At 42.2% G+C, this 124,218-nt stretch overlaps 4 protein-coding genes and 4 long non-coding RNA genes across 11 annotated transcripts in view; 3 read left to right on the top strand and 5 right to left on the bottom strand.

The window, feature by feature from the left end:
* Nucleotides 1–12,632: 12,632 nt before the first annotated feature.
* Nucleotides 12,633–49,937, bottom strand: cpt1a2b (carnitine palmitoyltransferase 1A2b). The gene is made up of 19 exons (XM_004071865.5): nt 49,782–49,937; nt 45,384–45,526; nt 43,088–43,227; nt 36,989–37,166; nt 36,340–36,441; nt 36,115–36,252; nt 34,509–34,586; nt 34,261–34,368; nt 34,101–34,188; nt 33,477–33,672; nt 31,491–31,679; nt 30,431–30,536; nt 26,971–27,087; nt 21,275–21,439; nt 20,702–20,830; nt 19,167–19,322; nt 16,280–16,393; nt 15,921–16,013; nt 12,633–14,851 (listed from the first exon to the last, which is right to left on the bottom strand). Exons 2-19 carry the CDS (start codon nt 45,522–45,524, stop codon nt 14,729–14,731), a joined length of 2,361 nt encoding a protein of 786 aa, XP_004071913.1. The 5' UTR covers nt 45,525–45,526; nt 49,782–49,937; the 3' UTR covers nt 12,633–14,728.
* LOC144994207 (uncharacterized) lies at nt 44,879–45,178 on the top strand. Its single transcript, XR_013657644.1, has 2 exons — nt 44,879–45,002; nt 45,049–45,178. It is a non-coding gene; the product is annotated as an uncharacterized LOC144994207 (long non-coding RNA).
* Nucleotides 49,938–51,433: 1,496 nt separating the features above from the next.
* Nucleotides 51,434–77,806, bottom strand: brsk1b (BR serine/threonine kinase 1b). Of its 2 annotated transcripts, none has more exons than XM_023957802.2 (20): nt 77,573–77,806; nt 77,102–77,196; nt 75,544–75,629; nt 75,262–75,402; nt 74,782–74,898; nt 74,679–74,712; nt 74,535–74,603; nt 72,451–72,597; nt 69,810–69,841; nt 68,236–68,400; nt 65,520–65,617; nt 65,283–65,433; nt 64,617–64,677; nt 63,088–63,682; nt 62,596–62,644; nt 61,552–61,675; nt 61,367–61,468; nt 60,325–60,433; nt 56,805–56,894; nt 51,434–56,711 (listed from the first exon to the last, which is right to left on the bottom strand). In XM_023957802.2, exons 1-20 carry the CDS (start codon nt 77,658–77,660, stop codon nt 56,500–56,502), a joined length of 2,565 nt encoding a protein of 854 aa, XP_023813570.1. In that variant the 5' UTR covers nt 77,661–77,806; the 3' UTR covers nt 51,434–56,499. The 2 variants fall into 2 exon arrangements, with proteins under 2 accessions (XP_023813570.1, XP_023813571.1); XM_023957803.2 differs by having other exon boundaries at nt 63,088–63,358.
* Nucleotides 77,807–84,290: 6,484 nt separating this feature from the next.
* LOC110015530 (uncharacterized) lies at nt 84,291–94,958 on the bottom strand. Of its 2 annotated transcripts, none has more exons than XR_002873719.2 (4): nt 94,773–94,958; nt 93,361–93,510; nt 85,353–85,463; nt 84,291–84,606 (listed from the first exon to the last, which is right to left on the bottom strand). It is a non-coding gene; the product is annotated as an uncharacterized LOC110015530 (long non-coding RNA). The 2 variants fall into 2 exon arrangements; XR_002290748.3 differs by having other exon boundaries at nt 94,769–94,908.
* Nucleotides 94,959–107,029: 12,071 nt separating this feature from the next.
* Nucleotides 107,030–109,597, top strand: prl (prolactin). Its single transcript, XM_004071867.5, has 5 exons — nt 107,030–107,180; nt 107,644–107,756; nt 107,849–107,956; nt 108,489–108,671; nt 108,766–109,597. The coding sequence occupies exons 1-5, from the start codon at nt 107,063–107,065 to the stop codon at nt 108,955–108,957; spliced, it is 714 nt and encodes a 237-aa protein (XP_004071915.2). The 5' UTR covers nt 107,030–107,062; the 3' UTR covers nt 108,958–109,597.
* A 1,497-nt stretch (nt 109,598–111,094) lies between these two features.
* On the top strand, nt 111,095–119,457 carry LOC101172819 (dual specificity protein phosphatase 3). Its single transcript, XM_004071868.5, has 3 exons — nt 111,095–111,462; nt 115,982–116,214; nt 117,362–119,457. Exons 1-3 carry the CDS (start codon nt 111,257–111,259, stop codon nt 117,568–117,570), a joined length of 648 nt encoding a protein of 215 aa, XP_004071916.1. The 5' UTR covers nt 111,095–111,256; the 3' UTR covers nt 117,571–119,457.
* LOC110015532 (uncharacterized) lies at nt 112,319–115,988 on the bottom strand. The gene is made up of 2 exons (XR_002290750.2): nt 113,064–115,988; nt 112,319–112,980 (listed from the first exon to the last, which is right to left on the bottom strand). It is a non-coding gene; the product is annotated as an uncharacterized LOC110015532 (long non-coding RNA).
* A 2,540-nt stretch (nt 119,458–121,997) lies between the features above and the next one.
* LOC111947786 (uncharacterized) overlaps nt 121,998–124,218 on the bottom strand; it is a 3,086-nt gene continuing 865 nt past the window's right edge. The window contains exons 2-4 of one of the 2 annotated variants that reach the window (XR_002873723.2): nt 122,871–122,931; nt 122,519–122,707; nt 121,998–122,429 (exon numbers count right to left, since the gene is read on the bottom strand). This is a non-coding gene — a long non-coding RNA (uncharacterized LOC111947786). Of the gene's footprint in view, nt 122,430–122,518; nt 122,711–122,870; nt 122,932–124,218 lie in introns of both variants that reach the window. The other variant, XR_002873722.2, reaches the window with a different exon arrangement.

Below are 124,218 nucleotides of genomic sequence, written 5' to 3'. Positions count from 1 at the left end.
GAGTGAGTGTGACGTCAGCTATGTGAAATGGCTTACTCCCAGTTCCAGCCAAATGAAATCAGTGTAGTTGCCATATTTTTACTATACAAACACCGCCATGTTGGACCAGATGACATCAGCTAGCAGTGATTGGTCGGAGTCTGAGTCAACATTTCTATGAAACTGCCCAATCAGTAGTGAGCTTGTTGAAAGGCTACACCCCTACTACTCGAAAGCAGGCTCGGGAGAATCCATCATTCATAAGTTTTGAACTGTCGATGTGAGACCACACACTTTTCTTGAGGCATCTGATTGGGTAGTTTATATCTTGAACTATAGAAAAATATCATAAACAAGTGAGGATTATCAAGAACATGTTTTTAGAGCCAGAGTAGTTATTCTAGAATGACAGAGGAACAGCTGTTCATTTCTCTAGAAGTCTTGGAGCCACTTCCTGTTAGGAACGCCAGGGGGAGAGGGGTCACTCAGTCTAGTTCTCCTATTGATGGCTACCACTGAAAAATGAATTACATTAAATAGAAAAAAAGAAATACTCTGTTTTTTTCTGATTTCTGTTCTGCTTTTAAAGACCAAAGTGTTTTCACTTCTTTGTTCAGTGAATTTTATTGCTATTTTATGATTATAAATATATAGATGTTATAGGGAAAAAAGGCCTCCAAGATCAGTTTCAGCACAGAAGCACAGACAGAACAGCTTTTTCTGGCTGAATTTAAACAAAGTTTTACATTCAACGAGGAAACAAAAGCTCCGAAAGACCAACTAACAACAGAATTACTGAAGCTGATGTGTTTATGTCTGACGGTTTTTGTTGAGCCAACATTAATGTTTGGGGTGTTTCTGTGGACAGGACCTGCCCACTGACTTCCAGCTACACCTGACTGTGGTGATGCTTTGTGATTCTACCCCTCTCCTATTTCATGTTCATCATCATCCAACTCCCCCTTTTTTTCTCCCCTTTCTCTTGTAGCCTCATCCTTCATCTCTAACATCCTAATCTCTCCTTCTCTTTTCTGTCCAGTCCAAGAAGAAATGTATAGAAACATGATCAATATAAATAAAGTTTAGCCTCAAATCCAAATAGACGTGTATATAGAGGTGTAAATTTAGACAAATATACACAAATATACACCTCCTGTTTCAGAAGATCCATGAGCCCCCATTGTAACATTAAACTCGCACAGTCCATCACTGACAAAACTTTTTATCTGAATGACTCCTTCACATTGGTGCTCTTGGACTTCCTATGCCTGACGGAGACAAGGCAGCGGGACACGGACCAAAGTCTCAACGATCTGTGCCCCCCGCTCATCAGGAAGGGGCAGGGGTTGACTGGCCGCCGTCTAAAGGCCGGGACTAATTTCGCGCGCGATATTCGCAGACGTTTAACGCCTCGTGACTAAACAAAGAGCACCAATGTGAGTGTGGACAGTGACGCGAAAAAACGCCACGCGTCAAAGCGTCAAAAAAAACAACTTCTCGGGTTCTTTTTATTGGTTTGACGCGCCGCGTCAAATACTATACGACCAATGAGAGTGGCGCTTTTGCACACGTGTCTGGAGCTTCTGAAGTTACAGTAAAACACAACTTGGGGGCGCTCAAACACAAAACTGCCTTTCTGAGCACACATACCAGCGAAGAAGATAGACGCCAAGTAGCATCTATACTGCCGCGAAGAAATAATGACAGACATTCTAAAATATCCCCGAAAACGCTCATGATACATTTTCAGCTCTTGTACCAGTCGATAATTTCTTCATCGCTGGAGCTAGAGCTACTGGTGCTTGAAATATTCATGTTTTCTTTGTATGATTCTGACAAGCGCGTAAATACTTGCTCTCTTCTTCTGAGTGAAAAGCGACTTTAAGAAGCGTGAAGTTGAGCAGCGCCACCTTGTGTACAGGAGTATTTCTGTTTTACATTAAGCGCCATCTAATGTCAGGGAATGAAATTGCATGTTCGCTTGGCTCATCGTCAGCGAAAATCGCCTGGGTGTGAACACAAAAAACGTGTTGAAAAACGCTGGCGAAAAACGGCTGGCGAATATTCGTCCCGGTGTGTACGGGCCTTAAAGAGACAATTCCCCCCTGCTCGAAGCTGAGCTCGGGTTCCATCAGCTCACTTGAACTGCAGATTACCAAGTTTGGATCTGACTCCCCGACCTCCTGGGGAGTTTTTGTCAGGCACTATCATTTTGAACTCTGTACTCCTAATGGGTGATTTTAATATTCACATTGATGATGCTCACTGTGTCTCTGCTTCAGAATTTGTTATTTATAACTGAATCTTTTGATTTTGTTCAACAGGTTTCTGACCCCACCCATAACAAAGGACACACTCTGGACCTAGTCTTCCCCCCCAGGTCAAGATATTAAGCACCTTACTGTAAAAACAGTCACATCAGCGAACCCAGCTGGATTATCTTCACTGTGACTTTCCCCGCCCACCTTCAACCACACCTGTTAGAATACAGCGACGAATTTTAAATCAAAATGTGTCGGATAGATTCGCAGATCTGTTTGATACAATTTCTTGTAATCATTTCATCAATCTAGATTCTTTCATGCAATCTTTTAACAGTCTCTGTGAAACCATTTTAAACACAATTGCTCCTGTCAGACAGAGCGTCACTTCTGATAGGTCATTTCCTTGGATTACGGCTGACATTTGTACCTTCAGAAGAGGTTGCTGTAAAGCACAACGTCTGTGGAAAACAACCAAACTGAAAGTGCACAGAGCTGGTCTCCACCCGAAATGACATGATAAAGCCAGTTAGGTCAACAATTTTTCAGAAACTTATTTCAATGAGCAACAGAAACCCCCAAACTATTTTTAACAACATGAATACACTGACATCACCCTCTTCCTCTCAACAGCCCAATCTGATTGCAGCACTTATCTTCAGGCCTTTTTGGCTAGGATATCGGATGTTGGACATAATATCCTTCCCTTGGCCAGTGCCCGGCCACCACCGCCCCCTCAATTCTCAGTTTTGATCTAACTTTTCTCCAGTTACACTGAAGGTCACGCTCACTCACTACAGCTGTCTCATTCAGTCAATGATTGACACATTGTTGTCATCCCACTCAGGGTTAAGGGGCTGGCTCACATCTGTCTGGTTTTGTGAGGAAGTTCTTGTTTATTTCCACCACATTCAGAGAGGCCTTTATCGAGTCCCTTTATGGTCAGCAAAGGAGTTTAGAGAGATGAGACTTTTTTCTAGAATCAATCTAGAATGAAGGAGCCTGTACTATCAAAGCATCAGTGGCAAAAGGTTGTTTAAGAGCTAAACTGATAAAGTATACGGCAGATGTACCACATCTGTGTGGGTGTGTGTGTGTGGGGGGAGGGGGGCTCGGGCGCAAAAAGTGTGAATGCAGTAAATGCGTTGCATAGGGGCGCCAAACCGAATTTATTCATAGTCTGTGTTTTTTTTATTTCCCAACTGTTTGTGCACATATACAGTCAGACCAAAAGTTTTGAACACCTTCTCATTCAAAGAGTTTTCTTTATTTTCATGACTATGACAATCGCAGAGTCACGCTGAAGGCATCAAAACTGTGAATTAACACATGTGGAATTATATACATCACAAAAAAGTGTGAAACAACTGAAAATACAATAATAATAATAATTATTATTATTATTATTATTAAACTTTATTTATATAGCACTTTTCGAAATCCAGAATACAAAGTGCTGTACAATAATATGAGACAAAATCAGAAAAAACACTTTCCAATATGTAGAAATAAAACCCAGCACACACATGAAACAGTGATAGCGGTTAGTATCAATGAAATCAATAAATCAGTAAAATAATTGAAATCAATAAAACCAATAAAATCAAATGTTTAAACTTAAGAATCAGATCGCCTATAGAGGTAGGTTTTTAAAAGGTTTTTAAATACTGGTAGGGACTTAGCGAGCCTGATCTCTTCAGGGAGACCGTTCCAGAGTTGAGGCTCTTAGAGCAAAGGCCCGGTCTCCCCTGGTCTTCAATCTAGATTGTGGGATTTTTAAAAGCTCTTTTGCTAAAGATCTAAGATTGCAAGACGTCCGAGACGTTGCCCCGCCCTTTGCAGGTGGTTTCCCTGAATGGTGCTTCTGTTGCCACTATCACTCAGGTAACGGAGCCCGTTCACCTTATTATTTCCGGCAACCACCATGAGTTCACTCCAGTGACGTGCAGTCAGGAGAGGCAGGTGAGGCTGTGCCTCACCTTTCCGCATTTGCCGTTCAGATATTTAGAAGTGACGTGCGATGAGGCACCAGCCCGCTGAGCCTCACCTTGGATTGCGCAATACCTATGCAGTCAGACGGTGCTGCTGTCTCTCTGTATGTCGGTTCAATCACTTGTACTATGTGAGCTGAGTTTACATAATTTAGCAGATGTATATGATGTACAGTGTTTGTTTTTATAAATAACTGTATGTGAAGGACGTGTTTCTTGTGCTGAGCGCTAAACGCCGGCGAAAAAGCCGCTGGGTGAGGCCAGACATTCTCGTGCCTCATGTTAGGGGGCGCCGGTGAGCCCTGAGATTATGACGCTAAAAAACAATAGAATAAGTGATAGCAAGCGGCAAGTAATTTTCTTCAGAAGGAGCGGAATATGGACTTTATTTACAAGTAAAGGTAAGATGATAATAACGTTTGTGCTTTTTTCTATGCTGCAGTTTGTATATGAAAAAAAAACACGTTGAAATTATATTTTAAACAAAACACGTTAACTGTTGTCAATTAAATGGTGGATAAGTTACTCAGTATGGTTCATATGTTTGTAAATGTGACTGATGACGTCAGTGCCTCACCAGCCATTAACCCAGAGGTGGGCACTGAGGGCCGCATTCCTGCATGTTTTCCAGCATACCCTGCTCTGGCATGTTCTGATTGGCTGGACACACCTGAACCAGGTAATCAGCCATGAGTAGGGCAAGGATGTCTGGAAATCATGCAGACACACCGGCCCTCGAAGCCTGGAATTGCCCACCCCTCCTTTAACCTCACTGCACGTCACTGGTTCACTCGTTTTTTTTTATTTTTGACTTCCCCCATAACCCCGTTGTGTTGGGATTCCCCTGGTTATCTACTCACAATCCAGTAGTGGACTGGGCCGCTAGTCGCGTTGTCGGTTGGAGTACTTACTGCCATAAGACCTGTTTGCGCTCGGCTCAACGTCCAGGGGCTGATCCCGCTGCCCCAGCTGGGCAGCCGCCCTCACCTGACGTCTCCGCTGTTCCGCCGGAGCACCATGACTTGGGGGGGGGGTTCTAAATTCCAGGCTCCCTCCTTTCCGCCGCACACGCCCTATGACTGCGCCATTGAACTGCGGGCCGGCAACCCTCTGCCTAAGGGCTGACTGTACAATCTGTCGAGGCCTGAGAGGGAGACCATGGAACAGTATGTGGCTGAGTCTTTGAAGGTGGATCTCATCAGACCCTCCTCTTCCCCCCTGGGAGCCGGGTTTTTCTTTGTGGGCAAGAAGGACGGCTCCTTGCGGTCATGTATTGACTATAGGGAACTGAACGCTATTACGGTTAAAAATCACTATTCTCTTCCCTTGATGAACTCTGCGTTCGAATCCCTGCAGGAGGCTAGGATTTTTACCAAGTTGAACTTGCGGAACGCCTACCACCTGGTGCCTATCAGGCAGGGTGATGAGTGGAAGACCGCATTCAACACCCCGCTGGGTCACTATGAGTATTTGGTGATGCCTTTTGCCCTGTCTAACGCCCCGGCTGTGTTACAGTGCATGATAAATGATGTGCTCTGCGATTTTCTTCATCATTTTGTGTTTGTTTATCTAGACGACATCTTTTTTTTTTCCGCGGAACCCGGACGAACATCGGCGGCATGTTCGGCTGGTCCTCCAGCGGTTGTTGGAGAATAAACTGTATGTCAAGGCCGAGAAGTGTGATTTCCACTCCTCTTGTGTTTCCTTTTTGGGGTTTGTCGTTGCCGAGGGGGAGGTGCGACCTGATCCGGCCAAGGTGAGCGCAGTGGTGGAGTGGCCCGTTCCCACCAACCGGAAGCAGCTTCAACGTTTTTTGGGGTTTGCAAATTTCCTACGTAGATTCATTCGTAATTACAGTTCTGTCGCCTCACCTCTGACGGGTCTTACCTCCCTCTCCGTGCCTTTTCAGTGGACAGATGCTGCGGATGCTGCTTTTCAATGTTTAAAGTCATTGTTTTCCACTGCGCCGGTTTTGATCCAACCCGACCCCTCCGGTCAGTTCATAGTTGAAGTAGACACCTCCGACACAGGGGTAGGGGCTGTGTTGTCCCAGCGCTCTGCTACCGACGGTAAAATCCACCCCTGCGCCTTCTTTTCTCGGCGTCCCAAACGGAGACGAGCTATGACGTAGGGGACAAGGAGCTACTAGCTATTAAGCTGGCCCTGGAGGAATGGCGCCACTGGCAAGAGGGGGCGATTCAGCCTTTTGTGGTCTGGACGGATCACAAAAATCTTTTGTACATCCGGACCACGGACCAGGGTGTCATACCGCCCTGGTTCCAAGAACGTTAAGCCTGACGCCCTCTCTCGGCGGCAGGAACTGGTTGTAGAGGACCTGGAGCCCACTACCGTGATCCCAGCTGACCGTGTTTTGGGTGTTGTCACCTGGCAACTAGAGAGGACTATTAGGGAGGCTCACACCCGTGAGCCGTATCCTGGCGGAGGACCGCCCAAAAGACTCTTTGTCCCCAGGTCTGTGCAGAGCCAGGTTCTAAAAGTGGGGTCATGCCACACGTCTTTCCTGCCACCCCGGAGAGACAATGAAGGAGGAACAAACTGAGGGGAAGTAGGAACTTCAAGATTAAATTGATTAGAACCAGAAAGAAAAGTTTCTGTGTGTCGGTGTGTGGCACTAAACTTTGGAACGGGTTAAGAAATGAGTTCAAACAATGTTCAGATATCCAAATATTCAAGAAAATGTAGAAAGAAACTCTGATTTCAGGATATGAAGATGAGATGAGTTAAGGATCAACAGGTGTTTGAATAAATCCAAATGCACGTGTGAACTTGATTGTGGTGAAATAATCAAAGCTCTTTTAATTGAAACATAATGAGTATTACATTGTATAATGTGCAATAATGATTACTGAAAGGGTGTTTCCCATTTTTTGATCCCTTCTGTTACCGGCCGCAGACCTGAGGGTGCGTTCCCAGATCGCCATCAGTTGTACTGTTTGGACACACATTCAAGATTTTAGCTTCTCATCACAACTGTGGGTCTAGAACCGTGAGTTCCCAGAGAGCTGAAGTCAGTGAGGTTTGTTTTGAGGTTGCTGCAAGTGGTGTAGAGAAGTGTCTCTATGCAGCTGTCATGTCACAAAAACAGAGGACAGAGTGTCTAAACAGAATCAACCGAAAGACAAAAGAAAATATATTAAAAAAAAACTTATGTTTCTTTGTACTATGATTTGGGATGAAAATATGATTTAAACTAACAAACTCAAAGTGATTATATAAATAGAAAATATTGAGTATGGTGTGAGGGCTTATTGATTATAATTAAAACATTTCAGTAATCATTATTGCACATCATACAGTTTAATACTCATGATTTTAATTAAAAGAGCTTTCATTATTTCACCACAATCAAGTTCACACATGTATTTGAATTTGTTCAAACATCTGTTGATCCTTAACTCCCCTTATCTTTATATCATGAAATGTGAGTTTGTGCTTGTGTGAGTGGAAATATCCCACGTCCTGAGAATTCCACCCAAAAGCGGTTGTGGCACAACACCTGATCAGTGGATGTCCTAGACAAGATTTCTGCACCCCACTGCGGTGAGGAGGAAGCAGAAACTACCACTGAAATGAGGAAATTACATGTGAGTCATTTTCTCAGTTTTGTCATAAGACCCCTTAAGGTTAACAGAAGGGATCAAAAAATGGGAAACACCCTTTCAGTAATCATTATTGCACATTATACAATGTAATACTCATTATGTTTCAATTAAAAGAGCTTTGATTATTTCACCACAATCAAGTTCACACATGCATTTGGATTTATTCAAACACCTGTTGATCCTTAACTCATCTTATCTTCATATCCTGAAATCAGAGTTTCTTTCTACATTTTCTTGAATATTTGGATATCTGAACATTGTTTGAACTCATTTCTTAACCCGTTCCAAAGTTTAGTGCCACACACCGACACACAGAAACTTTTCTTTCTGGTTCTAATCAATTTAATCTTGAAGTTCCTACTTCTTTGTCTAAAAACTGTTTCTGGAGATTGAATGGGAACCATTTCCCTCTGGCTCTGTATAGAAGTTGTTGGTGTAAAAATCAACAAGGTCAAACAGTTTTAAAAGTCTGTTTTGATCAAATAAATTGTTTGTATGATTGTGGTTATGTACAATTCTGACGGCTCGTTTTGGTTTGTATGTGTCTGATGTGAGGCTTCCAACTTAGTTATCACTACAAACCCTAAGAATTTAATTCCTGTTAGACTTTCAAATGGGACATTATTTATTTTAATTGAGATCTTGGTATCAGCGTTGAAATGACCAGAAAACGTCCCTTTGGTTTAATCTAGGTTCAAAGATAATCTGTTGTAATCCTTAATGATTTTATTTAGACATCTAAAACAGGCTTTAATAGATGCGTTGGCTCTCCCAGATTATTCAAACCCTTTTTGTTTCAACTCTAGACTGCAGAAACAATGACATGACTTCTTTGCTGAGATAAATGTATAGAGACAAACTCTGACTTGTTGCTTATTTTTCTTCTAAGCTTGCTCTTGTGGGAAGGATGTTGCCTGTATGTGTGAAAGCTGCTTCAATGGATGTCTACCACTATTGTGTCACTTCATTCTGTGACTTTGAAAGTGCCACATTTTGTGTTCATGTTGTTGAACTGTCAGTCGGCTGGGCGACACTAGAATAGCTCGTTGATGTTCCTGATAATGATCATGAGGCATTATTAGATCTGCAGCTTGTCATGTCCAGAAGTATTTGGACGACACCGCTACTGTGGCGTGTGTCAAGGGAAGGGGTGAGAGTGAGTACAGGGAGTACATCAGCAGACTCACCTCATGGAGCAGGGACGTTGGTCTTGTGCTGAGAACCTCAAAGACCAAGGAGATGATCATTGACTATGGTGGGAAGGCCTCCCACCAATCAGTGACCATCGATGGAGGAAGAATCGAGGCGGTTATGAGGAAGGACAGAGCAGGCTGTGGGTTATATATTCTTCAAGTTCTATGGGTAATATATTGTTCCAGTTCTATGTGTCAATTTTCTTCACAATCAATAGAAGGACACATCACCACAGATTCAATTCAATGCCACCGCATCCCCCTCATCCTCCTCCCCCAAGCCTCCGCCCCCAACAAGGGCATCATCACCTTTGGGTCCTGGCGCTCGGTAGTAGAGGAAATGAGGCGGACGATGAGTGAACGAATGCAAGGAACGCGACAACATCCACAGGTAACCAAAATATCAACAAACACAGCAAACGAAATCCTAACAGACATAATCACACCAGGCCTGACTTACCTGAAAAAAGGTCATTCACAACAAAACCACTAAAGGCATGACACCAAGCAGGCTGAAATCAAACCAACACAGAAAATTGCCGCCCTTGGAGGGGTTGAAAGGAGAGCCATCTTAGCCTAGAGGACATCACTCAATTACTACAAAAATACCTGAAACAGAAATCAAAGCACACGCAAATCACAAGATGGAAAACACTCATATACGGTTATAAAAACACTCTTAATCATAAAGTCAATAAAATAACTTCACACCCGGATCATGTTTTCAAGAGTATAGTTAGCAATAGGTTCTGTTTTTGCATTGAGTTGTGTTACAGTAGTGTACACGCAGAGTTTCCTATAGATTTAAACTCTTCATGTGAAACTCAGGAATCTAAATGCCAAATCCTCTTCAGAGATCGAAGAACATCCATTACTGTAAAGTTTCTAAAAATGTGCATTGGCAGTTGTGAAACAAAATTCTTCTCACAAATTGAGCATTGTGTTTTCAGTTGTTGTGCTATTGTGTGTAATGATGTGTATAGTGTTTTCATTTTTGAAAGCGTTGAGCGGCTCTTTTACTGTGAAAGTTTGAGTTTTGAAGTGAGAAGGAATGGTTGTGTTTATGTAGCTTTAGAAAAGGCTGTTGTGTTCAGACGTTGGGGAACATGGAGGACACGGTTGTGGAATGTGTTTCAGTATTTAAGAAGAACTGTAACTCTTTTTAAATTGCTTTTCTTCCTTTCTTTGGTCTTTTAGTTGATACTGTTTGGACAGCATGCACTATGTGTTTATGAAATACCACAGGCATGCACAGACATTTCTCTGCACCACCAGCTACCAAAACAAACCTCTCTGACCTCATCTCCTGGAAACTCAGACCTGCAGCCGTAAGGAGAGCCGGAACTCTTGTATGTGTGTCTAAACAGTTTAACTGACTATAATGTTTGAATGCTCTCAGTGGACAGAATTAATCTAATTATTGCCCGTCCACTCCTTGCTTGCAAGTAAAACCTCAAAAGTTTGTGTAGCGAACATTTCACTGCATTTTATACACTAAGCTCACCTAGGACCGGGTCTTGTTCAAAGACCACAGGACCTCAAACCTTAAATTATGCATTAGATAGTAAATAATACATTAAATGCAGTTTCTGATTTGTGAAACCTTTATTTGATTTCTGAAAATGAGGAAGGGAGAGACACGGATGACAGAGGAAGAGATGGGTGAAACTGAAAAAGGAAGAGATAAACTTTAAAATGTCAGGGTCTGGAAAGACAAAGGTGGACAGAAATTTTAAACCAGAATGGATAGACTGTCTTTCCTTTTTACTTAATTTATTATTAAAAATAATTATAATGATTAATTTAATTAAAGTTAAGCACTTCATTTAGACCTTTTTATTTTATTTTGAAAAGCAGCCCTTCTTTTATTTCATCCGTTTGATAACATTGTAAATATCTACTGAGTTACTTTAATGTTGCATAACAAGAAATGAGTCCAAAGGTTTTGGAATTGTACTGAATTGATTGGATCTGATGATCCAGTATTGATCACATATGTCACAGTAAAGAGCTAGATATTATAATCTTCTGGAACTTTGCTTCCAAAAAAAAGATGTAACCCCCTTTTTACATTTAGTTGATACCCCTGTCATAGACCAAGTTCTTAAGTCCCTCTCTTTGCTTCTCCCCCAATAACTGGCACACAGCAGCCACCTTGCATTTTCCTTTCCAGCAGCCGTGAGAGTCACAGTTGTGGTCCTCTCAGTAAATGTCATTTTTATTCAAATGGAAGTTTAGCAACAATCCCTTACATTGGGCTCAAAAACACAAAGTGCTTGCATAGAAGTAGTAGTTTTGTCAGAAGGACACAGGACTAGAACTAACTGGTAAGTAACATGTTCCCATATTTTATCAACTTGGTGTAGTGGCAGCTTGCCAGGTTAAACAGGTGGAGACAGGAAGTGCTGCAGGTGACTGATTCCACTGATCAATGTTTAACAAATAAATATTTTGTCAGACTTCTGTTTCAAAACCATAAAAAAAGGAAGAAAACGGACAAAACTATTTTTAGTGTTGGATAGGTTCTGAATAGTGAGAACAGGATAAAGGCAGCTGACGATCATTCTAACAGAGAACTTAAGTACTTTATAATAATTAAGAAGTGTTATATAACACCACAAGTTTGCAGGAAGGGTATGAATGTGTTCTTTACGATCTAAATCCTGATTTAATCCAGGTTTGAGCAGGCCAGGTCCTGTGGTTTTTGAACAGGGCCTGGCCCTAGGAGGTCTTGGTGTGAAAGTTTCAGTGGAATGTTCCTTTAGTGCCCTCAACAATCAGAAGCAGTGAATAAGAAGCTTCAGCTTTGAAAATTTTTTATGTATTTTTTCTTATCTTAAAGTAGTTTTTTTATATTTGATTTTATTCTTTTAGATTGTTTCATGTCTCAACTCCTTGAATTGAGACCCATCTTTCCCTGTTGTTCGGAAATTTGGCAAAGAGAAAAGTACTTTTGTCTTTTTTAAATCTTTATATTGTGTGGAATACAGTTCTGGTGTACTTTATGCATTCATTTAAAATAATCTAAACCTTTGGATTCCAGTATTTATATTTGACCAAAGATTGGATTGGATGGATCTCTGTAATAACTGCCAACTGCCTGTTGATCTTAAATAGTATGTTTTACATGCATTTCCTTAAATTTCAATACAGTAATTTAGTTATGGAAGTATATATGCAGTGAATTAATATACAGTAAATAAAGCATTTTGTTATCCAGAACTTTATGTAACATTTTTATCACCTATTAGTGAGTTAAAACAGTCCAACCTTTTATTTGGACTCAGCAGCAATGAAGACACTTTTACTCAAAACTGAACCAGATTTGAGTTTGAACAGCAAACAGGTGCAGTAGGATGGTAGCTGCATCTGCATAAACTGCTGCATTAACTAAGAAATATACATTTTAAGTTTTTTTTTCCCCCAAGACATTTTTGTTTTTTTTCAAAATAAAAAAAAACACTCAAAGAAGTTCACAGCAGTAAAGCACAGAGAAAGCTAAAAACCACAGGAAAGATTCCAAAAATCAGTTTTTGTATCAAATGTTTTTGTAGAGTTTAGAAAAAATACACAAAAACAAACAGCTTAACCACAAAAATATTTATTTGCCAAAACACACCAACATATTTCCACATTTAAATAGGCTTTAAAAATCAAAAACAGATCATCAGGAAACATCTGCGCTTTTCTCAGTCTCACATGTAAAAAAATATCTCACAAATATAAAGGTCTGAGTTGTGGTTTGTTCTGTGAAAAGAGACATTGTGTTGCTACAATCTACAGTTGTTGCTTCCCCCGTCACAGTAAGTGTGCGTCACAGAGGAGGCAGGCTGAGGCACATAACTGCATTTAGTGTTTGGCCCTCGATGCACAAATCCAGACTGTGCATCGTCTTCATCCCCTCACAGGAGGAGGAACTCAGAAACACTCTTTTCGGATTTGGCTGAAGCGCATCTCATGGCCGTAACTGTCAAAAGACACCCTGAGCACATGTGCTGACACACAAAAACACACACGTTACAACAAGGACACGGGCTGAACATGCTCAAAGGGAGCAGCTGGAATCCCAGACCAGGATCAGACTGATCTGAGGAGGTGGATGAGGAGACCAGACCGCCTCCACAGTAGCTGCTGCATCTCTGATCTCAGCTACAGGAAACGGAGGATTTTCCCCAAACTTCCTGTCAGCTCTGGAAACTTCTACAGAGATAGAGTTCTGCAGGCTGTGTTTGGGTCTTGGCAGGTCCTCATACTGCATCACACTTTTAAAGGCCGATGTTCACTTTGCATTGAAAAATGATGTAACTGATCTGGAATCTGGTTTTTGAAAGCCGTTTGTTCATCTGGAAAACCCCAGAAGACGCCTCTAGAAGCCGGCAGGGGTTAGTGCTGCACCAGAGCCTGAATTCATTCCATCTTTTCTTTGCCAGCATGATCCTCCTCATGCGTCACTGAGGGGATTGTGTGCAGCTGCGAAGCTGCAGCGAGCCAGCGGGGAACCTGCAGGTCGGGATCTGCTTCACCGGTGAACAGGAAACAGCAGGGAGAAGGCACCACTGCTGACTCAGCAGAGACGGACTGGCGGCGAGAAAGCTTCACTTCTGCTCAGCAGCAGGTCATCAAACGTTGGGACACCAAGAGGAAATGTCGTTTTAAAGAAGTCTTTCAGCTCATCTCTGGAACACGGAGCAGCTGATGCAGCTCTGGAGGCAGCTTTCTTGCCCGCATAATGCCGATCAAACAACGATCATGGAGACTAAACGGGGCTCAGAATCTACAGAAACGGTGAAGTTCAGAGGCTTTGAAGACTAAAGTCCTGATCAGGGATTAGTGAGGGAGAACTTGCACAACTCAAAAATAAAAGATTAAAAAACATAAAAAGAACCTAATTATGACTCGATCAACTGCTTTCATGTGACATATGATCAACCCAGCATTTTCCACAGTACTTTTTGTTATATACACACATCTTAAAAACAAAAAAATACATATTTTATTACAAAACAAAACAAAATAAAATCTTGTGTTGCCCTTTTTCCCCTAACTTCTTTGCAAACGTGTTTAATCCTCACCTTAAACTCAAGAATTTTTTGTTCTTTGCTCCCTATCACATCTTTAGATTGAATACTTTTGTGCTTTCAATGTCGTTTTTTAGTGGATGAGGTCTACCTAAATGTCAAAGGACAGCGTCCAGCGGGAAATTCCACCGAGTTCCTGAACCAGCATCATCCAAAAGGAGCTTTACGCCGCAGATAAAGACGTACGGCTCAATCAGAAGTTAAGAAACTAAGGAGATGTGGTCAGGGCGTGTGATGCTCAACAGTACCACTCTGTATTCTCACACAGCTCCTCTGGAAATCTCCCTGCCGTCTCTTCTGCCCAGTTTCCGTGGAAACGCGGTAATAGATGGAGCTGACAGAAGGAACTTTTGTTCTAACTACATCTGCTCTCACCATCATCATCTCCAAACAACACATAGATTTCCCTGTTCAGATTTCAAGAATGTTTCCCAGCAGAAGTCTGTAAAAACTGAGGCCATCAGGTGGTTGAGCGGTTAGGGAGAATCCAGCCGAAGTCTGGGTAATGCGAGGATACTGGCTTGTGTGAAATTCTCATTAGTTACGGACTGATGGAGGGTCACATTGGGGCGGTGGGGTTCTGGGATGCGGGGCTCGGCCCGTTTAGAGGAGCTTCTTGGACTGCGGCTGAGCCGGCCCTTTGGAGGAGGACGCCGTGTCGGCGGAGAGGACGGCCATGATGTCCTGAAGGGCTTTGGCGATCTGAGCTCCAAACCTGTGAGAGTCCTGCGAGGAAGGGCAGAAAGATGGCGTCCGGTGAATAAAACCACAGTTGAGGAAGAGGAGGTGGTCATGCAGATGTAAGGGGTTAATGGCAGAGGACGTGTGCATTATCAGAAATGAACGCACGTGCGTTCATTTCTGATAATGCACACGTCGTCTGCCATTAACCAATACTTAATGCACACCCAGCAGCCAATCAGAATCGAGTATTCACCCGGACCGTGGTAGAAAAGCAGATAAACTCCTAAAGTCCTGGAACTCTTTTTATCCTCAGTACAAAGTTCTGAGGGTAAAAATGCTGCAACACTTAGCGATGAACTTGTGTCACACTCTTGGTTTGCTGCACTTTCATTTTCACTTTGAGTTTAGCATCCTTCAGAAATTCTTTCAGTGGTGGAAAACCTGAAGCACTGTGTGTGAGGCACATCCACCGATAATCTCCACCAAAAGGAGACGCAGCAAAAGTTGACGGCATTTAGTTTCTCCATGTTTTGACCAGTGATGGGTAACTAAAAGGAAACATACTCTCCTCTACTTTGGACGCTTCCTGGATTATGAGTCTAAAAGAGATTTAATTCAGTTTTATTTATATAGTCTGATGCTACAACACAGCTGTCTCAACGGGTTCACTTATTGCAAAAAAATAAAAATAAAACCAGTTCTAAAATACATTAGTTAATTGCTAACCTAAACAGACCAAGCTAAAGTGGAAATCCCTGCCCTTAGATCCTCCTTCTCGGTAAGGAAAAACTCCCCCGAAAATAAAAATAAATAAAAAATAAAATAAATAAATAAAAAAGCAGATTCTGGGTGGATACCAGTAAAATACAAGGGCAAACGGGTACGTGGCACACAGGTGACCCTCAAGGTTGTAGACCGCTTGGTGACTCCGTAGAGTGAAAACCCCAGTGAAGACCCCCAGTGTCTCTATGCTTGAACCCCCCCAGTGTCTCTATGCTTGAACGCCCAGTGCCTCTATGCCCGACCCCGAGCAATGGGGGGGCTAGACTGGTGTATCAGCGTAGCTCACCGCTCACTCACTCAGATGTGCCCCCCACCAGAGGAGACTTACCGTTTCCCCACAGGAGTGTTTAGAGGACACGTGGAAGTTGATCATATCTTCACCAACGATGATGTATGAAACGCCATAACCATCGTCTGCGACCTGAAGACAAACGCAAAAGCCACTAAAGTTCTCCTTCTGTGTTAGACATTACATACGTAAACACTTATCAGCACAAAGCTGCGTTTCTCCATTTCAGGATCCATTGGAACTACGTTCATTGAGTAAACGGTTGAAGAATTACGGTAGTCAAACACATGCAAACGCTGGAGCTAAAGCTACGGTGACCAGGCTACGACCAACATCTGATCAACACTTTGCTCCTTTCGCTCACATGCGGGCGACTCTTGAGGACTTTGGGTACTTACGGGTCCGAACCCTCCACCGAGTGATACGAAGTCTGGGTGGTTCTTCAGGTCGAACAGCTCCATCTGCTGCACCGGAGTCTGGCTGGTGGAGAGGCGCCAAGGCTCAGACAGAACCTGCGTTTGGTTCGGGGGGAGAAAAAGCAGAGGAGAAAAGAACTTCAGGAGGACGTGAACCCAAGTCTCAACGCCTTGGACCGTATCTGAGAATGGAACAAGAGAGTCTGACGTCACAAGGATAGAAACGATGGCTCAGACCAACTGTTGAGGCATCGTTTCTTTGGCAACCGCTCTTGCTGGTCAATAGTGAGCACATTGGACGTCCACATCCCTACACTTTAAAAGTAGTCTATACGAGATCTATCAATCAAGGGTTTCGAACGTTGGACATGGGGGCCAGCGGGCACCACATGCTTTTATCGAAGCCTCTGAGTTGCCACTTTCTAACTTGGATAATTTGCCTTACAGACTTGAAGTTGAGTCGAATCAACTGGATTGGAAAAATGCGGCTTCATCAGTGCGATTGGTGGTGGGGAATCCTGCACCACTCGCACTGAAAAAGCCAGTTAGATGAGCGGCGAAACGTTTTAAAACTTATTTTGACACAACCCTCCAGACTGGGCCACCTGGATAAACGAAGACCTAAACAGACAACTTGTACTACAGAAAAAAATGTAAAATAAATGAGGATTGTCAAGAAGATGTTAGAAAGTGACAACAGTACCAGCTTTTTATTTCTCTATAGAAGTCTATGGGATTTCGGCTTCTTGGGGCCAGCGGGTACTTCCTGTTTGGAACGCCAAGGGGGAGGAGTCACTCTGTTTGGTTGGCATATACAGTCAATGGAACGAACCCAAAAACCTCAAAAAGCCATTTTACTGGTTTCTGGATCTCTGTGGATCTACCTCGGAGGAGAAGTAACAATCTTTGACCAACAAACGTTTCCTCTTTACATAAATCCATATTTTCTTCGTTCATGGGGTTTACACATTCAGAGCTTTAGAATGAGCAGTTTTAAAACGTTTGTGCATCCAACCGCAGTATAAAACACTAAAATGACCCCCATCACTTCATAAAGTCTAATAAAACACTACCAGCCACATTTCTGGAGGGATTCTCTGTCTTTTTTTGTTTTGGTTTTTCTAGATAAATCAACTTCCATCTTCCAGTCTAAAATCTGCAGGAACCAGCATGTTTGTGTTTTCTGTGAAATCCTTGCTTCTAGGGCTGCAGCTATCGATTCTTTTTGTAATCAATACATCTAGCACTTAATCGATCGATTAATCGAGTAATCGGATAAAACGACTTGTGTGTGTTTTTGAACAACCAAAACAAATGATGCATGACAAAAATGATGTGGTCGTAAAATGAACAAGCATTTGATTTTAAAGATCCGCTTTGATGCAAATGTTACTTTGGTGTTTTTAAGTTGGTCTTGAGAAGTGGCGGAGCTAGAACATTTTGTATGGGGGGCAGAAGACTTTGAAAGGGTGGCACAACACCAAAATGGAAGGCCATTAAAAATAAAAGAATCAGAAAAACATATTTGATCATTATCATTGTTTATAATTTGTGTAAAAATAATACTTTTGTTATTTTTGCAATGCTTAAAGAAGCCTCGCGGTCCGCCGAAAGGCGAGCTACCGCCTGTCCCAGCCCCTGCCTCTCGGCGCCCCCTCAATGCTCTTAGCTGAGTGTCCCGCGGGGTCTGAAGCGTTTACTTTGAAAAAATTAGAGTATTCAAATCAGGCCCGGTCGCCTGAATACCGCAGCTAGGGGCTCTCGCCGCCCGCCGAGGCGGCCTGCGCTGGTCGCCGCGGAGCGGCTGACACCGCCACTCGCTCCCTGCCGGTGGCACGCGCGGGTTCCGTACCTAAGGGTCGAGGTTACAGCGGTTGCGCCGATGTCTTCTGTTCAGATACTGAATCATGGAAGATGTGCTGTTGTGTATGCCAGCTCTATTTTGCAGTAGAGACACTGCACCTTGTTCTCTTCTTTATTAAGTGTGTAATGATCCCACACTTTAGACAATTTCTGCCGTTTATTTATAGATCTATTCTCCGCCATCGCGCCAACTAAATTCAAAAGGTCCGTGTGACACAATCAAATCCCTGCGCCGCGCGTATAGTGCGCGTCATAGGAATTTAACGAGGCTTTGAGGCAGAGTTTTTGCCTCGAAGAATTTTTGTAATCAAGTAACTCGAGGAATCGTTTCAGCCCTACTTGCTTCATCCTCTTCACCACATCCACAAAGCTACTCTTTCTCCGGGAATTAGAGGAACTGTTGTGTGTGTGTGTGTGTGTGGGGGAACTTTACAAAAGACTTTCTGATTAAAGCACACGCTTGTTTAGGAGGAAATATATGTTCAGCTTTGTTACCACGGCTTTGAAGTGACGGTCGTCTTCAAAAATTTCTCCAGCATTTAAACTAAAATGCTAACATATGTCCTCAAAATGTACCTTTGACCCCCCAATAAACACAGAACTTTAGAGAGTTATTTATAACCCTCTAAAGGGGGTAATTTCGGTAACTACATGCTTATCTCATTCCGGCCGTCGGTTTGGCAAACATCTGAGCTAAACGTCAACAGTCTGTTTTCCTGACAGTGATTGAGGATTGAAGCTGGCCCAGTTTCAGCTTTCAGCTTCCTCTAGTGCATGTTCTCATCAGAGGTTCAAGAACCTACAATCTGAGAGGACAAAGGAACCAGGCAGACGGGAGTTTTGGGCTGTGCGTTAACCGGCACTTCTGCTCGACTCGTCCAGTTGTTGAATTGACCTTGAAACGGGGGCTTTACGTTATCAACCAACCACAAAACGGGGAACACGAGACGCAAAGGGGAAACAAAGCTAGAAGCCATCGTCTGGGAAGAAGAGGCGAGCAGCTCACCTCTTTGAGGAAAGGCGAATCCACGCCCAGGTACTTGGAGACGACGTACAGGCAGAAGAGGTGTCGGTCTATCCCGGCTCCGGTCATGGCCATGCGATAAAGGTTCTGGTGCTTCTCAGAAGCCTGGCGGAAGAGACGTTTGCACTGGTCCGCTCCCTGCAGAACCACATCCGTTAGAAACACAAATCTTTAGGGAAGGTCTTTGAATTTGACAAAGAACCAAGAGTCTGTAATTTTTAGCAAATAGGGCTGTAACCCGTATCCGATTACTCCGATAATCACAATGTCTTCCCGAAAACTCAAGTATGAATATTAATGATCTCCGAGATTGGGGATTCGCAATCTTCATAAATATAGTAGAGTGTAGTTTTTATTGCTCTAAAATGCAGAATAATGTTGGATTTTAGTTACTAGCTAAACAAAATGTACTACTGTCAACACAAGTAAATGACTCTTCAAAGTAAAGTGTCGGGGAAGGTTCTCATTTTCAAAATAAAGCTATTAAGTTTTCTTGGCAGATAAAGAAAATTAGACTGAAGTTTAGTTTACTGAAATAAGTTCTGAAAAAATACATTTGTTTTAAATATAGTCGACACTTTGAATAAAAATAGGTAATCAATATGAAATAGAAAATTTTATTTTCGGCTAAAGTTTTGGAATTTTTTGACATTTTCTCTAAAGACTTAAAAATAAGTTTGTAAAAACTGCCTGTTGGAAGCTTTTAGGACAGGGAGCCTTTTCTAGTAGTTCCAATTTTATCGAGGTGTTGCTTAGTTTTCATTTACTGTCTTCTTGTTATCGATCTGCTGGAAGTTTATTCAGCTGAACTTGGAGGATGGAAAAATCGTGGAGAACCTTCAACACCACACAGGCCTCCTTTGAACCGTCTAACCGTGAAACGTTAAGATAAAGTCAAATGCAGCTTTTGAACTAAAACGCCAACTATAGAAAACATTTCCAGGATTTGTTGTTAAATGATCCTAAAACGCACTGACGTTTATCAGAGTTTTTACAAATAACATTTTTAAGATTGTTCATAAAAATTAAATAAAAAAGAGCTTAGAGTTTAATTTCTCTATTTAAAAATCCCCAAATTAAAAACAATTACTCTACAAATTTACTATTGTAGTATAAGTATAATTATTATTCATATCAATGTAGACATTTATTAGTTTGGGTTGTTTGCTGCAGTCGCTCTGATTCTGTAGCCGTTGCCGTAGATACGCTGACTCAGAGCGACTCGGATCAATCCCTGTCGACAGGTTTCAACACGTCGGCGCCCGTATCAGGAAGCAATGGTGAGAGATTTGGCCACCCATAGAAAACCATAACATAGCGGTTTCTACAGGTAACGTCACGCCTCGATTTGTCCATGGCTTTTACAGTCTGAGTAAAACTGGAGATGATTAACTAGAGAACCTCCCTGTCCCCAACAGTTGAGAAACTTTAAGGAGGTTTAGTTTCCCTGCACACACAAACATTGGGTTAAAGTTTCATTATTTCATCAAAAGCCCCGCCTGGGTGAGCAGCGTTACCTCTCCGCCCTCCAGGGCTTTGACAAAGGCACAGCTCTGGTTGGAGCAGGACCGGACCGTCTCCGTGCGGCCCTCCCTGAACAGACGGGTCATGGACGCTTCGTAGGTCAGGCAGAAACTGCCGCGGTCCTGAAACCAGCAGGAAGAGATTTATGACCATCACACTGCCTCAGTGGAGCCAAACACTGTTATTTAAGGAATTTAACCGTCTCCATTCCTAATGTTTCATCTCTGCCTCAACTCTGCATGGTCCTACACTCCTGTACTTCTTCTCTCTTTCAGTTTATTCTCTTGTGTTTTTTTCTGGAAACAAATGTATTTGAATTCTTTATTCATTTCAAAGGACAGAAAAGGTTCTTGATCATTTTTGCTACTGGGTTCTTATCGTTTAGAAACTTTCAGTTTTCTGTTTTGTTTCAACATTTTTCTTCTAATATCCTCAGCTGGAAACAATGAATGTTTGGTCATTCTTTGATTTTCAGAAAGAAGCTTTTTAAATACATTCACTACACACAGTGAGACAGGCTGAAGTCCTCAATAGAACAGAAGCAAACAGGCGGTAGTCTTCCTCACCCTGAAGTACGCCAGCTGTAAGCTGATCTGTATGAAGGCGTCGGGGCTGACTCGGAGTTTCTTGATCTTTCCTTTTCCAAAGTCTCTGAAGGGGAACACATGGCAGTCGACGTCGTCTGCAAGAGCTTTTGCTAAAGTCAGGGAGCTGAAGATCTGATCCTGGACCTGTAATCACAAAGAACCATCCACACGTGAGCCAAAACTGCTCTTTACTGCGACTAAACCATGCCTTTCCCTGCAGCTGCTGGTCATCAGCCAGGTTGGCCAGTTTCCTGATGACATGTGGTACTGGGACAGAAAGAGACGGACAGTCTGTCATCCTAATGGTCATTTGAACAGTGAGATAGAAAAATCACAAAAAATAAACCAGACCAGAATGGACTACAAAAGCACCAGCAAGAAGCTGACCATTGATCCACCTTTAGGTCTGCGGCTCCAAACCAGATCTGACCTGGTGGGGTTTCCGTGATCATGAGATCACGGCAGGAAGACACATGGACAGGCCCGCATGCAGTTTGTCAATGAAAACCTTCATGATTTTGAGAAAGATGGGGAGAAGATGCTGTGGTCAGATCAGACCCACATGGAGATCTTTGGCATCAACTCAACCCGTCATGTTTGGAGGAAGAGAAATGCTGCCTATGACCCCAAGAACACTGTCCCCACTGTCAAGCATAGAGGTGGAAACATTATGGTTTGGGGCGTTTTTCTGCACAGGCCTACTTCAACGTGGGGATGGGAGGATGGGCGGAGCCATGTACTGAACCTCCTTCCCTCCTTAAGCCGGGAGCTTCAAATGGGTGGTGGGTGGATCTGCCAACGGGATAATGACCCAAAACGAACAGCCAAGACAACCAAGGAATGACCGAGGAAGAAGCAGATCAAGGTCATGGAGCGGTCCAGCCAGTCTCTGGATCTCCATCCTACAGAAAACTTCTGGAGAGAGCTGAAGCTCAAAGTTGCTAAGCAACAGCCACCGAATCGGAATGATTTAGAAGTCATTTGTAAAGAAGAATTCATCCTGATGTGTGGTAAATCTGCTCCTCAACTACAGAACCTCTCTGCCTCCTAATGCTGTGTTCACACTGAAAGCGATTTGAGCTTCAGGGGTGTCCAGGTTAACGTTGAGTCAATGTGCAGACACAATCATAGATCCTGAGGCACGATTTGAGCATCGAAGCAGCGTGACGTCGCGGCGTGGTCTGGTGGCGCCGTGTGGGTGTAAATATCTGAACTTTGGTGAGGAAGATGTGAGCGACACGTCAACCAATCAGGGACTTAGCTTTGGCCTGTGCTGTGATCCGTGGGTGGACTTCAAGAATAACATGGAGGAACGTCTGATCACTGCCCTCCTGAACTTTATGATATTTTGTTATTTAGATGGAGTCAATAATTAAAAAGGTCCTCTAATTTTATTTTTTTTAATTAACTGAACCTGCTTCCTAGAGAAATGTTTGTCAAACCCTCGTGTGCAGGCGCTGACTGTACACGCCCCTTCATAAACCACTAAAATAAAGAATGCTGTGTTAAACACAAAGGAGGATGGAGACTTTGTAACTCAGCCATAGCTCAAACTCATTCAGCTTAATGTTGTTTCTCTTTCGGCTTTTCCCATCAGGGGTCGCCACAGCGAACGAGTCGCATGGTAAACTTGGCAATGTTTTACGCCGGATGCCCTTCCTGACGCAACCCTCTCAAAGCAACCGGGCTTTGCAACTCATTCAGCTTAATAATAAACTGAAAGTTTCTCCCACGTGCAGACAACCACAAACAACGATCCACCACAGAACGATAACATCAGAGGAACCCACATATATATATATATATATATATATATATATATATATATATATATATATATATATATATATATATATATATATATATATATATATATATATATATATATATATATATATAACAGCCTACAAGCTCATCATCGCGTGCACGTTCGTGTGCACGTACACGGCGGTAGACTTAGGGGAATAACGCAGCCAGGATGAAATACATTTCCCTTTTTTGGTTTGATTGCAATCAATGGTTGGTTATTTTAGGGACTTTCAGTTCCTCCCACAATATATGAACCAAAAATGATTTCATTCATGCTTATTTTGGCACTGCAGCGGACTTTTTCCAATTCTAAACTCAGTTGAGTTCAAGTCTAAACTTTTATCTTTAAAAAAATGCTTCAACTTTCCAGTAGATGTGATGTTTAAGATTTACTTTTCGCTTTTGTTCCATCTACTTTTTTTAGATATTTATTATTTTATGTAGAAGAAGAGCCTTTGCTCATTTTTACTCATAAATAAAATACTTTTTCCCCCCTTTTTATACAAGCCAATACCCAAAAACTCATGTATACTGAAGGACCACAAAATACTGAATTCTGTATTTAAAGCTGCCTTCATGGCTGTAAAAATGTTTACAGCACGTTTCAAATTATTACGTGATTATTATATGATATATTATTTGATTTTTCTAAATAATCAATGCAAATGCCTGTCAGCATCATTTTATAGTTACAAACCATTAGAGTCAATATTAAAAGTTATTAAACAAACCTCCAAAAGATAACATTTTTTCCAACAATAAAAACCTTCATAGTCACCGTTATTCCACACAACAGAGTTCCACAACACTGATCCATTCTAAAGAACAGAAAAGGGTCATTTCTTGAATTTGCTGCTTTAGGAGGTCATATTGACTGAAATCCAAAGCTTTTCCAATCAAAAACATCTTCATAGGTCGAGTTCCTTTTCTAACACAGGAACCCTCATTTTGGAGCAGCTTCACAACTCTTGCATCCAGTGAACTTGTGAGTTTTTGGAGAGTTTCTGTTTGAATTTCTTTGCAGGACATGAGAATAGGCTCCCAGGGCTGAAGTTTGGATGGGAACTGCCCCCCACCCTCAGAGATATTTGGCTTGAGGATGCCCTAAAGGTTCTTAATGTGGTCGAGGTCAGGGGAGGATGGGGGCCACACCGTAAGTTCATGTACTTTTGGGTCCACAGTGGCCAATACGTCTTCCATTGTAATAAAATGTTCAGCACTTCAACTGTGTCTCATACATAAGCTGCTTTTACTCGGGCAAATTTGTAGTGCTTCTATTTGGATAACTTAAGATGTAGAAAGGTAAGAGTCAATGTTGTCAGATTTCCACAACTAAATATATTTCAGTATAAGAAAGAAAATGAATGTGAATGTGTTTGAATGACCTAATGATGGTCAGAGGGGCCGTAGGGGCAAACTGACAGCCACGCCTCTGTCAGTCTGCCCCAGGGCAGCTGAGGCTCCATCAGTAGTTACCATCACCTAGTCTGAGTGAGGAGTGAATGATTAATGGAGACATTGTAAGCACTTTGAGTGCCAAGAAAAAGCGCAGATAAATCTAATCCACTATTATTATTATTTGAACACCTAAAAACCTTAAAGAGTTCTGGTTCGCACAGACCAGTTAGACTCTCTTAATCAACCTGTCAGCTGACCTGAAGACACCTGTTTGAACTGATCATCTGTAGAAAAGACACCTGTCCACAGAATCAGTCAGACTCCAAACAACATGGGAAAGACTAAAGAGCTTTCAGTGGCTTTAAGGGAGAAGATTGAAGACCTGCACCAGACCAGAATGGACTGCAAAACCACCAGCAAGAAGCTGACCATTGATCCACCTTTAGGTCTGCGGCTCCAAACCAGATCTGACCTGGTGGGGTTTCTGTGATCATGAGATCATTGAGAAATCGGCCTAAAACAACACGGCAGGAGTTAGTTGATGAGCTCAAAGCAACTGAACCACAGTCACCAAGAAAACCACTGGTATTACTTTACAGTTCAGCATCTTGCAGAGCTCACAAAGTCTACCTGCTTAGGAAGACACATGGACAGGCCCGCATGAAGTTTGTCAATGAAAACTTTCATGATTTGGAGAGAGATGGGGAGAAGATGCTGTGGTCAGATCAGACCCACATGGAGATCTTTGGCATCAACTCAGGCAAATTTGTAGTGCTTCTATGTTGGTAACTTCAAATGTAGAAAGGCAAGAGTCAGCGTTGTCTGATTTCCACAAAATATATTTCAGTGTAAGAAAAACATGAATGATTGAGGAAACAAAGTGCTGTTTATTTCCAATATTGCAAACTGTAGCTTCTCCAGTACTTTCAAACGGAGCATGAAGAAGGGAGCCTGAATGGTTCTTCAAAGGTTAAGGTGTGAAAAAAAACACTAATTCTTTCCAGAAACAATAAAGTGTTATGACGACGCAGCAGCATGACAGGGTGGAGGAGACGCTTTAATGTGGCAAAGATGCTTTCTTTAAACATCAGTCTGCACTGCAGCTGCGCCCTCACACACACGGAGGTCAAATAGTAACGGTCATCGCCACAACGTTGCCCTTTTTTCAGAGCGTTGTACACATTGTTCTGATGGATTAGGTTCTGCAGAACTTTGGCCCGCTTTGCCGATAGTATTTTAGCCAATGCTAAGTCCATTGGCCGCTGTGAAGCTGCAGTGCTTCACTCGTTCTTATCTGAGCCGCTAAAAAGCACCGCAATCCGCATTTTTATATGTTGCTGGCAGCATCATGGCTCAGAGTTTCGGTTTGGTACTCATCCCAAGTAAAAACTAAGTAGTTCATGTCTTATAACAATGAAAAAAGCTGCCTCTAGCTGAGGTTTCCCTGTTTTATGTGGTGTGGTGCTGCTCAAAGAGGCTCCATGTGCTCTGCTGCCAACTAGCGGTTGGAGGGGGAAGTGGAAATCACGACATATTTCCGAATCGATTTTTATCTAACACCCCTAATGCATAGGTAGTCCTTGCTGTATGAGATGATGTATTGTCATGCATGTAGATGATTTTGTTATGGAAAGCACGATTCTTCGGTCAAAAACTCCACCCACTTTTTAGAGGTAATTTTCACGCCTTTGGGGACCCTAAGGGGGCAGACAAGCTTATTCCCCACGATTGTGGCCCAAACCATGGCTCCGCCACCTCATTGCTGACGTTGCAGCCTTGTTGGGACATGGTGGTCATCCACCAACCACCCACCTCTCTATCAACTTTTGTTATGAAGATTTTTGAAACAGTGTCACGTCTATTTTACTGATATAGTATTATTTTTTTAATTTTTTACATGATTTTTCTAATTAACATAATCTGCGTATATTTTAGATAACTGATCGGCATTTGCCATGTTGATTTCTAAAATAACTATGTCTATATTTTACATAATAATTAAGTAATTCATCTTTGTCATGTGCTTTATTGATACCTACGGATTCCTAATTCTGTCTGATAAAAGTCATGAACCGCATAAAGATAATTCATGTAATAAAATAGTTACGGTAGAACAGGGGTGGGATTATATAAATTCACTTCCTTCCACTCCTTTTCAATCAATATTTAATTTTCTGTCTAAATATCCTAAGTCTGATAAGTCATTGCATGAATGTATAACTGATGATTGTAATGTTTGTGTGTTTTTTTTATTTGATTGCTTTAAATAAACCATTTTAAATCAAATCAAAACGGTCAGCATTTCATTTCCTGCTGGAAAAAAAGGAGAAGTATTCAAGTCTTCCTTCCTGAGCAGCTCAACTCAGAAAAACACAGATCCTTTAGGGAGATTTCATTTCTGCTCCTGTATCTGAGAAGCAGTTAATCTTTTGGGAAACTCCCCGTCGTCGCTGCGTTGCGTTTAATACCTCTGATGGAATCTCCCAGCTCAGCCTGTGGGGGGGCGGCAGCGAGCGGTCCACCTCTCCTTTGCAGTGTCCGTCCTCCGTGTAGCCCAGCTGGAAGGCGTCGGTGGCCAGAGTGTACTGCACAGACAGACAGACAGAGGAGGTCAAAGACACGACCACAGAGACCTTCTGCCTTCTCCTCTAAACTCTATATTAGACTTGTACTGTTTTTAGTCAGTTCTCCCACTTAAAAGATATGAGGGGCCTGTCATTTTCATCATATGTAAACCTCAACTAAAAAAAAAATAAAAATAAAAAATAAAAATCCAGAAAATCCCTTTGCCTGCTTTTTAAAGAATTTATTTGTAAATTATGGTGGAAAATAAGTACTTTTTCACCTACAAACAAGCTAGATATCTGTCTCTCACAGACCTGTAACTTCTTCTGTAGAGGATCATCTGTCCTCCACTGGTTACCTGTATCAATGACACCTGTTAGAACTGGTTATCTATATCAAAGACTCCTGTCCACAACCTCAAACAGTCACACTGCAAACTCCACTATGGTCAACACCAAAGAGCTGTCTGAGGACACCAGAAACCCAATTATTGACCTGCACCAGGCTGGAAAGACTGAATCTGCAACAGGTGAGCAGCTTGGTGTGAAGAAATCAATTATTAGGAAATGAAAGACGTACAAGACCACCGATAATCTCCCTCTATCTGGGGCTTCCCCCAAGATCTCACCCCGGGGGGGTCAAAATGATCACAAGAACAGTGATCAAAAATCCCAGAACCACACGGGGGGATCTAGCAGGGACCCACCAGGGACTCAAACCCTGCAGGGCCAGATGTGTCTGCCAGCCAATGCCAGTACATGTGCAGGCCCGTCTAAAGTTTGCTAGAGAGCATTTGGATGATCCAGAAGAGGATAGGGAGAATGTCATATGGTCAGATGAAACAAAAATGGAACTTTTTGGAAAGAACTCTACTCGTTCAGTTAGGAGGAGAAAGAATGCAGAGTAGCATCCAAAGAACACCATACCACCTACTGTGAAGCATGGGGGTGGAAACATCATGCTTTGGGGCTGTTTTTCATCAAAGGGACTAGGACGCCTAATTTGTGCAAAGGAAGGAATGAATGGACCATGTATGGTCAGGTTTTGAACGAAAACCTCCTTTCATCGACAAGGGCATTGAAAAAGAAACATGGCTGGGTCTTTCAGCATGACAATGATCCAAAACACACTGCCCAGGTAACAAAGGAGTGGCTTCATAAGAAGCATGTCAAGGTCCTGGCGTGGCCGAGCCAGTCTTTACATCTCAACCCCATAGAAAATCGTTTGAGGGAGTTGAAAGTCTGTGTTGCCCAGCAACAACTCCAAAACACCACTGCTCTAGAGGAGGAATGTGATTTTCTGGATTTTTTTTTCTAATTTTGTCTCTCAACACAGACAAATGAAATATTTACATTAAGACAAATCTGAGGCAAAAAATAAGCTAAAATAAATAAAATAAATAAATAAAAGTAAGTAAGGGTAAAAAAAAGTAATCAATTAATCAATTTATGTTCCTACAATGCAACCAGATCAATCTGTCTGTTGTTGTTAATCAAATTGCATTGACCTATACATTATCAAATTGTTTCTAGATGAAATAAATTGATTCTATTGATACTGGACACAGTCTGTTTTACTTTAAGGAAAAAAGGAGCATCACAGCAGACAACACAAAGGCTGCAAAGCAATGTAAGAGTTGTAAAAAGAGCTAGACGCTTTAAACAACAGTGTGGGAAAAATCCCAACTATGTGGAATTTTTTAAACTCTACAGAATATTTTTCTTTGTGGGAGTTTGGGGAACTTGCAAAAAAAAAAAAACATGAACCACACAATAGAAAGTACGCAGCTGTTCATTCTAAAATGCCACATTCAGATGGAGATAAGTGTTTGACTGTTGTTCAAGCTTCAGAAGTGGCAGTTGGGACGAGTCTTACGCTGAAGGATGTGGAAAGTTTTGAAAGAAAAAGAGCTAAACTCATTTGTGACCATCTTAAAAGGAAAAGTGTGCTATTTTAAGCATTTCTTTTTCAATGCAGTATGTTTTTCCCCTGAATAATCTGAGACATTCCTGACAAATGTCGTCTTTCGACGACATTTGTCAGGAATGTGAAAACACAACCCATGTCTGTCTGATAACAAAGGAACCCAGAAGTCAGTTAAAAATACAGACACTATGAACTTTTTTGCACTAATTTTTATTTGAAATTTAAATTACCTTTCATACTTAGTGTTTTATACAGAATGACGCTTTTCATTAAATCAGTTATATCTGTGATTCTACATGTTCTTGTTGCCATTTGCCCTTGTAGGTGGGTACGACCTTCCTGCAGGTGAAAAACGCTAAGATCTGAGGAGTTTGATCAGTTGATGTTTTTTTCCCACGCGTAGGATAAAGAAGGATAGACCACACGGTGAGCCAGCAGAGAGAAACTGTTCACGCACAGCATTTTAAGCAAACACTTACACAACATGTATCACACGAAAAGCGCACCGGACCAGCGTGCAGCTTGACGGTTACAAATGAGAAGCCAATCAGAGGGCAGTTTGAGTGTTGTTACAGTGAGCCTTATATACGACATGAATTCAGAAACTGTCCATTCATTGATGCTGCTCCATAAAATCTGATGCGCCTATAGTGCGGAAATGACACGAATCTAGATTTCTCATGGAATTTTTCCTTAAATTTTCATTCAAAAACATGTTAAAAAGTTTGTTGAAATAAGTTTTTTTTTTAAAGTAACTCAAACTTTCATTCTGTGTCTTAAAAGTGGTTTGCTAAACCTTTTTGGGTTTGCACGGCAAAATTTAATATTTTCCTGCCTGCATTGTCTTTCGTCGCATGATTTTATGTCTCGTATGTGAACACAACATCGAGAAACGGCTAAACGACTAGAGTTGGTGCTGAATGGTGAGGTTGTGCTGATTTAAAAGATTCCACGTAAACAAGCAAGTCGTCTGTTAAACTGGAAATTTGAAAGTAGACAAAAATGGAGGTTTAGGCCCTACATTGCAAAAGGTTTTATTCAGTAAAGTACTTCAAGTCCTTTATAAATACGTGGGGGGGGGCTTCAGATCACTCACAGGTTGGTGACCTGGATGTTGGAGCATGACGATGATATGTTCAGACTATTATGAAAGCTCACACTAAAGTCGGGTAACCTTTTGGTTAGTTCATTGTTGGTTCATGTATTCCAATTCAATTCATCTTTCTGGTTTAGGTAATAATTGGTCAACATTTGCTCCAATATAATCTTGATGAGCTCAGGATAGGATGAGGAGTCCAGACTGGAGCTCGAACTCCCCCTTTCTTTGAGCAGAAGCTCTTCATCCTTGAGGAAATGGAGCTTTAAATAGATTTTCTATTCCTACATTCTGCTCCACGTCCACAGAAACGAGAAGGAGAGCGTAGGAGACACTCTTACCTCCCAGAGATGAGCCACGGTCGGAGCGTCCGCCCACGAGTGCTCAGCGTTCAGGCCGCTCTTCCCGTTCTTGTAGATCACGATGGAAAAGGATTTATCAAACCACCTGGATGAAAAAATATGAAAAAAACGTTTTTGTTAGCAACAACATGTGCTAAAACACGGCCCTCAACTTGCGTTGCAGATCATGTATGAGATAAAAACAATGCAGGCTGTTTATAGATGTTACCAGCAGAGAACCCTGAACACCCACTCCAATGAAGATCCTGTTTTCTGGAGTTTTCAACATGTTTTTGTGGCATTTTCATGTTGATGGGAATTAAGAATTTAAGATGAAAACTGAGTTTCTGAGTGTTTCTTTATTTGAATCGCGATGGATCAGGAGCGGTTTGAAAAGCTCAGGTTTGTGACGCAGCAGCTGAAGTGGGCGGGCCAAAGTCTCGCTGCTCCGCCCCTTTTTGATCATGCACTGTCAGACCAATAGATCCTTGAACGTCTTCGTTTTCCTCGTCTGAGCTGGAATCTGGATCAGAACTGTGCGGCCGGTTAACTCTGACGCTGCTCGCCATTTTTGTTGGACCGCTAATGTTAGGTTGGGGTTGTGAGGGGCTGTAAGCTGGGGGAGAGAGTGTAAACAACAGTCCCGCCAACAACTCAGAGGTGAATTTCTGATGAACTCTTGCCGCTCTGCAGAAACTATGTCCTAGAAAACGACACAGGCTTTTGAATTTGGCAAAATTAAAAGACAACTGGGAACACTTTGAAAATAGATCAAATATAGTCGGGGCGGCCATGGTGCAGTGGTAGGGCGGCCGACCTCTAATCAGAAGATTTCAGGTTCGATTCCTGCCTTGTTTCGAAATGTCCTTGGGCAAAACACTGAATCCCACCTTGCCTCCGGTGGAAGGTTGTCGCCAGTGTTCGGCAGCGGAGCCGGCATCAGTGTGTGAATGGGACTGTGACTGTAAAGCGCCTTGAGCCTTCGAGGAAGGTAGAAAAGCGCTATCCAGTATACGGCATTTACCGTCTACCAATGGCAAGTAAGCTTTTCCCTCCTTACCGGTCGTAGCATTTTCCGTGCAGCAGAGACTTGGCGTAGCGGTCCAGGTTTCCTGTTGGGTCATCACCCTTCATGCCCTGAGCCTCATCGTCCAAAGTCACAAAGAAGGCGGCCTTCTCAATGATGTCCAGAGACCTTTTGTTGACCCCAGAGCTGAAGTGCTCTTTCCTAATCTGAGCCCAAGGAACCCTGAGAGGAGACAAAACAAACAAACAAACAAACAAAAAAAAAGACTTCACAACTGGTCTGACTGGGAAACAACAGAAATCTCTTGACAGGAAGCAGCTGCACAACAGACTTAAACCATCTTCTGGAAAACTGGAAAAAAACAAAACATTTATCAGCTCTGTGATAAATTCATGCTGAAGAGTGTGGGAAGTTTGTGGACCGGTAAGATAAGATACCCTGTACCCCCCATGTAGCTTATCTTCTGCTATGTAAAGTGAGTACGCTGGTTGCTGCCTCCTCTTGTTTCTTTTCATTCCCTTTCTGTAGATAAGTCAGTCAGGCTTGTTTCTATTTTAGGATGGCTGCACGGTGGAGCAGCGGTTAGCGCTCTTGCCTCACATAAAGAATCCCCCCAGTTCAAGTCCCGGCTGGGGGACCTGAAACAGAACGTCAACGGGGGACCTTTCTATGTGGAGTTAGCATGATCCCCCCCGGGAATGCGTGGGTTCTCTCCAAGACTCCGGCTCCCTCCCACCGTCCAAAATCATGCTTCATAGGTTAATATGATTTTTTCACGTGATCTTTTGGTATATTAATATATACTGTACTAATATGATGATAATAAATAAGTGTTTCTTTTCAATAAAATGACAAGAGTAAAGACATGTCAATGTTTTTCTTTTAACTATTTTATTTCTAACTTGTAAACTTTTGAGAGGAAATAATTTTATGAGGAGGAAAATATAAGTTATTTTAGGTTTAAGTTTATTTATTCTGGAATAATATTTTCAGTCTATTTTCATATTTAAGTAAAAAAAAAGGTTCAGTTTTAAAAGTTTAGCTTTAATGTGTTGATCCTGTTCGGCCCGCGACCTTCAGCGAGTTTTAGATTTTGGGCCCCTGAGTTAAACGGTTGAAAATAAACGTGCAACACTCAGACTAGGTTTGGTTCCTCAGATGAAAAAAGTGACCGTTACAGCGTCAGAAATAAGGAAAAAAAAAGTAATATTTGGTTGTCCTCCCCAATTTTTGGTTGTCCTTCCAAACCAATATTCAACAGCAATGAAACCTACTCAGATGTCAGTTCTTACATCTTTATTTCTTCTATACATCTAATCTCATCTGCCTCTTATGACGGACATTTAAAAAACTATTGAAAACAAACATTTTACTAAATATTGAGGCATCTGGTTACACAAAGTATTGCCATGTAAATCAAATACTGTTACGGTTAAAATGAAAATACTTTATCTTACCGTATAATATATCAGAAAATTGATGACATTAACCAACACAGTAACCTCATGAGGATTTTTAAAATTTAGAACACTTGTATGGACTGGGACAAGTACAGCATTCCAAATATAAAGTAATATTTATATGTGATGAAAAGTTATGATATAACATCTATTTTAAATAAACACATCTGTAAATGATACCATGTTTACATTGTGCTGCAGTAGCAGTAAAGACTAATATCCTTTTCAACAAGACATACAGGTGCAATGCTGACTTTTTGCGATGTCTTCGGGCGACTTGGTTCGTTCGGAAGTCACGTGACATCGTTCGCGTACATTCTGTTTTATCTTAAAAAAGTCGGACGTCGGTTTCCCAAAAACTTTGAAAAATAGTCGAAAAATACCAAAATGTTGAATAAAAGACCAGGTCGTCACACAGACAACCATCAGGTTCATTTTTGGTTGTCCTCCGTGAAACAACAGGATAACCGCTTATTTCGAACGCTGCCGTCAGTGAGAAGAGTGCAGAGGAGAGGGTCGGATGGCGGCCGCAGGACAGAAACGGCGGGATAGGCGTTACCTGTCTCCAGCAGTGAGGGCTCCCAGTTTCTCCTCTCCAGGGAGCGGGGGGGAAGGGTCATCCAGGATCCACTGGATCTGGTGTTCGATTTCTCTGGCAGACAGCAGCCGGCCGGCTCTGTACACCCACAAGCGGTAATAGCGCCCTCTGCTGTACACGGCCACGAACTCGCTGTCCTGCCAGTGCTGCAGCACGTCTGTGAAGAGCAGCAGAGCTTGGTCACTCCTCCAGGACCAAAGGTTGGTTTTTGTCAGCCAAACTCTCATCTGAATGCATTTACAGCAGTCAAACTAAGACTATGAATGTGTGACAGACAAGACACCCGAGTGACGGCACAGAGACAGCTCTGTGTGTGTTTCTACTCCTGATTATCTGTATAATAACCAGCATTCATTTTATCATCTATGTGGGGAAACACAGACTCTTTCAAGTATGTCAGAAAATAAAATAAGATCTCATCAAACTGTGTAATCCAAACACTGAAAGCCTCTTTTCTCTTTCTGATGTTCCTAAATGTTAATCCACCTTCTGCTTAGGCGTTTCAAACCTGGCTACACGTTTGTTTGTTTGGACTCTATAGAGACGAGCTGAGCGGGAAAAAGTCCACGGCCTGCATGCGGTTACCGGTCTCCACTCCGGGGGTGCGCGTGGTGTTGAACATCCTCTCGCACTGAGCTGCACACAGAGGGATGACGGTGCCCGGGACGCGACTCTGGTGAACACAAACGCGTGCGTCACTGCCTGAACTGGCACAGAGGTGTGGAAATGCCTCATGAAGCCTCACCGGCGTGAGCTCCTCCCTGTTCACCATCCTGCGGTAGAGCAGCAGAGCGGTGATGGTGTTGCCCGCCCTGGCCGCCTGCACTGAGGTCGGAGTCACGTACAGGAAGTCCTGACAGGAAAGAACACGTCAGGTTTAAAACGGTTTTAGGAAAAAATGACGCCGGAAAAAGCCTTATCTTTGTTCTGAATGCTGACGGTTTTTGGAAAAGTATCACAGCAAAAGTATGAGCAGCAGTTAAAGCTGGTTACCATCCCATAGTAGTTACTGTTGACCATTATTGGGCCCCGGCCCCTGAGGTAGATGTATTCCTCCCACCAGTCACTGACCTAAACAAAGGAGAAGCTTTTTATTCTGGGTTATTTCAAACCCAGATCCCCTAAAAAAAATCTGCAAGATTAGAAAAACACTGAAAAGCATCACAACTTTCAAGAAAAACCCAGAACACCAGAACTAAACACTTTCAAAGTAAAAGTCAAGCCTCCGTTGGGATATTTCCATCTTCCCTTTCTTAACCACGCCTACCAACTCACTAAATAAATATTTCTTTATACCGATTTACAGAAAGTATCAGGCGGAAACAAATAAAAATGTTAAATAAGCTGACAGAAAAATGTTAAAAGTCCCACTCTGATCATCTTTTGATCGATTTTCAAAGCGTTCCCAGTCATGTCTCAATTCTGATGATGCCGGTTTTTTAGCAAAAATCCAAACACCCGTGTCGTTTTCGAGGACACAGTTTAGGGACTAATGTCTATGAGCAACCCCGCCCCCCTTCCCCTCTCTGTTAATGAGAGCTCAGAGGAGGGAGCTTGTAGCCCGCCCAGCGTATATACTACATAACAAATAGATTATTTTTTAAACACCATTTTTCATTCACTTCTGATTCAAAACTATTTGAATAAAGAAATTCCGTATTTCCCTGAAGCATACGCTTTTTTTTTTCTTACTCTCAGGAGCAACTCATTTGAGATTTTTTTCAAACATATTTTGGCTCCACTGATGCCCTTTAGCAGTTGTTTCCTACTGACTAGAGGGCGCTGTAGGTGTGTGCATCAGTATTTGCTACTGACAGCAATGCAGAAGAAGTCCAAAACAATTAAGATCAGACTTTTCTCCTCCTGAACTTTACGTTTTTCTTATTTGCGTCGACACATTATCCTTCTTTGTTTTTATTTTTCCCTTCCTCAGACTTCCCGTTATTCAGATGCCGCTCCTAAAGAAAAACAAAAAAAGGCTGAAAGATGTCATGAATGTGGAGATGAGAAGACCAATCCTTTCATAAAGCTCTTCAAAATGAATAAACCTGATCTTAGCATCCTTGTCTTCCGTACATTTTGACTGAGATTTACAGTCAATGCTTCCATGTAGCGATGAGGCTAAAACCTGGACGGTAGCTCCTCCCACACACGACAGGAGCTCCTAGTTTATCAACACATTCTTAGACAAACGTTAGACGTGCGTCAAAAGAAGCAGCAGATTGCAAATTTGACCCGTAAACAGCGATCAGCATTACTTTTACTTTGTAAAATACAGCACATGGGATTTTTTCTTCGCTTTTCTTAATTTTTTTTTATTGTTGATTCCCATCATCAGAAAAATGTTCAAAACACCAAAAACATCATTTTCATGGGAGAAAGTCTTTAAAAAAAGAGAAATGTTGCCTATTTTTTAACTACAACAAAAAAAAGTACTATTTTGTTTAGTTTAATTAATCCAAATTGAATTTAATCTCACACTCAAATGTTCACAGGCTTAAAAACAAAAACCCTGAAAGGATTCAAAGCACGTGTACAAACACAAATGCGATGAAAAAGCGGACACACACTGAAGTTGTGAGTGAATTATTGCTCCTACATAGTTGGTGGCCCACAGAGCTTTTAGTTTCAGGTAGCGCTGGAGACGGTTGCCGAGGCTGGACTCAAACTCATTGGCCAAGTCCGTCATCCGCTTATACTCAGGGTCAGTCAGCAGGGGGCGCACTGACTCCAAGTACTGAGGGAGACAAAAAAAACTATCCATTTTGTGAACAGTTTAGGCATAAGGTGAAGAAGCCGTGTGGGAGCTTTGGAAGCGTCTGACCCTGGTCAGCGTGTCTCTGACTGCAGGAACTGGGAGGTGAGGCAGAGAGGTCTGGTAGCTGTACAGCAGAGGCTTCCTTCCAGAGAGCAGCCGCAGCAGAGTCTGAGGACGACAAACATCCCAACAGTAAAGACCAGCTTGATCCTGCAGACGTGGAGAACCTTCTTCTGTGGCAGGGAAAGGACAAGCATCTTCAAAGGCGGAAAGCTGCTTCGCGTTCAGAGAATCGAAAAGATGAATAAAAAACTGCGAGGAGCAAAAGAGCAGAACTTTAGCAAAGTCCTCACAGGCTAGTCCTGCTTTACTGGGCCAAAAACCATGGAGGTCCTGTAACAAACACCTGAGTTTTATGCTGAAACTGTTTTGCCATAAAAAGGTGTTTAAAGTGATCAAAATTGTAATTATATTTATAAATTTAGAAAACCTTGAGGCAACAGAAGTATTTTATGGCTGAAACAGTAGAAGATGTCATCTAGAAGGAACAAACCAATGGATGTAATGAATCTATACAGTATTTTACAGTAAAAAACACTTTTACATTTAAGTTAACTATAAATATTTCCTGTTGGAACTTCCTTTCATCATAACTTTAGTCCAGTCGGTGAAGCCGACGTTCTGTGTAGTGTGGTGCATACAGAACCAGGCTCACCACCCAGACTTTAGTGGTGTTGGACACTCTGCCGTGCTGTTCGAACATCCACTGATGGTAAGAGAGCAGCAGCTTCAGGCAGAACCTCAGGGCCAGGATGAGGGAGAGCCACAGCAGGGTGCTGAAGACCAGCGCCGACACCATGGTTTGACCCTGGGCGCTCAGGGACACGTGGAGACTGCACAAGCAGAAAGGACCAGAACCCACCTCAGTATGGAACTACAGGCAAGGTGAGGCTATTCATCATAGAAAACAACAACTTCACACACATAAATGTGTCAGAAAATAACATTTCTCACAGGCCTTCCTTCCTTGACTTTAGGGGAATTGCAAAGCTAACAAAGGGATATGGCAATAATTATTGTATGAGCTACAGTTTGCTGACAGTAGAGAGAAAAATCCATCCATCCAGCCAGCGGTGCTTCCAGAGGCTATCCGGGCCCCTCCTGGGCGAAGGCTGGGGACATCCTGGACAGTCAAAGGCTCACAGTTACGCACCCATGCACACTCGCATTCACACCAAGGGACAATTTAGAGTCACCGATTAACCTAGGAAGCATGTTTTTGGACGGTGGGAGGATGCCAGAGTCCCCGGGAAAAAACCTGACAACATGCAAACTCCACATAGAAAGGCCCCCCCATTGGTGTTCTGTCTCAGGTCCCCCAGCCGGGACTCGAACCGAAAAAAGCATGAATGGCGCCGTAAGCGGGGGTTCCAGCCCCGGTCCCCGGGGCACACAGTGCTGCATTCTTCACACATGCTGGCCCGCCTGAGCACTCCTGGCTGTGATGACGGTCACTGTCTCTGCAGAGGTTCATGACAAACTGGATCCAGGATCCACCTTCTCCACTGGTGAGTAGACTTGCTAACATGCCACCGTCCTGACAAGCAGCGCTGGGAGACTCTGCATTGGTCGCTGCCGTCTTTGGGGGGTGTGTTTATCTGCTGATGGTACGCATGTTTGTCCTGTCCTCTGAAGTTATTAGAAAATAATAAAGAGGGGGGATAATCAATCAGCTAAAACCCTTAGAAACAGTTAGAGGAGAGGCCAATTGGAAAATAAGGGATGGTTCAAACGCTGAAACGCCGCCCACACGTGACTCCAGACTGACTCATCGGCTTCAAGTGGTGAGAATTTAACTGGATTTATTTGGACCTGTCTAAGGTGTGTGTTAAGGTGGATCTGCCACTGTGGTAGAACCAGCCCAAAGCAAACATTTATTAAAAAAAGCTCCTGTGGACTCGAAATGTAGCCTATAAAAACGGGCATTTTGATAACGGCTGAAGCATCAACACAGAGCAGAAATAAGAAAACTGCTTTCAAATCGTTCAGCACAAACAGAAATTTTATCCACATTATTGTGAAAAAATGTAATCATTTTTGTCACTCTGAAGCTTTCATTCATCCATGAATGTGTTTACATAACCAGAGAGACGTGCATTCCTCTGTTGGTTTAGTGATGTTCTGGCCTCTTTACTGAATTGACTGTGTTGATCACTAGACTTTGCTCTGCTCTGTTTTTTTTTTTTTTTTTTTTTTTTTTTTTTTTTTTTTTTTTTTTTTTTTTTTTTAACTTGTCCTGTCCAACAGCTAGGCAAACAGATGAGAGCTGAGGGCCTCTTGTGTTGGACATATTTTATTTTAACAAGAGGGGTTATTCATCTTCAGACAAACCAAAGGTATGTCTGAATAAACCCCTTTTGTAATTGAGGCCAAAATTTATTAATTTCAATCATGTTTGAAAATCTTTGGTGTTGGACCGGACGGAAAAGGAAAGAGGGGAAGAAGAGAGAGGGACGTTAGAGAGAGGGGGGGGTAGGAGGGTGATAATAGGAGGGGAAGGGGGGTAAGACCATGAAGCAGGATAGAGCAGACAGGTTTACTGGTTGTTAATCATTATGGTAAGGTTCAAATGTAGTACAAAAAGGGCGGGGCCTGTTCACACACACTCAAATATTATCAACACACCTGCTAGCCGCAAAAATGTCCACATGTCAACATGCACACAAAACAGATAGTGTTCACGAACGCATACCTATGCCTTTAAACCAACTAGTGTGAAATCTTTCATTCATTCAATCATGCAAACTATTAGTGCAAAGGTGAGCTAACACCTGTGCTCAGGTGAGTGTTTATGTTCTTCTAAAATGGATGGTGGAATGTGAAAAGAAGGAGGAGGAGCGCCCAGCCACCCCCACACCCATACCCCTGCCGCAGCAGCAGCGGCAGCCGGAATTCCCCCAACGCCACACGGGAACAGGCAGGGAACAACCGCCCCCCGGGCGACCAAGACCGCCACCCAGGCCAGGGCCAGCCGGACCGCCGCGAGGCCCCCAGAGCCAGAGAGCAGGGAGGCGCAGAGGGAAAGAGAGCGCCGCCCCAGCCCAGCCAGGAAAGCAGCCCCCCGCCGCGCCGGAAGAGCCCAACGCAGGGCCCCACCGGAGAGGGACGCCCACAGCCCCAGACGAGCACCCCACCACCACCCAGGAGTTCCGGGCATCCCCCCGCCCCGACCCCAGGTACGAGCCAGGACCCCCCAAGGGAGACCCGCTCCGCACTCCAGGCAGCCACCCACCCGGCCCACGGTTGGTCCAGGTAGGAGCAAGGCAGGGGCCCGCCGCCCCCGCCCAGGAGGGGGGAACCCCGGGGAAAAAAGGGCGGCCCACAAGGGATGTTATAAATATGGCCCGACCAGGCTCGGCCATGTTGGAAGTTTGGCGGGGCCCAGCGCCCAGGGGCAAGGACCAGGACCCACCCCCCAGGGACACGAACACCCCCGGCTCAGGTGTAATATGAACCCCCCCACCGTGCGGAGAGAGCACCGCCGGGCCCAGGGAGCCGGCACCCAAGGGACACGGCCGCCATCGCCAAGGGGCCCGCACCCCCCACCAGGGAAGGGGTAGGGGACAGATGGACCCAGGTCCCACCTTCCTTGTAAAATGTGTGTGCGTGTATGGGTGTTTGAGAGGGTGTTTGTGTGCATGTGTGTGTGTTTATGTTTGAATGTATATATTGAAGGGGGAGGGGTGTGTGTACTAAGGGGGGTGCGGTTAAAATTGGCGGGTAGGGCACTAAGGGGACATCTCCTGATTACTCACAGTGATGTCCCCTCACCCTCCACACCAAGGGGCCCTAAATGTCTAAGGTGCGGTTAAAATTGGCGGGTAGGGTGCCAGGAGGACATCTGCTGCTTGCTTGCAGTGATGTCCAAGCACCCCCCCTACCAAGGACCCTACATGTCTAAGGTGCAAATAAAACCGAAAGAGGGGGGGCCCACTCCATACGGCAACCATAGGAGGGGGGCCACTCCCAAGTAGCCCCCCCCCTTTGCTCTGCTCTGTTTATGCACATTTTATCTATGGACACTGTGGACGACAGGTCGTAGCAAACACTTGTACGACACACAACACTTAGACAGGGGGAAGTAGGTGAGATGCAGTTTTCAACCTCCCCGAAGTCCTGCGAGCGGCACAAGGGCTTGGGAGTGCCGTTTAAATGACAAATGTGTGCTCCTTACATGCAGCCTGACTGTTCAAAATTAGGAGTAGACATTAAGAGTAAGAGTAGGTCCTTACCTCCACACCCGTGTCTGTCTGTGAAACTACATACACCCCGGCCTCGTCAACCGCCGTCTGAGTGACGCTTTCAAAGGAAAGTCAATGTAAACGCCAGTAAACCCTCGTTTCTGGCGTTCACACTCAAAACTCTTGTGTCGACACGTTGCTACCCAGTTTTTGATTGTCTGTTTTCAGGCTCTATGCACAGACCGTACAGGTGTTCAATAACCCCCCTTAACACTCATAAAGGTCAACCGCTGTACGGGTACATCTGACTAAAGCTACATTCACACCAAACAGGATTCACACGACAGGGGTGGCCAGTTTCAAAGTTAATTCAATTACGCCTGGGCGATAAATCGGTTGAATGAATTCATTCGAATTCTTTGTTCCGGGTGATTTCAAAAATAACTAAATCGAGTTTTTATGTGGTGCATTTTTGGCTCCCCAGAGCTTCCGTGGCGTAAGTATGGCACGCGACAAACAACGACATCATAGCACACACGAAACAGCAAGCGACAGCATGGCTACCGGTGAATGTGGGAAGTTTGTTCCCAAGAAAGGAATATAATGTGATGTGGGTTTACTGCCACAGACGTGGAGGAAGAGACCCCCCCCCACGCTGCAACATTTGCCTAAAGCCCATCAGAGTCAAAGGCTCTCACTCGCGTGGCACGCGCTCAGTCTAGTTCATTAGTTAGGTAGTCAGTTGTTACCGTTAGTTGTTAATAAAGAATAGGGCTGCAGCTATCGATTCTTTTTGTAATCAATACATCTAGCACTTAATCGATCGATTAATCGAGTAATCGGATAAAACGACTTGTGTGTGTTTTTGAACGACCAAAACAAATAATGCACAACAAAAATGATGTGGTCGTAAAATGAACAAGCATTTGATTTTAAAGAACCGCTCTGATGCAAATGTTACTTTTGGTGTTTGTAAGTTGGTCTTGAGAAGTGGTGGAGCTAGAACATTTTGTAGGGGGGGGGACAGAAGACTTTGAAAGGGTGCCACAACACCAAAATGGAAGGCCATTAAAAATAAAAGAATCAGAAAAACATATTTGATCATTATCATTGTTTATATTTTGTGTAAAAATAATGCTTTTGTTATTTTTGCAATGCTTAAAGAAGCCTCGCGGTCTGCCGAAAGGCGAGCTACCGCCTGTCCCAGCCCCTGCCTCTCGGCGCCCCCTCCATGCTCTTAGCTGAGTGTCCCGCGGGGTCCGAAGTGTTTACTTTGAAAAAAATTAGAGTGTTCAAATCAGGCCCGGTCGCCTGAATACCGTAGCTAGGGGCAGAAATCCAATTAAAAAAAATAAAATCAGAGATTTATCTTTATTTTTGCCCAGCCCTAAATTCAATGTACAGACGCTATCAGAGGTCCTGCAGAACGACGTCCCAGTGGAAGTGCGTTTCGGGCATCTCAGCAATAATTCTGATGCTCACCAGGTCCAATGTTTCCTGAGTTCAAATATCTGAACTTTGGGAACTGACCCGTGATGCGTTGACGATGTAATCAGCAGTTGGAGGCCAAAACCGTCAGAAACAACAAAAAAATGTCCTCTAATCTTATTCTTATTTGTATTTTTTCCCCCCTTGGACTAATGCAGGACGGCAAGTCGTCAAACTGGGTCACAGAGAGACGGAAGCGGCGCTGAAAGTCTCCGTCATTCAGACGCAGCTCCGGCAGTAGAGGGTGAAGCTGGGAGAGTCTCTGAATGATGTCATGAACCCAGACATGGAGACGTGGTGATCACTGATTTTTTAGTAGAGCTCTACAAAATCAAAATAAAAAACCTCTCAACATCATCCGTGTCTTCCATGTAGCAATAACGCTAAAAACTGTGGGCAGTAGCTCCTCCCACATGCGACAGGAGCAGCAGGTTTGTGAACACATTTTTTTGGAGCATGCGTCCAGCTGAAAATTTGCCGTGGGTTTAAAAAGTTTTTAAAAAGCGGCAGCAGACGTGAATATTGCAAGCGATTTACGTTTGGTGTGAGTGCTTGAAGGCTTGAATGGGGATGAATATGTCACTGTAGGCCTGAATGGTTTTGTGTCCAAGTCAAACACAATGATGTGAACAGTCCATGCCACAAAACTACCACTCGTGCGTTTCTCTGCCTTTAAGTTTGAGTGAACCTCAAATCTGCAGAGTGGAGATGCAGCTGAGCAGCTTCTTGTTCTGACGGTAACTGGATTTCAGCCTGGATCAAACTAGACTTCTCATTCTTTGCTTGTCTGCTTCTTGACTCAGTCTTTTACTCGTTTCTGTGCCCTTAGACTCATGGTTTCAGCAGATGGCTGCCCTTCCGGAGCTGCTTCTGCTGAAGGTCTCTACCCATTTTCTCCGCGGATTTTATCCGCCAGATAAAGAAACCCGAACACAGTCTGTTACTTTGGCACCTTTGCTTAAAGAACTGGAACTGCTCCAGATTCATTTCCTCTGGTCAACAGCTGATCTTTGACGGTCAGAACAGACCAAACGACCTTCAAAGCAACAACAACAGCCCTTTGAAGGTCAAAGGTGAGCCGGTACCTCAGTGGAAGACGCTGCTGTATTTCAGCGATGAGCCCCATGCTGGGATCCGACTGCATGTAAATGGTAGCCAGGATTCCTATGGCAACAAAGAGCCAGGAGGAGGGGCTGGCGGGGTACACTCCTTTAATGACTCTGTTCTGTAACCACAGGAAACAAGCGTGATTATACATTTATGACGACAACGTTTACACACACACAATCACAACTATTTTGCATCAACACAAGAAAACACTGGAAAGAAATTCCAGAAATGTCGTGAGGTAAAAAAAGTGTCCATCGCTGATTCTGCAAGTTGTTCTGGTTATAAATCTGACGTTGGTCTGCGATGGTCAATAGAGATACACTCCAACTGTGAGAGACGGAATGCAAAAAAGAATCCAGGAAATCCCATTGTCTGTTTTTTAAAGAATGTTTGTGTTATATTGGTGCAGAAATGATGCACCTCATCACTGACTAAAGTTCACTATAATCCTTTCTTTGTAACCCTGGTTGGTGATGTCAGAGGTCAAAGGCTTCCTGTAGGTTTTCACACACTGTAGCAGCTGTTTCGGCCCATTCCTCCATGCAGATCTTCTACAGAGCTGTGATGTTTCCACTCCCCTGTTTCACAGTAGGTATGGTGTTCTTCAGCATTTTTCTCCTCTTTGATTAAAGTCCTTGAATGTCACCTGTTTGAACTGTTATCTGCATACATGACAAACCCTTAAACATTCGGACCGTAACCTCTCCACCATGACCAAAACCAAATCAAGTTTGGAGTTTGAGTGTTTATAATGTTAGATGCTCACAAAAGAGCAGGATTCTGATCTATTCACACATGTTTGAGTATTCCTCTATAAACCTGCTCTCTGAGCAGCATGAAAACATGAATCACAAATTGAGGAACAGCCCCTTCCAGGAAGAGTCTCTGCTGCTAGCCCCGCCCCCAGGCTAACACACACCCACTTTCTCCTTGGAGCTAGCAGTGATCAGTAAAACACTTTCATTTTCTGTGCACAATCTGCACATCCATCTTTGCTAAAGTTCAGATGTTGTTGTTTTTGTGGGCGAAATACAGAAACGCTGGTGAGGCCGACTCTAGGATGACGTCATGAAATGGGCGGCACCCACAAGGGTTGAAAAGCGGAGCCTCAAGGCCCGTACACACCGGGACGAATATTCGCCAGGCGTTATTCGCCAGCGTTTTTCGCCACGTTTTTTGTGTTCACACCCAGGCGATTTTCGCTGACGATGAGTGGAGTGAACATGCAATTTCATTCCCTGACATTAGATGGCGCTTAATGTAAAACAGAAATACTCCTGTACACAAGGTGGCGCTGCGCAACTTTACGCTTCTGAAAGTCGCTTTTCACTCAGAAGAAGAGAGCAAGTATTTACACGCTTGTCAGAATCAAACAAAGAAAACATGAATATTTCAAGCACCAGTAGCTCCAACTGGTGCTTGGTTCGGGGATATTTTAGAATGTCCGTCATTATTGCTTCGCAGCTGTGTGTAGACGCTACTTGGCGTCTATCTTCTTCGCTGGTATGTGTGCTCAGCAAGGCAGTTTTGTGTTTGAGCGCCCCCAAGTTGTGTTTTACTGTAACTTCAGAAGCTCCAGACACGTGAGCAAAAGCGCCATTCTCATTGGTCGAGTAGATTTCGACGCGACGCGTCGAAAAAAAAAAAACGAGGCGTTTTTTTTTTTTTGACGCTTTAACGCCTGGCGTTTTTTCGCGTCGGTGTGCACACTCTCATTGGTGCCCTTTGTTTAGTCACGAGGCGTTAAACGTCGGCGAAAATCGCCGGCGAAATTCGTCCCGGTGTGAACAGGCCTTCAGGCATCGAGTCGTCTTACTTCTGGGTAGAAAAATGAGCTGTGAAAATAAACTCACATATTCCTTGAAAACGATGTTCTTTAGTGTGTCAAAGGTGATATATTAAAAAAAAAAAAAAAAAAAAAAAAAAAAAAAAAAAGGTGATATATTATTATATATATGGACAAAGTTTACTGAAAGGCTTAAGAACAGCATGATACAGGCTCTTTAATACAGGTAAAAGGGGAAGATGCAAAATAAATACAAATAAATTCTTTAAAAAAAAAAAAATCATAGTATGGGATCCCCCCCCCCATTCAGTCTGTCACAGTTTAGGTTTATCAATGATGAACATTAAAGACCAAACCCAGCCTTCTGAGTGAAACAACTTGCAGAATCTGCTACTGATAATGCCCCACCCCTACTTTAACAAGAAGGTCTATTTGTATTCATTAACAGAGACCTAAACACCCCCCCCACACACACACATCCTCACCCTCATGCGGCTGACACGTTTCTTCCAGGAACGCACGCCGGACAGGTAGATCTGGTTCAGGGCCTGGTAGGACAGCTGCAGGTCGATGCCTTCAGGAGTGATGGTGAACTGGAACGCCACCGCCTGGTGAGCCTCCGCCATCGCTGTCAAAGCACAAGTTGGCATATTTTTAAAATCACCAGATTTAAGTTACTTAACTTTTAATTAAAGTGGAGTTTTAGCACCGTTACAACTTGATATGTTCATTTTGAGCCCGCTGGCAGATCAGAACAATCCTCTGACAAACCATGGCGGGTTTCAAGTACCAGTGAAACCCTCGGTCAATGATATCATCAGGTACTCCATTTGAAAGTTACTCTACATGTTCTGTTGGAACTTCTCCTCACCGTTGACCACAATCTCCTTGTAATTGAACATTTCTGTCAGTTATGCCGAGTAAAGAAACATCCTGCAAATCTCTGGACCTCACTGGAGGATCTGTTTATTCCTGACTTTAGACCTGATCGCCTTCAATTTGACCGACTGACACAAACCCTGATCATGATACTGCCCCCACAGCAATGTTCTGAACTGTGCTACAAAGTCAGAAACAATTATTTTATATCATAACACAATCAAATAAGCAAAAAAAAACAACAAAAAAACAGCTAAAATCTAAAACATCTTTGGTTCATACTCTTTTTGATGTAAAAAAAAAACATTATTTTATTCATTTTTTTACCCCTGAACTCTTCGGTCCCATCAGCTTCATTTCTGGAGCATTTTTCATAGAAACATTTGCAACACAAAGTGCTTTTCGAGCCACAAGTGCAATAAAACTCAACTACACAATAAGCAGAGAAAATAAAGCCATTAAAAATTAAAGAGAAACCATCAGAAATGTATTGAGCTGAATTACTGTCATCTATTTTTTATGAAAATAACCGCAGAGCAAAAAAAAAAAAAAAAAAAAAGTAAAGTGCTGTAGAAAGCATTTTTAAATACAAAAAGGTTTGAGTAAAAACTAGAAGAACAATAAGGAAAAAAAGGTACAAAGAAAAAATATTTTTAAACGTAAAATCCTTAAGAGGTTAATTTGATCAAACACTGCATTTAATATTATTAAACTCTAAAGGAAAAATGTCAGGCATGTAAATGAATACTAAGAATGTTCAGTAAATGATTGTTTTCCATGAGTAACAGGCAGAGCTCTTCCTGTAGCAGACAGCAGCCATCAACAGCTGATGCACAGAGACGTCAGCGTCACAGACAACAGACAGACTGTTCCTGTTATCCAACAGCATGACCGCACAGAACACAGAGATCCAGCCATCCTCCACACTTCAATCCCCTTAATGTTTCCTCCCAGGCAGGGAGGAATCCTGCTTCATGTGCCTCACCTTTCATGCACACACCCCGCCCGTGGCCCTCTGTTATTCTAACCGACTCCTTTTATTGTTGGATCACTACTCGTTTGGTTAGTTTCCTCCGCATGCACGTGTTGCAGAGCAAATGTTTCAAAATCCAGAGATGACGAAGGGGGTTGGAGTCACGTTCTGCGCCCCGTGGTCACACGGGGAGGAAAGCTCGCTAAATGGGGGATCTGTTCTCTTTTTCTGGACTCAGCCAAGCGGCTATAACCCCCTCCCATTACCCAATGCTCCTCTTCAGCGTGTGAAGAGGAGCGCACACGTCTCCTGACAACAAACAGCAAGCTTGTATTCTTGTAAATGATTTACAGTTGCAATCCAGACCTTAACCTCACATTCTATTTAAAAATAAAGTCACAGTTGAAACAGAGACTGTGTCCAAATTGGACGGCTGCGTTCAAGGATTGGTCCGGTGTATTTTTCATTGCTGTCCATATCCCAAGATGCATTGCGGCCGATCACAGAGAGTTTCTGACAACAGTGGCGGACTGTGAAGCGGGACCCGGAGTTGGAGATAATTACACCATTTTATATTTACTCTTCCAAGATTAAGAGTTGGATCAAATAAGCCAGGACATTTTTGAGGTACATGCCTTGTTCACTACTCCTCTCTGTTCGGGACTCACGGTTTCTTGGCGACGGGGAATTCGCCGATGGAACGGCGGGAATTATCTAAAGGCTAGAAGACTCGTCCAGATTCCCAGCTGTTAACATCCGGCCTACCCGCTCGATGAAGGATGCGGCCCTTGAATGTGGACACACCCAGAGTAGTGTATCCATGGCTGATCGTGTTTTTGAAAAATGTTGATACGGAAACATTTCAATGCATTCTCATCCCGGCTCTGCTTCCTCCACAGCAGAGCCCAGGCTGGACAGAATAGCTTCTCCCATCAATGCATGTTAAAAATATTTGTTTTTTTCCAAAGGAACACGTTCAGATCACTACAACCTTTCAAATCCTTTTAGACCCGTTTCAAGGCTTCCTTTAGTCTGTGAAGTGTTGCAGAAGGTAGCTGCGACACAACTAAATTAGTATTCAGAACAAAGTCAGATGTTTTCCAGAAACATTCTACTCAAACAGCTCAATGAAAGGTCTAATGGCGTGCTTATGGTTCTGGTCAGTTCGCTCCGTTGCTGCTTCTGGACCTGAAATCTGCATGTGATCCCGTGGCTCACATTACTGTGATTGTACGGCTTCAAGATGTTTATCGTCCGTTGTGCATTTGTTTGTCTCACACCACAGTGGAAGAACTTTTTATGTCATAGGTAGGTTCATTAACCTCTGAAATGTAGAAAATATCTTGTGGTGTTCCCCAGGGTTCAGTTCTGGGCCTTGTGTTATTTATTTTATACACAATTCCCAATTTCCTATCTTTTTTATGTGGATGACTTTCAGCTTTATTGATCCTACCCTGAAACTACAACACTGTGACCCATTTATTGGATTATTCAACAATAACCTGGGGATATTTCATATCCATTTACATTTAAATGCTCAGAAGACAAACTGAGTTTTACCCCAGAAAACAAAATCTCTTCGATCAAACACCTTGGCTCCAGCTGTGTAGCTGAAACATAAGGGTGTTGCTTGACAAATGCCCATCTTTGGAAGGACACTTTAAAGTAAAGAATTGCCTAAAATACAAAATACAAAAGCATCTCAGTCTAGACCAGACCTTGAAATGATTAATAAGACTTTTATTTCTTCTTGTTCAGATTAATATACAAAGCTTTTTCCCTTTTTTAGCAAAAGCCCTTAAGAACGTCTGCATGTACAAACACCTGCGTACATTGTTGACCTTTTAACCCCGTACTCTTTGGCCCTGAGGCCTTCAAGCCGAACACTATACAGATCTCAAAAAACAGCTACAGAACCAGAGGAGACCTTGCCTTTAGGCGGTCGCTCCTCGTCTTTGGAACGCCCTTCCTTTACCATAATTATTGTTTTTTACACTGCTTAGTCTGTCATTTATGTATGATGCCTAGTTGTAATATTGCGTGTTTTTACTATTATGAAGCGCGTTGTGACGTTTATCTGCTAGAGAAATAAAAATTGACTGACTGATTTGTTATACTTTTAATCAAACACTCTCCTTTTGGTGTGAAAATGACAAATCTTTTTGATTTCCGGTTTCCAGCTGCAGTGGCTTCCTGACAGTTCCTCCATATTTAAGTAAAAGTCTTCTTGAAGCAGGTTTTTACCCAGCATGCCACGCTACAGATAACCAACCAACCGGTGTTTCACTGAAAACCTCTAAAAACTATGACACAAAACCGGTTTTACCGGCACCAGCTAGTTTGACGACACGAAAGTAGCATAAATCACGAGGCCTAAATTATTTATTCACGTGAGAAATAACACCAAATATTGATTTCCCTAATAATAATACTAACATGTAGCTTGTATGAGTCTATGACGTCGTTAGGGCACGCGGCACGTGCACAAGCCAAATATAGAACAAACTACTCGTCTTTGTTTTTACGATCTAAAAATCAAAAGAAAAAAAACATTTACTGCTTCGACGAATGGCTCGTTACAGACAAGAACAACCCGATTAGAAGAAACGTAAACCGATTCAACGCGGCCAACACCGACTGAGAAAGTGGTTACCGGAACGCCCGAACTACTTTCACCAAAGAAAATAGTTCCACTGGCGTTTTGGCCCTGGGCAGATCTGCTTTCCATCACCGCCTTCCATCAGCAGCGGGCGGTCGGTAGGTCGGGGTGGGAGGACACATCCCTGCATTCATTTATTGCCCTCCGTACACCGAGTAGATGCACAACTATCATATTTACGTGTATAAATAGAAAAAGCAAGCGAACGCCTAAAATACCAAAGACGAGACAAGCACGAACAGAGAAAGCCTTTCAGCATCCGCCCAAAATGCACCCAGCCCAACCAAGAAAAAAAACGCCGGAAATCAAATTAACTTAATGGAGCTGAGCATAAACTGGAAGAAAAATGTCCCTCCGTGAATTTCTGCTTACCTGCGCTATTATTTTTGGGTGAAGTTCGGAGGGAGAACGGTTGGTTTCAGAGACGCAGGGGTTTGTTTGTTTGCAACGCGTTCTTTCACGCGCCTACACAGCGCACTGAGCTTCCGCCAACCAATCACAGGCAGCCGGTGCAAAGATGGTGTGGAAGCGAAGATGAGCGGCTCTGACAAAAAAAAGGCTTACCAAAAAAACGAGTCTCAGCATTGCTGTCAAATGATTTTACAGCTGACTGCAGATTATCATTGGAACAGGCTATTACCAAACTATAAATAATCAAATACGTAATATTTGTAAACAGAAAAATGTCTAGAGTTTCAAAAATACTTGGTTCTTAAGTTTAATATGTAGATGTGTGTATTTTGTATGTTTTGTCCCACAAATAAATTACTGTTTGGAATAAATGTTTCAACCTTTAAACAGAAAGGGGTACACTTAGGGGTGTAACGATTCACTTTAACAAGATTTCAATTCATATCATAAATTGTGGTTGACGATACGATTCAAACTTTACCATCCAATTTGATCCGATTGACATTTTTAGCCAAAATGTTCAACCAGTGTAATTCAGGGTGTATTCATACTGGAAAGTGGATTGGTCTGGACAAAGTCTGCTTAATCTGGTCTGGATCGAGTCCTGAACCTTAAGCTTGGTCTGTATTCAGACCAAGCTCAAGCAACTAGAGAAAGAAGTGGTGGAAGTCCTTCGCGATGCAATCTTTGATAGTGATCACCTATTTAAACGTTATCAATCCAAATGGTGTCTTCCAATATCGATTATAATCATTTTATTTCAGTTTGGAACGATTTTATAATGGTATAGGTCCGTTCTATTGACAACTTGCCTCAGATTATTCAACCTGGTTGGATCATAGGAAAAAAATCAATCCACAGATTAAGTCATTGATTGTTACACCCCTATGGTTCAATTTGGAAAGGTTTTTTTCATCATTCAACCTTTTCACACCTCAGTTGACCCACGTAGTTTGGGTTTACAATTTTTGCTTTATTTTATAAGAATGGAAATAAAATGAAATACTTTTAAAAACAAAAGTCTTTTCTTTAATCACACAAATTACATTTTAATAAACACACATATTATGGAGTAAATTCTAATGTTTTATTTTGTTCTTTCTTCTGCTCCTTTCAGGGGGGGCATCTCATCCACCTCCATCCGTCCTCTTCTCTCATTCCAAGCATCCTTTTGTTCTCTTTCTCTTCATCCATGAACCTGCTCTTTAACCTTCCTCCAGTCCTCTTTCAACCTCAGCATCATCACTTTTCCTCCTCTCAATATGTCCAAACCGTCTCCATCTGCTTCCCTGCATCAATTTTCATCACCAATTAAATATTTTCCCTGAGTTTTCATAATATCCCAGAGACTGTCCTCAAATTCATAGAATTTTTAAGTAACAATGTTCTGTTAACTTCTAAATACTTGAAAATAAACCATGTGCATCATTCCAGTTTGTTCATATTCATTTTTCACAAACAATTTGTTCAATTTATTTTTGAAAACATGCTCAAAGTAAGGAGTAGAAGTTGTGAAAAATCCGCTTTTAGAGGAGAGTTTTTGTGCCCGAAGAGCTTCTGATGATTCTGTAAACCTGAGATCAGACCTGGAACGTCACCACAGAAAGCTTCACTTCTTTCCATTTTTTCTTTATTGTTCGGTATTTCTTACAGGCAATAATAATCATAGCGCACTTTTCCTTTGTAGGAGTTATAGTACAGTCACTTGAGCTGCTTCTCCCCCCTCCCTCCCCCCTTTTTAAACATGAAAACGTCTCTGTGAAAAGCAGGAGAGGGGAGGCATGTGTGGAAGGGGTGAGGATGAATAAGGGGAGGGGAGGGGGGGGGGGGGGTAAATGGGCAGTAGAGATTACACCTGTACCGTTATAACTGCAGAAAATGAGCAATAGAAGAACTCTAATGGTGACTACAGTTTCAATAAAAGAGTGAGCGCTACATAGATATGAATGGCATACAATGGAGACAGAGAGAGGTACACCGCGTATGCAAACGTATACAGCATCTGCATGGAGGTATGCAGTGTGGGAAAGGAATACAAGTCAGGTGATTATATAAGGGGTAGAATATGTGCATTTGGGTTAAGGATGGAAATACAAAGAGGTGAAATGGACTGGGGTGGAAAATATTTACCTCCTTCTTTGTTTGATCTTTTTCCCCGTCGGACATTTCATGTGAGAAGATTGAGCCCACCCTTAAAGAACAGATGAAAAGAAAAAGAAAATCCCTTGTCCTCTGATGACTTTGTACTGCAAGGCCGCAGCCTTTGACGGCACTCGTCTGCCCGTGGCGGGCAGGAAGAGAGCAAACAGCGTTTGTCATTTTTACATCGACCATTACAGCACAAAAGGTGCAACAAAAAGTGAAAAGAAAACTTCCAAAACAGAGCGAACATCAACAGAACATTCTGAAGGACGGATCAGACCTCCTTTGAAGAAAAGCCACGGCAGGATGGGTTTTTTTTGTGATGAATGTTCATGAAGGGACGACTCTGACATTGTTCTCAGTTTAGCTGAATACGGTAAAGTGCAAAGAGGGGGGCTTCAATTTCAATCAAAGTCTGCACATTTTCTTGTATCCAGCATGATCCCAAGAATGAGTTTTGAAAACTTCCTGTTTTTTCTGCATAATCAGAAAAACAAAGCTCCATGCTAAACCTTTTATAACCAGTTGTTTTACACTCAAGCACACAAAGTCCTCCCAGTAAATGTAGTGGTTTTGCCATTTCGTTGTGTTTTTAGAATCCTGCAGAGCAGCGAAGGCTGAGACTTTGAGAAAATCTGTGGCAATCCCTCTTCTGCATAAGCGCCCATTTGACTGGATGAACAGATGGGAGCGGCTGTTGGTTGTGGATGAACACAGAAGATTAAAATGCTGGCTGGATGTGGATCAAGCATGCTTGTGACATTCCACGACATTCGGTCCAGTGGAGGACGTGAACAGAGCCCACGCTAATCTGAATTTTGATCTGAGGTGAGAAGCCCAAATGCTGACCTAACGTCTGCAGAGACACAAACGGTGGGTCTAAACTGTTAGAGACACGAGTTTCCATCCCCTAAATGTCTTCAAGTGGACATTTGAGAGCTAAACTGCACAAAAAGACAAAACATTTTGGGTTTTTTCTCTCGTCCTCGTGTCCATTTTACATTCAGGACAAGTTCTAGTTGAACAAGAACAGGACAGAAGGAAGTTCTGGTGAATAGAAGATTTAAAAGAAAAAGTCTGAATCTGCCTCAGCTCAGTTTGGATCAGCACTTTACAGCAGACCCGACCAATCCAGCTGGTCAGAACCAGAGTTCTAAACAGACCACTGTTCTGGTGACGAAAAACAGAACCCGAGCAGAACACAGACAGGATGAATGAAGACTAAAAACGGAACATTTTGATTTGTAGAGGCAGCTTCTCCGTTTTTTACTTGGTGCCGAGTGGATGCGGACAGAAGCAGCCTTTTCTGTTCCCGTCATGAGGAAAAACATCATGTTTTGACTTTTCTCCCTCTTGCATGCAGGCAGGAATCCTCCAAGCCTTCGTTCCAGTACAGAGAAAATGGCCTAGTGATGGATGGAAACCCCTCAAACCCCAGTTGAACATTCATGACTCCTGTCTGACCTGCATTTGCTTTAACATCCAGAGCTTCTGCCTTTACTCCTTCTTTGCAAAGAAAAATAAAAACAATTTTCATGTCAACATGAGCTAAATAATGAGGCCTTTAGCTGTGTGTGAGGCTGAATGGAGGTTTGGTTTCTGCTCCTTTCACAATATTCACAAAAAACAATAAATATGAGCTCTTTACGTTTTTAAATAAAAGAACACGAGAAAACGTATCACTGGTCCTGTTTGTGGCTTTGAATCACATTTAAGGAGACAGCATTAACAAGGAGGAACAAGAATGAATGCTTGCCAAATTATAATCTGGACCAGTCGAACTCGAACTTAAGCAGCAGAGGAGTCAACTTTGTGAGCACTATTTGCAGCACTATGCAGATTGGTGCCATTTATTTCAGGTCAAAGTAAAAGAAAAAAGAAAGCTTTTGTCTTTTGATGATCCCAAATTCTGTAGCTTCTCTTGTTTGTGCTGTGATGAATGTGTTTGTAACTAAGGACAAGACCACAGACATAAAAGTTGGGTTTGTGGCAAAGAAGATACAGAATTCTGAGGTAAAAGCAGCTTCGCTCAGCAATAAAAACAGCTGTAATCCAATCTCACCTGATCAGAACTGTTCCAACAAGGGAAATAAACACGTTCACTCTGCTAACATTCATCCAGGAGACTCCGATTCAGTTTACAGTTTCCTGTAGCACTTTGTTCAGGCTTATTCCATAAAAGACGGAAGCCGTTTTAGTTTGGGTTCAGGTTGCATAACAGATTTTTAAAGTGCATTTGTTAGCTAATTAACCAAGGGTCAAATCAAGAGATGGTTGATTTGTGCTTTGAACCTAATTTCTGAGAAGAGGAGCTCAACAGTTTCATTTTTTTATCCCCTTAAGCCAACAGGACAAAGGAGATGATTCAGTCTGCCGACAACTCTGACAACGTAATCCAGACATTCATGAGTTAATTCAACCAAAAAAATAGCTGAATCTGTGTTAGGAACAGGAATTCCAACAGAGTTTTACGGGCAGAACTCTGTTCATCAGTGTTTAGAAAGCCTTAAAATGTTAATTCCAACTTGACAAGTGGAATTTCTCTGAACTGTTTTGCAATAAATTGCTGTAAAAAGTATGCAGAGCGGCACCGTGCTGCTGCCTGACGGGACTCCTTTGATTTAAAGAGCTGGGACGGGTCCGACCTCTGATCATTCGTGGTCAGAAGTCGGACCATTGTTCTGATTCATGATGGGCATTTTCTGAACGCTCTTTAATCATCCCCCTAGCCTCTCAAACCAGCTGCATGACGTGGACTGTAAATGAGACCTGGACTGAGCGACGGTAACATCACCAATTTGGTTCCAACCAAATGAAGTCAATAGTTCCCATGGCATTTTTAGCGCGGCATGGACGTCGCCAGGATGGAACCAGACGCCGTCAGTGAGCAGAAATCGGTCCGATTTGGTCTGATCCATCGTTTCTATAGCAACCAATCTCAGCAATCAGGGGAGTTGGAAGGCAATAACCCCAGGTTCGGGTTTATTTTTCAATCAAAAGCTTTGAACATTGGATGTGAGGCTGCATACTCTACATGAGGCATCTGATTGGCCAGTTTATAACTTGAATAACTTATTATAAAGAAAAAATATCATGAGAAGAAATGAGGATTATCAAGAATGTTTTAAAAAAGAGCAAGAATGATCCTTCTGACCAATGGAATGACAGAGTGACAGCTGTTTATTTCTCTATAGAAGTCTATGGGATTTTGGTGGGTACTTCCTGTTTGGGGAGGAGTCACTCAGTCCAGTTCTACAGTCAATGATCACTACACTAACTGTAAAGCTTCAGTAAACCGCGTTTTTTTTAGTAAAAACAGACAAAATGTTGTCCCAGAGCGGAATCACATCCGTGTTAGCAGCAGCTTAAGTGAAGACACTTCAGCTGCTGTCCAAACTATTTGGACCGAGTGACGCAAACACAGAAAGCAGAAGTAGGAACATTACCCAAGTTTCCTCTGCAGACCCAGGAACATTTTTTCAAATCAGCCAACAGAGAGCTAACAATCGTAGCTGATTTGTAGAATCTGCATCAGAGGATTACTGTTTTCACTGCAAGGGCTTAACTGATCGCTCAGCTCAGTGTGGAAAATCCAGCAGCTGAAGCCTTCAACTAAAGGAAAGCGTTGGAGATGCACAACCAGTCTGGAGGGAAAGAAAAACTACAGTGACAATGTCAGCGCTCGTTGGAATAAAGTAAAATAAAACATTTGTAGTTAAAGCCAACTCATCTCTTTTTTCCTGGTCATCACCTTCTGAGGAATCATGCAGCCTTCTGTCCAATGCATTCACCTCCCTCTCCTCCAACATGCCTCCAAACGTTATTGGGGAAGCATCCACCTTTCCACCCCCTTTAAAGGCAATATGGTATCATAGCTTTGTCAGTGTAGTTCAGACATATTTCTGGGCTTTATGCATTCATGACAATGTGGCCTGTCTTATGTTGAAATGCACTGGACTGCGTTATCAGCAGACTGCTTCTCCTTTTTTTTGTTTTGTTCCACCTCTCAGATGACCATGTAAAAGCTCTGTTGAGCGTTCATGGCGGCAGTCCACTTTGCTTTTTGTCTTTTACAGACACAGGTTTGATGAAGAGGAGACCCGACAGAAGACTTCCAGGTGATGAGGTGCAGACGGTGGATGAGCAGAGACTGGTGCCGACGAAGCCTTTTTCACCGGTCGCTGTCCTCAGGGACCACTCTGATGGAGTTAAGCGTTCCCGCCGATCCATCTGGTGAAATGTTGTGTGCTTTCTTGGTTTGTTTCCAAAGGTGAACTCTATGTGTTTTTATAGTAGAAAGTTTTTCATGGACAAGATTTCCATTCAACTTGTCACCACAAATACATGTTTTTACTAAAGGCAGCCTTTCTGGAGGCTGTCCATCACATTCCCATGTAAGATCAGGGAAAATTCTCCATCTTTCCTCCAGTTGATTGACTCCAAGGCTGGAAAGAAGTGGCGGAATCTGGGGAACGGGAGGACGAAGGTGGGAGGGAGGAAGAGAAAAGGTCCGAGCTTCTCTTCCGCAACATTCTTTTCAAGAGACAGACGGCGTCCCGTTGGTGGCTGAAAGGAGTCTGGTCTTGTCTTTTCCCGACTCTCGCCGTTGTAGGATGGTTCCGCTGCTGCTGCTACTCACCCCGTCAGGTGCGTGCTCCGCCTCTCCCCGCTCCGACCCACTTTCCGAACGCCGCGAGTTCTGGCGTGAAGGGGTGCTGGGCTGATGGGGAAGCTGGCCGTTCTTCTCATCTGTGGCAGAAAAGGCGGAGGGGCGGGGCCGTCAAAGCACTATGGCGTTGTGCGGCCTTGTGTCTGTGCACGTGTGTGTGTGTGAAACCCTACCAGCCAGTGCCTGCACTGAGGGCTGATCATGGGTGCTGAGGAGCTGAGCTTGAATGGTTTCCACAACCCGCTTGAACCTGCGGCTGGGTCCTAAGAAGAGTTTGAATGAAAAATGCAGTGAGGAAGTTAAGTTTACACCTTTTAAAGACCCACCCAAATGAAAATGGTGTCATGAACATGCCATTTTTCTCATTATGGAGTACATATATAAAGGAATAAAAAACTGAATGTGGTTTATGAGCATTTCTTTATTCAAATTGTGACGGATCAGGAGCAGATCAAAACCAGCGGTTTGAAAAGCTCTCAGCTGTGGTGCAGCAACTGAAATGGGACGGCCAGAGTCTCCCTGCTCCGCTCCATTCTGATGCATCCACTGTCAGACAACTAAATCCATGAATCTTTGTATTCCTGGTCTGAGCTGGAATCTGGATCTAAACTGTGTGGCTGGATAGCTCCGATATCGCTCGCCGTTTTTGTTGCACTGGTAACATTAGCTTGGCGGTGTGAGGGGCTGTAAGCTAGCGGGAGAGAGTGTGAGCAAAGGGATGATGGGAAGTCAGAGGAGGCTTACTCTGCACCAACGGTCCTGCTCACAAGACGAATTTCAAATGAACTCCTGCCGGTCTGCAGAAACTATGTTTTAGAAATGACAGGTTTTTTGATACTGGCTAAAAATGTCACTTTTTATAATTAATTGACGACAACAGATCAAAAATATGGTCGGAATGGGACACAAGCATACAAAAGAAAAATAAAATGTGTTCTGAGTTGACAAAATCCTCAGTCTGGACAGACGATAAATCGATGGAGAGCCACTAAAAGCTGATCCTGATCTGACTCCCAGGAAGACCAACGTCGAGTTCTTCTTTCATTTAAATCAAGCCAAACGTACACACAAATATTTCAGGTCAGCATGTCATGCTGTCTTCCTTCAAAGACATTTTCGAAAGTTGCTTTCAAGAATTTAAACCAACAGACAAAGAAAAGAAAAAAAATCTCCTCATTGATCACTGAAAAGACTCAACTGACGGCACAATTATATCTATTTTTCCAAAGATTCTGTTCAGGAGCAACACAAAAGAACTGGTTTAATTTCATTTGTTGATTTATTTTCTTTTGAACTTTCAGGGACTTTTTTTTTCACTAACAAGAGAAAAAAAAGATCTTTTCTCCGTGTTCACTGCAAAATCAGAATCTTCAGAAAGTGAAGAGACCCTTGTTTCAAACAAACTGTCTTATTTTCTGTCTTGCAATTATAAATATAATCTAATAGGGAAAGTTTTTCAGGAGCAAAATAATCTCAAAATAATGTCTAAATAGCTAGAATTTTTTAAAATAAAATAAGAATACTTCTCAAGACCATTTATTTTACCTCATTTAGATCTTTTTTTTTTGCTTATTTAAAGAAAAGTTGCAAAATGTAAAAATTGTTTCACTTATTTTTATGGGGGCAGTTAGACACCACTTTTACAGCACCACGGACAGTGCTGAGAGTAACTCACTACAAAAATAATTTATTACAGTATCATGTTACTATTTGCAAAGCCTAATTAGTGTTATGAATTACTATTGACATTTTAGTAACAAATAAAATGGTTTCGACTTACTGAGCTAAATCTCCCGTTCAGGTTCACAAAAACACCTTCAGTTTAGTTTAGTTAACCATAAGTAAACTATTATTCAGTTTACTTTAGTTAAAGCTTCTTCTGCCCCTACCTGTTGCTGATTAGGGTACTTTTATCAGGTGTGTTTTGCTAATTAGATGCTATAATGGCAGGTAAATGTGCTCCTGTACCTAACCGTGTACCTCGTCTCTGGCTCGTCTCTGCTCTGTACCTGGCCGTGTACCTCGTCTCTACTCTTGCTCTTACACCTGGCTGTGGATCCTGTCTCCGGCTCGACCCACGCCCCCGATTGTCCCCCCAACTCCATCTTTTACTTTAAATATGTAGTTGAAGGGTTAGATAAGTTAATTATTCTCTAAGAGTTCTGGTAAATCGCCTGTCCGTCCTGGGGGAGGATCCCTCCTTCATGTGGGCACCCCTGAGGTTTCTTCGTTTTTTCCAGAATCTGTTTTTTTAGGAGTTTTTCCTTACGGTGAAGGAGGGTCTAAGGGCAAGGATCCAGTATAGCTTAGTCAGTTTGTTAGTTCAATTTAGTATTTTACTATTGAACTCTACGTATTCATGATCCTTTTGATTTTATGTTTAACTTTTTCAATCACCGATACGAAGCCCATCGAGACGACTGTTGTTGTAAATTTGGGCTATACAAATAAAATTGAATTGAATTGAATTGAAATGGCGTGTACTTATCCACCACTTCACTACCTTCTTGGAAGTGCTTTACAGTCACAATCACACACTGACGGCGGCTCTGCTGCAGGAGACAGGCGCTAACCTATAACCTTTAGGAGCAATGTGGGGTTCATTGACTTGCCCAAAGAAATTTCAGAGCAGGAACCGAATCTGCAATCTTCCAATCAGAGGTCAACAGTGCTGCACCATGTGGTGGGACACTGGCCATCTAGGCATAGCGATGAGCGCTGCGTTGTAATTAATCCTGTTTTTGTTTTGCAGAGTTATTTCTTTGGTCTTTGAGCCACACATTTTATTGGTTCCCTATTTGATCTCTGTTATTACTTTTTTTCTTAAAGACAGAACTTTATATTTTCTTTTTGATAGACTAAAGTGATACAAGTGTTAGTTCTTAGTTGTTTTTTTCCGGGCTTGCACTTTAGTAAATATAAACAACAATTTTAGTGATTATTACATCACAGCCCCCATATCTAAATGTAAAACTCTTTGTGATACTTTTTAAAATAGACTTTAATGTTACAGTCCTGGAGTTGTTAAATAGAAAGCATTCAAAGTAATATAGAAGTCATGTAACGTATTACATTTCTAAGACAGTAATGTTATAAGATAGGGGATTACTCTGAAATAACATAAACAATAATCTGTAATGGATTACAGTTTGATGAAATAGGAATTTGAACCACCGACTGTATCTCAGAACTGGACCTGGAGAATGACGTCACCTATAGAAAATGGTTTACTCCCAGCTTCAACCAAATGAAGTCATTCAGTCGCCATTTTTGTGATACCGATGTCGCCATGTTGGAACCAGACGTTGTCAGTAAGCGGTGATTGGTCTGAGACGGTCTGAGCCAACATTACTATAGCAACTACTCTTGCCAATCAGGAGTGAGCTTGTTGGAAGGCCACACCCCTTTTACTTTAAAGTGGGCTACACAAAGTCTGCCAAATGTTTCAAATATGGGACCACCTACTTTTATTGAGCAATCTGATTGGTCAGTTATCAAGAAGATGTTAAAAAGAGGTATCAGTACTCTTTGTTTGAAACGCCAGGGGAGAGGAGTCACTCGGTCCAGTTCTCTTATACAGTCAATGATTTGAACCCCCTCCCAGAGTCAGTGGTTAGTGATGGATAAGGTTTGCAGCACCACAGAGCGCTGATCCGGGTCGGATCAGGAGATGCGTTTCTGTCCGCCACATACCTGTCAGGAGCGTGAAGGTGACACTGTAGAGGCCCATCTCTCTTCTGCGGTCTCTCTCTGCTCGTTCCCGCTCTCGTTCTCTCTCCCCCTCAGAGAAACCGATTTCCACCTGCAGGTTGAAGAGAAAAAGAAGAAAACATTTAAAACAATCCAGGCTTTTTGTTGTGGGACACAAAAAAATCCTCCTCTGCACAAAGCTCTTTGTGAAAAATAACTTGTGTCTGTGCATACATTTGTGCATACGTGCCTACGACTTTCTTACCCACAGAAACAGTTTTGATTTTTTTGTGAAAATCTTTAGATAAAACTTAATAAAAAGCATAAGCTTTAAAAGCAGATAGCAGTGCACTATTCTTGTCTGTTTTGGTTATGATTTGTACATGCTGTTTGTGTTAAATAATGAAACGTTCCACCACCACCTTGTGGCTGGCGTCCATGATGAAAAAGCAGCTTGGGTCAGTGCACAGCAGGGCTTCAAACCAGAATGTTTAAACATTACACTCATAGCATCATTTATTCCTCATGAAATCTTTGTTTTCATTCATTATTTATATTAACACAAAGAATTAGACAAAAGTGTATATATATTTTTAAAATAAGATGCTAAAAAAATTGCACACAGAGATAAGTACTGGTATACAAACAAATTAAAAAAAGTATAAATAATGAAAAAGTAAATAACTGTGGGGCAGAATGTATTAAAACAAAAAAATTGTACAATTGTAAACATTTTTTTTTTATGTTTAATAAATGCTGTCTTTTAGTTTCGGCTGCATTTTGTATTTAGCCGATGCTTTGCTCTGTCTGGGTAGACGGTGGGCATAAAGAGTAATAAAATGTGCTCTTTTGACAAACAAGTTAAATTGTTTTTACCGTATTGAGTTCCACCTCTGAGACTGTGGTTTTTTTTTTTAAATGGGAGGTCAAACAGAACAGTATAAAAACACTGATATCCACTTAAGCAATGCTTGGTGCCATATTTTATCTATTAGATGTTAGTATTGCAGGGAAGCTTGACTTGTATTTAAAAAAACAGTCGTACTTGGAATTTGACAGGCTTCTGGAAGACAGACGGGCCGCCAGACGACTTGTACTCTGCCCGGAAACTGTTCTGAGACAACACGCTGTGGCTGAGGGAGGGGATCTGTGGACACAGCAGAGGAGTCGAGTCAGGGTCTGAACCCGCTGCCCGATCGAGCGTCTGCAGTAAAAGCTGACTGCACGCACAGACAGGAAGGCGTGGACGATGTCGGCCTTGATGGAGCTGAGCGGCTTGTCTCTGATCAAAACGAAGATCTGCTCGTCTTTCTCCAGGCTGATGAAGTTACCGAACCAGGACCTCTTAGCCAGTCTGCAGGTGAGACAGAAAACTTCAGTTGAGTGAAGGTCAGAATTTCAACAAACTGTGTGTTTGATCTGTATCCATCTATGGAAATAAGGTGAAAAAAGTTCATGATTTTTTTTTTGCACTGTGAATGACTTCTGTGCATCACTTCCAGCCAATACTTCAAATTAAAGCCATGTCCCACAGCCACTGTGTACATTTTATGCATAATGCACAGATAAAAATATGGTCATACGTGAATAAACGTGGAAAAAGTGAGCAAAGTTTTGGTCTTTACGTGAAATTTTCACAGATGTACCACGAAAGAACCAAGTGAAAACCACGGAAGAAGTACCAATAAACCACGCGAGGAACACGCAAACCAACGTAGAACATGAACCGTGCTTCATTATTGTTTATATGCAATTTATTAGTGATTTGTGTGACAGCTACGTAGTTTATCACATGATACGTATAAAAGTTTTACATCGGCGGTACATGCATGAAAAGTCTGTTAGACATATGTGGAACGGTCGTGGAAAGACACAAATTTGCATACAAAAATGAAACACGATTGCATAAGATTTGCACAATAATTGCGTACAAACTATGTAAAATATGCATAAAATGTGTAATTCTCAACTGACAAAAGATTCTGAACAGCTCAAAACCAAATTCATGTAAAGACTGGTCACCTTCTTCCTAACCCCCAACCCAGCTAAGGTCATTCTAATAGTAACATAAATAATAGTCACATGTTTCAAGAATACATAGGAAATAATAGGAGTTTTTCTTTTAAGTTACATGTATATTAAATACCTTCAGGGGAGGGGAATATTAATGGGATCAGGCCAAAAAACTCCTAAGCATGGAAATGAATAAAAGACAAGTCCAAACATAAAAGAACTCAAAATGAAAACTGAAGGAAGAAAGCTTCAGGTACTCACTCTGGACTGGACTCTGGAGTCAAGCTGGACATGTCCTCCGACGTGGGGACTGACAAAACAAAACAGAGAGGGCAGTGAGGGTCCATGACGAACCTTTGGTCTCATTGTCAGGTGTTGCTCATCTGCAGGCAGAAGCTCCTGGTTCTTCTCTACTTTAGATAAGGTTACAGTCCCATTAGTGGTCCCCCACGTAGGTCTGTGAAATTTGTTCTCTGCATTTGACCCCTCCCCTGGGGGAGCGGTGAGCTGCAGACACAGCCGTGCTCGAGAACCATTTGTTGGTTTGGCTTCATGCTGAGTGTAAAGCAGGGAGGCATTGGGTCCCGTTTCTATAGTCTTTGGTGTGACGTGGTCTGGATTTGAACCCACGACCTTCCACAGGACCACTGGGCCGCATAAACTTCTACAAAAGCATTACTCCTGGACTCTAACCTGCCTTCATCAATGATGAGATGACGGACTGTTGGCCCCGCCCTCTGAATCTTCACTCACCTTGCAGCTTTCGGCGGTGAAAGCGCGGGGACCCCAGCAGATTATTCTTGAAAGAGTTGAGCCGCGATCTCCAGTGGGCGGAGCCTGAGGCTGCCAAACTGCCGCTGCCGCCAGGACTGGGGGGTGGGGTTGGCGTCAGAGAGGCCCCGCTTCCTCCATCCACTCTGGAGGAAGAGGAGGAAGAGGAGGGAGGGGTGGTGGAAGATGGGTGCTGGGTTTGGTGCACAGGGGTGCCCAGCGGGGTGGGCAGCGGCGAGCCCTGTGGCGTGACCTGCGACACAGGGGCGGCAGACGAGTTAGAGGAGGAGTTCTTGGACTTGAAGAGGGACGGAGACGGGAAGTTGAAGAAGCGTGGGATGGGGGAGAGGATGGGGGAGGGAGAGGGGGAAGGAGAGCGGGGGTTTTGGAGTGGGAGGGACTTCATGGAATGGAGATGGGGTCGTTCAGCGGGACCCTTTGAAGGCAAAGTCTGGGTTTTTGAGTCGGGCGTGGAATGGACGCCCCGCGGGGTGGTGGCACTTCCTGGTTTGGGGTCTTTGGAGGAGGGAGCAGAGGCGGAGGTGACTTCTGATTGGCTGAAAGTGAAGACTGGACTCTGACAGAGGGGGGGGGAGATGGAAAGGGATGTGGAGAGATGAGACAGAAGGCAATGGTCATGAAATGTGTTTATGGGGATTCAACAAGCTTCAGGTTTTGCTCGTGCAGACGTCTACGCGAGGACGTAATGGAAACATGACGGCAAGATGGAAAAGCAGGACAAGCTTAGAAACACAGGAAAATTGCCTTTTGATGACCAAAATCCCAATGCTTTGTTGTGTATCTTTCCCTCTCTCAAGAGTCGACGTACGTCTTGATATATGGTCCACGAATTAATACATATAAGATTGGATTAACTTGTTTGTGATACGACGCAGTCCAACTGTATCGTATCTTAGAAACTCATTTTTCCAACTAAGCAACAAAAACAAATTCTGATAGAACAGCTTCAAACATACAAACAATCATTTGGGTCTTTTAGACTGTTTTGTTCTTTTTGATTAATAAAAGTGTCTTTTTAGTTTATGCGGATATCGTTTGAAGTGCTGTGAATCAAAAGATGATCATATATTTTGTGAACACATCCCTGACTGTGGTTCACCTTCAGCCAATTATTGAGCCAGCCTGGTAGCAGCTAGCTTATGATTGGACGTCTTTTTGTTTGCATCACATTTTCAAAAAAAGGCAAAGAGACACAACAGGAAGAGAAACTCACAGAGAAACTGATTATTTACTTCCTGACTGATTTTCTGCCTTTCATACCAACATAACCTGGCCCTTTTTATAAAGCAACAAGTAGAGAATGAGGTTGTGGGTCTGTTTATTTTGACATTTTTGCTCCGCTTACTTTGAGTCTTTCAGTGGATTTTTCTTTTTACCATTAGTTTATTTGTTTTACCTAGCTCTGGCATGAAAGTTCAGGTTTTGACTTTTTGCCAGAGGTTGTTCAATGGCAATGGGTGAGAGCAAAAGAAAGAATTAGAGTTTCTTACTCTGGGACTGCTGAGAGGACTGGAGGACAGACCTGTGGATGCTCCACTGACTGAGCGAGACCTTCAGAGGACAGAAGAAAGTTTCTTTGATTTCATTAACTTTTAAAAATGACCTTGATGCTTCTCAGAAAATCAAGCCTGTTGTGTTGAAACCAACTGTAACTGATAACTGGACTGAGTGGGTGTGACGTCACCCATAGAAAATGGTTTACTTCTGGCTCCAACCAAATTAAGTCAACTCAGTAGAGTATTTTTTAATGGTAGGGATGTTAGAACCAGGCAACGTCAGTAAGCAGTGATTGATCCGGGTCGGTCTGATTCATTGTTTCTATGGCAACCACTCTTGACAATTTAGGAGTGAGCTTGTTGGAAGTCCTAGCACTTGTAAGTGGGCTCGGGAAAATCTGTCAATCAAACGATTTGAACGTTCAACGTGCTCCACCTACATTTATTGAGGCATCTGATTGGCCGGTTTGTAGCTAATATAAATATCATGAGCAGCAAGAATGGTTATTCTGACCAATGGATGTTTCTCCATAGAAGTCTTTGGGATTTTGGCCTCTTGGAGCCAGCGGGTACTTCCTGTTTGGTACGCCAGGGGGGAGGGGCCACTCAATCCAGCTCTCATATACAGTCAATAGCTGAAACAGTGGACTAAGTTTATGCCTTTGACTGTGTGCGTTTGTGTCCAGGGCCTTGCGAGGCGGGGTGGGAGACCCCTGATCAGTGACACTGAGGACCTCTAAACTTTTCCTTTCTGGACGGCAGCGACTGTGGCGTGTAAGCATGGGCGAGTCCACTCGCTTCCGGGGGGGGTCTTTGGAGAAAACAACAACAGAAAGCATGAATGCATGTGGAAATATTTTTTTTTTACATTTTGTGAAGCCATTAGTTTTCGTTTACCAATGTCATTTCTGGGCGGTAGGTCCTCGTCTTCACAGCTGGGGTATCGTTCCTTCCTGTCCAACAGAAGGTAGTAGATCATTTTTTCCTGGTTTTCTCTGCAGACAGTGAGACACAAACCAGGAATGAAAAGGTGTGAAAGACAAGAGACATCAAAAAGTGAAGCAAAAAATGGAGAAAAGCCAGAAAATCCCATTCTGATGTAAGAAAGATGTCAAACTGCATTGACAGTCATAGCTATATTTATCTTTATCAACAGCATAAGAGATAATCCTTAAAGCCCAACAGACTATCAGTTCAAAGGCTTTTGTCACTTAACTGGACACCTGAAAAATACTTGTTGAAGTTCTGCAGCAGCATCTAAAAACACCTTAGAGCTGTGACTGTCATGCCAGTTTCAAACTAAACGACCTGCTGGACCGGACTCTTCTGGACTTTGATGCTTCACTCAGGACAGTAAAGGTTCTCAATCAGAGGAAGCCATGTGGCATTTGTGTGGTCAGTAATTTTATGCAAGTTAACGGTGTAAATCGTCAGTATCTTTTGTTGAATTAGTGAAAATGACAAAGACCAGTGGCATTAAAGTTAATAATGTGAACAAAGAGATCAGAGCCAAAAAGCTCATCTTGTGCTGGATTTTAAAAGTAGCAGTCGTTTTACTGATGTCATGATCCTAAAACTGAAATAATTAGTCAAAAAGAAAATGAACAAGTGATTTTATCAAAGACCCACCAGGGGTTGACATAGCCCAGAAATTTGCACTGGCCCACAGGGCCAGTAGTTTTTGAAACTTACTGGCCCTGCCTGAAAGTTACTGGCCCGACACTGCGCATAGCGGGACCCGCCGCTCCGCAGGTGCTTGCAACTTTAGGGGGGTCCGGGGGCATGCCCCCCCGGAAACTTTTAATATGGTGCAATTTGGTGCATTCTGGTGACATCACTTATTTCTACACTTTTCAATGACTGAAAATAGACCATATCAAACTTAAATCTGCTCTAGTCTGTTTCAGATGTTTTGAGGAGAGCACTACAGTGTAGTAGGTAACACTAGTTCAGAAGTTTTCATGGTGCTTTTAACGGCAAATATCGCAATAAATCATAAACCTTAAATGTGTTAAAACAATCTAATGGCAGCTTGAACCATTTAACGAATCAAATAAATCCCTTAATGCATTTGACCAATCGGATGGACGCCTTCACATTGTTGACCAATCAGATGGAGCCCTGTTATGATAGATGTTTGTAACCTATGTCAACGTGGGTCATTTGGAGTATAATTTTTAAACTGGGAATGGTTATTTGGTTATTTTGCTGTTTGTTTATATACCGCAAATTATATCGTTATCGCAATTTTAATCTCTGATATCGCATATCGCGAGTTTTCCTCATATTGTGCAGGTCTAACTGAGATCATTCAGCTAACTAGAAATACTTACTGCTTACAGTGTTGTAAAGAAAAACAAAATTAAGTAGTTTAACATTCTACTGCATTTGAGTCTGAGATTCAGGTATTTGGAGTTGCCTTTGATTCTTTGACATTCAGCTTAAAGCTTAGTGGATACAGTTTCATCTTCAATGCATTCATTAAATATCTTGCTGTCCATACTACTAATTATACCAACTACTCCATCCAACATATTCCTTTCTATTCCTGCCATGTCTTCCACATCTCTGACATGCTTCAGTCTCTCTTCAGTGACGGTGTTGGATTTATAATCAAATGTTGTAATAACCCACTGGCTTGTGCCTTCGTTGTTGCTGTTTAACATTGTTTTGTATTGAATTGTTACATTCAATAAAGTTTGAAAAAAAAAAAATTGAGTGAGCGCGTGCCGCGTGGTGCTCGGCAGTGAAAGCCGCGCGCGCGCAGGCGGGAGAGAAAGAGAAGTGATCAAAGGTTTCCCATAGAAACCCTTGAAGTCTGAACACAGGACTAGCAGAAAAACTAAATTATGAAGACGAGGTAAATCTACACGTTTTCGCAAAATTTACTTTATTGAAAAAGGTGAAGAATATATAAACCGTTAGATATTTTAGTGGCCCGAGCGGACAAGTGAAAAGTAAAGTCTTGTGGTCCGTACTGCTCGAAAAACAGGACCGGGCCAGCGGACAAATGGCTATGTCGAGCCCTGCCCACTCTGTTCATCTGTTGATCCATTTTCAAAGTCGTCTTTTAATTATGATTATGCAGTTCTTAGCCAAAATCAAATTATTTTGTGTCATTTTCTAGGACATAGTTTCTGCAAGGTGGCAGGAGTTCATTAGAAATTTGTCTCTGAGTTGTGGGCGGGACTTTTGGCACGGAGCAACCCCACCCTCACTTCCCCTCCCCGTTGCTGAGAGCTTGGAGCAGGGAGCGTGTGGTGTCACAAATACGCTCTTCTTCCAACTGCTTTTTCTTTTGTCTGCTCCCGATTCACAACAATTTGAGTCAAGAAATACTCAAAAATGTCATTTTAAGCTGAATTTTCCGAATAGGCGTCCTCCATCATTAGGAAAGAAAAGGGTCTTTAACTCCACTTATTTTCCACACATTGTGAGGAATGACTGGCCCAGGCTGACAGATAGAACGGGACACCGTTTGGAAAAAAACAAAACAAAGCAGAGTATGAAAACGCTGCCTGGGTTTTGTTTGGATCCCTTTCTGTTGTGTATCAGTAGCATCTCAGCATTGTGCAGCCAGCAAAGAGGCGTTCGCTGAAAGCTGCTCACTCACTCCGCACTGGTGAGATCCTGTGTGAGTTTGACCCGGTCCCTAAAGCACCCCAGCGAGTACATGCTCTCCAGGACGTCTGGGTCCAGTTCTGTCAGGGACAAGATCCTCTTCACGCACACCAGGCGAGGGGGAGGCTGCTCTGGGCATGGCTCGTTACGACCCCCCCTGATGGAAGAAAGTTTGTTTTTACTGGAAGCAGAAGTGATGCAGACGAAAAATTGCAGAGGCTGGATTTTGGGTTTAGAAATCCATCATTAGGAACCACTGACTGTAAATGAGAACTGGACTGAGTGACCCCTTCCCCTGGCATTTCAGACAGGAAGCCAAAACCCCATGGACTTCAATAAAAAAAGAAATAGATACTAGAAGGGTCTGCAGTTCCAGTAGAAAATGCAGGGTTGAATGCTATATTGCTGAATGAAAAGGAAACTTAAAGGGTAACAATAATGGGTAAAAAAATAAAAATAACTAAATGATCATAAATGAAGTAAAAAAACAGCACAATAACAAAAATATATATTTTTGTGAAAAAATGCCAGAACTGGGGAGCTTCTGCACCAAGGATTCCCCATGTATTTCAATGGAGGCAAAAATTCTGGAAATCTTGAAATGTCTTGAAAAGTTCAGAAGGTTTGAAGGAGCAAAAGTCATAGCTGGAAAAAGCTGAAAGAGATGAACAATTTAATAGTTCAATGGTTAAAATAGCAGAAAAATTGGAGGATTTAAGCGGAAAAAACTTTGGCGGAAGATACTAGAATAAAGAAAGAGAAACAGGAAAACTATGGGTTGAAGGATTTTTAGCATTCAACCCATTAGTCAAATTAGATTTGGCCAAAATGGCGACTGAATTGACTTCATGTGTTTGGAGCCAGAAGTAAACCCGTTTCTGTGGATGACATCACATTCACTCAGTCCAGTTCTCAGATACAGTCCATGTTTGGGACAGAGGTGGACAATTCTAAATACCTTATAAAGCTGCTTTTTCAGTCATTTTCATAATCAGATCATCAGAGGATTTTTACAGTAATTTTTTCTCTAAAATGTGGTTGGGTTGTATCTCCCATCTAGGAAATCTGCTCCCAACACTTGAGTTAAAACAACTTCAGACAAAATTTTCTCAAAAAAAATGTTAAACAATAAGAAAAGTCATATTTTAGACCAAATCCCAACTTTTAAATGAGTAAAAATGAAGGCGAAAACATTAAAACTTTTTTCTTTTGCACACTTAATGTTTTCAGGCAGGCCCCACTTTTGTTCTTCCTCATCTTTGTTCTGTCATGTCTGTGTAAGGAGGCTGAGGGAAACAGCTGAAAATAGATCAGTGTTCACCCACCTGAGGTTGTTTTATCAGGACTATGCTGCACCGAGACGCAAGTACAACATCCTCAGAAAATTAGCAGATGATGCACGATGTGAGACAGTTTGGAGGGGGTTTTTGTTTTGGATCTCTTTACACTAATTTCAAACAATTGGACTTTTCCATGATAACTGTTGGGCTTGGCATCCTGAAAAAACAGCCACATTCATTACAAAGGGGGATTTGGACACAGACAGAAAAGGGTAAATGTACTTACAGGTACCAGGCGTGCTTCTGGATCGCCTCCAGCTGTGACAAAGACATTGGACAACATTACATCACGGACAGAAAAATGCCATGAAGGCCATCTGGCCTGCACCACAGGCCTTACATTGACCTAAAGAAGGATTTGTTCAGAGACCTGAAATGACATTTTTAACTATAAAAGTTAATTAACATTTATTTGTTAGGCCAAAACATATATTAAAAAAATCATTTGTAGTTAACACCAAACAAGTTCCATAAAATTCAAATGAAAGCATTTTAGATTAGGCTTTCTTTTTAGCAATTGCTGTTCTTGGTGAGTTCCTATTTTCATGACCTCCAGGAAAGTTTTCCTGCAGCTGCCCCTTCGTCTCCTCTCGCTTCCTGCTGCATGATCCTCCCTGCATTAAAACTAGCATCAGCGTCTCCTGGGGCTGAAGTAATGGAGCAGCAGCGCTTCATGTAAAACTGGGCTTGCTGCAAAAGCTGTGTCTGCTTGAGGGGAAGGCAAAAGCAGCTGCATGAAGCGGAAGCTTCCCCTGCGTTCATATGCTGATGAAACACAGTGGAGGCGCTTCCTTTGTCGTTCTTTGCTGTTGAGGAGAAGTGGGTTAACGCCAGAGCTGCATATAGACACAACGATGTGAAATCTGTCTCTATTTTTGCAGATCTGGGCATGAAAGCAGCAGGCAGAGACAGGCAGAGAGAGTGTCTGACCTGGTTTTAGGCTCCATTAATCAACAGCTCATCAAACAAACTTACAGCTTTGATTAAATCTGAGCTTTCGTCCCCTGTGACTTTTTTTTTTACAAGCCCTTCAACCCGCTCTGCCTCTCCAGCCCACTTGTTAAAGGGCGATCAGAGAAACTTGTCCAGGAGACACTTTGCTTCTTTAGACCTAAAACATTTGCTCTTTCTTTGCTCCAAATCTCTACTTCACCTTTTTTCTTGTTTTTAGAACCTGAAGGTCAACGTAGGTCAATCACATTTAAAGGAAGAAGGATCGGTTTTTATTTGGCGAGTTGGGCCTTAAAGATCCACTCCAATAAAAATGGTGTTTTTAGTGTTTTTAACTCTTTCTTTCCTGGTGATGGAGGACATATTTAAAGAAAACTGAGCTTGAAATTGCATTTCTGAGTACTTCCTTAATCAAATCGTCGTGAATCAGGAGCAGAAGGAAAAGTGCAGTGGGAAAAAGTTTGAATTTGGTAATCTAGTTTTCAATCATGGATGACGAGAAATGGGGGCGGGGTTGCCCGTGGCAACAGTCCCGCCCACAACTCAGAGGAGTTTCTGATGAACTCCTGCCGCGCTGCAGAAACTATGTCCCAGAAAACGACGCAGATTTTTTACAATTTTGGCTAAAAATGGCATGATCATAATTGAATAGATTTTCAGCAAAGTTCTGACCTGCAGACAACTTGACCTCAACTTTCAGCGCCGCAGAAGGATACGGACCTTAATCTAATGTCTGCAGAAATAACATCAAAGAAAACTATAAACTCTGTCTAAACCTAGAAGAACGGCTGTTAATCAGCAGAAGAATGAATACCAACCTTGGTCATTCGACAGAATGAATTATTTTATTTTATTTCACGGCATTACCTTATTCTAAAAAATTAAAATTAAAAAAATGCTTAATCAATTATTGAAACTGGTTAAATTGATTGATTTCTAATGATATTACCTCACTTGCTCCAAAAATCGAAAAATTGATTCATGATTTTTCCTAATGTAATTTTGCAAATATTTTAACTTTGATCTTTGATACTTGAACCATTTTTGCTTTGAAGATTTTTGAAGCAGTGTTATGTCTATTTTACCGATATAGTATTATTTTTTAATCAATGACTTTTATAAGTAACATAATCTGCATATATTTTGAATTACTGATCTGCATTTGCCATGTTGATTTCTAAAATAATTATTTTTACATAATAATTTAAGTAATTAATCTTTGTCATGTGCTTTATTGATACTTAATCATTCTTTATTCTGTCTGATAAAAGTTAGGAACCGGATAATGATAAATCATGTTATAAAATGGTTATAGTATAACGGGGTGGGATTATAGAAGTTCGCTTCCTTCCACTCCCTTTCAAGCAATATTTATAAATATGTCTAATTATCCTCAGTTTGATAGGTCATTGTATGAATGTATAACTGATGATTGTAATGTTTTTGTGTGTTATTCTTATTTGATTGCTTGAAATAAACCATTTCAAATCAAATCAAATCAAAATCAAAGGTGAATGCTTTATAGAGAGATCAGAAGATGATCGGAGTGGGACTTTAAGAAGAGCAAAACCCATCGTATTTATCTCAAATACACAATGTTCATGCTTTTGTTGTACATAGGCATTCTAGATGCTATGCAAATGTGGTAAATATTCACTAACTTTGCACAAACGTCGGCAAACAAATTGGAAGTATTTGGTTTTGCAGAAACTTGGATCTAACTAAGGTTTTAGTGGAAACAATAAAACAAAAGAAAATTCTCCTAATCATTAGAGCAACAGGCTGTGTTTCTGTCTCATGAAAACTTTTGTTAAAAAAAAGAAAATCCCGAAAATGAACAAACACAACACCAGAGGAACACATGGGTGTTTTGGTGACAAAAAGCTGAGCCTTTCTCACACTGCGTCCGTTCTCACCGAGAGTCTCTTGTCGGGGTCGACCTGAATCATCCCTTTGAGCAGAGCCTGGCAGTCAGGCGGGATGAAGTGAGGCATGTGGAAAACGCCGCTCTTCACCTTCTCCAGGAGCTGCCGCAGGTTGTCGTGGTCAAAGGGCAACGCGCCCTGGAAAGAGATGCTTCACGTTTAACAAAACATAGCGATATTTCATTTCTTATGACTGTGAGTGGCATCCTCCTTCTTTCTAACAAAGTTTTCCTTTTAAGTGATTGGTCAGATCATTTCAGCGTTAGAAAAGACTGCAGATGTGGCTCTCACATCTTTGGCCTCAAACCTTTTTTTTGTTGCTGTTTGCCGTTTCATGGTGACCCAGAAACCATATATACCTTTTGTTTTTAGGACTTAAAGGTAGACAAAAGAAGCTTTCACATGTGATGCACATCGATAAAGGAAAGCTGCCAGTAGTGATAGTTTTTTATAAAGTTCCCCCCATTGGTTGTACATGAGAACTGGACTGAGTGACTGTGACGTCACCCATAGAAAATGTTTTACTCCGGCTGCAACCAAATCATGTCTTGGGATCCGCCATGTTGGAACCAGAAACCATCAGTAAGCAGTAATTGGCCCGAGTTGACGTTTCTATGGCAACCACTCTCACCAGTTAGGATGCTTGTTGGAAGCATCCTGACTGGTGAGAGCGATTGCTATAGAAACGTTGACTCTGACCACTCTCACTAGTCAGGATGCTTGTTGGAAGGCCACACCCCTACCACTTAAGAGCAAGCTACAAAAAATCTGTCTATCATTTTGAACGTGAGACCACCTACTTTCATTGAGGCATCTGATTGGTCAGTTTACAACTTGAATACCTTGAACTACAGTAACAATGTGAGAAAAAAAGAGAAATATCATGTTAAAAAAGGTATCAGAGCAAGAATGGTTATTCTGACCACTAGAATGAAAAAGCAGCTTTTGATTTCTCTATAGACGTCTATTTGGAACAGCAGGGGAAAGAGTCACTCAGTCCAGTTCTTCTATAGAATCAATTACACAGTTTTCACAATAATAAATGAAAATAACGTAAAATTTTGTGCACTTTTCACACCATCCCCAAAATAAAGTCGACAAATTTATTTCACAATTAAAATTTGGCCCAAAAGGAAGAAGTTTTCTGAGATTTTTTGTTGAAATTGTGCAAAGAAACAAGTCATGAATTGTGCAGAACTGCCTTTTTTTCATTAAATTGTAGAAGATTTAAATATTGTTAACATTAAATTCTGTTAACTAATTTTTGGGAAAACAATACATTATTTCCGTGCAGGCTTGAGTCTCGCTTTTGCTCATTTTAATCCCTCTCTTTCTACTTATAGTGACTCCATCCATCCATCCATCCATCCATCCATCCATCCATCCATCCATCCATCCATCCATCCATCCATCCATCCATCCATCCATCCATCCATCCATCCATCCATCCATCCATCCGTCTTCCTCCGCTTATCTCGGACCGGGTCGCGGGGGGAGCAGTCTAAGATGTTACTCATAGTGACTGTTTTTATTAATTTTACTGAATAACCATCACTTTATTTCCTATTGTGGATTTTTTCATCTGATATTTGTGTCTGTGGGGAGTCTACGGCAAGATGCACGAGGGTACATTTTTGTGAAGCTCTGCTGCTGATGGAAATTCTTCATCCTCCAATCCGTTTTGTCCCTTTCGGGATCACGAGGCTGCTGGAGCCAGAGCCACTTGCAGGTGAAGGCTGGGAACATCCTGGACAGGTCGCCAGTCTGTCGCAGAGCCACAATCACACACCACATTCACACCTGTGGACAATTTAGAGTGACCAATGACTATGAAGCATGTTTTTGGACGGTGGCAGGAGTCCCCGGAGAAAAGTCACGCATGCACAGGGAGAACATGCAAACTCCACACAGAAAGGTCCCCCATTGGTGTTCTGGTTCAGGTCCCCTAGCCAGGACTTGAACTGGGGGCCTTCTTGCTGTGAGGCAAGAGCGCTAAGCACTTTGCCAACATGCAGCCCCCTGATTGAAATTATATCACTTTAAAAAATGAAACAAACAAAAAAAAAACGTTTTACCACAAGCAGCGCGAAGAGGATGACTCCACAGCTCCAGACATCAGCTCTGCGTCCATCATACTTCTCCCCCTGGAGAAACAAGCAGGCAAAGATTAGACGCACTGCAAACACACTCATACAACCATGCACAAGGGAGACGCTTACCCGTATGACCTCTGGGCAGGCATAATGAGGAGATCTGCAGGAGAAAAACAGAGTCTGTAAACTCCTTCAGCTCCACACTTGACGAGAAGGTGAGGTTACGCACCCGCAGCTGGTTTCCAGAAGACTGTCCCCGACTTGGAGCGACGCCATGCCAAAATCTGCTATCCTTATGTTGTTCTTCTCATCCAGGAGGAGATTCTCTGGCTTCAGGTCTCTGTGGCTGAACAAAGACATGTAAACACTCAGACAGACAGCTGCGCTCAGACCTTCTGTGTTCCTTCTCGGCTGCAAACGCACACGTTTTGCAGCGCCTGTTTGCACTGGGAGCTCGGTTGTTTCGGGAGTTTGAGGCAATACTTCTGACACGTGTTGACATTGTAATGATGAGGAACTGGGGAGATGTTTACACTGTTCTTGGTGGTGAGGAGGAGGGAGCAGGGCGAAAGTCTAGACATGATGCAGTAATATTCATGTCCACATCCTCCTTTTCTCTTCTTTTATGTTGACCTGCAACTACGTTCTCCTAAAAAGCAAAGGTTTCATTTGAAGGACAAGCTGGCGAGAGGCCAGAGGGTCCACTGACCATATGGAGTGGCTGTGGCAGAAGTCGAGGGCGGAGATGATTTGTCTGAAGAATTTCCTGGCCTCTTTGGGGGTCAGCCGGCCTTTCTTCACCAGATAATCGAAAAGTTCTCCACCAGACACGTGCTCCAAAACCAGATAACTGGGAGATAAGCAGAAAGATGAAAAGTCTGTTTTATTTCATCTCAGCTTTAGTCCAGAGGCAATGCAGCGTTAATATTATTATTATTGTGGATTTTAATGAATCAGTTTGCAGAATGGAGCAAGATTCCGACATACTTACAGGTATTTGTTATTTTCATAGACATCATGCAGCTTCAGAACATGAGGGTGCTCTATTAGTTTAAGAATAGCTATTTCTCTCTCCACCTGCACAGACAGAAGGAGGACGCAGAGAAAGGTTAGGAGCACAGAGAAGGTTGCAAAAGACGGAGAAGAAAATGTCAGACAGGAGGAAGAGGGCGAGCGTGTCGTTGTGCATGGAGAGGGAAGGAAGAGACGGAGGAAGGAGGTCAAACGTTGAGAACGTCTCTAGCAGACTATTATTTCTTATTCAATCTAGAATCTAAAGACAGAGATGACTTTATGGTTTCATCACAAAGACGTCAGATGTGACCTGAGAGTTTGTAGCTCCTCAGAGCCCCCCCCCCTCCATTAACTCAGGTTTAGCAAATGCCCACTGGCAGACCAATGAGGCAGGGGCTCGCCGTGCCACATGTGGTTAACTTCAGGAGAGGCTCTTCTACCGCTTCAATTCTGGGATTGTTCATCTGCAACGTCCAACCGGATTCAAGGACAACAAGGAAAATGTTTGTTCATGGAGGAGTGACAAATCCCCTCCATAGGCGGAGAGCAAAGCAGTTCTCAACTCCACCAAGTTTCTGTCAGCTGGGAGCCAAACAGTTGTTTTGGGAACACACAAGAGAAGCTCCAGCTCAAACCAAGTTCTCCGGCCCGGTCCAGAAAGCAGACCAGCGTCCCGGCATCTTTGCTCTTCACCGGGATGCGGTCGTTAGCTTCCCGGAGTCTGGTTCCGGCGTCCGGACCTCTTCCTCTGATCACTGCTCTCAGCTTGCTTTTGTCTGACCAGACACAATGAAGTTGGAGAAGAATAAAAACTACAGGTTCCTGTTTCAGCTTTAACAGCTGACTATGCCAAACACTTACAGCTCAGATCCTGTCAGGATGGAGGAAAATTCCTTTTACGTCAACGTTTTGATGCAAATCCCAGCTTTGTGCTCAAAGTTTGACTTTTTAAAGCCCCTCCTGTGTGTCGTTACAGCTCTCTGTGGTCCACAACATGACCTAAAACCGTCTTCCATGGCAGCCCGGCACAGCATTGATTTGCTCCCCACGTTGATGGTGGTGGTGGGGGGGGGGCATTGATTATTTGATGTTACATTTGTGCTCTTCTTTAAATAGGCTGTTTAGGCCTATGTAAGCAGCTTGATAAAAGTCTTTTGTGAAGCTCAAAAGAGGCGCACAAAAGACAAACATGGTGGAGGTTTGGTCGTGTCACAACAGCAGCACAAGCTACCCAGAATGCAGTTCAAGAACCACAGGAGAAACTCTGCAGCACCGTTTCGAATGAAGAAGGTGAGAGAAGTTTCCCTTCGGTTGATTGTGTTTCAGCTCACACCAAAGAGCTTAATTAACAGCCTGAAATCCGTTCTATTCTTCAGAGTGGAGTCACGGTGCCCACACACTCCACTTCCAACACACTGCCGGACTTTTCTTGGCAAAAATAAAGGCCTCTTTCCCTCTGCAGAGTGAGCTTCATATTGAGAGGCTTAGTGGCTAACAGGCTCAGGAGATGGACTGATAGGAGAATCACACCGTACCTTAGTGAGAACTGATTCGGAGAGCTTCTCCCGGTTCACGATCTTTATGGCCACCTTCTGCCCCGTGATGCAGTGGACACCCAACTTCACCAGCCCTGGGAGGCACACAGACAGTCAGACTGCGGGAGGCAAACCTTTGATGATCATGAATCATGGTGGAAACCGGAAGGAAGCACGTCATGAATTATTGAGAGAGCTTTACTGACAGTGTCACACAGGCTGCTCAGTTTTAGGAGGCAGCAGGGAGGCCTCCATCCTCTCCAAATACAAAAATGAGCCTTGAATCTCCTTAGAGACCCCGCGAGAAGACTGTGGGGATTAAAACCAGGAGGATTTAGACAATGAAAAGGGATTACAGCATAGAATCTGGATATTAAACGGAGTGATTTTTGCGTTGGGGTGTAACGGTGTGAAATCCACCTCGCTGTCTCTCTCTCTCTCTCTCTGAAACCAAGCAGGGAGGGCTCCTACCTGTCTGCCCCTTCCCGAGGGTCTTCTCCAGCCGGTAGGGCCCCACATACTGGTTGGACTGGCCCGTCGTGACTTCTTTGCTGCTCATTCTTCCTGACAGATGACAGATCCCTGGAAATGAGGCGAATCAAGACGGCAGCTCCGCGCGTAAAAACGCGGCGCCGCGCATCCCCGGCGGCTGCGGAGGACTGGTCGTGATGTGGAGCCGGGCCCTGTAGGCTACTCCCATACACTTGTCATGCGGTCAGACCCCCACCCCCCACCCCCCACGCTAAGTCCTTTTTACTCTTGTGCCTCTTCTCTGTTTCCTTTAGTGTCTTCATCCATTTGATTTTCCTTTTTTTACGCAGAGCGTAACTCACCGGGGGATGGATAAGGGGCGGTTTCCCAAAAGTGAATTCAAGCCCCCCCCTCCCTTCTATACAGTTTAGAGCCAGTTGATTCAGCTGCAGCTGAAGAGGAGAAAATCTGCTCCCGTTCCGGACAGGAAGCCTACATTTGCCAGAGATTGATTTCCGTAAAAGCAGAGTCTCAAATATCCCAACTCAGAGAGGCGTCGCTGATTCCATGCTGATGCTCGGATCGATATCAGGGACCCCCGTCCTGCAGAAAAGCCCCCACCGTCCCGCACTCATTCCGGTTCCACCGTGGCGCGGGGCCTCGCGAAGGTCAGGATCCGCGCGTCTGTGGGGATGCGGCGTCGTTAGGCTGTGATCTGCGATCGCGGCAGCATCAGCCAGAAGAATGGCTTTTCCAATATCCGGTGCACACTTTGATCCCCCCAACCCCTAACTCCCCCTTACCAGCCCTCCATCATGAAAAACAGAGGAGTAGCGTGAAGGAGCCGGCAGCCTCCGGGCGGAGCAGGAGGAGCGCGCGGCGCCCAGAACAGCAGCGGCGGCGGACCGGGGGGCTGCTCGGTGAGCCGCGGTGGGGGGGTTAGCGCTCGTTTCCAGGAACAACAAGCATCTTCCACTCTACGCCTCTCCCTCCTGGCCGGTTCACGTTATCACAGCATCTCCTCCGCCTGCAGCGAGGCTTCCTGGAAACAACAAAACACACAATAAATCCTAAAATACTAACAGTTTTTTTCCCAAACAGCCACAAATCCACACTCACGGGGGGGTTCTCACTGACAGGATGCCCTACTTTGCTCTCTGCATCCCCGTTCGCCTCCCTCACTCCTCATTCAGCTGAGCTTCCTGTTCTCCATCGGGCAGCATCAGCATCCGGGTTCCGCGGCTCCGGCCCCACCCTTCTCCACTCTGCACTGCCGCCTTTCCATCCATCCAAGGCGCTGCTTCACTCTGAGCCCCCCCTGGTATGAAAGACAGAATGAAAATGCAGACATTCGTTGATCAAATATGTTTGACAGGATTGGTTTGATCCTAGAGGTTATTTAATAAAAGATTTTCAGGAAATACCTCCTGCATTTTTATTTTAAAATGGCATTTTTTATTTTTATAGGATTCATGATGCAAAAACAAAAAATCCTCACTTTTTATCAATAATTCCACATATATAATTTCTGTTTTATTCATGCCCATTCTTCTTCTGCTATTAAATCGACGGAGGAGTCCCTCAAGGCTCCGTGTTAAGACCACCTGCATTTTATTTCTTGTACTGCAGCTTCTCACTAATTTCTAATATCAGGAAATTGTTATTTATTTATCCCACAATAAAAACAGGAATATTAGTCTTAAAAATCACTTTTTTTAAAAAGTAGTTAGGCTGAATTCAAAAAGCCATTTTGGTTTTTGGTTCAATTTAACAAAATATCTAAAGTCCCACTCCAATCATCGTTTGATTTATTTTTAAAGCATCTAATTATGATTATACAATTTAAAAAAAAACGGTGTTGGTTTTTTACAACATAGTTTCTGCAGAGCGGGAGGAGTTCATTTGAAATTTACCTTTGAATAAAAAATAAATACTGACCGATCCAGCGTGTATTCTGTGTCCACTAATACAATCTTTTTCCAACTGCATTTTTTCGTCAGATCCTGATTCAGAGTGATTTGAACTGGAAAATACTCAGAAATGCAGTTTTAGGCTTTATTCTCTTTATATATGTCCTCAATCATCAGAAAGACAGGAAAATGTTAATAACACAAAAATCACGATTTTCATCAAAGTGTATGTTTAATGCTCAGGTTTTTTAGTTTCTATTCAAATGACAGTTTTATTATTTATCATTTGTCAAATGATAAAAAAAACTTGTGACAAAATAGACCAATGACATGAAAAGGAACACAAACATCTTTTCTTGACTGCTTCTGGTTTTTAACACAATAAAGTAGCCTTTCTGCCTTTTTTTGGACACAACACACATGAAGAAGTTGCTCATTAACAGCTAAAGGTTTGCATTGAGACTAAAAAGACAATGATGTGACGGCGACGACACTGGCCACACAGAGGGATCATAATGTACAAAAGCACTACAGCCCCCATCAGTGCGTGTGATTAAGGTTCCCATTGTGATTTCTGAGATCTTAATCCCCTTTTAATCTTAATCTCTTCATCAGTCAGGTTGGTGCAGCTCAGATTATCTAACAATGCCTTGTGTGAGGATGTAAGTCAACCACAGTCAGATTATCTCTGATAGCGATTGCGTCAGGACCTTTTTTAAGACCTCCATTTCTGTAGATTTGACTTTTCATGAAAAAAACCCTCTTCTTTTCATGTTCATCCACGTGCTGTCAGTGACACTGTTTTGTTTAGTCATGTGTGTAGTTGTCATTCCTGACCAGGAGGGGGAACCGTGCGGGGGCCTTCAATGTCCTGATGGTAACTTTATTTGTCAGAAGTGATATATTTGTGAGTATAAATACTGTAGGACCAAATATTTGTGGCTTTAAAATCCATTTGATGATAATGTAATTACTTTGATAATTTTTTTTACATTTATGATCCATTTTACTGCTTTAAATCAGATGATTTGGTAGCTCAGATCTACACCCTGACACTGTCTTTTGAAGCACAACAAACACACAGGTCTGCATGTTCTTGGAATTAGGCTTCGGAATTGCTTTGGATTTTACGAGCGAACGTCCATCCTGCAGCAAAGCATTTCCTGTTTGGGGTCATGGGGGTCGTTATTCCTGTGTGAATGCATGCAGGGTTCACCCACAGAGGATTTCACAAAAACAGCACCAGTGTGCCTTTGTTTTTTTCCTGTTACCAACATGTTTTTCCGATGTTCTCCTGCATTAAATGTTTATGTACCAGACTTTAAACGTGACGTTTCTCAAGACTAAAACAAAACAAAAAAACTCAAATCAAAAGCTTTAATAGATCAACTTTAGAAATAATGTCGAATTTTCTTTCAAAAAATATAAAGTTTATGTTCTGTAGCATAAAACAAACTTAATACCAAATACATAAATCAACAAAAAATGTTTTTATTTACGCCTGTAGTGTAAAGTTTTTTGTGGTATTTATCTTTTTTGTTTAATTTTACATAAACAACATAAAACAATTTTACGAAGGAGTTTTTGGGGTTGGATGTCAAAATGACGCAGTTCTTCCAAGTTTCCACCAGGGGGCAGAACGGAGTCATGGCTCAGCACCATTGACTTCACAAGCACCTAAACTTTTCCATAGACAAAGCCTGACTTAAAAAATACTCTAAAAAACTGTCCTCAATTTCAATGAAAATAAATCTAGAGGAGAATTTATGGATTGTTAATTTATTTAAATACTTAAATAAACCAAATAGCTCAACGCTGTGCTTCTAGAGACACACAGCCAATCATCTGTTCTTAACGCTCTACCTTTAAATAAGTCATCCTATGACAATCTGGGGGACCCTTTTTCTCTAATAAATGAAAATGCTCTGAAATAAAACGTCCTCGTGAATCATTTAAAGTTGGTGTAGAAACGTGTTCTACAAAAGGCCAAAGCAGCAGGTTGTGTCCTCATAGTTACATTTTTACAGTTATCAGTGGAGAGAAAAACATCTGCAATCTCTCAGAACGTCGTCATGTTGTGTTGTTATGTCTTTTCATGCACCATGTCTTTGTGGTTCGAGTTTGCTAATCCGTATTTTTTATTTTTATTTTTTTTGCGAAACAGCAAACATTTCTAGTCAAAACTTTGTATCAGCTTTGCAGTGAGACTGAACTTGAGCGCCCTCTGGCGGTGGAAAAGGCCACAGACGTGTTCAGTAGTCTGCATGCTCCGATTATCCAACCAAAGCTGTTAGTGCCTGTGTGTGTGTGTGCGTGCGTGTGTGTGCGTGTGTGTGTGTGTGGTTTTTATCGGGTTTGTGCATTTGTATAAAAAAATTGAAAAAAATCATCAGAACTTTCTCTGTTAGCAGTCAGGAGGGAACAGGACCTGAAATGTCCCCTGTTTAGTGGACGATTGATGGAGCTCCAGGCTTCAGAGGACGGGAGACACCGTCTTTCCTGTGTGATCAAGGTGATGCAGGAGACGAAAGGAAGCATCCATTGACTTTAAAACCAATGGAAAGCTGAACACTTCCCCCAAATAAGAAGCACCATGTTGCATGTGTTGAAATATCCATCGTTTCTATGGCAATGGCAACGGACTCTGAGCGACTCGGGTCCATGACTGTCGACTGGACGGCGGCGCCTGTTTCCGGAAGCAGGGTTGAGAGATTTGGCCTCTTTTCGCTAGAGTCTGAGGTAAGGCGTTTTCCAGTGAGCAATAAATATTCATATAAATGTAGTTGTGCGTTTACTGTGTCCCCATAAAGGCAGATTATGTCTGCATGTATAATAAACTTGCACACATGCTTTAAACCTTCATCTCCTGCAGTCCGGCTGTGGGTAACAGAAGGGGAAAGACTAATCGGGGAACCCAACTTCACCCCCCGCGGCTGGATTAGGTCAGCTGAAGGCAGCTGACGCCTTACCGCCTGTTTGTGTCCGGGTCAGTTTTACCTTCCTCATGTCCACTTTTGGCCACATTGCCTCAAAAAGTTGAAAATTTATGAATACATAAATTACTTTTGCTGCTTCTGCTAAAAGACCTCATGAGCTGAAGGTACTTCCAGAAACGTCACGGGTGTAATTTTGCCATTTGGCATTTACGTTTTTATTTGCACGACAACAGGAAAATCGGACAACATCTGACATTCATTTTAATTGCTTTTAGAAATGTGATTCATGTTGAAGTAAAAAAAAAAGCAGAAGTACTCATCTGAAATCTTTATCAAAATGTATAAATCCTTGATGACAATGTCTGCACAGATGTTTGTTTCTTGTCTAGAAGACGAGGATCTGAATGCTGCTACGGAGCAATGAAGGTCCTCTGTGTGTAGTCCATGACAAAGTCTGTCATCTTTAGGATAATTGTTGGTTTTATTGCGTGTTAAAGCGTGTGTTCACCCTCTCAGAGGGTCCCAGATCTGTGTTAAGCCTAGGTCATCTGCATCTGGGTGGAGGTGCTGTGGGTTTTTGGGTCGTCCGGGCCTCTGGAGGGTTGTAGAGAGGAGCAGCTGCATCTTAAGGGGAGCTCAGGTGTGCAGTTCCCTCGAGGCCCGTGTGGCCCTCTGAAGGGACGTACCATTGTCATGCATGAGGTAAGTGTATCTTGAAGGATTTGTAAGGATAATGAAAGCGCTTGTGCTGTCATACGGGGGTCTAGCACCTCACTCTGGGGCATTGGCCACGTAGGGGTGTGCACATGCACACAAACTACACTCTGATCGTCTAATTTGCATATTTCTTAGTCAGGCGCTGATCAAAAAAAAGGAAAAATCCATACGACGCGCCTGCGTCTCACCCATTTCACCCTTACCTACCTTTACGTGTTAAGTGATCACCTGTCACCCTGAGCAGGCCTGTGGAAAATGACGTGCATGAACTTTCTGACTCTACACAGTCTCACCAATTTGTTTACAATCTTAATTTGGCCATTTTTCGCCTGCAGACGGCCCGCATCCAACCTTAAGGGCAGTTGTGACTGAGGCATCAAGGCCGTTTGCTGTCTCAAAGCTGGATCCTCCATCAAACGTTTGTGTCATGTCGCGTTCACACTGTTGGCGAAAGTGGCAAGGATGTGACTGCGATGAGACCTGATGGATGAAGATGTGGAGCTTCTCTTTGGGAATGACCCGGATGGATCAGGAATGATGAGAGGAACAGCACACGTTAGAGGTTCTGGAGATACATTCAGAGAGGCCAGACTGAGATGGTTCGGACACGTCCAGAGGAGAGACCGATCTATTGGTAGAAGGATGCTGAGCTGCCGGGCAGGACGTCTAGAGGAAGACCAAAGAGGAGGTTTCTGGATGCAGTGAATGAAGACATGAAGGGAGCCGGTGTCAGAGGAGAGGATGCAGAAGACAGAGTTAGATGGAGGAAGCTGATTGGCTGTGGCGACCCCTGAAAGAAAGCAAAGCTGATGTGCTTTTCATCCGACTTTCACATCAACAGATGTCATAATTCTGCGCTGCAAGTGAACACATCATGAAAATGCGACAGACTGACTGGGAAGCAAAGCAACTCTGGTGGCGTTCTTCGGCACACGCGCAAAAATTGGATTTAAAAATCTCTTTATAAACTGAACTTTGCTCAACTTTTTGTAGACTAAATAGGAGTTTCTTAAATGTAGTCTGTTTACTAAAACCACTTTGTTCAGCTTTGCTAGAATCTGTGTGGAATTTTCCAATGTGGATGTGGAGCTGGTCTCCTTGATTCAACACCCATTAGTGAGTCCCACCCTTTCAAGACACAAACATCTCCAGGAGTTTTTGTAGCAACTGTTTGTACTTTTATTTCCATTTATATGTTTACATCTCAACATGTTAGATCACAGCCCGTCGGTTCTCCGGAACTCCGAGCAGCCTGCAGAGAGAGGAGGGGAATGGCGGGAAAAAAGGCCTAAACGGGGGGTCGAACAGGGGAGGGAACACTGGTTACTGCAGCCACATCCCAAACTCAGACCAGTCGAGGCAGCATTTGTCCTGCATTTCATCATCATCATCTTCATCATCGCCGTTGTTGTTGAATCCAGTGCTGCTGTGCAGAAGGGAATGCTGGGAACATGTAGGACTGGAAGTGGACCTGGAAGACAGCAGATGGAGAAAAACACAGTTTTAGAAATCTTCCACAAAATTCTGCAACTAAATAACTCATGTAGCATGATTGCACGAAGGGTAGAATTGTAGCATATTGATAAAAAAAAGCCCCACTAAACAGATTTGAAATCATAAAAATTTCAGATCAAATCATAAATTGTATCATGCTTGGTTGATTAATGAAGTCGATTGGGAGCTTTGAGGACAGGTGGTTTTGTATGCAGGCTCTGCATATTTTTTAGAGGTCATTGATCAAACTCTCAGGTTTTCCTCTGAGGGTGTTTTTCACTCAGCTCCATCTGAATCTAATCTATTCTGCGGCTAACGCTCTCCTGCAACAACACCTTCCACCTGAACTCCTTCATCCAGGTCGGTCAATTCTGCGTAAAGAAGCCCAGTCTGAACTCTTCAGCTCCGTCTGCTTTGGATGGAGAAATAAGGCAGCTTCACCACCAAAAGAACACAAAACAAGGCTGTTTTTTTTATTTTTATAAATGCAGCAGCTGTCAGGTGTCTTTCTGAGATTAAAGTCAGAATTTTTCTTTGCCCTTTCCTGTTTTATTGCATAATCCTCATTCTCTTCTGTGGAATATCTAACAGACAGTAAAACAACAAAATCTCAGATGAAAAGCAGTAAGAAGATGACAACAAAAGTGATTGAAATGCAAAGAAAAGAGATCATTTAATAAAGTTTCCTGCAGCTTGAAGCAATTTCTTCCTGCAGCATCTTACATTTACGGCTGGAGGGCGACTCCTCATGACGTTCCTTCCGCTGCTTTCTTCACGCATGCAGCAAAGGCCTCCATTAGATCTTTGCAGCCCTCAGCTCCCTTCTCTGCCACGCTGAAAAAAGAAAGACAGATAAACCTGATCTTCAGTCTAAATTCTAATCCTTGTTCTGTTTGTGAGGAATACAAGTCTGATTTGTGGTGTGTCACCCCAAAACAGAAGGCCGACCAATGCAGAGAAGATTGGTGAGAAAAGTGTTTCCAGTTAAAAAAAGAATTGCTGGTCATTCCGGAGCACACACATTGGCGAGCGCCGCCGCAGGGTGATGGAGCAAAATGGCGGGAGGAAGGGAGGCTGATGGTGATGAGATGAGGAAGCACAGGGTATATGGGGGAGGAGTTTCCCTTTTCCTTTATTCTGCCCCTCAGTTAGTTTACAATAGGATATATGGTCTTCTCTATTTACCTCCCTAACATTATGATCAATCAAATGTTTTTTTTGTAACATATTTAAATCCTTAGAGGTGGAACACCACCTGGAGATGACAGTCCTGGAGATCTGCTCCTCATCCTGAGGTTGGGATCAATATGGAACCCCAGCAACAGCCAATGTGATGCAAAGATATCTCCTGCTGTCGATTTGTGACCGGCGAGTCACTCCTGAGCTGCCAGTTTCCTCAGAGAGGGTCCATCAGTCCCATGGAGTGGTGCTTTCAAAGCCTGACAAAATCTGGGGGCAACAATTGTCTGTGAGGCATATCAATTGGGCCAATGGAAAGTCCCAAACCATCAAGGTCTTCTCCAAGAAGCAACACAGAATCAACGCAGGACTGGACCAATGTGGTCATGGTCTGAGATTGGAAAATTGCACTGATGTTTGATTCCATTTGTCAGCAGAAAGCTGGATGGACATCTCCTGGATGTTTGATGGTTGACAAGCTTCAGGTTTTCTCATGCTGCACTGCACGAATGTGAAGGCTTTGCCTTTGTCAGAGTAGACTCCTCTTTGAGGATGAAATGTTGTATTCAGTGAACATGCATCTCCAGCAGATGCAAGGCGTTCATGTCCTCAGAAAAGTTTGAACAGCTTTGCTAAATGTCAGGAAAACTGAAACCTGATGTGCCTCAATGGGGAACATTTCAGTCTGGTCTTATTTTGACCCATTTTCAAAGTGTTCCCACAGGTCCATTAGTTATGATGATGTCCTTTTAAGGTCATATTTCCTGCAGAGCAAAAAGGGTTCATGAGAAATTCACCTCTGAGTTGTGGCCGTTGGCACAGTGTAAGCCCGCCCTCGTCCCCCATCATCCCTTTGCTAAGACTCCCTCCCGCTGGCTTACAGCTCCTCACACCCAAACAATATCAGAAGCTATCCAGTCGTTTGGATCCAGATTCCACCTCAGACGAGGAAAACAAAGACGTTCATGGATCTATTTGATCCATGCAAGTTAATGGAGCGGAACAGCGAGCTCAGCATATTTTCTACGAAACAAATACGCTCTCATTCAAACCGCTTTTTTTCTTCTGCTCCTGATTCAGAAAGAATTACTTAAAAAAGCAATTTTCATGTTAAAAACATCAAAAACGCCCTTTTCATTGGAGTGGATCTTTAAGGTTCTTTTTCATTCATTTTCAGCTTTTTATAACAGTATCATAATCGTTCCTAACCATAAGTTGGGCTGCACTGGGCCCGCTCTATCATGGCAGCACGCCCTGCGCTGATGTAACACACAGCTGGCTGCCACAGATTGTCGCTCGGCTCTTTTTCTTTTAGTCCATAGAGGCAGACGCTTGCTTTGTGTGATGTGTGTGAGAAAAAATAAGTATAGATCATACATGTGCATGTGCCTGGACAGTCAGAGAGTGCTGATGACCCAGCATGGAGCAGAGCAACGACTAGCCCTGAGGCTGTGAGAGATTGTCCTGATACAGCGGCCAACCACAACACACATTTGCACAAGCTTCCATTTAGAAATTAAAGACAGTGAGAAAAAAACTGACCTCATTTCATTAAAACAATACAAATGTGGCCTCTTTTTTTCCTGAAATGGGAGGCGACTGCATATTAAATGATGGATTAAAGGATCTCAACGGGGTGGTCACATGAACAACATTATGCAACCTCACGAGGAAACTGCTTGCTATGAGGAAAAGCTGTCATGGAAACACGCTCCTCGGTTTATACCACGTGACCAAAAAAACATGCTAACAACAAGATTTTGGTATTAAAAAAAGGAGAATGTGTCGTGGTCATGTCAGCACATCCCGGTTTAACTAACACTACATCACCATTAGGAAATGAGTTAATGCAGGAGCAAAAGATCACTGAACAGCTGAAAGAGAAGCTAAAGAGGCGAGACATCACCTGGTTTGTGGGCGGAGTTTCCACTGAGCAGGTGGTGGATGAGAAGCAAAGCTTTGGCTCCTTTTAACCTGTAAGATCTCTGGGGTGTTTAAGTCCTGACTATTTTATTTATTTATTAAAACCAATAAATAAGAAAAAGTGAGCATGTTTTTCATGAGATCATGAAACCCCCCCTTTGACCATGCACAGAAAATATGCAGAAAAATATATATTTACTGACATTATTTTAATGTTTTGTGTCTGTTTTTAAAGACTCTCTGAAAAACTGGATTTTAGTTTTTATCGTTAAGTTTTTTTTCATTTGTTTGAATTTTTAGACTACATTAGTTCTGTTCAAAAGCACTTTAGACACTTATTTTCTGAATGTTTTCTGAATGTTTTCTGAAGATAAACAATCATTACCAGACACTGGATCTCGTAACTTGAAAAGAATCTTATCTGATCAGAACCGGATTACAAAAACGATGTAAAACTATCAAATGAATGAACTTGGTAGGGGTGGGATTATATAAACTCGCTTCTTCCCCTCCTTTTCAAGCACTAAATCAATGATTGATCACTATATTTAATTAATCAAATATAAATTAAGCGTCTTTTCCTATTTCATTTTCTGTTCTTCTTGTGCATTTCATCATTTCTGTAATGAGTTTGATCAATCTGTGTACACTATTTATTGCTTTGATTACAATGCTTGAAATAAATTCATTAATCCGTATTAAATAATTACTCTTCAATGTTTTATCTTTACAAGAAAAGAGAAGTTAGAAAACAGAAATAAGCTGACCGCTGTCGCGCATTTGCGCCGATTGTTTTCCACATTCACAAAAATGTGACACAAGTTCTGACGGATCCGTTGTGATGTAGCCGGCCGTGATCTGGAGGCCTGACAGCGAGGAGGCTGCTGACAGTCTGACAACAGCAGCGGAGCCCTCAGATTACTGACCTCTGCAGAGTCACCAAATTCCAGGCTGGGATGGTTTTCACCAACAAGAATGTACAGGCATGTCTGCACACACAACTGCAGGCAGCCACGAGGGGCACAATCCGTGGAAACTGAAGGAAAAGTTCAAAATTCAAAGTGAAGGACTTTAGAGATCATTGCAGCCCCTGCAGACGGCAGCGACATCATTGATCCCTTTATGCTATAGCTGGTACTATGAATTTTTTTTTGGAAGAAAAGCAAAATGTTCTTTAACCAAAATACAGTAAAGTCAACCCATGTGTAACCATCTTTTTTTAATCCATATTTTTCACTTGGCTATAATGAAAGCACCAGCTAAAAATAGGAAAAAGACCAGTTGAATGGATGAAGAGGAACACTTGACCTTCAGCATGAGGAGCTTCAGTCAGCCTGCACGGTGTGTCTCTGGCTGAATGTGAGGCCTTCTCTCCTCAACCCGCTCTGAGTTAAAAGAAGCAAGTATCAAATGGAGCATGAACCCGATCTGCAGCCAGGAACACTCTCCTGGTGTCCTGAACATGCATTTCCACACATGACTTTTACAAGCTATTAATACACACCCACCTCTAAAATGCAAGAAACTGTCGGGACCATAAAAAAACAAAAACAATAGATGGATAGCTCAAAGTTGTTAAGAATAATTCCCTGCTAAAGTATTCCTTTTAGAATTTCTTTGGTAGGAGTTCAGGAGAGCTCTGAAGTGAGAACGTGAAGCATAAGCGGGACAAAACTTGACCTTAAAGTCATTTAGAGAAATCATTGTGACAAATATCAGAGCGTTCCGGCTCCTCGTATAGAAACACGTCAATGTGTCAGCAGAGACTTGTTTGAACGGCGGTGAAGCCTGCAGGCAGCACGAGTCTCTGTTCTGTACGGCCAGTAAAACACACCCAGATCTGTCAGTGACTGAAGGACGGCTGCAAACAAGACAGAAAAAGTCTGAACTTTCCCGACTTTAACTTCCTGAAAAGCACTAATCGCTAGCTTACAATGTTAGTTATTTAAAGATCATGTTTTTATGTGAGGAATAAAAAAAAAATACTGAAATTTCCCTCCAAAGCCTTCAACTCCCATTACAATTAACCCATTTTTGTAAATGTACTTAAGTTATTACTCACTGACGCTGCTTATAGTGCCCCACGATATACATCACTGTCACTGCGAAAGTATTCTGAGTATTTGCTTGTTTTTTTGTATCACGGACTACGAGTCTGCCATAAAGTTTAAATCAAGAAAAGGATTTTAATTATTTTTTAAATTTTAATAATGACCTACAGGCTGAACTATTTTGATCCAGTTTAACCGACTCAGCAAAGAAAGAAGCACTGATATGTCATTTCTTTGGGCAAAGTGCTGAATCAACGTCTGACTAACACAGCATAAGAGATTGAACTGAAAAATTAACTACTTATAAAAGTTAATAATCAAAATCTTAAATTGGAACTTTTGCTAACAACTGTGTTTGTCCATTTATCTTATTTTGTTTTGTTTATTTTTTGTACACATTTTAATTCACATCCACTTTTCTGCTAACACGAGTCATCATCCAATCACAGGATGTGCACACGCCCCGCTCAGAGTAAAGCCTCCACATTTGGTTTGAGGCTTTCATGTTGCCGTTTGTGTGTTGTGAGTTTTCACGTGTGTTATAATGTTCATTCATCACAGACAACAACCTGAATGTTGATACATTCATGCAAAAACCTGCACTCTGAGCACCAGCCCCTCCCAATCCATGAAAACGAGCGGGTTCTCACATTGTGACATCACAAAGTGAGGAACAGCCCCTTTCAGGAAGAGGCTCCACCCCCAGGCTAACAGACACACCCACCTTCTCCGTGGAGCCAGAGGGGATCGGCTAAGCGCTTTCCTTTTGTATGAACGCTTTCCACTTCCATCTTTGCTAAAGTTCGGAAGTTGTTCGTTTTTTTTTCGTGGGAGAAATGCAGACGCAGCCAAGGCTGACTCTGTTGACGTCATGAAATGGGTGGAGCCTCAGAGATCGAGTCGTCTTACTTCTGGGTAGGAAATGAGCCACAAAATAACTAATATTTCATAGTTAAATGGTTCTTTAGTGTGCCAAAGGTAAAATATTATCCTATAAATGGATATCTTTTACTGTAAAAGGCTTAAAAAAAGAAATGTTTAGACCCTCTGATGTCTGATTGGTTAATGCAACTTGGCAACCGTTTTTGTGGCTTCTGAAGGCCTCAAGCAGATTTCATTGAACCTGACAATACAAGGCAGCTAAAATATGATTGGATAAACACTTCACCATAGTGTACATCCCTCTCAGCAGATAAATCCAGTGTGACAGGAGGCGAAAAGGCCGTGAGGAACGATTTTTTTGTATAATAAAATAATGTGAATACAAAAATGGAAAAACTAAAGGTACTTTTCTAAGTACAGGCCGGAGAAGGCCTTGTAACTCCGTGACGGTCCACCACTGGTTGGTAATCCTGTCTCTCCTTAACTGAATCCCAATATTATAAACAGGAGAAAAGGCTTCATTAGCATCTATAGCTGTTGTCCAAATGAAAATTTGCCATCTGAAATACATTTATTTGTTAATGAAGGATGTGAAAGGGAAGGAGATTGCAGGAAAAAATGTTAGCATTTTGAACGTTTTAAACTTATAAACATCAGCTCTTACATTTAAGACAATTCTAAACTGATAGACTTAGTTTGGAAATCCTCGTACTAAGAGGATCAGCGACATATGGTGAGTTTTAGATAGAAATATTCTGATTAGTTCTCTGAATAGTGAAAAATAAGAGAAACAAGTTATGATATTGAGCTGTTCAAATACTCAGAAATATTTGATGTGTTCATATTTGGATCTCCAACCATGAGAAATGGAGTTCTGACTGAGTTTTGTGAAAAAGATGCATTTATTTTGGTCTTTTCTTTTTGATTATACATGTATATGTAAAAAATTGAGTTTATGGGAAAAGCTTCCATCAAGCATGCAAATCTACAGACTCAAGTTCTAAGCAACTTTAAACAGTCAGTGATTAACTCTTAGTAGTCTGGGGTCTTTTTGAGTGTTTCTATTTATTTATTCTTTTTTTTTACAATTAGCTCTAATAATTTATCTTTAAAATACTTTTGTGAGGAGAAAATTCAGTCATTTTCTTTTACTGCAAAAATCACCTAAAAAAAGGATTAAGCTGATTTTATGTTTCATAAGAAGAATCCCACATTGTACAAAACTCCTACATTAAAAGATATATTGCAATAACAAAGCAAAGACAAGGTCATAGAATGTGAAAAATGAACGTAAAAACAGCCAAATCTCCACTAAGGATTTATTTAAAGGGTTTTCACAAGTAACTCTTGTTTTGGTTGTTTTAAAGATAAAAACCTTTTTGAATGTTGATTAAAAACTATGCCAATGGAAAAATTTCTACATCATTATAAACAACTGTGATTGTCAAACGCATTACAGAGAGTCTACAGCCCATTTCAATTTCACTTGAACATATGTTTGAGCAAAAATGTATTTCTGGGTAAATATTTGTTTTTTTACTGAGGCTGGAGGTCAAAGGACAAAGGTCGAGTGCGAAGAAGGTTTGTTGTTCACTGAGAGGGGCCACAGTAGACCCTGACATTAAACTTAGCAGGAGCTGAAAGGATGTGTTTATTAGAACTATTGCATTTTCATGGACTCCATACACTCTAACTGTAACTAAATTAGAAGTTTGAAAAGCATTTATCCCCATTAAATGCTTAAAAACGTTGTGATGCGGACAAAGGTTTCTAGAACTCACCCAACACAACCAGGGAAGATCTGCAGCCTCAAACCCAAACACTGAACAAAAACCAAAGTGTGATGGTTTTGCAGTCTTCCACGCCCAGCCCCTACCTGCTGTCTTATCTGAGGGCTTCACACACCCACCACCACTTTATCAGCTCACAACATTCTGCTTGAAACTTCTGTGATGCCAGCTAAATGTGGTCACCCTAGACACGCTCAGCAAAGAAAAAACCTCCCGAACATTTGAGAGCGTAAATGTAAATGTTGATGGCTGGTTGGCTTTCCCTTAGTTCTAGAAAGCCCGAGCTGCTAATATCCCTTCGCAGGTGTCCGTGACCTTGATCCATTCACAGCGAGAGGCAGAGGAGGAAGACAGCAGGGGCAAATGGGTCGAGCTCACGCAAAGTATTCTGGGGAAAAGAGAGGCTGGTGACGCAAGCAGATTCCCAGGCTTCATCCATGCGCATGGACAGTCATCAAGCATCGCCCCCGCCGCCACACATCGTTAACCCCAGATTCATCTTCCCAGGCACGGGGACCCCCAAGTTTTAATCAGCCTTTTGTGAAAGACTCAGCGAGGATGTCAACTGCAGTTACATCCGAGCTAGCTGTGCTGGTTTTCAGCGTTCGCCGATGAGACTCCATTTCACAATGGCGCATTTTGGGCTGTGCAGTGAACTACCCATCTCTCTCGGTTGGGTTAGCGCCCGATCAATTTGCGATTTTAGCTGTGAGCTGATGCTCCATGCCATGAATCAGTTTGGATGATGCTCAAGACTTTAAAAATATTTTTTTATTTTTCAGAAGACATCTCATCCTATCACTCATGTCACGTTTATGAGTGTCGGAAACTGCAAGAAGAGAACCTTGACATGAGTCAACGGTTGATACTTTTGGTGGCGTGATAAAGAATGGCTCTTGTACCTACCATTTGTCCAGGTCTGCCTTGATGCTGGTGCAAGCGGCGGGAACGGGGGCCTCGCCGGGGGCAGCGGCGGTCTCTGAGTCTGACATGTCTGTGCTGGTGCTGTGGGATGTCCCGGTTCTGTGTCCTGTCCTGTTGCTGTTCTATGGACGCCTTCGGATCCCAGTTCCACGGTCACACAGAGAGACAGACAGGCAGTGGAAGTGAGAGTGAGTGGGTGAAGGGGGAGGGGAGAAGAGGAGGAGGTGGGAGGAGATTAAAGCACTGCGCTAAGGTTAGGAGGAAAGGGCTGCACGCCACTGACCCACAGCCATGTGAAGACCAGGACCGGGAAACAAAGACTAGGGTTTGAGCCTTGAGGAAGTTGGGCTTCCTTGTTTGAAATGAGCTCCACCACCAGCTTCCAACAAAAGAAACAGCTGGAAGGTCCCGGACGTAAAACAGTGCTGGGCTGAATGTGAAGGGCAGCAATTTACCAAACCTAACGGGTCAGACTCCCATCATGCACACCTGGAAGGGCAGTGAATTGCCCCTGTGGGTGAAAGGAGAAGCCAATGCTGCAATAAGCTGAGGTAGGAAGCTCTGCCACCTAAAGGCTGCTCTCTGAAAACAGCTGGCTGTCACTACTGCCTTCGTCACATGGCTGTCAGTCATCAAAGGTCAAGAATGGCTTTGGCCAAGGCTGAGGAGCATCATATTTTAACATCTTAGTTTACTTAAGAGGTCTTCTTCATAGTTTTTCAGGTCATTCAATGACAAGAGAAAGTTTAAATGCTCCGATTTCTGTCCATTTTTCAAACATTTGTCTGCAGTTTCCCCATACGTTTTGTACATGCTTTTGAGTATTTAGGATGAGCACGTTGCATAATTATCTTTATTTTTTTTCCAACTGTAAAAGGTTTTAATCTTAAAAATCTCACTTTGAAAAGGTTGACCTAAAGACCACAGCTGAAACCTGAAATCCCTCCATCCTTAAAACACAAACTCATAAAAACTTGTTTTGTTGAAGCCGAAACGGAACAAAATGTAGGATTTTGTTTTGCAAATAAAATCACCCTGATCTTGCTTTTAGCTCCTTCAACTGCCTCTCCTCTAGTCAGCAAGGAAATGCACACACCTTTTTTTCGTTTTGTGCATTTTTGTGTTCAGTCATGCAAAAGTTACAGCGTGCGTAAACTGATTCCTGCTGAAAAAGTCCTCAATTAAGACATAGAAGTCCAAAAGTGTCTTAAAATTAGTATTCAAAGGACACCAGGGCATGATAAAAACAGTTAGATCTGTGTCTGATCTAAAAAGATTTCTAAAAACATTCTGTTGTTCGCCTTCATCACTTCCATGCTGGTTCAGGACATGAAGGAACAAAGTGTACTATCGGTGTCATGATGCCAAGAACTCGGTTGTAAAGTCCTACCTACAGAAGAGATGGCTTGGTCCAGAGTGTGACAGCTGGAAGAGTGCGTCCGTGGTGAGGGATCAGTGAGGAATGCCAAAAGGAGGGGTTTAACGTGCCGCCGTGCACTGAGGAGAGGGGGGGGTGTTCAGCTCTAAAACTAAAAGTTGGCATGCGTGCGCCTATGTGTGTCAAGTCACTGGGTAAATGTGCCAGAAGTTTGAAAAAAAAAAGTTTTTCTTTTGTTTTTTTGGGTACACGATGACTTTGCATGAGGGAGAAGTGTGCACATGTTTTAGGACACGCCCACATTGTTGCTCTGCAGGAATAAACCACCGACATTCCTTTGTTTTGTCGACAACGGATTTGCTCGAGGCTGTTGGAGATCCAAATTCAAAAGTTTGCCCCTCCAACGGTCCTCTACGGAGAGCGCTTTAAGTCAGCTTGAAGGTCAGACCTGGAGGGTCTCCGCAAAATGCATGACCTGCAGACCCAGTGGGCGGAGCTACAGGCTGCCTCTATATGGCAGAGGTGTTGAAAGCAAAGGTTCAGAATACTAGGTTACACACATATCCCGTAACTCCTAAGGAAACGTGTCCCTGAAGGTCATCCAGGACGGCAAACATTAACTGTGTCGCCTCTGTTCTTCTCTGAAATGAAGCTTTGATCACAAAAGTTTGTGGAAACTCTCAGAACTTTTTAAAAAGCTGTAACCTTTTTAAATGTTATGAAATATCTTCCTTGCCAGACAAGGAAGCCCAAAAACTATAGATATAAAACACTGTTGGTTGTCCTGCTTATGCATTATTCCTGCTTTGATTGCTTGAAACAAACCATTTCCAAATCCAAACCCTGCAGAAATTGTTTCTACGAAAAGTTCAAAAACTTGAATTCTCCTTCGTTAGCGGCTGCCTTTGCTTCTCATCCTCAGCTGCTCCCACTCATAGCAGTACTGTGTGTAGTGCATACATTTGGTGTAGCCACTTGCTAAATAATTATTAACCAAAAGGTGTCTCACATAAGACAAATCTTTCATAAAAAAAGAGAAATTTGAAAGCTAAAAATAATATGTTTTGCCTTTCCGCCTCCAACTAACCCTCTCCTCTGCATCCTCCTCACTCCTATCAGCCACAGTCATGTCCTCAACCTCTACCTCCATGAGCCTCATCTTTGGTCGTCCTCTCTTTCCTGGTTGCTCCAACCTCAGCATCCTCAGTCTTCCTCTTCTGTCCAAACCATCTCCATCTTCTTCCCTGCATTTATCTCCAGAACATCTACCATGATCTGTTCCTCTGATGGATTCATTCCTCTCTCCTGGTCCCAAAGAGAACCTCAGCATCTTCATCTCTGCTGCCTTCTGTTTTTGCATTACAGTCTCTGAACCAACAACATGGCAGTCTTCTTCACCTTTCCTCTCATTCTGGATGTTGACCTTCATTCTTCTCCTTTGCAGACCAAACCTCCACCTCTCCAGATGTTCCTCCACCTGTTCCCTGCTCTTACTGAGGATCGCAGTGTCATCTGCAAACATCATGATGCACAGATATCCCTGTCTAACCTCATCTTTCAGTCTGTTCTCTTTCTCTGGATGAAACCAATCTGTCCTATAACTTCCTTGTGTGTCTCATCAGGTTTATTTCTCTGTAGTTTGCCCGGATGTTCTTACTGACTAAACTCTTTCAATGACTTGGGACCACCACAGGTAAAACACTGGAAGGTCCTCCCTGTGATTGCATTGAGAGCTACAAACATCCCTCATTTAAATTTGGAGTTAAGGTTCCTGTTGGCTTCTTAAAAAGCCCAATATTATAACAATTACTTTAGATTTTCTTGGTTCCATGATATTTTTTATTCACCTTAAGATGAGCTTAATTGTGATTTTGAGCTTTAAAATTAACCAAGTTATATTAGGAGATTTTTATTGCTTTGGCAAAAATCCGACTTCAGGGGATGTTCTTCAACGAATTTCTATTGTGAAATACAAAAGTTCCAAGTAAAACGTGATGGCAGCACGTGTAAATACAAGCAGAGGTGTCGTGCTGACACACAGTTTCAGAGGCTTGTTAAGCTTGTTCAGAGTGGAGGCCTGAAGGCACTGCAGCGGTGAAGCATGCGCTCAAACAGAGACCAGGGGAAAACTTTAAACTGGTTATGAGAACCATCAACCAAACTAAAGATAGATCCCTGAAATAGGAGATCACGAACAATAACATTTGAGGAAAATAGTGTTTGTCCAATATCACTGTTTATTCATTGTCTGCACATCAGAGTTAAACAGATCGCGTTGGGAAAGCTTTTCGCTGTCTGATTAAGGTAAAATCTCAGCACGCAATGTCTAACAAGCATTACTGTTACCATGGTGACTGAATCAGCTGAGCTGACTTATGCAGATCAGTTTACAGCATCAGTTTCAGAGCAGATGTCCCAAAGCACGCATGTATCAGCTGCTCAGTCCAGTTAAAAGTGTATGTCCAGTCACGTAAACACGCTGAGTCTTTGAGCCTATCGAGGGTTGATAGGCTCAAAGACGCTTGATCGATTTCACAAACTGAAACAGAGCAAACCTGCTGCTCTTAAGTCTGTTTTTTCCACTTGGGCTGGTACAGAGAAGTGATCAGGCTGAGCAACATAAACTGCCAACATGATAAAGGCAAAACTCCTAAGTTCTTTGCTCAAGAAAATATTCATACCTGTTGGGTCATGTGCAAAAACAAGGCTGGAAACTGTGCACATACACAATTAGCTCCAAGGCCATCCTTATTGTTTTCTGCAGCTCAGACTGAAGTAAACCTGACTGTGATTTTAGTGGCATTTACAAACTGATTTATTTCTTCTCCAGCCACCTACTCAGAATCAGTTTTGTTCCTCAAGGATGCAGTTGGTTCACAGGTTATTGCTGAATTTTGGGTCCATGTAGGGTCTCAGTGAAGGAAATGTTGTGCCGTTCATTCACCAGCAGAGGGCAGCTTCAACAGCAGGTCACATTTAAACGTTGAAGTCTGAACGTATGGAAGCGATTCTGTTGCATAAATAAAAAGCAAAGTCAAAACCACAAATGCTTTTTCATTTTCAAAATGAAGCTGCATTTTTTGACTCAAAAATAAAATGAAAAAGCAATCCACCAAAATGCTTTTTTATTTCCTTCCTCAACACAGCTTATTCTGTCACTTAATTAAAATTAAAATGAAAATAGTATTTGACATTTCATTTTCAAGACGTTCTCTGGTAAATGTGTAGCATAATTCATTTAGAAATGTTTAAAACGACATTTAAAATGGATTAATAGAAATGCTTTTTAATTTTCAAAATGAAGCTGCATTTTTTGACTCAAAATTAAAATGAAAAAGAAATACTTCAAAATGCTTTTTCATTTCCTTCCTCAACACAGCTTTTTCTGTCACTTAATTAAAATGATAATGAAAATGGTATTTGACATTTCGTTTTCAAAAAGGTCCCTGGTACATGTGTAGCATAATTCATTTAGAAATGTCTAATTTGACAATTTAAATGGATTAACAGAAATGCTTTTTCATTTTCAAAATGAAGCTGCATCAAATGACTTAAAATTAAAAAGAAAAAGCAATATTTCAAAATGCTTTTTCATTTTATACTTAAAACCGCTTATTCTGTGTCATAATTAAAATGAAAATGCAAAGAGGGGATTGCATTTGCATTTTCACATCCACCCTGCAAAATCTGTAGCAAAATTCCTTCTCAGTGAGCATTAGCAGAGGGGAGGCGGGGCGATGACGTCACTGCTTTCTCCGTGTGTCCGGCCGCTGACAGACACAGACACTCCAAGAGCAGTGGAGCTGTTAGCGGCAGAGAAAACGGCTTTGTGGTGGTTGTGAACTTCTGATGAGTTTCCACAGCTTCTCAGGACTAAGTAGCTGCATGTCCGCCTTCTGCGGTCCTCCTCCTGACGCACCGCGGACAAGCTTTTTTTCTTCGGACCGCCAGCTGCCTTCGCATAGCGGAGCGCGAAGCTCCCGTTGATCGCTGAAGGCGGAAATGCTGCTGCGATCTGAGAAACCATCATATGAATTTGTGTTTCCAGTGGCGTCTAGAACAAAATAAAGACTGATGTAATTCCCACATATTTACACATTTATTTGCAGCTTCGCGCTGAATTAGCTGTTTGATGACAGCTGGAACCCCATCAACAGATAGCAGATTTCTCCATGCTAAACGTTTGCTGCTTGGACCAACACTCACTCAGCGCGAAGCTGCAGGAGACTATCTTCATAATGTGCTTTTAACACACAGTTAAGATTATATTAAAGGGCCTGCTTTGCTGCTCGATCATATGTTTTTAAATCCGTGCGGTCAGACGACGCTGAAATTGGCTTGAGATTCACAGCTTTTGATTCGCGAGGGCACTTAAGGAACATTCCGCTGCATCTTCGCATTAAGATCACCTAAAACCGGGTCCTAAAACCGGGTCCTGTTCACAAACCGCTGGACCTGGAAAGCAGTCCAGGTCCAGCCCTCACGAATCAGAAGCTGTGAATCGCAAGCCAATTTCAGCATCGTCTGACCGCACGGATTTTCGCGCTCCGCTATGCGAAGGCAGCTGGCGGTCCGAAGAAAAAAAGCTTGTCCGCGGTGCGTCAGGAGGAGGACCGCAGAAGGCAGACATGCAGCTACTTAGTCCTGAGAAGCTGTGGAAACTCATCAGAAGTTCACAACCACCACAAAGCCGTTTTCTCTGCCGCTAACAGCTCCACTGCTCTTGGAGTGTCTGTGTCTGTCAGCGGCCGGACACACGGAGAAAGCAGTGACGTCATCGCCCCGCCTCCCCTCTGCTAATGCTCACTGAGAAGGAATTTTGCTACAGATTTTGCAGGGTGGATGTGAAAATGCAAATGCAATCCCCTCTTTGCATTTTCATTTTAATTATGACACAGAATAAGCGGTTTTAAGTATAAAATGAAAAAGCATTTTGAAATATTGCTTTTTCTTTTTAATTTTGAGTCATTTGATGCAGCTTCATTTTGAAAATGAAAAAGCATTTATATTAATCCATTTTAATTGTCAAATTAGACATTTCTAAATGAATTATGCTACACATTTACCAGGGACCTTTTTGAAAATGAAATGTCAAATACCATTTTCATTATCATTTTAATTAAGTGACAGAAAAAGCTGTGTTGAGGAAGGAAATGATAAAGCATTTTGAAGTATTTCTTTTTCATTTTAGTTTTGAGTCAAAAAATGCAGCTTCATTTTGAAAATTAAAAAGCATTTCTATTAATCCATTTTAAATGTCATTTTAAACTTTTCTAAATGAATTATGCTACACATTTACCAGAGAACGTCTTGAAAATGAAATGTCAAATACTATTTTCATTTTAATTTTAATTAAGTGACAGAATAAGCTGTGTTGAGGAAGGAAATAAAAAAGCATTTTGGTATATTGCTTTTTCATTTTATTTTTGAGTCAAAAAATGCAGCTTCATTTTGAAAATGAAAAAGCATTTGTGGTTTTGACTTTGCTTTTTATTTATGCAACAGAATCGCTTCCATATGAATGAGGGCCATTTTACTCTTTATCTTGTTTATCTTTTGATATTTCATTAAATTGTTATTTATAACTGTTGTTTTGTGGTTGCGGTCTTCTAGTTAAAATACTTTGTGAATTATTACAAATTAATTTTGTGCTAAAAAAAATGAGGGCAATTTTATTTAAAACTATCAATAAATTCACATTGCATAAGCAGGACATGTTTGTGTTTTGTCTCAAAGATTTTCATGAACAAATTTTGTGTTTGTGCTTATTTCAATTTTAACCCTGCAAATCCCACTACATCAAAAGAAAAAAAAAATTAATTAAGTTGTTTTTAAGATTAGATATATATAGTGACAATTTTGATACATTGAAGGATTTGTTAAGTTTTTGTTCACAGCCTTGTTAGTTTAAGAAGCAAAAATTTGCAAAATTTAGGAAAAAAGCTCCTTATTTACTCGTGTCTCAAATTTGATCAACACATTTTTAACATGGTGTAGCTGTTTTATAAAGTACGGAGCCCGTGACCTGACATGGGTAAAAAAAAAAAAATCCAGTCCCGCGAAATGTAATTCTAAAATACATTTATCCTGTTGTATTTAATTGCACCACAGTTACAGTGAAGCGTCGATTGGTCGAGATGCATGATGGGATATGTGTGATGCATGATGGGATACGTAGCATGAAGCATTCAGATGTAAAGTGACTGCTAACAAGTACAGTATGTTAATAAAAGACAAGTTGCCTCATCACGTCCTAAATATTATTATTCCTGTTTGACCCTAAACTACAACACCCCATACCGCCGGCCAGACAGCTGCGGGAATGTCGGATGCAGGCAGCTGGCTGGCCGGCAGACGGGGAAGCACCAAGCTCGGGCATCCTAAATCTAATGACATTTTTCTTATTTTCCGCAAGACAATAATAAATAGATTCCCTAGTTTGATTCTGGTTTTTATTTTTTTCGTCTTGAATTAATGTGAGTCACAGAGACACGGATGTAGCGGCGGAAAGAGGCTTCTGTGGCACGATAGAAGGAACCCAGACATGGAGACGTGAATACCGATGCTTCTGTAGAGCTTTTAAAAATTAATAAATCTGATCTCTAAACATTCTCTGTGTCTTCCATGCATTATTCAACGATTAATGGCCAACGAAGAATGCATTATCCCCCGCATGCCGTGGAAGCCTGAACCGTCCGACGTGAAGCCGAGGACGGTTGCTTCTGCAAAGTGCGTTAAAAAGTGATAATGCATACTTCCAAGGCCATTAACCCCCTTATACCATGGTCACTTTCATGGTACATCACTTACACCACTTACAAAACTTTTCAGTCTTTCAGTCTTGATTTTTTTCCGATTTGGATTGCTTTATTCACAAAAAGCGGACTATTTGTTAAGTTGTGCGGCGCCTCGTCATGGTAACGTGACAATACGCTAAAGGTTGTTTTAACCCTTGTGCTGTCTTAGATGACCCCACCCTTACTTTGACGTGTTCTCCCTACCATGACAAAGGTGGATAAAGGTGGAAAGATTTCATGTAATCCATGGACACCAGTGAAGATCACAAATTGTTGAAGAAAAAAAGTTCAGAGCACTCTCTAGTGGGTCTAGATGACCCAACTCCCAATGTTAAAGTGCCTAGGATAGCAGAATGGTTAAAGAAGCCGGTGCAGTGATACAGAAGATTCAGGATAGGTGACTGGAACTTCTGGAACTTCTGGAACTTTTGGGGCATGCGGTTATCAATGTGCATTATCACTTTTTAATGCACACCCAGTAGCCAATCAGAATGGAGTATTCACTCGGACCATGGTATAAAATGAGACACACACAACAGAAAAATGAAGGTACCTGCTGTAAATCCAAGTGTTGCTCACATCCGTGTTTGTGAATGACTTATTGTGTAAATTTTATTATTTCCTTATAAACCCATTGTATACATTTATTTCGTTCTCACGAAATAATTAATTTGTGGGAACAAAATTTTATTTTGTGGGAACAAATTATTATTATTATTACTTTTACCCATGTCAGGTCAGGGGCTCTGTAATAAAGAATTCATTATCAAGACATTTTGCATTCTTTTAACACACCAATAGGTCATTCAGAAAATGAATACGTTAATCTTTCCAACCTTTCCCGCCAAAAGTGTTTTTGAGATTTCACGGAAAGAGCCATTTTGAAAATTAACAGGAAAATACCTTCTACTGCCCCTAGTGGAATGATGATGAACTGCAGAGCAAACAGCATGAATCTAGTTCTAAACAATGGCTTTACAAGGACAGTCTGAATGATGAGATAGAAATACACGTTTCAAATGTGAAAGGTTATATTTGCTCAATGCCCTATTTAGTTCTATTTTTTTTATAACGCACCAACATCATTCACCTCTACTGAGATACTTGAAAGGAAGGCAGTCAGATTTGTGGAGTTTAGAAGAATAGACACATCTCAGAGAAGTAATTTCTCCTTTGGTATTCTGTCCTACTAAGAGAAGGCTATTATTTTATTATTTATTACTGTAGTGGTCTGTCAGATGGAAACATTTGTGTATGTGTGATGTTAAAGAAGTTGAGTTTCCCCAAATCTGAGAAAATGGTTGCATTCTTTTACTCTTTAAAAATAAAGGAAGTCAAGATGCCAACACTGAGCTCCTGTCGATGTTAAACTTGACCTTTATATGAAAAGCTTGAAGACCAAAATCTTGTTTTGGAACATTTTTTATTAACTTTTTTGAAAACCAAAACACCATACCCATCTGGAATCATGTTTATGAAATTTGTTTTGTGTTAAAACTAAATGATCAACATTAGTGTGCAAAATGAAACCCAGTCCATAGATGTGTCTGATATTTAAAAAGAAAAAAGACATTTTGTTGGCAAAAGAAAACAGATTTTGTTTTAAACTAAACAACATAATAAAGACAACAGCACGCCGAGGAGCAGACGGTCATGTGTTCTGTTTCTTTTTTCTGTCCGTCCTGCAAACAGGCCCTAATGTTGGACAAGACAGCTTCACTACCTCAAAAATAAAATGAAGAATCAATCCTCAAAAATGTTTCTTCATTTTCTACTTCAACACAGCTCATTCTGTGACATAATCAAACGATAATGCAAAGAGGGGATTGTATTTTTGTTTTCACATAATTTAATTCTAGTCAGCATTTTCAGGGGGGAGCCCTGGCGATGACGTCAGTGCTCACTCAGTGTGGCCGGCCTCGTAGCTTCCTGTTTGCGGGCAAGGTGCTTTGCTACGATGTGCGCTTTGGAGGACGCTTTGGTGCAGTCCGTCCCGCCCTTCTCCCGGTAGAACTGTGTCACCCAGTAAAGGAGCAACTTTGGGACGGTTTGTGAGCTGGCGGAGGCGGCCTTTGAATGCAGACATGCTGCAGTCCTGGGAAACCGTGTAATTAATCATCTGAATTTGTGTTTCCAGTCGTGTCCAGACAAAATAAAGGCTGATCTTATTGCCACATGTTTACGTGCAGCCAAGATGCTGGCCGCACAGATTTGAACTACATCCAAGGCTAAATGTTAGCACACATTGGCCTAATTCTAACCCTTCTTTTGGGTACGTTCGGCCAAGACAAAGCATTTTTTTTTAAATTTTAAGCAAACAGGCACTTAATAATAATAATCTTTTTAATAATATCATTTTCATGCTGATAAAATTCAGCTTTATGTGTCTTTTAAACCCCAGGATGTAAAATACACATTTAACACAGGTGCCTGGATTCAGTCAAGAGTTGGATGAATGATAATTTTCTCCGACTAAATGAAGCCAAAACTGAGGTCCTAGTCTGTGCTCCTGACAGTTGCCTCCCCCAGATAGTCCAGAGGTTCGGTCCACTTGCTTCCTCTATCAAGCCGTCTGTCAGGAACCTTGGGGTGACCCTCGACCCGGTTTTATCCCTTGACTCTCATGTTGGGTCACTTGTTCGGTCTTATTTTTATCATCTTAAAAACATTGCAAAACTGAGTCCAATTGTGTCGCGTTCTGAGATGGAGATGCTAGTTCACCTTTTTTATATCTTCTCATCTTGATTATCGTAACTCCATCTTCACATGTTTAAGCAAAACATCCCTAGAACGGCTCTAGGTTGTCCAGAACGCTACTTCAAGGGTTTTAACCAATTCATCCAAGTTTTCGCACGTCTCCCCGTTATTAATCCAGCTGCACCATGTTTTACTGTGAAGCACTTTGTGATTTTTATCTTGAAAGGTGCTATACAAATAAAGATTATTATTGTATTATAATTAATCATAACAATAATAAAAACTCGTTTAGAAGATCATCTCCTGCTGCTTCCACTGGTTTTCCTGTTTGAAGACAGCTGCAGCCTCCATCACAGCTCGAGCACAGACTTCGCCATGCTGAACTTTCCAGCTTCTGACAAAACACTCTTCCATTCTTGCTTTGTCCCTCTTTTTCCAGCACCAAATACACACAGTAGTGACGGACAAAGAAGTGCGAGCTCTGACGTCATCGCCCCGCCTCCCCCCTGGAACTGCTGACTGGAAATAAATGATGCACTGAAAACCCCTCACCTACATCGTTTTCATTTCACCGTGGCAAGCTTTTCTTTTTTTTCCTGCGGAGCGCGTTAATTCAAATCGATCTTTCAGGAGGGTTGAAAAGTGGCAGCATTTCCGGAGGTGGGCGGGGTCACGCTAACAGCGCTGCGTGAAAGGACCCTTTCCTTATGGCCCCATGGGGGGGAACGTGAGAAGAGATTGTCACTCAAACCACATTTTTATTTCAAATCCCAAAAAATACAAACACACAGCAGATCAAGTGCTTGTTGATGTCACACTCCGGCTCCCACTGACCGACCCCTGTAGATGAACGATGGACTCACTCCTTCTGATACCCACAGGGCTTTGCTTCTCTGAAGGGTTATAACCTTTATTCACCTTTATGTGGACTGAAGTGACGGACATTGAGTTTGATCCTCCAACTCTTTGTCTGGTGCTTTGACTTGACCAAAAATCAGCAGAAATGTGTATGTAAGTCGTGTAAATGTCAAACATATTTGTGGCTCTGAGTTCTGTTTCTACAGATTTAACCCTTGTGCTGTCTTAGATGACCCCCCCCCCCCCCCTTACATTGACGTGTTCTCCCTGCCATGACAAAGGTGGATAAAGGTGGAAAGATTTCATGTAATCCATGGACACCAGTGAAGATCACAAATCATTGAAGAAAAAAGGTTCAGAGCGCTGTCTAGTGGGTCTAGATGACCCAATTCCCAATGGTAAAGTGCCTAGGATAGCACAAGGGTTAACCAAGAAAGTAACTTACAAGTTCCGGTAATGTAGTAGTCCTGAAATGCATTACAACTCTAGGGTGCTAATGTTACAAGATGAGGGATTACTTATAAATCACAGGTGATCAGTGGTGTATTCCAGTTTGGGAGGTAGCTTGTTTAGCCCTGATTTTTGTTTCTTTTTTTGCTTTGATGAACAATGTGCAGCTCTGGAATCAGGGATTGTTTTCTTTTACGGAAGCATGTTTGTGTTGACGGGGTTAAAGACGGTCCACGTTTGGACTCCTTCAGTGCCGCCGACAGGACCTCACACAGGGATGAAGCTTTCACAGCTTTCACAGCATTCTAGGTGGCTTTCTGTCAAAATACCACTCCGTAAGTCAGTAAGCTCTTAAGTAAATATTTTAGTTTGAATGTGTAAATGCAGGCTTGGATTTACACTCATCCATTATTGGATTAACAAGCTCAACACAGAAATCCCCTCACTGGAGCTGAGAACAAATTCAAAACTCTTGGAGACATTTTTCTTGAAAACTTAAAGACTTTTTAAAAATTCTGTGGACCTTTGCTATTTGTCCAGATGTCATTGCACAGTGTGCATGCTCTGTCATTGTGCTATTTATCCTGTAGTTTTTGAATCTGTCTAAATGGTTTACTTGTAGTCTTAAAAATATTGTTTTTAATGATAATTTTCAGGAACAGGTGTCTGAGAAGGCAGGACGCTCAGATCACATCCTGTCCGCTGAATCCTCTCCAGGGCTTTCAGACTGATGCTACAATGGGCTCTTGAGGAGAACAGCTTCAGTAAGCTCTCTATGTTTATGCAGTCTTGTGTTAAGCTGGGTCTGCATTTAGCATTGGGATGCAGTTTGGGTTGGAATGATCCAGTTTGGAGCGGTGAGCCCTGACTCTGGTCAGGTTTTTTCTTGACTTGTCAGCCACTCTGCAAACGTGGCGTCTTGCTTGTATGAGGCTTTTTTTTTTTTTGGTCATGAATTCAACCAAAAACCCAAACAGTCGCACCAAACATAAACGTAAACATTTCGTTTCTGGATTTACCTGTTAAAAAGGAACAGAATCAAAGATTTTGTCCGAAACACCAGGATTCAATAGAAACATTATACATACATACTGTATGTGAATTTAAAAAAACCTAAATTGTCGTAAAATCTTATCAGTGTGAAAACTTTAAAAGTTGCTGCGGAGGCCATGCTGGCTGCCTCTCCTCGCTTGTATGGACATCACCTTTTCTTTGAGCTCAACCATTGGAAATGAAGTGAGTCCTGAAGGACAACCACGTGAGACGACCTTCCACGAAGACGTCCGTCTTTATTTATGCATTCAATTTAGATCAGAAAGGAACATTTTCCAATGACATGCCTGACACGCACGCAGACATCAACCGGCAGCACATCCTCCTGCATCCATGCAAACCTTCTCCACCATGTTTCTCATTATAAACTGGTCCAGGCGAGTTCTAGACAATTAACACTTAGTCCCCCGTCTGCTGCATAACCAAAACCGTGGAGCCCGGGGACTATAAAATGATGGCAAAATGGAGCAAAAACACCAAAACGTCGGCGAGTGAAAGACCGAGGAGGAACTTGAAGAAAGAGATGGCTCAGATGGGAACCAGAGGACAACTTCTCGCTCTCTTGACAGGTGTTTGTGGTTCACTGTTTTGTTCTTAAACCCGATCGTGTGATTTGAGTAGAAAGAACAAATCAAACCTAGCAAAGACTGGAAAACTTCTCAATTTTTCAACAACCAATCCAGGTTGATTGTTTTTTTGGTTTGTCTCTTCCCATAGACAGTTATGCATGTTTTTATTTCATAATTTAAATCAAAGAGGCAGACTGGGATGGTTTGAAAATGTCCAGAGGAGAGACGGGGAGAATGCTGAGTCTATAGAGGTATCGAGGAAGACCAAAGAGGAGGTTTCAGTGAAGGAAAACATGAAGGTAGCTGGTGTTACAGGAGAGGATGCAGAAGACAGGGTTAGATGGAGGAAGCTGATTGGCTGTGGCGACCCCTTAAGGGAGAATTTTTTAGTAATCAGGGTATGAGATACTCGTGAATGTTTAGCCTGAATCAAAGCAGCTTCTTCTTGTTCTTGCTGCTGAAGTTCTGTGCTCGGCGCTGATGTGTAAAGCCGTGGACATCCCTGACCTGCTGGACCGGGCCTCCCAGCGCTCCGACAAGCTGCACTCACTCAGCAACATGTTGGCCCTGGAGCTGGTCAGTACCTGTACACGTGCGTTAGTGTTTCCACACATCAAAAAACAACTCGCTCTGCCAAATGTGATGAGAAATCTTCCGTTTGTCTCAAGGAGTCGGATTTACCAACCATAGGCCGCGTGACGATGCCCCGTCCGGCCATGTGCCACACCTCCTCTCTGTTGACACCCAACGACAAAGAGCAGGCTCTACAAGTGTCGGTCAGTTACACTTATTTTCTACACTTTGTCCATGAATCCATGTTTATGCTGAGGTAAACAGCAGGAGTAAGGAGAAAAAAGATGACGGCTCACCAAAGTAGACATGTGGTATAACAAGAGATGATGCCGTTTTCTTCTTTTTATCTTAAACCTTTCAGAGGGCAGAACATTAGCTGCACTGGGAGGATCCTGTGTGGCACAGGGCATCTTTTATTTTGAAAGGAAGCTATACTAGCTTGTGTGAAAAGTAAAAAACAATTTCACATTTGAAGAAAATGCTAGTTTCTTTATATATTTCATTTTTTTATTCATGTCAAAAAAAGAAATATAGTTCATATTTATTATAAAAGAAACAATGTAATTAATGCAAAGCAGTATCAAAATGTCCTGAAGGGTAAAATAAGATTTTTTTGCCTCCAACTAGGTTTTGATGAGTAAGAAATGGGCCCAAATGGCTTTTTTTTTTACTGTGAAAGGTTCCAGATTCTTGGTTTAACCTCTTAAAGAGGATGATTTTGCTCCTATTGTTTAGGAGTCCACCCTGATGTCCTTGGCACGCTCGCTGCTCAAAGCCTGGCAGTATCCCGTGGGGGTCCTGTCCAACTCTGCAAACTCGCTGCCTCACCAATCCAAGGGCAGCATTTCCAACAAGCTCCAGGAGCTGCAGGAGCATTCCAGGAACCTGGAGGATGGTCTTGATGTTCTGTCCGGCAAGGTGCACAAACCAGAAGAGTTTCACAGCTTGTTTTGCTCAAAAGCTTCAATCTTGTAGTCTAACAATAACTTCCTCTGCCCCATTTTTGGCTCAGATGGGTCCCGCAGCGCAGATCCTCTCCACGCTGCCCTACAGAGGAGGCAGCGATCTGGGTCAGGACAAGATGTCCAAACTAATTAACTTTAATTTCCTGCTGTCTTGTCTCCGCCGGGACTCCCACAAGATCGACAGTTTCCTGAAAGTCCTGCGTTGCCGTGCAGCAAACATGCAGCCCAATCTGTGCTAAAGTCCCTTCCTGGGAGGATTTTCTTATCCTGCCTGCCAGAAATCGATTAGAACATCACCTACAAGGTCTTAAATGAGGTTTTATTCTAAAGGCAACTGGAAGGCATGATAAGCTTTCAGAGGAGGGGGAAAAGGAGGAGATAAAAGCTCATCTGCATTATTTCTGTAGTTTTAGAAAAAAATGGTTAGAAATTAACATTACAACTACCGCTGCTTCCAACAATTATGATACTAAAAAGCAATGAAAACTTTGATTAAAGGGAACGGACTGATAGAGACAGAGGGACATTTTGGATCATGGCCTTCCGTAATGAAGCACTTCTACTGATCCAAATGTTTCCTGGTCTGACACTGTGGGCCGGCTTCGGCGTGGTCATCAGCTGATACCTGTCTGACCGGAGTCACCGCTCCTCCTTTTGTCCGTCTTTTGAACATCATTCTCTCACAGTTAAGCGGCTAAAGACGCTTTGCAGCAGCAAGCAGGGATGCAGGGCTTCTTCTTTTTCTTTTTCCTTCCAAAATCCTTGATCCATGAACCGATGCAGCGTTTGCACTTTAAATCGAATTATACCTTAAAAGGCCTTTCAATGGAAATGTTTCCTTTAAATCTGTTTATCAATAAAAAATGGTTTCTTGCACAATCAGATTCAGAAATCTCTTTAAACATGTGTTTTTACTTCATTTCACTAAATGAAAGTATTGGTTCTAATGACATAATTGACCAGGGAATGAATGGATGGATGGATGGATGGATGGATGGATGGATGGATGGATGGATGGATGGATGGGTGGGTGGATGGATGGATGGATGGATGGATGGGTGGGTGGATGGATGGATGGACAGACATTATGTACTTTAGTAGTAAAAAATTGATGCAGTCCCAGACGGGGGGGGGGTCCCATTCATGGTTCCTGAGGAGGTCGTGAACAAACTGAACTTGCTGAACATTCAGACTTCTGTGCCAAAATATTATTGTTCAAATGTAACAGGTCCTCTTCATTTAGGAGTGTGGGGTGCGTCTCCCTTGGAGGGCCCTGGTTCGTGCCTGGGGTTGGGGTGGGGGGATGTTCAGAACTCCTGGGTGGTGGTGGGCAGCTTATCTGGGGCTGGTGGGGGTGTCTCCAACGGAATGGGCCCCACTCTAGGCCCCCTGGTACGGTGGGAGGGAGGGCTGTTTTCTGGCTGGCTTCCATCATCCACAACATTAGAAAACCAAAACTCACCAGAGCACAGGTGCCAGCTCACCTCTGCACGGATAATACACCTGATGAAATGGAATGTTTGAAGTGTCTGTTTGTGTGTACAGGTATCTGTGTGTGTGAGCTGCACATCACACGTGTTGACATGTTTGTGGATGAAGATTTTTGGAGCCAACAGGAATGTTTATAATTTTAGTGTGTCTGTAGACAGGCCCCGTCCCTTCGGCTGACATCTACACCTGACAGTGATGATGATAAACCTCCAGTAACTTGTAGCAATGTGATTCTACCCCCCTCCCAACACACTTCTTTATTCATCCTCCAACTTCTTTAACCCCCTTTTTTCCCCTTTCTTTTGTGCCCATCTCCAACATTCCATTCTCTCCTTTTCTGTCCGGTCCAACAACAAACTTACACAAGCATATAACTATATTTGCCTCACATACAAACAGGATTTTCTGCAAAGACACACCTCATGTGTCAGAGGATTTAGAGCCCCACCATTGTAACAAGAAAATACATCCAACACCTTTAGCTCTGATCTGTTTGCTCCGTTGCTGGACAGGAACAAAAAAAAAACACTCATAAGTAAAATAAATACACATTTTATGAAGACTATTTTAAAATGTTGATGGTTTATTAATACAATACATTGACAGACCATTTCCTTTGTAAAAACAATCTTTCAAAAACAATGACGTGGCACGTGACACGTGGTCTGTAATCTAGTGAGCGTTAATGGACACTGGTTTTTCACAGAAACCTGTGTCATTTCCAGGACACTCGATTTTGAGATTAAAGATTCGGACAGCGCTACAAAATGGCAAATGGACTATATGGCGCACTATGCTGTGCACTATATAGTGAGTACTGAAGGAACTCTGAAAGGGCCAAAGTTTCTTTTGTTGTGTGTTTTTAAATTTGATCAGCTACTGATGGTGCCCTGGTTTTAGGGCACCTCAGATCCGGGCCGCAGGAAGTTGCGCTCCGCCCGTGGAGGTGGCGCTTATAGCTTTGTGCTCAGACAGCCGCGCACACTAGAAGCTTCAGCCCGGGAACCTGACACCCATCAGCCACGCTCGCCATCTAATCCTGTCTAAATGCGTCTGTTGGAGGTGATCCTTCACTCCTCTTCGGGGATGAAGAGCAAACCCCCGCAGGCGGACGCGCCTCGGCGGGTGGAGCCGCACAGTTTCGAGGTGTCGGTGAAGCAGCTGAACGACCTGCTGACGGACGACAGCGGCTTTTACAGCTGGCCCACCAAACACTTCCATGAGGTTTACCCCAGGATCTACATCGGGAATGCGTGAGTCCATCATTTAGCAGAATCCAACAGAGGTCAAAAATACAACAACTGAATGCTTTTCTGCTCGGTTTGAGTCGTTTTGTTGATGAGCTGATCTGGAAGACGCGCGCGCCCTTGACAGATGAATCCATCAGTGCTGCGCCACATTCCGCCCTTTCCTCCGCCCCCTTCCTATGATTTAGCGCTTCTCTTTGGGTCTGTGCGTGATCACTTTTCTCTGAACCCCTTCTTTAATTTGATAAACAATACAGACACAAAGATGTCTGGAGGAGCTCATCTGCTAAAAATAGCTCTCTTGTAATATGACTCCAAAATGAGAAGTGCATTAAAAAAAATAAAAACCTCCAAACTCAAGCTTTGTTTTCTTATGACACCAACATGGGTTTTTGTGTAAACCGGATTATGTTTGTGTCTGATGAAGTAAAAAAAATGTAGAAAAACGTTTCTTTTTCATCGAGATGAACTGGACTTCAAGTCTTCTTCCGCTCATCCAGGTGGCTTCATGGACTCCGCCCACATTTGTGTCCTCCAGGTGGGACGCCCACGTGCCTGCAGTTGGAGGACTCAAAGAGAAACCAAGCACCTCTACTTCTTTTTAATCCCCTCTGTCCTCATCACAGGGCCATAGGTGGCGTGGCGAGTTTGGGTTTTCTCAGGACCTAATGAGACAATGTCTGATCTGGCCAGCTATTTTGTCATTTTATCCATATCCTTGACAAACTGTTTTTTCCCTTGTGCCATCTTAGATTCTGGATTAGGCTTCTTCCTGCTTTTTTGGCTGATCGAACACCAGACAAAACTCATTAATGAAACGTTCAAAAGGAAGGTGAGTAATGGGATTGACTGCCAGAAAAGCTTGGGCCCACTGCAGGGCTTTATTTCTCAGGGAGTTGACGATAAGAGTGATTTTGCTGGAATCAGAATGGTAGTACCTGGGAGCTTGTTGAAACAGAAGTTGACACTGGAGGAGAAATCCGCCGCATGCTTCTACTTCACCGTAGAATGGTTCTGGTTGCAGGCGGAAATTTTCCAGGGTCGGAACGGGAGCGGAAGTTTGGCCGGAAGTAGGTAGCGTTGCTGTGGTGACGGAGTGAAACATTTGTCCGGGTAAATTGATTGTTTGCGTCATACCATTGAGCCGTGACAGTAGGTCTTCTTGAATCTTAGTCATCCGAGTAATGGCGGTGGAGTGGAGTTCCAGAAAGGTTCTTTGTTGATTTACTGCATGGCGGAGTCCTTCTGGGTCAGGAGTTTGGCCAGTTCGTTCTGTCATGACTTGAAGGATTGACAGACCCAGACGCTGAAACCCAGAGAGAGGACGAAGATAGGTGAAAGGTAAGAAATGGGTTTTATTTTCCTTCCAGGAAAGTTGGTGTGACTTGGTGGGCAGCTGGAGAGGAAAGCGGCTTGTGGCGTGGCTGGAGGTAAAAGCGCGGCTTGGCAAAGCTTGAGGGTTCCACCGGACTGCTGGAGAACTCGAGCTGACATCCACACTGGGGACTCTTGGAGGCTGGAATCCTGAGACAGAGAGAGGCAGGTTAAGCACAAGGCCAGACTTAAACAAGAAAACATGAACTAGACTTGAGACCAGGTAGAGTCACCATAGAGGGTAACGAACTGGCGTTGGCTAATGGGTCTGGATCTCCTTAAGAGCAGAGCAGGTGATGAGGTGAATTGGTCCCAGCTGGTGGAGTCAGGAGCAGAGCAGTAGGGGGAGGGGGAGGAGACTGACAGGCACCATAACAGATTTAAGGTCAAGATGCTACAACTCAACTTCAAGACATCGTTAGAAATGCTTTTCCTTGATGCTTCTCAGTTCTTAGTTCAGCTTCTGCTTCAGAGTGAAGGTTATTTGCGGCATTTCGATGTTTGGCACATTGGTAAAAGTGTGTCTTTATCCAAACGATTGCGTAACATTGACCCCCTAACCGTTGCTGCTGTGGAGAGACTGTAATGTTGATTTATGGATTTATGGAAGGAGAAGCTTTTCTAGAACTGTCTTGTTTACCTCATTGTGGTGTGGCCTCCTGGTTCACTGCAAAAACAGGCCCCGTAGAAATAAGTCAATCATTTTTATCCATTGACAGATTTTCTTTAATAAGTAAAATAAAATCTGCCAGTGGGGTAAAAAGTATGGTTTTACCAAGAATTCTGATTTAAAAAATACAATTCTAGTCACTAAGATGTGTTTTCGTAAGATAATTTTGCTACTGGAAAACATAATTGATTAGATAATTTTTTTTGCTTGACAGAAAATTAGCACATCTTTTACTTTTTGAAAATTCAGTTTTTGCTGTTTCTCCTCACTTTCCTTAAAAACGTTGATCTCCCAAACTGTGAAGGAAGCAGTGCCCCAGTTATTTACCTTTATTTCCCCACTGCACACGTGTATGTTACCATCCAGAGCGTGTGCTAAATTCTGCAGTCTGAATCACTTTTGTAGTCGATCACCTGCAAATATGTGCAGTCTGTGAGCGTGCACACCATTTCACACTTTCCATTTGGCTGTAAATGCTGCTGTCAACTAAACAGTAAATTTGTGAATCATTTAATCCAAAGTCGGTCAACAGCTGCTGGATGTTTAGATGTTTCTGTTGAAGTTATTTCAGAGGAAATATAAAAGTCGTTTGTGTCTTTTACAGGCAGATGAAATCAGAAGTCATGCAAAGACACGATCGCTCTGTCAGGCGTGGACGACCTGCTTTTCTGCAAATTAAATGTATTTATTTATTTAACCCTTGTGCTATCTTAGATGACCCCCCCTTACATTGACGTGTTCTCCCTACCATGACAAAGGTGGATAAAGGTGAAAAGATTTCATGTAATCCATGAACACCAGTGGAGATCACAAATCATTGAAGAAGAAAGGTTCAGTGCACTGTCTAGTGGGTCTAGATGACCCAACTCCCAATGGTAAAGTGCCTAGGATAGCACAAGGGTTAAAACTAGGCTTTAAAAGCTCTTTGTGGTGATTAAAAAGAAAACGTTTTGCTCATTCTTATGTAAGAATTCATCATTTTAGTGTTAAACGTTCCACCTGTGTTTTAGCAGAATCGTTTTTTATTTTAGATACTAAATTATTTTAGATAGAAATGGGGGGAAAAAGTCGATATTTAATCAAAATGTGTTTAATTGCAAAGTGAATTGTTAAGGCTAATTCAATTGATTTGTTGTTGTGGCAGTGAAACTCTGCCCTTCATTTATTTATAATCCAGCTAATAAATGGTGCTGGCCTTACATAAACAGTTCAGGGGGAATTTATAGGCAGTTTGTCATAAATAATGAAAGATTTTCATCAGACTAAACCCGTTGCTGGAGAATTTTCTAGACTTTTTTTTTTTTTTGCTGACTTCCAAATGGAGGAGATACATCTGGTTTGTTTTGAGCACAGTGAGAGTCAAGGATGCATAATTCAGGATGTTCCAGAGTTTTCCTGCTGCATGGATGTGCATTTAGGATGGAGCACACAGACTCATGCCTCTGTCCCGCTTTCACTGCGTTGCTCTGATGTTTGCTGCTATTTTTAGCTCCTTTGGTTTCAAAGGTTGCTTGGTGATGCAGCGGCCCCAGAAGCTTGCAGGAAAAATCCAAAGAACTGGGTCTTTCTACAGCTTTCTGCAGAACGGCCTGGAAGAATGGAGCTGATCTTCATGGACGGAGGAGTTTATGATGGGAGAATTTCATTTATTTATGTGTTCCCTTCATGAAAACTGTTGATTGTCAAATATGTTTACATGTTTGTTGTACAATATTGAGCATTTTCACGATTGGAAAGGAGCAAAATTGAAGAATACAAATCTTATAATGTCTGCTCCCTATTTTTTACATTTCTCACACCATCACCTGAGCCCAAATGCCGTAAATGTTGTATTTTTTTATTCCGAAATAAAAAATCGAATCATTATTGTTAACATTTAAGACAAACATGAACAAAAAATATTTTTTTTCTTTTCGAACTTTCATGAATAAACTTTAAAGGCAGGGTTATTTTGTTTTAAAAACAGAGTTTAGGTGAAAATATGGATGCGAGGAAAAAAACAAAATAATGTCAACATGACCTTTATTTCCCTCGTGGGTCCACTTCCTGTGCTGTCCGGTGTGGGCAGAAGAATTTCCTGGCGTGGATCGGGACAGCGTTCCTCAGCTGGAGCTGCTCTTCAGCTTCATGCCGTGCAAATAATTGATAAGCGCCGTCTCAGTTTTCAGATGTCAGATTTCTAACTTTTTGCCCGCCTTCCTCAGCAACTTTGTCCAGGCAGCTGATCCTAACGTCCTCTACTAGCTAAGGTCAGTCCAGGTTTGAGGCAGGTCATCATAAACTTGGAGTAGAATCAGTCCACAAATGTATTCTGAGGCCAAGAATGAGTATTTATTTCATCATATTTCATTTTTAGTTCTGCAACTGTTTTATTTTGAGCCTCCCTTACGCTCCACAAAGCTTTTTGTGTCCCCCCTGATTATTAACCTAAACTTCCATCGATTTAAAGGTTCACTTTTTCCTCCTCTTTGTCTGGATCAGGTTTGTGGCGACCAACGTGTTGCGCCTGAAGCGCATCGGCATCACCCACATCCTGAACGCGGCGGAAGGAAACTCCTTCATGCACGTCAACACCAGCTCCCAGTTCTACGCCGGCACGGGCATCGTGTACCACGGTGTGCCGGCCAGCGACACCGACCACTTTGACATCAGCGTTTACTTCCAAGAAGCTGCGGAGTTCATCGAGACGGCGCTGAGATCCAAGAACGGAAAAGGTCAGAGGGGACGAAAATGGACAGCAGACAGTTTGGAAACGTACATTTTAGGGGGTTTCCTGCTCGACACAAATGTAAATGTCAATTTCTAGACTAATTGATGACACGTGTTCATAATAGTGATAATATTAAGGTCAAGCAGCTTTTACTCAAACATTTGCAAAGAGGAAACTCTGGGATCGGAGGTGAAGTCTGTTTTCTGAGCCAATGGTTAGGATTTCAACTCTAAACCTAAAAGGAGATTTAAGTCTGTTTATAAATGACTGCAAGGATTTTTATCATGGATTTATTCCTTTGTGTTGCTACTCAGTCTGCTGGAAGGACTTCCATGACCTCCATGACCTTTATAACCAGGGCTGCTGCTAAACTAAAGCAGTTTGAAAGTAATGGCTCTCAGAGGTCTTAGACGGAACAAGAATCCTGATAATTAAGAGAAACGAATACTTAATGGCTTCAAAAGTGAACTGTGTATGAATCAGACCCCATCGTTTCACAGCAGAGGCAGCGTGCATGTTTGAATGAACCGTTGAAATTCACATGTAAACAGATTTAGATGAGTCTTCAACAAAAAACAAAAGTCAGTTTTTATAGATAAATAAATCAATATGCCTTTAAATAAACTTCTTAAAAATGATATTATGTACAAATGAATTTCTTAGCTGATTATAAAATCTATTGTTTTATGGATTTTTTTAAAAACAAGCAGCTTTAACTGATTTTCACTTAAGCAAAACTGTTGACATGAATTTCAAATGTCGAGGAGTCTGTGGCTTCACCAGGAAAGTCTCACATGACCCAGGAATGGGTGGCCCAAAGATCAAGTTTCTGGGATCAGTTTATTATTTTTTAGGATTTGTTTTCCCCTCAAATCTTTCATGGATTTTCAAACATGTTTTTTGGAACTTTCTATGTCTTTCCTTTTCATTTTGTTACACACACCACCGTTTATAAATGAATAAAAGAAAACCAATCTCATTTAGCAAAAATGTTAACGTGAGGAAAAAATCAATTACCAGTATTTAAAAAAAAAAAAAAGAAGTTATAAGTTTTGGTTTTTACATTTGCAATTTGGGCAGAAAAATGACAGAACCAACAGCACCTTTGCCTGCCGGGCTTTTCGCTCAACTGCACGTTTGCCGTCCTGCAGGCAGAGTCTACGTTCACTGCAGGGAAGGCTACAGCCGCTCGCCAACTCTGGTCATCGCCTACTTGATGCTCTACAAAAAGATGGACGTGTACAGCGCTCTGGCCACGGTGCGGCAGAAGAGGGAGATCGGACCCAACGACGGATTCCTGCGTCGGCTTTGCCAGCTGAACCAGAGGCTGGTGGCCGAGGGGAAGCTGTGGAACGAGTGAAGGTCGCAGGAGGGTCAGGTGACCTGGGATAGAAGGAAAGGAAATCTGAAGTGAAGTTCAACTCAGAAGTGAAGGAACATTCCTGGAAAACAGAGAGTCAGAGTAGAGATACACCACACATGTATTTGGGCTCCAAAGTGCATAAAAGCTTAATTCCACTGTCTCCTCACCTGAATGACCTTAAAGAAAGGAGATCAGCCCACATCTCTTAATATGGATTCAAAACCTGATCCTAAACAATCAGATTTTTCCTGAATTCTCTCCTTCTTTTTCTCCATTTGTCTTAAAAGAATTTTATAAAAACGTCCAGGTGACTCCAGAGAGGCTTTGCCGGAGATCAGGCGTAACTGGAGCCTTTTATATTTCCTGAAAGTTTTGCACAGAACAGGTTTTATTCTGGGAAGGAAATGTTTACATAAACATTCAGTGATGGAAAAGCGAGGTTGCTGCAGGAGCTCCAGTATGGTTCTGTCCTGCAAACACTGCCAAACGTCTCTCCACAGACACTCAACATTTTAGGACACGGTTGTATATGTGATCTCTATTTTAACCACACAGTATTTGACCTGTGCTGCTCACATTTCTTGACTCTGAAGTATTTCTGTCTGCAGTTTGGTGTCATTTGTACTTGAATAGAAAGACACGCCTTCCATTGTGTATAGAGATTTTGTTTTTATTAAAGCTCATTTAAAACAGGCAAAGTCAGTTAGTTATAAGAGTAATACGCTTGGAATTAAATGGAAATAATATTAATATTTGCTCTTAACTTAAAGTGAGATGTTGTTACTCAGCTTAACTCAAACCTTTCCATCATTAAAGTCCCACTCCGATCATCTCCTGATCTATTTTCAAAGCCTTCCCAATGGTCTTTTAGTTATGATGATGCAGTTTTAGCCAAAATCCGCAAACCTGTCATTTTCGAGGACATATTTTCAGCAGAGCGACAGTAGGTCATTAGAAAACCACGTCTGAGTTGTGGGTGGAAATGTTGGCGCAAAGTAAGCCTGTCACCCATCTGGTTACACTCTTTCCTGCTAGCTTACAGCCCCTCACACCCCCAACATAACATTAGCGGCAGCAACATTTATTTGGCAGCAACGTTTATTTGTACAGTTTAGATCCAGATTCCAGCTCAGATGAGGAGAAAACAAAGACGTTCATGGATCTATTTGTCTGACATTGGATGATCAGAATGGAGCGGAGCAGGAAGCTTGTGGCCCGCCCAGAGTATTTACTACGATTGGAATAAAGAAATCCTCAAAAATGCAGTTTTAATCTTTCATTTTCTTTATATATGTCCTCCATCACAAGTAAAATGGCCACAAGAGTATGTTAAAAACAGCATTTTCATCGGAGTGGGTCTTTGACTTTATAGTACAAAACAAGAAAAAAAAAGTATTCTTTATTTGTGAAAATCTTTTTGCCAGAATGTACCAGTAATTAATAAAAACACTCATGTTTAAAGAGGCAACACCGCCTAAATCTGATGAATGAAATGTACATATGAAAACGACTTGTTCACGGACACAAGTGGATTGTGAACCTTAACACTGCCAGAGGAAAAATAGACAAACATCTGTGTCTGCTTTGCACACATGCTTGTGTTTACATGAATGTGTTTTTGTATTGCATGCCTTTTCATGACGATGAGCCAAAGTGTTGCTTGGTGTGCACACAGCTGCTGCATCTTCAGGGTTTCATCCGTGTGCCTGTACCTTGTCACATGCGTCGCTTACTAAGCTGTGATGTTGCCTGAGAGAGGTCAAGTCTTTCACAGAGTCTCAGTGATTTTAACACTGCTGCTGTGTTAAAGTGCACTTTATCTAACTAAACCTGTGATTGTGATTCTTTCAGACATTCAATAATAAAGTCTACAAAAGTGATAAATTGTGTTTTTATTTAATTTGATCATGAAGCAGTGGGTCAAAGTACAGTTTTTGCCTTTTTTTAGGATGATTTAGGATGATTTTGATTTTGTGGTTCCCTGCTGACTTGAGAGATTTAACTTTAGCAACTGTAAAATCGTGCTGCCATTCCTGTTTGCGTCCAGCAGAGGGAGCTGTTGTGATCTGCACTTCCTGACACAGACTCCGTTTTTTTTGACACAGACTTAAATCAAACTGTACCCTTTTCAGTTTCTTTAAGTTTTTGAGTTTTTTCTTTTCTATTTATTATATTTTGAAAAGTTAAAAAAATTTAAATCTGGAATCACATCTTTTGTTTATTGTAAAGTGAAACCATTTATGATAACTACCAGTTAGATGATAGACACTTTATCTACATTGCTGTTTTCATTTAAACCTGATAACTATTCTAAACTGTTATGGATTAAACTTTAATCTCTTTTATTTGTTCTCAAAGGCACCACAAGGGGGCGCTACAGCACTTTAATTTTCAATTTCACTTTAGTCTCAGATGATTCTTTTTTATTCACCAATAAAAAACAGCTTTTATGAACATTGGTTTGCTTGTTTTTATACAGTTTAGTCGTGGTTTATCCTCAGAACTTTTCGGTAACTGTTTTGGGGGCATTTTATTTTCTAATGTAGGAATTGTGGGAAACTGCCACATCCCATGGGTTTTAAATGATGCAGCTTGTCTCTGTCTCTTGTGATATCTTTACCCCTGAAGTGACGCAAGTATATGTCTATAAGGGGGGGGGGGGGGGTCTCTTACATAACTGTGTAAATGAGTAAGTGGAGGATGGAGCAAATGCATCTTCCAGCTGTTTGTGAGAAAACAGAAATATATATATTTTTGGTCTTATTTTGAAAGGGAATGTGAGTTCCACAGCCTTGACAGCTGTTCAAAACTTGAGACACATTTTCAAATATGTGAAGTTTCAAAGCTTTTTTTTTCTTCTTCTAGGAAATCTGATCAAATCCTGGGTTGTGTGTCTTTCTGATGAAAAAAAAAGGAGAACAATGGTTCATTTATGAGACCCTAAGCATGTGCTTTTCTCGTGATCCAGAAAAAGATGATGAGAACATGAGCAGCATCCCAGCGCTCTCTTCTATTATTAGGGACTCGCTTCCAGCACTTTTCCTTTGGTTGAGGGGAAAAATCTGTAATGGATGTCCTGGCCTGTCAATCTGCCTGTGGACGGGGGCTATGAGTGTGTCTCGCTCAAACACACACTACACACTACACACACACACACACTGTCTGTCTGGGTTGAGGGAGATCTGGATGGGCGAATGGTGAAACTGCCAACTGTTACATCATCTCCTCCACATGGAGTCTGGGATGACATTGTTTCTCCGGCTTTAACGAGTTTCAGAGTTAGAAATAATTCATTGCTGTGTTTTTGACGTGGAGCTCCCTGGACGGCTCATTAAAAGCTGATGTGAGCGTCTTTCATCAGTCAGACGTGAGCTCAAGAAGAGACTTCTAAACTTGATGCCAGTCCAGCTGATTGATGCAAAAGATTCTCTTTTAAACCCTTTTTTCCCCCCTGTTGTCTGCATGGCAGCTGAAGGGTTTGACTGTCCGACCCTGAAAACATCTGTCGGGTTTGTAGACGGAGCAATGACATGTGGGCACCAGGAGGCAAAGCAGCTCAGAGGCGGCATCACCTCAGACACCAGCCGGCTGATAGTGACAGAGCAGAACCGACCTGGATCTCCCAAACCCCAGACATGTGGGACGATTCCAACGTCTTTCCGTCTTCACCACCAGATAAAAAAAGAGTTGTGTTCTAGAGAATCAGAACAATAAGCTTCCAGCCTGGATGTTTGCTGTGTCCTCCCAGTGCCAGGAGATCAACAAGGATTTAGAAGAAGTTAAAGTTACAAAACATTTAAAAGATGAACCCTTGAACTTTAAAGAAAAATATTGGTGGTATTTTTTACTCGCCTAAGTTAATAAGCATCAGAAAACCATTGATAACTGTTTTCTTGGTGGGGTTGTTAAAGGGTTAAAAGTCATTTTGAGCAAAAAAGAAAAAAAAATCTTTCAGAAAAGAAAAGAAAAAAGTCAAAATACCCAAAACCAGTGAATGGAAGGGAAAAAAAAACCTTCAATGTCAACAGAAATCCTTGATAAATGGGTTTGTTTCTGCAGACTTTACATTTCCCCACACATTTTCTCTGTATCTCTGAGGAAACTAAAATGTTCTGCAGCCTCAGAAAAGTTTGTTGAGTACATTTTACAAACACATTCTCTAAAATTACAACAGAGTTTTAGGGCCAGTTGACAAACACATTTTTTGTTTTAAATCACGACTTTAAATCTTGTAAATTTACGAGAAAACTATAAAAACTTTTAAACTACGTGAATAAAGTCATATATGTTTGACTTTAAAAGTCTCAGGTCAAATTATTGACTTTTTTCCGTGTTTTAAAGTAGTAAATTAATGTCTTTAAAAGTCGTGAATCTGTAACTGTAAAACCCATAAATTACCGTAACAAAAAAAAACCCAGCAAGGTTGTTTGTGTAGCTGTCTTTCCAGGTTCGGTGTCGGTAAAGCTGAGTTTCATCTGTAAAATAAGGAGCTGAGAGACACGTTTGGGTGTGAAGGACCAATACTTTATTTTCATTTTTATTCACATATCCAGAAGTCCATTTGTCTCATCACGTCATGTGACTGTCAGGGGCTCAAGGAACACCAAAGGGGATTAAAAATAGTGTTACATACGCCCCCTCCTCCAAATAAAAACGTCCCGTTTCCACATAAAACAACAAAGATGAATGAAAATATTCTGTGATCTTAGCATTAGAACGTTGAAAATGTTAAAAAGTGCTCCTCTTCCTCAGACGGAAGCGTCACACAAACGTAGAGATCTGGTCTTTGGAGGAAGAAAGGATTCAAGTGGACATCTGCAGGGACACCGACGTCTTCATCAACGGCTGCAGAGATCCTGCAAACCACCCATCAATAAATAAAACAGGAATAAATTATAAATCAAACAAATGAGCTTCCAAGCATTTGGAACAACATTCAGCTCACCTCCTCTACTAAGTTTAGTCGCTCTGCTCTGCTGCTGCGCGGTGTTCACCTGCTGCTCTGTCTGCTCACCTCCACTTCAATTTAAAGCCGTAAATTGATGGGATTTGAAGTTGTTAATTTATGACTTTTAATCTGTTTTTTTTTTTTTTTCGCTGGCCCTAAAACTCCGTCATATTGTTGTCGAATGATCTGCTGGACAAAGAAACAAACTTGTGAACAATGGTACCTGAGAAACTTCAATGTGCTGGAAATGACAGAAACAATACTACATAAAACACAAAACAAAACATTGTAGGACAGCTCATGCACTCTGAGAATACTTTAAGCTTTTAAGACCCGAGCCAATACTTACTACTACTGTGGTAATTAATATACCCCAAAATGTGATCCATCCATGCATGTGGATTCCAGGTCTGAAAACAGGCATGTCCAAAGTCAAATTTTTATCATCCTGTTTTCATAAAATGTAACAATACACCCCCCCCCCCCCCCCCAGCCCTTTTTAAGAACTGTGTACGGCTCTTTTGATTGTGATTGGCTGAAAGCCGCTGTACACCCTAGGCAGTTCTATGCAAAAGGATGAAAGGTAAACCAACCAATAAATAGAAAAATAAATAAATATGAAGCTTATTTTTATATAATGTTATAACAAGGGTGCACCTCTTTGCAGAGGTGAAACTAAAAACGTGTAAACTGACCCCTAAACCTGGCTTCTGCTTTGACATTTAAAGTTATGAAGAAATTCAAGACGACTAAAATAAGTCTGTGACCGTCAAGGAGGAAAAGACAGACACCAGGTTTGAATAAAAAAAAAAACAGGCAATCAAACTGTGTCTCATGAAGACTTCATCTTCTGGGAAACACATGAATTCTGCCGTCTCAGGTGGAGCCAAACCAAAGTTGACTTTCACAAACCTGTGATTGTGTACTACCAAATTTTTGTTTTCTATAAAATCTGCCAAAACCTTTAGAAGTTCAAATTCAGCAGCATTTTAATCCGTTTTTTTTTGTTTTTTTTGCGATACATGGTTGCTCTAACTTTCCCCATCCATCATGTAAAGAAACGTGTGACAGTCATTCAGTGTTTGCAGCCTCTGGAATGATGCAGCTTCTGTGTTGTCAGAGGGATTTTCTGACAGGAAAGACGCTTCTTGAAGAGCCAAAATACAAAGCTTTCCATTCAATCTTTAACTTTAAAAATCCTTTTAGTTTCATCAGTTCAAAGTGCAAAAACGAAAGTTTAAAAATGTGAAAAAAGAGAAACAAACAGATGGTTAAACAAAGAACCTGACAGAGAAGATGAAAACCAGACTTCTAAACAAAACAGAGGTTTTTTTCCCTGTGCAACACTGTGTGCTACTTTTTATGAAAAGTCCTTTATAAATAAAGATTGATTGACAAAACGCAGATGATTTGTGAAAATTAATGTGACCAAAAGATTTAAAAAAAGACAAAAAAAAGGTTCTGTTGAAGGTGGTCATTGGACACATGCCTTTAGAAAATAACTTTAACAAGTCCTGCTAACTTTAGCGCCAGAGATGAGGCCAAAGTACGTTTAAAACATCCTAAAGAAGGGTCCCAATCCTGAATGGGTTCTTCTTTAATAATCTGGACTGACTTGAAAGTGTTTCCCAGGCTGCAGATAGAAGACAGAAGCATGGAGGCTTCCAGGTCATTTAACTTGATTTAACTTCTAGAAG

Source organism: Oryzias latipes, chromosome 8, assembly GCF_053564925.1.
Source record: "Oryzias latipes strain Hd-rR chromosome 8, Olatipes_Hd-rR_3.1".
Lineage (NCBI taxonomy): Eukaryota > Metazoa > Chordata > Actinopteri > Beloniformes > Adrianichthyidae > Oryzias > Oryzias latipes.
This window is presented reverse-complemented; position numbering and strand designations above follow the sequence as displayed.

Coding starts and splice junctions, on each gene's coding strand:
- cpt1a2b (XM_004071865.5), bottom strand. CDS start 45,524: ATGGCGGAGGCTCACCAGGCGGTGGCGTTCCAGTTCACCATCACTCCT. Junction 43,228..45,383: donor AACGTGTCAGCCGCATGAGG/GTGAGGATGTGT, acceptor CTGTGGTTACAG/AACAGAGTCATTAAAGGAGT. Junction 21,440..26,970: donor GCTGGGAGATTCCATCAGAG/GTATTAAACGCA, acceptor TTGTGATTACAG/GTCCAGGATCAGATCTTCAG.
- prl (XM_004071867.5), top strand. CDS start 107,063: ATGATGGCAAAATGGAGCAAAAACACCAAAACGTCGGCGAGTGAAAGA. Junction 107,181..107,643: donor ACTTCTCGCTCTCTTGACAG/GTGTTTGTGGTT, acceptor TTGCTGCTGAAG/TTCTGTGCTCGGCGCTGATG. Junction 108,672..108,765: donor TTGATGTTCTGTCCGGCAAG/GTGCACAAACCA, acceptor TTTTTGGCTCAG/ATGGGTCCCGCAGCGCAGAT.
- brsk1b (XM_023957802.2), bottom strand. CDS start 77,660: ATGAGCAGCAAAGAAGTCACGACGGGCCAGTCCAACCAGTATGTGGGG. Junction 75,630..77,101: donor CCGAATCAGTTCTCACTAAG/GTACGGTGTGAT, acceptor CTGTCTGTGCAG/GTGGAGAGAGAAATAGCTAT. Junction 61,469..61,551: donor TCGTCCACGCCTTCCTGTCT/GTGCGTGCAGTC, acceptor CTGTGTCCACAG/ATCCCCTCCCTCAGCCACAG.
- LOC101172819 (XM_004071868.5), top strand. CDS start 111,257: ATGCGTCTGTTGGAGGTGATCCTTCACTCCTCTTCGGGGATGAAGAGC. Junction 111,463..115,981: donor AGGATCTACATCGGGAATGC/GTGAGTCCATCA, acceptor TGTCTGGATCAG/GTTTGTGGCGACCAACGTGT. Junction 116,215..117,361: donor GAGATCCAAGAACGGAAAAG/GTCAGAGGGGAC, acceptor GCCGTCCTGCAG/GCAGAGTCTACGTTCACTGC.